The 110,925-nt window shown below is 41.3% G+C and overlaps 4 protein-coding genes across 4 annotated transcripts; 2 read left to right on the top strand and 2 right to left on the bottom strand.

Annotated features, from left to right (window-relative positions):
* Positions 1-2,262: 2,262 nt before the first annotated feature.
* On the top strand, positions 2,263-4,445 carry rcvrna (recoverin a). Its single transcript, XM_026164040.1, has 3 exons — positions 2,263-2,771; positions 3,043-3,154; positions 3,250-4,445. Exons 1-3 carry the CDS (start codon positions 2,391-2,393, stop codon positions 3,366-3,368), a joined length of 612 nt encoding a protein of 203 aa, XP_026019825.1. The 5' UTR covers positions 2,263-2,390; the 3' UTR covers positions 3,369-4,445.
* A 6,423-nt stretch (positions 4,446-10,868) lies between these two features.
* Positions 10,869-64,794, bottom strand: gas7a (growth arrest-specific 7a). The gene is made up of 14 exons (XM_026164039.1): positions 64,742-64,794; positions 58,706-58,829; positions 49,275-49,352; positions 44,948-45,033; positions 42,190-42,252; positions 35,512-35,601; positions 33,129-33,244; positions 30,439-30,513; positions 26,817-26,895; positions 24,518-24,649; positions 22,278-22,401; positions 18,922-19,001; positions 18,286-18,384; positions 10,869-12,634 (listed from the first exon to the last, which is right to left on the bottom strand). Exons 1-14 carry the CDS (start codon positions 64,742-64,744, stop codon positions 12,521-12,523), a joined length of 1,263 nt encoding a protein of 420 aa, XP_026019824.1. The 5' UTR covers positions 64,745-64,794; the 3' UTR covers positions 10,869-12,520.
* A 5,538-nt stretch (positions 64,795-70,332) lies between these two features.
* On the top strand, positions 70,333-84,205 carry LOC113020245 (myosin-4-like). Its single transcript, XM_026164038.1, has 39 exons — positions 70,333-70,564; positions 70,951-71,094; positions 72,272-72,428; positions 72,503-72,530; positions 72,626-72,734; positions 72,816-72,908; positions 72,999-73,062; positions 73,147-73,245; positions 73,324-73,427; positions 73,505-73,643; positions 73,729-73,847; positions 74,455-74,604; positions 74,691-74,861; positions 74,955-75,261; positions 75,346-75,422; positions 75,820-75,907; positions 75,989-76,106; positions 76,178-76,301; positions 76,386-76,522; positions 76,684-76,939; positions 77,019-77,261; positions 77,338-77,514; positions 77,589-77,734; positions 78,332-78,422; positions 79,326-79,715; positions 79,804-79,930; positions 80,013-80,131; positions 80,209-80,405; positions 80,469-80,652; positions 81,074-81,239; positions 81,324-81,448; positions 81,519-81,827; positions 81,910-82,113; positions 82,715-82,840; positions 82,913-83,083; positions 83,182-83,286; positions 83,378-83,473; positions 83,571-83,702; positions 83,783-84,205. Exons 1-39 carry the CDS (start codon positions 70,361-70,363, stop codon positions 83,801-83,803), a joined length of 5,817 nt encoding a protein of 1,938 aa, XP_026019823.1. The 5' UTR covers positions 70,333-70,360; the 3' UTR covers positions 83,804-84,205.
* Positions 84,206-84,541: 336 nt separating this feature from the next.
* LOC113020244 (myosin heavy chain, fast skeletal muscle-like) lies at positions 84,542-106,486 on the bottom strand. Its single transcript, XM_026164037.1, has 40 exons — positions 106,349-106,486; positions 106,059-106,270; positions 103,821-103,964; positions 103,592-103,748; positions 103,421-103,448; positions 103,202-103,313; positions 103,020-103,112; positions 102,814-102,877; positions 102,417-102,515; positions 102,235-102,338; positions 102,016-102,154; positions 101,819-101,937; positions 99,610-99,759; positions 99,370-99,540; positions 98,978-99,287; positions 98,778-98,869; positions 98,165-98,252; positions 97,958-98,075; positions 97,740-97,863; positions 97,525-97,661; positions 97,191-97,446; positions 96,865-97,107; positions 95,876-96,052; positions 95,654-95,799; positions 95,488-95,578; positions 95,001-95,390; positions 91,240-91,366; positions 91,041-91,159; positions 90,760-90,956; positions 89,605-89,788; positions 89,359-89,524; positions 89,145-89,269; positions 88,750-89,058; positions 87,728-87,931; positions 87,521-87,646; positions 87,262-87,432; positions 86,219-86,323; positions 86,022-86,117; positions 85,801-85,935; positions 84,542-85,602 (listed from the first exon to the last, which is right to left on the bottom strand). Exons 2-40 carry the CDS (start codon positions 106,260-106,262, stop codon positions 85,579-85,581), a joined length of 5,844 nt encoding a protein of 1,947 aa, XP_026019822.1. The 5' UTR covers positions 106,263-106,270; positions 106,349-106,486; the 3' UTR covers positions 84,542-85,578.
* Positions 106,487-110,925: the final 4,439 nt, after the last annotated feature.

The raw sequence follows: 110,925 nt of genomic DNA, 5'->3' as shown, positions 1-110,925 counted from the left end.
ATTCGGAAAAGGCGTATCATCGGGCGTAAGTATGTTTGCGGCTGTTTGTCCCCAGATAAGATTATCTGTGTCTCCACTATAATAGTCTTGGACCAGATTACAGCACAATCTGCTGCAGTGGTGGGAAACCTGCAGTGACTGAAGGTAATTACAAATGGACAGTTTCTGGTGTTTAAGCCTCTGCAGCTCTCTTTAGGGCAACCAAACTCAAACACTTGGCGACAAATGGCCCAAACCACCCAGTAACATATGATTAATTAACCTCATGTGGTGGCTGGATCATCTCTGACACCCCCTTCATTGCACTTTGAGCTGTTTCTTTGTCTTTTTCCTGTCACATCACATTCAGGCATTTGACCTAACTGACCCACATCGTGAAAACAATTTAATATTCAACCTAAGACACTGCTGTTCTTGATGCGCGCTCAATCATGCAGGTAAGTAAATCCCAAAAAGTTGATTCTGTTCATCTGGACGTAGCGTTTTCAGTGGGCGAAACGTTTCGTCACTCATCCAAATGACGGTCTCAGCTGACTGTATGTTTATCCAAACTTGGTGGGCGATCGTAGCTCAAGAGTTGGGAGTTCGCCTTGTAATCAGAAGGTTGCCGGTTCGAGCCCCGGCTTGGACAGTCTCGGTCGTTGTGTCCTTGGGCAAGACACTTCACCCGTTGCCTACTGGTGGTGGTCAGAGGGCCCGGTGGCGCCAGTGTCCGGCAGCCTCGCCTCTGTCAGTGTGCCCCAGGGTGGCTGTGGCTACAATGTAGCTGCCATCACCAGTGTGTGAATGGGTGGATGGCTGGATATGCAAAGCGCTTTGGGGTCCTTAGGGACTAGAAAAGCGCTATATAAATACAGGCCATTTACCATATTTACCAAACTTATAAACAGTACCTTTTCACAGTGGCTGAACTTAGCACACTGAATAACCAATGGGCTGTGAGATCAGTTCCTTGATCATAAATATGGAAAATATCATGACCACTGATCAACAACCACTGATCAAAGACCATGAGTACCATTCACAGAGAGCTGGGGAATGGCTGCAATCACAGCATTGTAAGATGGTTAAAGTGGTTACCCTTAGGCCCCCTCCTCGATTCAGAGATGGTCTTTTTCTTCTCAGGTAAATGGTCATCCTCATCATTGAAAGAGTGTCCACTGGCTTGTAGGTGTAAATAGACTGCGGAGTCCTGGCCTCCGCTTAGCCAGAGGTTTTTGGTTTCCTCGATGTCTGCCACTTTTCATATCCTCCCCGTTGAATTAGATGTTTTGGTCCCCCGAGTTAATGTGATCCATGAATTGTGGTCCTGAGATGTATCATCAATGAACTGACTCACAGCCCGTTATTAGCTCACTGGGTTAATTTCAGTCATTGTGCAAAGGTACTGTTTATAAGGTTGGCAGTCAGCTGAGACTGAACAAATCACTTGGATGAATAACTAAACATTTCTCCTACTGAAAAAGTTCCAGATGAACAGAATCAACTTTTTGGGCTAACATTGCAGAAACAGTGATTAGCACGGTTACCAGCAAGAAGATCCTGTAGTCCAGGGTTTTCTGTGTGGCGTTTGCATGTTCTACCCATGTTTGCATGGCTTCTCTCCAGGTACTCCGGTTTCCTCCCATGGTCCAGAGACATGCAGTTAGTGTGGTTAGGTTAACAGACGATTCTAAGTTGCCCATAAGTGTGAATGGTTGTCTGTCTCTTTGTTAGCCCTGCGACAGACTGGCAACCTGTCCAGGGTGCACTCTGCCTATCGCCCTAAGACAGCTGGGATAGGCTCCAGCCTCCCCTTGACCCTCAGTTGGATAAGCAGAAGAGAATGGATGGATGTATTAACATAAAGATGATTTTGGAAATTACCAAAACTGTTAATTTAGGACAGCTGTAGAATAAACCTTACATTGGGTGGTGGTCTAATACATTTGTTTAACACTGTCTGGTTTAGTGTAAGCAAATTCCTCCCTAGTGGCAATGATAAAAGATGGCACCAGTCTATGCTCGTCTTTCTTTGGCCCCAAAGTCAGTATTATTATACTTCAACCCTGTAACTAAATATTAGAGTGTATTTACACAAATTCTGCTTAAAAAGGCAAATATCCTCCCAGATGTTGAGCTTCTAAGTAACGGCCACCTGCCGCCTTTAATCCGCTGCGCTTGCCTCCTGTATTTAACTCTGTCTTCAATATAAAGGTGTCATAGCAGTGTGACGCAGTTATCCCCCTTAATCTTCAAGACAGCTGTCTGGATTTAGGCAGTGATGATCATAATCCCATTTGGCACCTTGAGGGGCTCGACAGAGCGAACACAAGACAGAGCGCACAAACTCCACAGAAGTTTAACGGCCAATCGCAGGAGATACAAGAATTTAACCTTTCTTGATCAGGATGGGGAATACTAAGAGCAGCGCTTTGTCAAAGGAGCTCCTGGAAGAGCTGAAGTCCAACACCAAATACACAGAGGCCGAACTGTGCACCTGGTATCAGTCCTTCCTCAAGGAGTGTCCCAGTGGGAGGATCAGCAAGCAGCAGTTCGAGGGCATCTATGCCAGCTTCTTCCCAGACGCGGACCCCACGGCGTATGCGCGGCACGTTTTCAGGAGTTTCGACACTAATGCAGACGGAACTTTGGACTTTAAGGAGTACATCGTCGCTCTGCACCTCACCTCCGGGGGAAAGACTCTGCAGAAGCTGGAGTGGGCTTTTGGCCTCTATGATGTGGATGGAAATGGAACCATCAGCAAAAATGAAATCCAAGAGATTGTTCGGGTACCTATACTTCATACTAATTTTATCTGTTCTGAATACACTAAAATTACATGACTAAACTGAATTCGCGTTACATTCATCTATTGAATAATCACGATCACTTCTGTGAATGTGTAAATGGACCTTTGATGATTTCAATTTTAAGCCACAGCCTCCTCTAAATTATTCCACTTACAATTACTCAAAGAAAATGTAATATTCCGACGAATATTTGATTAAATTCATCATGAATCATTGGTTAAACCTATAAAATGCGTTTACTCTCCTGCAGTCAATATTCAACATGATTCCTGCTGACGCACAGAAGAAGCTCCCTGAGGATGAAAACACGCCGGAGAAAAGGGCTGAAAAAATCTGGACATTTTTCGGAAAGAAGGAGAACGGTAAACCACACTTTATTAACTCTCATCTCGTTATCTGCTGCACCTTTACAAGGCACAAGCATTTTGTTGACGCTTCTTTTTTTGGTTCTTTGCAGATAAAATCTCAGAGGGAGAGTTCATTCAGGGCGTGATGGACAACAAGGATATCCTACGCTTGATACAATATGATGAACCTCAGAAAATCAAAGACAAGCTGAAAGAGAAGAAGCAGTAGAGTACAGGCTAAAAACAGAGCAGAAAAAAACCTCACATGGTTTTAAGACTGATTTCTGTGGCTATATTTTAACCGCTTTAACCACATTTCTCATTTTTTATTGTAATTAATCATGTTCATGTTCTTTCTGGTAAACTAGTTAAACAGTGTTTCATTTTTTGTCATTGCAAGTAGTAATTAAATAGGGTGATTAGGCACATTTGATAAAATAAAATAAAATAGAAGCTGAACAACTGTGCAATGGATGAATTTTAAACAGTGTAACCGTTCAGGCTAGAACAGGGATGGCAACGTGAATGTTGGGAGTCAAAACAGTGTTCACGTTTAATTGACCAGAATCAATTTCTTCACATTTTTACTTGTGTTGCAATAAATTTTATTAATAACTCCTTTGTGGATCCATATTCACACTTTACAAAGGTATCCATAGGCTGGATTGGACGTTTTTGGCGTGTCCGTTTTGTTTAGCCTCCTTGGTTTAGATGTTGTACTTTGTGTAAACGAGCTGATTTCATGCAGTTAAATCTTTAAATCACACAATTTACAATGGACAGCGCACAAGTTTGTTGGTTATTTTAGTTTGTTCAATTTTGTTCAAATATGTTTTGTACGTTTTTTGTGTAGTTGTGGCAGTGAACACGTTAACTCATTATTTGTTTAAATGTTCTCTTTTGTGTACATGAAAATGAAAACCTGTCTGTAAAGGTGTATGTGTGTTATGTGTTGTGCTTTTAAAGTGTCGTTGTATAACATGGTAATATCCACCAAGGACACTTCAGCCATGTCCTCGACTCTTTTAAAAAGCAGTGTGTCTGAAACATGCATTTTGAACACACTTCCTTTCCACTTGGAATTTGTTTTAACTGATATATTTGTAGTGTTTGCACTGTTTCACAGAGTGACTCATCTCAACCAACTGTAGTTTATATACAACTTTATTTTGGATTATCTTTACACATATATTTACTCTGGTTTGGTTTCCAATGAAACTTAGTTTGGTTTCTGTATTTTAATTCTTAAACGTTTTTAATTACATTTATATTATCTGGACTATTTATTAAACAGCCACTAGACACACCACTGATTTTTATATTAAACAGGTGGAAAATACAAATGAGGACAGAATTATTTGCTCCCTTGTGAAAATTCCTATTTTTAAAGGTAATTTGGAGAGGGAAGGAATTTGCAAAAGCTTTCCCAAACATCCTACTGTTATTTTGGATGCTTATATTTCTTTACTTTGTATACAGAAACAATATTATTTCACATTAACTACCCCCGATGATAACAGTCACTGTGTATCGTTTTTCCTTTTCTGCAGTCTGTTGTTTTAGTCGGTTGATCTGATGGTCTTCTGTCATGAACTTTGGACTTCAGTTCACCCCACAGATTTTCAGTGGGATTCAAGTCAGGGCTTTGTGACATAATCAGCGTCACTCTGAGAACGGGGTATAGTTTCATTCAATCTTTCCTCGGGTTGTCCTCGGCATGCCTCAGTCTGGCTTGAATGTGCCTCTTCTGCAGAGTTTTTCTTGGTCCACAGTCTCAGAGTGCATTTCTCTGCAGGCTTCTAGTGATTGTCTTTTCTGTGAATACACATCCCTACTTGGCTAACTCCTTCACTATCGTCTTGGCAGTTGTCCTGGGGTTAGTAGACACATCTCTCACTAGTTTTGTTCACTTCCTACCTCCACCAGACTTGTTCTGTACTGTATGGCTCTTTTTAAATATCTTAATACTTCTCACTCCAGTTCTTGAAATGCTGTGATAACTTTAGATCTTCATCTCCTGCTTCGTCTAAACTGATTTCTTTTGTTTTTAGAATGATATTTTCTCAAGTGACAGCTCAAACCCTTGCTGAAGTTTTTATACTGTGTAAATTGGAAGATAACACATAGTTTTAGCCTGTTTTACAAGCACAGCAATAAAAAGGTCAGTTTGTCAGGGCGCTAATATTATTGCCCTTTAAGGTTTTTTATTTTTTCTGGAATAATTCGATGGTTGTTTCCAAATAGAAATCATTTATTCGTTCCAAGGAAAACAAGTATGATTAAAAATGGAGAAATCCCTTGCTCTGTTAACAAGCACTTGGGGAAAAGAGATCACTTTTGATGACAGGAATATCCAGCCTGGTGATAGTCACCTCCTCTAACATGTATACCTAAAGACTCCGTTTCCTGACTCTGCAGTGTTATGAGCCGTCCTGACACTCAGTGGTTGCATGCCAGCCTTTTATTGACAGCCAATTTACTCTCTAATACATCTGGCAGCTCTCCAGCGTGTTTTTTTCACACTTGGATTCATTCATTAGATTGAAAGCAAGAAAATCTGGATGAGAGCTCCTTATGAAGGGAATTAGGCTCAGGTTAACAATCCTTCTGTATCAGCCAATCCTATTAGGAGCTGAAGGTCAGTTGAGACACACAGCCAACTCACAGTTAGGATAATGTGGGCTTGGCACAGAGAACGATACACTGCTCCAACATGCTCCCCCGCATAGATCATTTGCTTCCCGCGGTCCAACTTGAATCCATTAGTATATTTTACTTTTAGTTTAACTTTTCTTTGTTAAGCTTAGGCTACGTCCACACTAGCCCGGATAGATGTGAAAACAGCGTTTTCGTCTGAAAACGCTCCGCGTCCACACTAGTCATTTTCAAAGAGTCCACACTAAAACGACCGAAAATGCTGACGTTGCAGTTCTGTGCATGCGTGAAACACAAGATGACTCGACCTGCGTCATTTCCCTCTGCCGTTTATTTACATTCCGGCTCTTTGAATCGTGGCAGCGAAATGGCAAGACAAAGCAACGAATTTTTCAAGTGGACTGATAATGAGGTGGAGTTGTTGCTCTGAGTCACCAACGAGTACAAAGTTTCCAAAGCAAACGAGAACATCGACTGGGAGACGGACCAGAACAAATACGCAAAATATTGGACCGCCTCAAAGAACAGTATCCGGTTCTTCAGTGATGACGCGACGAATCCTACTTCCGGGCCTAAAGTAGTCTGCGTTTAATATGGCTTTTGTGTTGTTAACATGTTTAATGTTTTGTATTTTCTTCTATTTAATCTCAAAAAGCTCCTAAAACAGTCAGTGATCACTGTTGACCTCCCTCGGCTTTTATTACCGCTAATCATTTATTTAAGCTCAGTTTTTAAAACCTTAGGATGTAGCTACAGCCCAGCCCATGCAGCAGTATATGAATGACTAACCTCGTATTGTGGATGGATTATCTCAGTTGTTCTCCTGGCTGAAGTTTGGTCCTTTTACAGCATCCTGCCATGCGATTACATTTGTTCCTGACCACCGAGAACACTCACGTTAACTTTTATCGAGTGGAAAAAAAAGTTAGCTTGTTTATATTATGCTAACATAGCTGTGTCGCTCGCAGTCACGTAGCACATCATTATATACCAGCTAGCCAAATTTCAGTAACCCTACAAACGTCACTGCTGTTTAGCTTTCTGTCTTCATTTATGTTGGAAGTGATAACAGAGCTGTACGTTTGAATTTGTTTCCAAAACCCCGCAGTCAGGACATGCTATATTGTATTTAGATAGAAGCTAGCGAGCTAACTCCCTGCTAACTTCTAACTCCGTTAAATGTCATAAATTCCGTTTTCATGGATGCCTGGATGTTAAACTCAATTGTTACACCTGGTAGAGCAGAACGCTGATCATTTTATTAAAGATGAAAGACTTTAGACAGTTCTTCAACTCTCAGTAATGCCACAGTGATCGTTTGATATATGGACCTGCAGCGGAGTTTAGGTCCAGACACGGCTAGTGATGTCAGACTGAACAATCGGATTACATGACTGGGTAAGTGGTCACATGACTGCATCATATGACCAACATGCGTCATCGTTTTAGAAAGTCTGCGTTTTCAAGTGTCCACACTGCGACGGGACAGCTCCGTTTTGAAATGTATGCGTTTTTGAGAGCGTTTTCAAAACGCCGTCTCAGTGTGGAAGGGAGGCCAAAACGGAGAGAAAACGATGTGTTTTCAAACGAAAACGCTTTAGTGTGGACGTAGCCTTAAAGTGATAAACAAGAAGACAGTTTGTGTTTGAAGTGACACACAATCCCTTTTTTATGCTAATTAAGAAAGATTCAGGTACTTTTTAGGCATATATTTCAATTTGTGATTAATGCTTAAATCTCCCTTGTTGTTGACTGCCACCTATCTTTTATGGTACTCTGTCACAAAGACACCCAGTGATCTCTAAACACAACACACAGAGCTCTGAAACTCCCAAACTAAATTTAAAGGAAAGTATAGTTAGTTCTCCCTGTTTTCTCTGTGTTATTGTAGAGTCTCTACGTTACCTTACAATATAAAGAAATATCAGGGAACTGTTGTTGTGTTGCTATATAAATAAAATTGAATTGACATATTTCATTTGTAGTTTAACACAATAGATAAAGGACTGCTGTGCAGTCAGTTAATATGGAATCTAGCTCTTATTTCCTAAAGTGGGATGAGCTATGACTATATAGACAGTGTTTACCTTTCAGTCTGCCTTTGGTAGCTTTTAGGCCAGGATCTAAGGTTGGGACAGCGGGCACAGGAATGTGATCAGCTCTCCTGCTCTGAGGAACACTGGCTGGTCTTGTCCATGCCACAAAGCTGACACACCAAGTCTTTGTGTGTCATGGGGTGCACCTGCTTGGCACTGCTCATCTCACGGTGCAAAATGAAGGCATTTGTTGTTGCAGTGTCCAGGAAGTGCAGCAAGATGATCCTCTACCAGGGAGCAGTGTTTCTGTGGGTGGAGTAGTGCAGAATGAGCTGATCTGACAGGTCAGCTCCACCCATATCTTTGTTGTAGGCCATGATTGGTGGCCTCACTTGCAGTTTTAACCTTGCTAGTGTTTATCTTGAAGCTAATAGTGTAGCCACTGCTTGATTCAGCCAATAAAAAATGTCATCCCTGATTTAGTTGGCTTGGCCTTCATATATTGTGTCAAACCAGTTTTTGCCGCCTTTTTGGAACATGTTGTTGGTCTCAAAGGTACAGTTTTATCTTGGTTTAAATCCTATCTCTCAGAGAGGTCGTTCTCTGTTGCTATGGGGCAACACTCCTCGGCTTCTGCCCCTATTTATTGTGGTGGTCAAGGGTCCGTGCTCGGTCCTGCTCTTTTCTCTTTGTACATGTTGCCGTTGGGATTAATTTTTAGAAAACATAACATCTCCTTTCACTGTTATGCCGATGATATCCAGATTTATTTACCTTTGAAATCTGATGTGACTGCTTCTTTGCAACCTCTGTTCAACTGTTTGCATGAAGTTAAAATTTGGTTATCACATAATTTTCTTACATTGAACGAGAATAAGACCGAAATCATAGTCTTTGGTAGTCACACTCCGCTAGACCAGTTAGCTGATGCCCTAGGCCCTCTCGCTAGCCATCCTTCGTCCACTGTAAGAAACCTCGGAGTGTTCCTGGATGGCTCTTTTAAACTCGAGAAACAGGTGTCCACTGTGGTAAAAAACAGCTTTTACCAGTTGCGTCAGATTTCCAAAGCAAAGCCGTTTCTTCCTTTAAAAGATCTTGAAAAGCTTATCCACGCATTTATTACATCCAGATTGGACTACTGTAACTCCCTCTACTCGGGCCTCCAACACTCCTCTCTTTGCCGGCTCCAGTTAATTCAAAATGCAGCTGCGCGTCTTTTAACAGGTACGAGAATTCATGAACACATAACTCCAATTTTAGCCAAATTACATTGGCTCCCTGTTAAATATCGTATAGATTTTAAAATTCTTTTGTTCACTTTTAATATTTTGAATAATTTAGCGCCCAGTTATATTTCTGATTTACTCCATTCATACAATCCCAACAGGGCACTTAGATCATCCAACCATAGGCTCCTAGCACAACCTAGGACTCGAATGAAGTCGAGAGGCGACCGGGCCTTTGCATCCGTGGCACCCAGACTCTGGAATAACCTCCCCGTTCATATTCGCACTGCCGAGTCTATCCAGTCTTTTAAATTACGTCTTAAAACTTATTTTTTTACTTTGGCTTTTGATTCTGTCTAGTTGGCTGTTTTAGCTTGTTGCGTTGTTACCTATTGTTTGTTGTCCTCTTCTATTGTTTGTTTTAATTGTCTCATGTTTTTATTGACTGTGAAGCACTATGGTCAACACTGTTGTTTTTAATATGTGCTATAGGCTATAAATAAATTTTGATTTGATTTGATTTTGATTTTTTTCTTTTTTTACCCCCGTCCTTTTATCCGTCCTCAGGTCTTCTACCTTGCCTTTTATACAGACTTCACAGTGTCCGTGGAATAGCTGAGTACTCACCTGTAAGCTTGTTTAACTTAACTATTTAATGTTTAAATCCAATCTGTATGTTGTACCAGTCTGATCAGGTCTCATATTTGCCATCATTTGGCAATTATTGGCATTATTTGAGGTTTAAAGCTGTTTTTGAAACTTGCAAAATGCGAGTATCTGTGGGCTTGTTAATTTAGCCTAAGTCGAATATAATCACTGGTTCGTGTGTCCATGGGTTCTAGTCGTTGGTACTTCAGCCTGACAGCGGCCTCCTTCACTTGTGTGACCATCTGGGCCTTATATTCATTCTTCCAGTGAACAAGTACTGAATGCAAGTTCAACACCTGGAATCAACTCCAGATCTTGTATCAGTTTAATTCAGAATAATGAGGGAACAGATCTCATATGCTCATCAAACTCGTCAGCTGTTCAGTTTAGTTAGAGCAGAGGTGTGAAACATAAGGTCAGAGGGCCTCCAGTTTTGAAACTTTTGGGGCTTATAAAGTATTTTTTAATAAGTATTCCAGCATTTTCTTAATGATAAAGACATTCATTTTCATTTTTCATAGTCATTCATGTTACAAAACACAGATAAGCAATTAAATGACAGAAGATTTCCTGTTTTGTCACTACTATAATTTTTTTTCTTTTCTTTTTTACAATGGCTCCACAGTACTTAAAAAAGGACAATTTCTGTAAATTAACAAACAAAAATCATTTTTTGTAATTACAGGACAGCCTCGGCAATGAGCTACCAGAACATTCTCTGTAATTTTACACATTTAATTGTTGTAATTTATGACCAAAGACTTGTGGCAGCATTTCTCTGTTATGCAGAAAAAACGAGATGTACTGCTGAAAATAGACTTTCTAAGATACGTCAGGGTTAAGAGTGTAGTTTACATATTTACATTGATATAAAGGGGAGTTTCCCTGATCCGGTCCACAGACGGCTATATAACTTTCACATTGCTGCTTTTTATAAAAAACATCTATAATTCCCAAACAGTTCATGCTAGATGTCTGGAAAACCTCGTGAATTAAAGCTGATATTGATTGTGCCATTGTTCAATAATATAATTCAGGTGTAAAATGTAAAAAAAACCAACCCCATAATAATCATATTTGGATTCATTATATGAAAATCTGTAAGAAACACTTGAGCAGTGTTATGAGCTGCAGGTTTAACATAAAACATGTTCACCAGGTTTATGAGTTTAAATTTTTTTTATTCACATCAATCAGATCTTAAATGAAACATCTTGCAGATGTAACTGCCCATTTCTAAACCCCCAGCCCCCCCTGGCAGAGTTACATAACGACACGCTGTGGCATTTAATTTTCAAAGAGGAGATTTATTTTGGACACTGCATTCCTCACTACACCGTTGGGACAGAGGTCACCTGTGATCCAACATTCTTAAAAACATTGGGAAAATCAGATTAAACTCACGTTAATGAAAACAGTCACCACAGAAGGGCAGTTAACTCAACCGTTATGTCATTGTGGATTCTGGTCAAGAACATTTAGTTGGAACATAACTCGTCACACTTAGTGCACAACATTGAGACACACTTATAAAAACCTCTACAACAAATACACTATTTCAAACCTACACATGAAGCCGTTTTGGGGGTGGGGGTCAAAGCAAAGTCTGAATGTGCTGCAGGGGACGAACGGTCAGTGTTTTTCATAAGGCAGCTAAGCATTTCTTTACTTTTTCACAACTTTTTTTGAGTGCCTGGCAGCTGGATTAAAAGCTTTATTATTTAACTTTGTCCTTCTGGGAACATAGAAAAGAAAAATTATTCCAAAACAAACAAAATGTAAAGACCGCGACAGACAAACACATATATGTAAACACGGACACGTAGTCTACATGCAGTCTCTGATATTTCTATCACCTCGCACTTCCCGCTGCATGTCGACCCTTAAAGATCTTCTCTTTAAGGGTCGACAAAACGTGAAACAGACGACGTTGAACAGTGCAAACATCAAACCAGTATGTACAAATGTACACCGATGCAGAGAAGAATAAATCAAGGACATTCCAGGTATATAACCGTTAGGCACTAAAAGGTGTTTCAGTGTAATTTGGACCACCTTTTCCTCCTTCGCGCTGATTCAAAATAGACCCTGGCCTAAATCTTGGGACTCCATCTTGGGACTTGTGCTGAGTGTAATCAAATCCCGATTGCAAAATGCTTGGAAAAGTTGAGGTTTCTGGATATTTATGCTGTACACTTTCCTTTTTTTAAGTGGGAGAAAGCTCCAAAATTATGGACAAGATAGAGAATACCTTGTTTAACTTCCATAAACTACACCGAAACAGCCATCATGGTTCCACAGAGTGTGCAGCTCTCCACGTACAGTGAAAACAATATATTCAAAACATGCATTTCCACCAAAATGGACCAGCAAATTATGAAAATATATCATTCCAAGCTCTCAGTATGCTTCAGTATCCAAAATAATATCAATAATCAGACTTTTTTTTTGTTTGGTTTACTCAGACTGGAAAAGTGTTGGTTGACGCTAAACTGAACAATTCAAAATACGTACATTTTTTTTAATAATCTCAACTTTACAACAGGTAAACAGCAGAATATGTTAAATGGCATTCAGTAAGCTAATGTGGATTATGATGGGGTTTAAATTTAGAAGGAACATGCTGGTACTTGGGTCCGTTACTGTTAGCTGGACTGTTTTCCTCCTCACTGTTCCACTCAGAGAGAGGATGAGCAGACCTCAGGGGTCTGAACATGCACCGTCCCCGAATCAGTGTCATCAAGTGTTCCTGGATTCTGTGGATGTGTTTTAATACTGAAGACAGGACAGCTGATCCCAGGTCAGGCCGGGACGAGCTATATGTCCATATCCACAGGCCGAACATCGCCGGTTTTGTTCTCCTTCACCCACAGCTCTCTGTCTTTGGCGGGATCCACATTCTGCAGCAGCTGGTCGACGGGCTCAACCATCTGAAAAGATATTAACAGTAATGTGACCCCTTAAAACTTCAGTCTTCATTCAGAGTTAAACACCTAAAGGTCAGGTGCTCAGGAGGTGCTGAGCGGTCAGTTGATTGGATAATCTGCCCAAAAATCCCAAAAGAGTTTGGTGACAAACTAAACCACAAACTTTAGTGACAGTTTTTATATAACAACATGTTTCATTACTTGCAAAATCAATGACTTTGACCCAAATGACTTCTTCACAATCAGCTGATTTTTTTCAGGCCCCCAAACTGCAGTGGAGGAGGTCGAAATGCAGCGTTTTTGAGCCCTCATAACCCCACAAGTACAGGAGATATCCACATGAAATGTTCAGGACTGAAAATCAGGAAGCTCATCACCCAGTGTCACAAATATTAGCACATTTTTGAGTCTGTGTGGCCTGGATGTCAAAAAGGAGACCTTATTTTGAGCAGCTACCTGTCCCACCTGGTGACATGAGGCTTTTAACTTTACCCAACATGCACCTTTTTAGGTTTTCTCTTGCAAATGATCAGAAAACAATTTAAACATTCAGGAGAACAGTGCTTCTTTTCCTGTTTCTCTAATTCTCTTTATAAGGAGCTCTTATTCTCAGAGACGTTAACCAGTGCAGTTTATTCAAACTGTGATCCCAAAAATGATTCTAGAAGCAAATCATGCTGTACATAGATGAGATTTTGGACATTTGGAGCAACTCAAAAATGCAAGAACAAGTCCAAGAGGGGAATCCACCTTTTTCCAGATGGGATTCATATCCTCGGACTTCACACTCGGCTGCACAAAGCAAAGAATGTAAGCCTCAATCAAGCCAACGGAAATGCAACATGAGGCCGAGACCATGGTCGGGAGTTCAAGGTTCAAGGTTCTTTATTATTTGTCACATGCATAGTTATACAAGTATAACACACAGTGAAATGTAGCCTGACACGCTCCTCGACATGTGCAAAAATGGGGGGGGGGGGGGGGGGGGTGTGTAGAGGAAGAACATTATATATATATAATCGGAGCACTAGGTGCGGTGACTCCCAAGCTAGGCGAGTGGCTCCAGCAGATCCCGGGAACAACATCGGAGATCTCTGTCCAGAAGAGCGCAGTCCTGGGAACAGCTAAGATACTGCGCAGGACCCTCAAGCTCCCAGGCCTCTGGTAGAGGACCCGAGCTTGAAGGATAAACCGCCCGCAGGGGCGTGCTGGGTGTTTTATATATATATATATATATATATATATATATATATTCCGGCATCTCCTGGTGTAGGTGTCCTGAAGCGGGGGGAGAGCAATCCTGCAGCAGCGTTCTGCTGTACGGATCACTCTCTGGAGAGCTTTTTGGTCCTTCACACAGCTGTTCCCGAACCACGATGTCATGTTCTGTGTGAAGATGCTCTCCACAGCGGCTCTATAGAAAATCCTGAGGATCTTTGGAGAGACCCTGAACTTCCTCAGTTGTCGTAGGTGATACAGGCGCTGCCTAGCCTTTTTGGTCTGGACCTGAATGTGGGCAGCCCATGTCAGGTCTGAGGAGATGTGGACACCAAGATACTTGAAGGACTGCACCCTCTCCACTGGAGCTCCATTGATGATAATGGGCTTGTAGTCTCTGTGCTGACCCCTTCTGAAGTCCACCACCAGCTCCTTGGTCTTGCTGACGTTCAGCTGGAGGTGGTTGTCCTGGCACCATGATGCCAGATTCTTCACTTCATCCATGTAGGCCGTCTCATCGTTGTTGGAGATGGCACCCAACACCACTGTGTCGTCAGCAAACTTCACAATGGTGTTGGAGCCATGGGTGGCCACACAGTCTGAAGTGTAGAGGGAGTAGAGCAGTGGCGAGAGGACACATCCCTGAGGTGCTCCTGTGTTGATGGTGATGCTGTTGGAGAAGCACCTGCCCACCCTCACCACCTGAGTTCTGCCAGTGAGGAAGTCCAACACCCATGCACATAGACAGCTGTTAAGTCCCAGATCCCTCAGCTTTGTGAACAGTCTGCAGGGCACTATTGTGTTAAACGCTGAACTGTAATCAACAAACAGCATTCGCACATAGTTACCCTGTTTCTTGTCCACGTGGCTGAGAGTGGTGTGTAGGACGTGGGCGATGGCATCCTCTGTGGATCTGTTGGATCTGTAGGCGAACTGCAGCGGATCTGTGGTGTCTGGGATGGAGGAGGAGATGATGTTCTTCAGCAGCCTCTCAAACACCTTCATTACTACCGAGGTCAGTGCAACTGGCCGGTAATCGTTCAGGGATGAGGGTTTGCTGTTCTTGGGCACAGGGATGATGGTGGATCTTTTGAAGCATGTGGGGACCACAGACTTCGCCAGGGACTCGTTGAAGATGTAAGTGAACACACCTGCTAGCTGGTCAGCACAGCAGCGCAGCAGACGGCCGGTGATACCGTCTGGCCCTGCCGCTTTCCTTGTGTTCACTCTCCTCAGTGCCGCTCGGACGTCATGCTCCGCGATGCTGGTCACCGGTCTCTCGCTGATGACGTCACTGTCCTCGGTAGTCAGGCGGTAGATAGCATTAGCCGCCTGGCTAACCTCGAAACGGGCGTAGTTTTGTTTTGTTCATATGTGTGATTAAAGGATGTCTGAATGAGAGGGAGACAGGTGGAAAGGTGAACATCCAAGGAGCAGAGGTAGTAAAAGCAACCTTAACTAACTTGGATCAACCATCCAAAGCAACAGAGGTGAAGAGGAGAGTGCAGGCAGGGTGAAGCAGGTGGAGGTGAGTGTTAGGGGTGAGTTGTGACAGAAGGATAGCAGCAAGAGTGAAAGCGAAGGTGGAACGGCTATGGTGTATGGATTAGAGATGATGGCACTGGCAAAAAGACAGGAGGTGGAGCTGAAGATATTAAGATCTAAACTGGGAGTGACCAGGACAAAGGATGATGAATATGGAGGATAAGAAAAAGAAGAAGAACTAATGATGTGAACCAGAGATTTTAACTCAGAATACTGTGAGTCTTCCATAAAGTCTGTGTGCTAACAGAGGCTAAACCAGATCATGAGATTACCGTGGCCTACGGCTGCAACTCCCATCTGTATTCATTAGTCGGGTTCATTGAGCTTCAGTGTTGCTGCACATTTAAAATCTTCCTCTATGCAGACGAAAACAAAAAGTGAGCAATCCAAACGTAAAAGCTGTGTGACTTGAACTGTCCTATATTTTGCTTGCAGATGATTGTATTGGTTTCATCTCTGGTGCGTCTGTCACCTCTGCGGTATTCATGTTGTCAGCTTTCACGCAGAGAGGCGCCCTCGTTCTGGAAGCTTCCTACAGCGCTGACAGAAAACGTCTCGTCACATTCAAAGGCCTTTGGCCCTAAATGAGCAGAACGTCTGGGCGGGTTTCTCTGAGGATCTGAGAGAGCTCAGCCGGCGCGCTGCATCAAAGGCTGACGCGGGATCGCCCAGGGCTCGCTCTGTCACAGCACCTACGCTCGCCAGCTCAAGAAGCACGAAGCACGAAGTCGCATCACAGCAGTGACACCACTGCTGATGGTTTACTCGGACCCGTAATGCACCGATTAGCTGATTATTCAGTCTGTTGTTCAGTAAAGGTGAGAATCACCAGACGGTCCACGATATGATATTATCACAAAACTTCTTATTGCGATTTTTATAATATTCTGCGATATGCTCAGTATGGCAATTACATTTATCGTGACTCAAAGTTAAACTTTGTTAATATCTGTTTTAGCCAATAAAAAGGTGTCACTTCAGTTACTTATTTTCTGCAAAATGAAATTGTCAAGCATACCAACGCTGTCACCGTCTGACATCAGACTGCTACTGAATGGGGTCAAGTCGGCAATTACATGTAATCTGTTACTGATAACACAGCAATTAACTATGATGTTGACATAGACAGAAATCCACATTTAACTACTAAATGTGAGCTCAGCAGACTTCCTGGTCTATAGGAATGTAACCAGAATAAAACCAGCTGGTGGCAAAGACTGATTCACTGATGGTAACATGTTGGTTATCTGTCTGCATTTATACACTAAACTCAATTATTTGCAAAGCTACAACAATCTCTGAGTGTGACTGCAGTCAGTCCAAGTTAGACTGAGCCTTGTATCAGGAGACCTGTGCCTGGTGATCTAAAGATGCTGTGAGTGTGCAACACCCTCAAGCTCCGGGAAACCATTTACTCACCAAAACTAAACTAGGACGTAGCATTGTCATGGTGTTCAGTGTTGGTTTCTCGTTGAGCTGATTTAAGTTTGCTTTGCTAACGTTATTATAGGACAGCGGTGCATGAGATGAGCCCTCTGGTTCATACTGTTCCCATATCACCACACACACATCGCGATGCTATGCTGTATCGATTTTTTCCCCACACCTCAATCATTTGGTTCAGAAAATGTACGTTGCCAGGCGGCCTCTTCACATTTTATAATTTATCATACATGACAAAAAAAAAGGAACACGTCCCTTTGAGATGCTGAACTTTGGATTTTTCCCCCTATTTTTGCCACAGAAATTATTTATATATCATATTAGTACTACTTTTGATACTTACACCCTCGTTAAGGCACTGGCTTGGTGTAGGCGAGAGGTGTGGCATGGGTTACCCCAAATACTTCCATCAGACTAAGCCTGAATGTGGCCCAAAGAAAACTGCAATGTGTGACCTGTTTTAGGTGGATTAACTAGCCAATATTTTCACTCTGACTCTAAATACAAAAAAAGTTATGATATACAGTGATGTGAGTCTATAAGAAGCAAATCAACTCCATTCAGTATTAAAACCAACTGTTTTAAGGATAATGCGGAACTACAAATTAATAGAATGTAGCTAAAAAGCAGGGATTGAAAAGATGTTTTTCCAAAGTCTGACACTGAAGGCTCTCGCCGACAGTCTCTGCTTGGATCTGGAAAAAAGGGAACTGCAGTGTTACTGTGGAATAAATTAGGGACGCTAGCTTCTGGCTCCGAAGTGTGTGGGTACATCCATCATTTACAAGCCATCTACAATCTTAAGGGTGAGATTTCTGTTTTCATCTGTGAATATGAAATGAGTACACAACATCAGTGGCTTTGGAGACGGATTTAGAGTTCTTGTGATCAAAAAACAGCAGGAAACACAGAATTACAGTTACCAGGAAAACTGAGCGAGAAACTGAAGTGATTAAGTAAAAAATAAGGTGAGAAAAAGGCTCTGCAGATTACACAAAGACTAGAAACCTGCAAAGACAGAAGCAGAAACTATTAATAATAATAATAATGGATTGGATTTATTTACGCTTTTCAAGGTACCCAAAGCGCTTTACAATGCCACTATTCATTCACTCTCACATTCATACACTGGTGGAGGCAAGCTACAGTTGTAGCCACAGCTGCCCTGGGGCAGACTGACAGAGGCGAGGCTGCCATATCGCGCCATCGGCCCCTCTGGCCAACACCAGTAGGCAAGTAGGGTCTTGCCCAGGGACACAACGACCAGGACAGAGAGCCCAGGGATTGAACCGGCGACCTTCCAGTTACAGATGCGATTCCCAACCCCCTGAGCCACGGTCGCCCCAAAAGACAAAACCATTACAAAAAAAGAACAAAAACAGGACACAAAATGACAACAGAAGCCAAAATAATACCACAAAAAAGATCTAAAACTGCCACAAACTCACACTCTGGTTGAACATGTCTGTTTCATGCCGTAGGGTCGTATACTGTCGTAAATGCTGCTGAATCCACTCGATCCGCTCCACCTCCAGTTTCTCCAGCTCCTACACGGAAAAGGGAAGACAAATGTCCTACTTAGTAAGACAGACAGCCGATAACCGCTGTACTACTGACATCACGCAGATTATCAGTCCTTCATTAATGAGCAGAGATCCCACCACTGAATATGTTGAAATAAAAATCCAGCTTTTGCTCTTTTCTCTGACCTCATATATAAAACGGCCGAGGTTCTTTCAACACAAGCTTAACTTTTACATTTGAATATAATATCAACAGTATTTAGGAAATATTATATCTTTCAGAGGTTATAAATATGATTTAAAACCAGATAAATACTATTTTTTAGACAAATACCTGCACACAATGCTATTAAGTGTCCACTGTTAAAAACCATAACACCTTTAGTTCATTGGTGTAAATGTTTAAAGTCTAATTACAGAACCTAATTGTACTTATTTGTGATTTTCCTGTACAGTATACATTACACAGTATAAAGTGTCACAGCTCAGACCTAGAAGAGAAGACATGCATCATATTTTGTTTCGGTCTTTTTGGCTCGTGAATCACACACAGCTGTTTACCATGCTGGTTGTCACCATTTCTTCAAACCACTTGGACTGGGTTTGGTTGTAGAGGTCCACACAGCGCATCAGGTCATCACCTGGAAAAAACACATAGCAACACGATGAGAAGAACAGCTGATGGTGTTTTATTTTGTTTCAGCTCTGAATGCATGATCGTGGATCTGCTGGTTAACACGTGCTGCAAGGCCTGTAACGATCAGCAGAGGGCGCTCAGGGATCAGCATTCAGCGAGCGCAGCGCCATCACAGATGAATCCCAGCTTCTCGTCGACCTGTACTATAAATGTTTAGCACCTTTCAAGACGATAGAAGCGTTTAATGAACGGTTTACAGCACACTGCACTTCAGCTATAAGCAGATGTAAGGACATTTCACGTGTCGAGAGGCAGCTTTGTTTTACTGTGAGTGGAACGTCTAATTGTGGGTGTCCACAGAAGAAATCCTAAATTTCAGGAGATATTTTGTTGCTGTATCTGTATATTCAGGCTGTGGACAGCTTTTTGCCTTTATGGTACTTGTTAAAGTTTTTTCCTTGAGCAACTTGTTCAGATTTTAGTTTATTTGCTGTCTCATTTATGTAGACCACAATGACTGTGACTAAGTTTTATGGGGCATACAACAGTATTAATCAGCATGCTTCATCCCTGCAGTAATGCGTTATATAAACAGTTACTTTAATAATAAAAAATCTTCTTACAAATCATGACCGAAGGGTACTGAATGACCAAAGAAGGATATATTTTTTTCCCTTTTAAATTTGTGTTTAATAAATAATCAAAATGTAAATAACAGTATAGTATTAAATTATAATTATATGGACATTCAACATAATCTAATAAAAGATGAATTGACCCAGAAGGAATCACGGCTAAATGATGAGCCTGGATGTCAAACAGTAGGTAAAAGCAACTCCTTTTATATGATATAATTCGAGCAGCCATCTCTCCATCATGTGATACGATCCCTTTACAGTTTAACCAAAATGTAGTTTTCTGCTGTGACGTATCAGGAACAGATATTCAGGTATTCAGATATTCATGGCTGTTTCTGTTCCTCTACGCAGCCGACATTAAACTGATGGTTGTGGTTTTTTAACAGAGCTTAAATTTGTTTTTCATCCCTGAAATCTTCTGTAGATATGTGCTGGAACAAAGGGCCATACTTCAACCTGCCCTCGACCTTGAGGTCCTGTAACTGTGAAATATTCACAGGATGAAGGTAAAGTTTTACATGACTTTTTCATTTCCTCCCCTCACATGATTCAAGTAAAGAATTGAAAGAAACTGAACATTTTATGTGTTTTATATTATAGAAATACTGTATTTTTTATAGTAAATTGATAAAACTGCTTTGATGTTGCTATGTTTGTGTTTTGTTTGTGTTATATTGTATTTCATCAGCACTGTGGTTTTTATTAGTTCAAGCTCAGTTCTTAGACAGTTGCCTTTATATGAGGCTGTAAACAGGATTTCCAATACACGCTAAACGTCGACAGTTAAAACAGATGCACGTAGCTTCTGGCTCTGAAAAATGAAGACGACACACAAGTGCCTCTAACCTGTATTCTATTTAATAGCCACCAGGGGGCGAAACCTGTGAAAACAAAAGGATTTCTGGTCCTCTTGAAGTGTACAGGACCTCTCTAAACACTTTCCTGATGATATTATGGGCTCAGTCACTCGTTTCATTGGGTAAAGACTTGTGACTGAAAAGTCATTAGCCATTGAGCATGCAGTCTGTCCCTCGCTCATCACACTGAGTTTGAAAGATGTTGAAAATGCTCTTCTAAGGCTTCAAAACTGGACGACAGCACTGCAGCTACTGTCTATGATCCTAAACATCCTTTTGATGTAGTCTCTCCTTCCAGTTTCTTTACTGCCGACCAAAGACGGCAGGAAGTTTAAGCTCTTTGCATCCTTACACTGAGCTAGGAAAAGAGGAAAACCATAGATGCTTTTTAAAATTCCTTCAGTGCAGGTAAAATGGGTAAAACACCTCCCTGTGTTTAGCAGCGAGTAGTATTTGGCCCAACTTTAAGGTAGCAGCAGCACAAAGCCGACATCAATCACCTGAGCCTCGTGGAAGTTATTGATTAGTGTTGTGAACCGTGACTAATCTACTGAGGGGCGGACAGAGAGATTAGTTCCTGCAGAGCGTTTCCTCTCCAGAGGAGAAATATGGAGGGAAACTATTACAACAGGATCTTTTCTCATCAGGATGCCAAACATAGAGTTTCTTCTCTTTGGCGAGAAAACCCTCCACATCATAATAACAATGCATCCACACAGTCTGCAGAATATTGAACATATGGCTGATATTTTAGTTTAAGCCTTCCACGCTGCAGATGGATATGGAGGATGAAAAATGCATAAAAAATATCACAAATCAATATTTATTTATTAATGTACTTTACAGTAACAGTTTTATTTCTGCACATATTTAACTTTTAATTTGAATTTCTGCATTTAATTCTGTACTTCTTTATGTATTTATTAATGTAAAATAACCAATTAATTTTTTAAGTAATGTATTTATTTTACTTAAGCGATAGAACCCTAACTGTAAAGTTGACCAACTAGAAGCTTAGAAAGTTATTATGCAAACAATAACATGACAATAACGTCTAAAAAGGATATAAAGGCACACACTGTTGTGATGTTAGAGGACCAAATATTCGACTTCCTGTCCACACGCGAGTGCAGAACTTGAGTTTTTGAAAACTTTAGTCTTCAGTGACATAAACAGATGTTTACATGTGTGAGCAAAATGTCAAAAGGCATAAAAAAAAGGTAAGTTTTCTAAAATACTCAAGTAGGTTTGGGCAGGGTCATCCTGATGTGCTCAGCAAGCAGCTGCTAAGTACAGCTGATAATGATAATAACAGCCAGTGATTCTGCAGTAATACTGACACTACATGTTGTAGAGTAATCAGTTTTATGCAACAGTAACTACACAAACGCGTGAGTGTGCAAACTTTAGACTGCTACTGTAAGTTTGACTTCCCTGTGCAGTACAAAGCTGCAGCCAGGTGAGCTTAGCTCAGCATAAACGTTAGAAAAAGTGGTACGGTAACAATAAGGCTGGTTTCCATCTTCTCCTTTCTTTAAACAAAAACAGGTTTACTGTCCAAAACGTCAAACTGCTCCTTTACCCCAGGAACAAGGGGAACTAAAACCACTTACAAACCTCTTTTATCGTTTCCAGCTGCTCACAGATGTGCTTTAAAACTTCATTATCCTGTTCTTTTATCCAGCTGTTTCAGATTCCTGTAAACTTTCCCCCCTCACATAAAATTCCCTGAATTTTCCATTTATTATTTGACGACTGTACTTTTGTGAGACTTTGACCTCTGACCTGCTTGTGTGGATTTCCGCCGGGCCTTCTTTATGTCCTCCTCCGTCTTATTGCTGAGTTTAATTTCCAGCTGCTGGGTCTTCACCTCCAGATCCTTCTGCCTGTCTGCCAGGGCTTTACGTGCCTGCGGCGCGCACAGAAACAATGAGTCATTCGTGGTAATCCTCAGATTTACTGCACCTACATCTATTACTACAGTCATTATAGCCTTTTCATGCTGGCTTCTGACTTCCGTGCTGCGATCCTGGCCTCATCCTTTAATCTTCTTCTAATCCATACCATTGAGTCTTTCCTCTTATTCTGTACATAGGCAACTCTCCAAGGTTGTGCTGTGATTGTGTTTGAAATGTAAACACAGAATAATATAATAAAGGCGATGTGAGCCAAAACAGCCCATTTTAAACCTGAGACATTGAGCAGCAGATATTTCTTTTCAGTTTTATCAGAGTTAAGACAGAAAAACCAAAAAAATAAAGCATAATGCAGATATTAAAAAGTGGTATAGTATAGTACACAGTAAATCTGAAGACTGTTTAAGAGCTTAAGGTAAAAATCTAAAAGAAACTGAAAATAGAAACGTATGTAAAAAGTTGAATATAATTCATTAAAGTGTCTACAGGACAAGAACTTAATAAGTCCATCCATCGCAGTCCAGATCACGAGGACGGCTGTCTAAGTAGTAATGCCCAGACCTCCATCTCCGCGGACCCTCTAGCTCTTCTGGGGGATACCAAAGTGTTCCCAGGCCAGCCAAGAAATCTCTGGGTCTGCCCCAGGGCCTCCTCCTGATAGGACAAGTCTGGAACATCTCACCCAGGAGGCGCCCAGAAGGCATCCTAATAATCGCTCCTTTCAATGTGGAGGAAGAGTAGCGGCTCTGCTCTGAGGCTGTCCTGAATGACTGCACTTTCACGCTCTCTCTTCACCACGATGGACCAGTGCAATGTCTGCATCACTGCAAATACAGCGGGTAATGAAAATTACCCTTTTCATACCAAAAACCACGGCCTCAGACTGAGATGCAATTCTCTTTCCAGCTGCTTCACACTGGTCTGCAAACAGCCCAATGTGAGCAGGTCAACGCTCGACGATCTGCAAAAGCAGCGACGAGATCCCGAGGCCCACAAAAATTCTGAACAGCATCTGGACAGCCATGGTCGCAGAGTCCAACACCCAATGAGATGAATCTGACTTACAGCTGGCAATAAAAGGGCCAAGCAATTATAGCGGTTGCACAGGAGGACTTCAATACCCTATACTTCTAAAATCCAGATGCTCTGAGTACACAAAACACATGTAGACTGGTTAGACAAACTCCCACACATCCTCGCATAGCATTGAGAGTATAAAGAGCTGGTCCAGTGTTTCAGGACGACTGGCACATCGTTCTCCTTGAATCCAAAGTGTGACTAATGGGTCCTCTCCAGCACCCTGGCATAAGCCTTCATGACTTCCACACAGTATCGCTGAGGTGTCGACCACAACAGCCCCACATCATCCAGAGCTTTCATCAGGGCATCAGAGTGAACTTCATCCACCCTGCCACTGCCACCAGACTCTGCCTCCACCATAGAAGGAGTGTCATTGGGACTAAAGAGAAGCATTCCTTCCAAGACCTGACTATGTCCTAAGCTAAGGTCAGCTGAACGCCTTTCCCAACGTACACAGTGTGGACAGGAAGCTGCTTAACCCTCCTGAGTCGCCTCATGGACCAACCGACACAGCGTTATCTTATTTTGCTGAATAACTACGATGCAGCAAAATAAAAACAGAATAAAAATGGCTTTCTACAAGTAGGAAATGATTTCCACCTATGTTATGTGTGGCACTAATAAGACCAATAATCTTAATGGAAACAGCAAAAGGCTCCCTAGATCTCTAGTAGAAATGACGGTGCATGAACAACTGCCAACAAAGCGAGGTTGTTGGCTCTGCTTCTAGCTCTTCTGGCAGTGAAAACACAGTGTTCACATATTGCTGCCACCCACCACAACATGCCACAAAAATAAAAGTGAAAAGCAGAAAAAAAATGATCTGTGCAAGACAGAATCCGCATCCATTCATGAGCTGATACAGCAGGTGGGAAGCAGCAACAAAACACCGACTGCCATGAAGGGCCGAGCGTAGGAGGTACCGGAGCTGCTATCATTATGTCATCACTCTGATCCAAACAAACACTCGTCTGCGTGAAGCTTTACTGCATGTTTTGTGTGCATGTCAGCGACGGCATCACCACGCACCTTCTCCACGCTGGCGTAGCGGCTGGCCAGCTGCTTCCTGAGGTCGGCGATGTGATGGTCGTACTTCTTCAGGTCCTTCTTGAAGTTGTCGCCCCTGAAGGTCAGCAAGGGCTTCTCTACCTCCGTGTGGAGCTGTGAAAACAAAGCAGTCAGATATCAGTAATGTGCAGCGTGCTTTAAGAGCTTTCTGGTGTTCCTAATGCTTTGCTCTCTCATTTTCAGTAAAATGCAGTCAAATACAAAACCACCCACCCATGCACAAAATCAGAAATAAATCTAAAGAATGACTTTAAGCTTTACTCAGCTATTCAGCAATTATGGCAGAGCTGCTTTAGGTGCCCCTCCCTGAGCCCGGTTCTGCTTCCTGTTAAAAGAGTTTCTCCTTCCCTCTGTCACCAAGTGCTTGCTCAAAGAGGGTCATTTGATTGCTGGGTTTTCTCTCTATTATTACAGAGTCTTTACCTTACTGTCCTTGAGGAACTGCTGAATTTAACTGAATTAAATTAAAGTTAAATTAAAGCTTGAGTCCACGTTTAAACTGAGCTTAAAGTAGAAAAAAGTGGATATACACAAACTAGAATCTTCAATCTACCAACAGCACTCATGGTGTGGTTAATTTTACCTGTGATGTAAATCTGAATACAATGAATTATTCCAAAGAGTGGTCCTTGGCTTTACTTCATCTATATGAGTAAGATCCACTCCTGATCCTCACAGGTTGGCAGGTGGTGACACCCCTAACCTATGGGCACGAGTTGTAAGTGACCGAAAGAATAAAACCGTGGATACAAACAGCAGAAACTAGTTTCCATTGGGTGGCTAGGCTCTGTGTTGAAAAGAGCTAGCTGAGGTCCTCTGGGCATCTGATCACGATGCCTCCTTCGTATCTTTCTTTGGAGGTTTTTGGTCAAAGCGAGCTGAAAGGAGAATCTCTGGTTCAGCCACAACTAGCTGGAGAGACTTTATATATCATCTGGATCACATCGTGCAAAAGCATCTGGAATACACTGCTTAGCCTGCTGCCACTATAACCCAACTTTGGACAAGTGGAAGAAAATAGATGGATTTTATCAGTCTAGAAGAAAGCATTTAGTCTCCAAGAGCGGCTCTAGAGGTGTAAAGCTAACCCGATGTTTACGATTGTTACCATGTCTTTTATACTTTATTTTTTTCTGAAGAACACCTGCCCTTTTACTGCATCAGCCACTGGTAGTCTGTAGCTTTAGGTAATTTTCAGTGTTTACTGGTAGCGGCTAACTCCCTGGTGCCCGGCAGCAGAGTTATGGGGTTGTATCAGAGACCTCACGCACCATTCAAATGTTTCTGGGATTTACATGTTTGTGGATTTTGATTGTTTTTTGCTTAATTTTGACAGGGGGATGTAGCATGGAGCGTTTCAGCCCACAGTTTGGTTAGTAATGTCTACCTGGATCAAAACTTACTCCCATTTATGTTTATTGGATCCATATCTTAAAGTGTGAACAGCACAATTTGCAGTTTTTAGGCACCTTAAAATCAATACATACATTGGCAGTGCATTTAACTTGGATCTTTATTAAACTGTAGAAAAGTGCAGCTAAATGGGTGTCAACTGTCTCTGTCTCTCAGCAAAAGTTTGTCCAATATTACGATTTGTTTTTTTAAATGACATTTCAATGGACTGCGAGGTGCCTTTCAGCACTGATGGCTCTGCATGCTGAATACTAATCTGGTGCAAATGGCAAAGCTTGAAGCTACTGATGAACTGTAGCTTATTTAAAACTCGGAGAGCAAAACAAGTTGCGGCTTCTGCAGGCTTGATAAGACTCCTCATTCCTCCGCCTTGTTATACTTTACCTCCACCCATGATAACAAAGCATGGAGCCCTGCTGGAGCTGGGAAAGGCCTGCATAGCCTTCGGCGTGGGGCTTGTCAGAATACGTAGCTAATTAATTAGACAACAGAGAGCTACGAAAAGCTCAGAGGCTGCCTTTGCTTTATTTAAGGCTGCCTCTGAAGCCACTATGCTGTTTCTGCATCACCGGTAATCGGACTCACAGACGGGTCATTTTCTGTGGTCAACACAGGCGAGGCTGAAGTAAACAAAACCCGTCACCTCAGGATGTGGTCGGATCAAGTATCCGTTTCCACAGCTGACTGAAAACATTCAACACTTGACCTGAAGGTGCACAAAACTGAAAATTTAAGGCAGAAGAAAAAACCTTCATGATTCTGTCTACAGGATAGAATAATAATGCTAAAGTAGAGCTGATCAACTAATTCAATCCTGGTGTTTAATCTGTATATGAGTAGATTTTACCTTGTTGGAGAACTTGAGGTGAACTTCAGCCTCATCATGGAGACTCTTCTTAAGCTGAGTCCACGCTTCTCCGAGAGTCCTGAGAGAACATCGACGTGAAAGAAGTTAAACTCACAGATCAAAAGCATTGAACGGTTGGGTCAAAGTGTACAAACGAAGCAGATACAAGATGCAGAATTATTACCTTAACAGCATAAAAAGCAAAAGCAGATTCTGTGCAGCAAAACAAATAATCCATACGTACAGAACCCGAGCAAAGTTTCAAATAATGGTCTCAGCTTATATATAACGAAACAAAGAAAGTCCTCAAAGGACTCTGTGCAGACCTCAACAAACAAAACAAAACAAAAAATAAATTTGCTCGTTTAAGTTTAGCTTTTATTCTTTTCATTACTAGTTTCTTCTTTTCGGTGTTAGCGACAGCTGTAAAAAGCTGATGGAGTATTGTCGTCACCCGCTGGGCAGAGGGAGTGGAAACCCAAGTTTGAGAACAAAGTCGCTTAGGATGTCAAATTGATACCACAGGTGGACTGGCAGCTGCCAGTATTTTTTATAAATGATACCAAAGGATCATATTTGTCAAGGCCATGGATCAAAATGTCATGTAGTGTGCTGTGAGCGGCAGGAGGAAGGATCCAAATGCAGGACTCATAAAGGGCAAAAACTTAAAGCAGCAGCTTTATTTGCTGGGAAAACTCAAACATGAATATAAGGAAACTAAAACCAGAAACGCGAAGCACGAAGCACTAACTAGAAATCTGGGGAAACTAGAAAACAGAACTGAACAGCTAACTAGAAAGCTACCACAAACACAGAGGAGAAAACACAGCGTGGAGAGCATACGATGCGACGCCTGACAAAGAGAAACACAGGACTTAAACACACCAGCAGGACAACGAGAGGATGGGGAACAGGTGGTAACACAGCTGGGACAAATCAGACCTAATGAGACAAAGGAAGCAAAGCAGAATACATGGACAAAGGACACAGACTGTCAAAGTAAAACAGGAAGTATAACACAGAGGAACATGGAGGAACACGCAGACGAGCGTCACAAGACGAGGAACATGAAAAAGACAAAATAACAGAAACCAAAATCCTAGGACTAAAAATATAACACAAGCAGAACCAAAACCCATGAATCACAATAATCAAAGAATATAACTAAAACCCACACAAAGACACTGCGTCACAGACCCAGTACTGTGACACAAAAAGCTCAGAACATCAATACAAACATGTGACTGACAGTTTGGAAAAATCCAAAGCTTCTTCAGCCTGGTTGTGTTGGAAAATTTCACCAAACTGACAAAAGGTAGAACACGCTTTTCTTTTTTTGAGTTACTTTCATAAGAATGCAGGATTGTTTCTGGTTCTGAACTCTCCTTTTAGTGGCAGCAGTTTGATCCCTGGCTCCTCCAGCCTGTACGTCCAAGTACCCTTGGGTGGGATACTGAACCCTGAGTTGATCCTGAAGCATCTTTTGGACTGTGTGTTAGATTAAAAGTGCTTAGGCATAAAAAAGTGAATGTGTGTGTTTGAATGGGTGAATGTAGCAAGAAGGCACTGAGAAAGCTCAAATTGAGCAGAAAAACATTTTAAAAGTACCAGCCCGTTCCTTTTTTTTTGTCTTAGCTTTATACTGTCACTGAGAACAGATGTCAGCAGCCAATGAGAAGAAATTTGGTTTAAATATAGAGCGGCCACAAAAGTAGAGGAGGTCAAATGAATTATTTTGTTCAAGTAGCTAAACCAAGCCCCAGTTTAAGATAAACATGGATTATTTTAAACTATGAGTCATGCAAAGCTACTCTAGTCCCAGAATGAAAACATGAAGCTGGAAATGAGCAGAATTTGTTACCATGTCTTTTAAGATGATCTCGAGATTGTACAAACAAAAATAATTATTGATATTCTATGTATATGTTTGACCTGATGCTTTGTATGTTTGAATGTGGGGGAAATAAATAACGATCTGAGTGTTTTTGAAGAATTGGTTTGACCTCCTGCTGCCCTGTGAACATCCTACGACCAAACTGATCAATACAAGCAAAGGTCAGTCCAGAGCAAAGCAGTACATACTGATCAATCATGACATCAAAGCAGAGAAGCAGTGTGGGGAATGTTTATGGACTTACCTGATAATGCGACATAGTCTGCATAGGCTTTAATGAATACTGGTAGTAGAATACTTATTGAATGAGTACTTCAGTCTGTTAGCACTAATTAGCAGGTATCAGTTTCTGTGTTCTGGCTGCACCTTTAGCATTAGCTCGTAACTTAGCACTCTGTCTGAATATGGTCACTTCTGGCTACAAAACCCTAACATGAAGGCGGTCAAAACGCTAAAGTTGATGCTTCACGATAACACAAACCAGTGGGTGACAACTGGTTTCATACAGAGCACTTGTAGCTCAGTCACAACAGAATAAAAAAATGGACAGCAACCTCCACGCCACTGTCATCTCAACAAGAATAAATTAAGTTGTTGAATTTCATACAGATCCTACATGATTTAATTACGTTCACCACAGAAACATGAAATTATTTTGTTCACATTACAAGTTTGAATTTTGTAAATGTAATAACTGCCCACTTTCATTTTTTTGAGCGTACCTAACGTGCCTGGTTGCCGTCATAGCAACGCCTCTGGTTGTCGTCATAGCAACGTCATTAATATGCAACACGAACGCTTTAAAAAAAGGTGGACGTCGAGGCAAGAATATACCCGCTCCTCGGTCTGTGGCTTGAGAGATGCTCTCATGACTCATCAAGTGATGCTACTGACCAGCCAATCGGTGGCATGCAGTCTGATGACGTCACATTTTAGTCAAGCCGAGTAGGTACTAATGGAAAAGGGCCTTATGTGCATCTTCTACATACAGTGTGCGGTTTAGCTGCATACACCCCACAAAGAAAAGAGAAACACAAACCATTGGTAATGTAAATTTCTTAGGCCAACACCAAATGCAGCAAATGCAAAGGCTATAAAATCAGTTTGCTTGCACACTTGATTTAAATATTTTCTTTATAGTTCACGTCTTGAGAAAGGAAATACACATGTAACAGGATCAGTCACACAAATCTCAGAGTTCCCACCTCTCACATCTAATCTTGTCACTAGTTAGTAAATATGGCCCCATGTCATCAATGCTGTGTTTTTCAATCATTTCAAATAATATTATAAATATTTATAATTATAATATTATAAATATCATAATATTTTAAAGTGGTCACCTAAACTTTTTTACTGGACATTTTTTTATATATCTCATTGAATTCTTTGATATTTGATCTTCAGGTTGCATCTAATTTAATATAATACAGTTTTTATGAGTGTCGGGAAAGCAGTTAAAGTCCACCGTTGCCAAGCCTTTCCCTTTCTACCAACTGCTTCTGGGATCGACTCATAGGCCGTCGTGTTATTTTGCCGACAGACAAACACGATGACAGGAGTCATCTCTGAAAGCAGCATCAAACACAAACAGGATGAATCTATTTTAAAATCGTCCTATCTTTAGAAGCGGTTCTGGTGATTATTGAAACTGTCTCCTGTTTCAAGAGGAAGCTTTTTGAGCTGCACTCACTGATTCATCTCACAGCTTCTGTTTACTGCACTCACCCTTCCTCCTGCGCTGCCAGGGGGCTGAGAGACAGCTTGGAGAGGTTCTTGGCATATTCCTCCTCAATCTTTATCCTGAAACACAAACAACAAGATGAGGAACTGTCAGCTGCCTGGCTCAAGGGAGGACAGACAGAAACAGCTTCAGTGGTTGGAAGAAAATACTTTAACACAAATACTTTTCTGACAGGAATCTTAAAAAATCCAACACCGGGCATAGCTCTGACCCTCGTGCATCGGCAGCCCAGCCGAGCCCCTGCTTTGCTTTACAGCAGTTCGTTTTCAGAGCGGCTCTTCACGCCTTCATTGTGAGATTTACTAATTTTCGCCCCGGGCTGCGTTCAGCCCCGGTAGCCGTGTTTGTGCCCTCTGTGACATTCACTACCTCACATTTACCGGCCACACCTGAGTAAATCTGTCACCCAAAGAAGGTCACCAGGCCCGTTCCTTGACTTAATGCCTTGACTTAATTCTCACAGGCACCGAGCAACCCAGAGAAATGGGAAAAGGTCAGCTCCGAGTGGAAATCTTCCCAAAGGAACTGGGAATCTTGAGTCAATTCTAAGTATATTCACAGGAGATTCCTCATTCACTTCCCACGACGTGAATGGAGCTTTTGTTGGATAAGGTGGAGCTAATTCTATGGGGAGGCGTGAGATCGGATGTAAAAGTTATTTGTGGTGTTTTTGACGTCCTGGTTCTGATTCAGTAGGAGGATTTTTCCCGCATACGAGAAGATTTGGCACACCCTCGCGTACTCAACCATAAAAGGCATTTTGTTTGTAAAATACCCAGAAATAACAGGAAAAAGCTCAGACTTCTCTTAAGGAAGGTAACACTGACTCTTTGTCTTAATGAAGCTGTGGATCAGTCGTGCTAATGTGTAACGGTGACCTCCCAAAGGCTCATTTTGAGCCCAGAAATATCCTACTGAGATCTACAGCTCTCTAATAACAGAGTGAAACCACACAGGGGAATGTCTGGGATCATTTAACCTGCAAGTTTACTGTGTGTGGATTTAATGTGCTGCACATAATAAAATCATTTTAGGTATGCTTTCGTCGAAAAGCTTTCATACACATCAACCAGGCTAAGAGGCTTCCCATTTCTTACAGAGAGCGAAAAAAATAAATGCTTTATTACAGAGTTTTACTTTAGTTTCAGTTTTTAAGGTTTAGTTTACTTTAGTTTCACTTCATTTTTTGTTCAGTTTCACTTTTAAGGAGGTTTAGTTTCAGTTTATTTTACTTGAGTTTCACTTTTTAAGAGGCGTAGTTCAGTTTGGTTTAGTTTCAGTTTATTTTTTGTTCAGTTTCAGTTTTTAAGAGGTTTAGTTTAGTTTTACTTCTAGCTTTTAAAAAATATTAAGTAGCTGATACGCTCATGCGATACCTCTTTGAACCACAAGTTCAAACAGAGACTCATTATAGTGTCAAACTTGGTTTAGTTAACTCTTAGTTACTTTATTAACTTGACTTACTTAGCTACTTAGCTGAACACAACAACATTACACGACAGGTGTGTTGAAATATGAAATGATTGACTGAATAGGAGTGTGAATACGCTTGTTCCACAGTGTTTGTTCTTGGTTTAAACCTGGACCTGTAACAGCAGTGTGTAATAACCCTGAGCCACACCACATGAAGATTTTAAAGTAATTAATAAGATCCTACATTTGTTTCTGTAACGAGTGTGAAGCTGGTTAAATTCTGCGAGGACTGGAGTGATGTGTTGCCTACATCCAGCATTTGTCAGGAGTCTTTCTGCCATGTTTTATACTAACTCTAGATGCGATAACGCTGCATCATTCAGACAAGTGCAAAACTCTTATTGGGAAGAAACGAGGGTGTGTATAAAGTGTCCAGTTACATTACTGGAAAGCACTGTTCTGTCCTCGGGTGTATTTCTAATCTGTACACAGCAAAACTGAAGAAGACTCCATGCTTTGAGCAGGTTGAAACTGAAATGTTGATAAAACACAAAGAACTCAGTGTTAGAGATCTGAACTTTCTCAGCGATGCTGATTTTTACTGCCTAATAACCTGTAATCAGCACCTACAGCATGCATTCACAGGGTGGAACGACCCCTGCTTATTCAGTTTATTTCAATGTAATTTAAGTTATTCAGCACAAAATCACAACAGCAGTCGCCTTAGAGCGTTTTATATGGTAAGATAAAAACGGCAACGATTCCGACAACCCTCTTTGAAAAAGCACTTGGCGATAGCGGGAAGGACAAACTCCCTTTTAACAGGAAGAAACTGGTAGAAACAGGGTAAGGGAGGGGTGAGGGCAGGAAGACGCACTGTGGAGCAGAGCCGAAACACACCGCGAGTGTTTATTAGGGTGATAATGACCTACTGGTAGGAAAAAGAGACCAATGAGTGTGGAATTAATAAAAACAAACGCAATGACTCAGTGGGTGGATAAGAGTGGGGTCAGATGATCAGACTTTAGATGGATAAAAAATACTTATAAAGTCAGTGCAGACTACAAGACAATCGAGACTATGACCAGACTTTTCCATTAATAGCCTTGGTAATCCTTCCATTCACAAAATGTGGTTTTCCAGCTCCAGCTCTGGGATTATTTCTGACTCCAGAGCAGCTGTGTGTCTCAAACTCTTGTTAGTTAATTAATTTAATCTCCTGACACCAAACTGCTTATTTCCAGCGGAGCCGAGCCGTTACCTCTCGTGGATAAACTCGGCCATCTCCTTCTGCAGCTGTTTGCCCTTCAGCTGCTTCTGCAGGAGAACCTCGAAGCCCGTCACCAACGTGGTGCCCTGGGGGTCTTTCCTGTCGGTCTGAGGAAGAGGAGCGCATCATTCAGTCACAGCAACAATGAGTTCACGGACAGACCGTCCACTAACACCTCCTAGTTGTTTACATCTGAGAGCGTGTGGAGGACCGGGCGGTGTTGTGAGGATGAGCTGCCGGTGTTGAGTCACAAGCCGTGCTCATGAAAGCGTGACTCACACTTGCATGTCAAGGAGGGCATGCGTTGGTGTGCGTGCGTCAGTCACCGGTGGGTGGGTGTGTGTTACATGTGTGTGTGTTACATGTGTGTGTTCCTTTTTTTTTTCTGAGCACATGAATGTCACACGAACGGTCGGGCCGGGATGTGCGGAGCTCGGCATCATTTGTGACGGCAAAAGAGGAACAGAAGTGTCAGATTCATGTCGCACAGCAGGTCCGAGCAGCAGGTCAGCTGACAAACAAGACAAAACATCGCAACACGACATGACAGGCCGCAAACGAGGAGCCAAACAGCAGCAGAAGAGGCGGCAGGGGGACGAGGATTGGATTTCAGTCACTTAGACAGGCTGAAGGGTTTTTGTGTACAAATCTAATTAAGGATGGTAATGTTTGGAAAATTGCAGGAGCCACGGGAGAGACGTCATTTGTGTTTGCATGAAAACCGATAACAGGTTTTGTTAAATGAGAAGGAGAGTGCTGGATCGACATATTGACCGTTTTCTGTCAGCGCACATAATTTAATGTGAGCGTTTTGCTTTTATTTGCTTTTAGCGGCAAAGATTTGCTCAAATGGTCAACAAAAGGTGCTGACTGGAATAAAACAAATCCTTTGTGTAATGCTTGAAAAGGCTAGTTTATGTGCTGGGTAAGAAAAATGGAAGATCCAATGTCACATTTGCAAAGAAAACATAATCACTTTACAGGGAAGAGCTGCATGGATCCTCATGTCTGTAGTTTCATCACAAAATAGGACTTTTAGGACTTCCTGTCTTTTATTAAGCTTATCCACATTTTCAGATTTAATGATGATTAGATACCAAAATATTCTAGTTCTGGATTCAGAACATTGAACATTGATCAGTCAAGAAAAGATTCATGTTCTGTGGCTGGTTTTTCTTCATTAGTGAAAGGTTCCTTTATTTGCTTGTTCAGTCTACACTTAGGTAAAGTCGGCACCCGATGGGCAAAGAAAATCACTGTCACATGGCAGGAAGAAGACACCAAAGATGGGTCAGAGAACATCTAAGTTGATCCATCCACAACACGAGATTAGTCATTAATATCTCACTGTTTATAGCACCTGGTGTATGAGCGTCTACCAGAAGTCTTTAATTTAGGTACCAGAAATCTTATGGCACTTTCTAGTCCGCCTATAGCAGCGGTCTCCTACCTTTTTTGCGCCATGGACCGGTTTATGCCCGACAATATTTTCACGGACTGGCCTTTAAGGTGTCGCGGATAAATACAACAAAATAAAACTAGTACCAGTACCGAAAAAAAGAAGATTTATTCATAACACACGTGAAAAGACCCAGGAAAACCGAGTAAACGATAAAAACGATAACAAAATAACGCTGAAAACCGATAAAAACTCTGAAAACCATTCACACCTGAGCCTCAACTCTCGCGGCCTGGTACCAAACGACTCACGGACCGGTACCGGTCCAAGGCCCGGGGGTTGGGGACCACTGGCCTATAGGACAAGATCATGTGTTATGTGAGTGTTTCACCATCACCCTGTTGGTGTTTTTCAAATGAGACGTAATGAGTGAAGTGTGGATCTGACAGTGAAACCTCAAGCTCCTTTCCTGATGACTTGTAAGTGAATATCTCAGATAATCCTACTCTCTGACGCTCACGATGACCATAATTTATAGAACGAGCTTCACTTGTTGTTCAGTATGACATGCAACTCATTGGGAAAGTGTTTACTGAGGTCGCAGAGAATCGAAATCGAGGGCTGTTTTCCTGAAGACTTTTGTGCAACCAGAAGACTTTTCCAACTGGAGGAGCTGCCCCCGTGCTGTTTTAAGGCACTTCTAGCTTGGCTTCATTCTTGGTACCTTTCTTGTATATAAATAGATACATTTATGCTTAAACATTTGTTAAAATGGACTTCTAAAATTAAACGTTGTTTACATTTTAATCTATGAAGCCAAAGCTAAAGAGAGTAATGTACAAAGCTAAAAACAGCGGCTGCACTTCACAAAGGTTTCCGCCTCTAAGGCTGCTGATGCTGTCACAGGAGATGCAAAAATAAAGCCCGGGAGCGAGTCAGGACTCTGCTGCGTCTCTGTGTTTTTGAGGAACTCACCCAGAAGTAATCGCAGTAGCTCCATTCGTCGGGCTTGAGGAGCTGCTGCTCCGGACCTTCTCCAGGCAGAGGAAAAGTCACACAGTTTATCTGAAGTAAGAAACGAGAGGAGACAGAAAGGTGACGAGTTATGACCCAACTGAAACAGAGCTGCTGAAGTGCTGCGGGAAGGAAACTGAATGTGGACGCAAGCAAGGTTAGAGTTTTATCTGGATCATGCGCATGGCAGGAAAAAGGTCAGGCGTGAGTAAACGTATGTGGCGATGAGGAAGGTGACCCATGGAGGCTTCAGGGAGGAGAGAGAGACAGACTATCACCGAAAACAAAGAGAAAGCATTTCTTCTGTACAGCTCAAATCGAACAAATTAACTTTGTAAACTTGACAATATGTAGTGTGAGAGATAAACACACCCAGCACTCAGCCTGAATACAGACTCCATGGTCCACGGCGTCTTCAATTACTCTCTGAGTTGCAATTATGTAATGTTCACCATCTGCGAGTCCTCCCTCTTGGCACTGCAAGATACCCTCTGTGCCATGTCAACCGCTGCTGCAAACTGCATGGGCATCCAGGCAGGCTGCTTCATCCACAAACGCACAAAAACACACACTGACTCACACTGTTTACAGCATGAGTTCACCACTGTACTGCTGTCACACAGGCTGGAGAGAAACAACATCTACCAGCTGCTTCTTTCTTTTCACTCCAGCATGTGAAATAAAGAGCAGGACAGGGCTCGTTTTAAGCAACACAATATCAGTCATGTGCATCCAGGTTTACCTCTCCAGCTGGTGAGCGATGCTTCAGGATTAAAGTTTGGGGTAGATTCAAAGCCAGGGAAGATTTATTCACAGCACACTCTGTGTGGTACCCATCAAACTAAATATAAAGCATCAAGCAGAATGCTCAAAAACAAAGCGGTACTTTTGCTATTATTGTGTGGGTGGAGCTCCTGCTTTGCTATCAGATCTGCAGAAGCCGGTAAACATGGATCTCACACGCTGCTGTTCGGGAATTGGTTTATCTTTCACAGTGTTTTTCATATATTCAGTGCTTCTCTAGTGCCAGTGTTTTAATGAAGCCATTCTCAGGTCTGGAGTGCTGCGGCTCACTTACATAAGAGAAAATGCCATGAGGCCAACATCACCTTAAGCCTTCACTCTACTCAAAATGCAAGAGAAAGTGATGTATGTCCTTGAAATTGTTATTCAAAAAACACAAGCAACACAGGTAGTTGGTTATAAACTGCTAATGCTACACAACCATAAGACACAAGAAAGAGTAATGAGTGATATTACAACCAACCAAAATCTTTAATTTACTTATTAAAGTAAATTTATTTAGTAAATTCTTTTAAAGTAAACTACGGCCCACCTGCAGGACCTTCATGGCCGAAGAGGGTCCCAGCCCACACTTTGGGAATCCCTGTTTTAATAGGTTGACATGTAAGTTAAAAGATGGTTGGATCTAAGAGCATCCACAGTACAATAGATGGCCAGTTTAGCATACCTTGGATAATAAGAAAGAGTAACCTTTGTCCTTTAGATGCAGATGGACAGCTGAGTCTTGTCCTGTGGAGGTGGCTCTTCTATGTTGTGCCATGCGCTTGTGAAGTGGCTGTTTGGTCTCTCCAATGTAGAGGTCTGGGCAATGTAAAGGTCACTCTTTCGAGGATTCCAATGTTCTCATTTTGGACAGAGAGGACAGATGGTTTGAAAGAGGAGTGAAAGAAGCCATCTATGTCTACTGTGAGCGACTGTCTTTGAACAGAGGCGGTGGCTTACGACACCAACTGTCTGCCATCTATAATCCAGTTTTGAGATTTTCCCTTCCCAGACGCCTTAATGCCCACTCACATCCTGGGCCATCTGACCTCAGGAAATCACATGATAGGGTGGGGCCAGGTTTCACAATGAGCTCACCTGAAACCCTGGCTGATTGTGACCCACACCCGTTTTCACACCTTGGCTCATGTGATTAGGTAGAAGATCATCAGGGGGTCCTTTTGTCCCTCTTTTGGGGGGAAACTCCCACTGGGTTTAAATCTGGGACTCTCCACCATTTGACCCTCGAACTGAAGAAGCTTCTCGGATGAGAGGTGAAACGTCTTCAAGCAACTTAAAGAAGTCCAGATGCTTTTCTTTCCAAGCTCCTTAGACTACGATGACCTGGATGACTGAGAACCTTCACAGACAATTGGAACAATACTTGGCCTGCGACACTCAAGTACACATATTGAGAAAGGGCCACAGTCTCCAACCAAATAAAAACTTACTTGCTAGCAGAGAAGCGAGCTAAGATTAGCCAGCTAACTGTTACGGTAAACAGTCATTCATTTCAGTTGGCTGTTCAGGTAACATTAACCACATTATTGGGTATTCAGTTTATGTAGGCATCTTGTCTCAAACTCAGTTTTGACACCTAAAACCAAGAAGTATTTCAAGCCAATGTTAGCAAACACCAGGCTACTTGCATGACCAAATTGCTAAGATGGCTAAGAAATTTCTTTTTAATACAGTCACAGAATCATTAAAAAGGATTAAAATTTTTTTTTTTTTAAGTGTAAATGCTCTATATTGCTATATAAATATAGTCTATATTTATTTATACCAGGGATTATAAAGTGTAATATGTACCCATTTTTAAAGCAGCTTTGTTTCTGGCCCCTACCATTTCTAACTTTTACTTGAAAATGGTTGCTCTTTAGCAACAAAATATATATATGTATATATAAATATATATATACACATACTGTCTTTAACGATTGCCTCTCGCTGTCTTCTGCACTGTAGCTGTGGCCAAATACAATACCATAAGAGCAAACCAAAACAGTGAAGCCTTGGAGGCTGGAAAAATACACAAGGAAATAAAATTCACAATGAAGCTACGCTAAGCTGATAATTATCTATTTTAGAGGCAGATGACGCCTGATTTTTAATGGTAAAATAAAAGTGCCATACTTGTGTATATTACAAGCTCTCCTGTACAAGCCATGCAGTAGATTTATGACGCAAATATCTTTATGTTGGAGGGCTCAACAGAGAAGGCAAGAAAGAAGTATAGAACAGTTAATGTTTTTAGATTTTCAGTATTTGTGACAGAGGAGTGTGAATATTTCCATATACAGGTATATTTCCACATAAAACCTTGATTATTTTGCACTTAAAACTTCACCAACCCCAGCATTAATATGTAGTGGGCTTCCTCACTCTCCTCTCTTTGCCACCACAAACAAAGCATCATAACAACTTCCAAAAAACAGAACGTAAAATAGATGAGTAATGCTCTTCTTCTCTTTGTTATATAATCGCTAAAATCCAGAGGACATGTTAATATGGCAAACTGCCACTGAAACTCACGGGCATGGTAGCAAGCTAATAAACAACATTAACTCACAGCAGCACATTGTAATGTAAAGGAGCAGCGGTGTGATTTACTCTGTGTGCAGACCAGTCACTTTGTTCATTTTCTGCCTCAGAGACCATACTGATTGTCATGGGCACCAGATTTTCCATTACACTGGCTCCACATTTATCATGACTGTTGTTTATCTGCCTCTCACATCCAGCAAAAAATGAGACCATTCATCTAAGGGAAGCCTGTCTGGCTAACTTACTTCTCCCTGATGGCTGCTTAGTGAGGTACTCTGGGGCTGAGAATAAAATATTAATATAGATTACCTTTATGCCACAGCGTGTGATAAATCAGACCGAGGCCAGTCTTGGGGGGGTGTTTGAAGTCCAGCCATCGGGCTTGACTGTTTGAATTTAGCACAAAACAAAGCTGCAAGCTATATATGAGTGTAGATTTGCTGAGTGAACTGGCACATTTAGTCCTCAGTCAGCATTCATAAGCATTCGCCCTCATGAGAGTTTAGTATCCAAGCTACAGGCAATGCTTATTTCATTACATATTTTTGTGTTTATTTATTTTGCTGACGAGAGTCGGGGGAGGGGGGGGGAAATCAAGTCAAAGAACAAATGGTCCGTGAGAGACGTAAACCTGGCAGATGAACAAACAACTGAAACGCTCTCTTGCGAATGTTCGTTTTCGAGCAGCATATAGCACATTTCCTGCAAGACTCCACCTTCACAGCCGTACACAGGTTCACCTTACTATAACCCCCACTCAGTTTTCTTCTTTATTGTCTGTTAATATTGTTTCCAAGCCTGGGAGCAACCAGGAATGTTCTTAGTTTATTAGCTGATAAAACAGGAGACAAAACGAGGTTAATCATTGTTAATACAAATACTAACTGTAAGATACATTTAAAGCCATTAATCACATATACAGGTTTAATATCTAAAACATGTTTTAAATTAAAGGTAGCTGAAATATATGGTGCCATTTACACCATTTGCACACACAGATGTTAGGCAGCATTGACACCGATTAATTTCAGGCTTCAACGCTCTTGCTTCTCATTCACATGCATTGGATGATGTCACATGTTGCTGAACTGAATTATGGCTCCGTCGCTTCACTTTGCTCATGAGAATGATGCGGTGGCGTGCACAGGCATCAAAAAATAGGAGCTAATACTAACTTTTAATTGTAGCTTGGCTAGCTTGCTTTTGATAAAGGCTGGTTGCTAGCATAATGCTGCAGTCACAGCCTGAATGCAAATCACAGACTTGTCTATGAACACTATCCCGCTCTTGGCCATACTGTAGTGATACTGAGCAAAGAGCAACACAAACCAGAAATGGAGAAGGTTTATTTTACTTTCAAGGTGAAATTTTCCATTTTGTTACATTTTTTCAAGTTTTACTAGCAGTTAGCGCGTTTGTGTACTGCTAGCGACCAAAGCAATCGATTTCATCCAGTAACCTCCAAGAACGAATGATGCAGAACAGATGCGTTTCCCTAGCAACCAGTACTTAAGTCACATCCATTTTGGCTCTTGATCAATGTTCACATGATGCCACATGAAATATGAGCGTAATGATACCTAACCACTTTATGAGAGATCATATGTTAATTAGCTGAACTTTTCTGGCATTTACTTTTTCACCAGCAGCCCAGATACGTTTTTTTTATTTTACTTTTCAGAAATACTTAACATCTTCTGATAGTGAGCCAGCTTGGTAGCTAACTCTGATGAACCTTGTGAATCCTTTTCACAGTAACATGGCAAAAAATCTGGACCGTGTTTTAACTCTTCTTTCCATTTGTTCGGACCCAGATTGCCGTTTCTTCACTGAAACCTCCTCTGCAAAGATGCCAGCTGACGTGGTACCGAGCACGTGCAGCCCAGCAACAAGTCAAACCACAGGGGCATGAATGTTTCACTAAAAACCTCAAGTCTCAAAAATTATTAAATCTGATCCGATCGGTCAGATGTGGTGAAGGTGAAAACAAGGTCGCGAGGCGGCTGCTTCTCGTGTGTGAAGCCTCGGCGCCCCGCGAGGGTCCATTTTGCCAACAGTCATGGATGTGAGCGTCTCCATGACAACTGTGGAGGGGTTGTGTAACGTGAGGTGCACCACGACGAACAAAAAGACACCTCTGAGGGCCGACGTCACTGATTTAGTTGTTATCACCTGTATTTTTTTTTCCAGCTGCTGCAGAGACATTTAGCATGCATGATTGTTTTTTTTTCTTCCCAAGCATCAAGACTTCCCAGAAATTCCTCTTTTTTTTAGTGGAGAAGGAAAGAAATCTCTCCATGAGAACTCTTTGGATGAAGCCAAAGAACAACAATAGATCTGCGAGCTGTGAAAGGCTTTGGAAAAGCAAACAAAGAGGAGGAAGAAATAATCTTCAAAACAGTATGTCTTCTGTGAATATCTGAATGGTTCCCCCCTCCCTCTCAAACCACCACCACCACTTTCTCCTATGGCGGTGTTTTCCATTTCAACACCCATTAATCAGTGCTATTGCCTTTGTCACCATGGAAACTGGACTTGCTGCATCTCTCTCAGGTCTGGTGGTGTTTTTCACAATAGCCAGACTGACGGCTCCCGTGGCTGCAGCAGGTCAGCGAGCCCACCGAGTGCAAAATCAGCCCCTCGCGAGACACAAAACCCACCTCTGTCTGCTTCTCCATCAACGCACGACCGCCTAACCGCTGCCCCCCACCACCCCCTCACCACAGCCTGCATTATGGACTGAGAGATTACATAACTGCAACTACTGTCTGGGTATCTTCACACAAAGCTACTGTGTACATTATAGAAAAAAATCCCTGCACCGTGGTGAAGACCTCAGTTTCTACTCCGAGTGTGACCTGCAGAGGGTGATAACAACTGGAGGAGACAAACACACACTTAATCTGACATATCATAAAAATACCAACAGGATTCTGCAGGCTCCTCACTTATCAGTCATTAAAAACACATCAGAGAGTCTCCAAAGCGTGAATTAATCTTTGACAGACATAAAATCAATATTATAGACTGAGGCCGCTCAAGTCAATGAGACCGATATGAGTGCGAGACTCCCGCACAGCCTCTTCATTCAGATGATTGAGGTATCCAGTATTGCAGGGAACCCCCTCACATTACTCCACAAGGACATGTAATGCATTATGATTTGAGTTTAACGTCAACAGATGGTAAAAGAGAAAAAACAAGTGATTTGAACTTAATTGAGGTGCATGAGGAGCTTCAGCAGAGGATGCACAGATAGAAGCACAAAGAAGGAGAAGAGGAAGGATTAAGTTTCTCAGTACTCACAGTGATCTTGGTCTCCTTGACCTCCTTGATCTGCCTCTTGGCCGGCGAAACAGAGCCGGGGGGCTGCGGGGCGAGACAGGAGGGATCGTCAAAACTCTCCTCAGTGTCAAAGCTGGCTTCCATCATCATCCCTCTCACCTCCTCCTGCTTCTCTATTCTGGGAAAGCCTCACTCTCTCCTCTCTCCTTTCTCTTTCCCTCCACGCACCAAGGCTGCCAACGGTCTCACAAGCCGCGGAGCGAGCGGAGAGGAGTTGCGTTGCAGGAGGGGGAGGGAGGGAGGTGTGTGTAACTGCGGTGGGAAGGTAGCATGAGGGAGGAGGAGGAGGGAGGCAGTAAGGGGAATTGTGGCGGCTGTGGGAGCGTGACAAAGTCTTGCCTCCGGTTAATCTGCTGTCACATGAGTTTTAAGGTTGTAGCCCAATCACCACCTCACCTCCACACCTGCCTTCCCCTTTCACCTCACCCAATGATGTCCATGCAGGAGGAGAGATAAAAGATGAAGAAACATCACTGAGCTAGTTCAGGGATGGAGGCACTGGAGGATGGGAAGAAGGGAAATTTCCGAGGAAAGAAGAAAAAAGAGAGAGGACAAGGAGGCAGATGAGGAGGGGGGGGGGGTGTATTTACATGATCCTTGCCCCCCCTCCCTCCCCAGAGACCCAAATAGTGAGGGAGGAGGGAGCAGCAAGGCGTAGGTGTTGGTGATGGGGGTTGGCTTGATGGAAATGGCTGAATGATGATATTTAAGAGACAAATTACAACTGGGAGGAGGGGGGAGAGAGCAGGAGGGAAAACAAGCAGCCAATGAGAAGCAGCGTCTCTGATTGTGTGTGTGTGTGTTTGGGAATGAGACGCATGCACATTACAGGGTTAAGCAAGTGCTCAGATTCAGCTGTGTGTAAACAGTGTGTTTACACCGGCAGCTACATCGCTATCGTCTTCCTCACGTGATGCCGCTTCACCCGAGGCATTGAACGTAAAAGCTGCGCACGGAGCAGCTTCCTCGCCACACCTTCGTACAACACCCACCTGGTCCAACAACAACACCATCAAACGAGAACGACACCGAGGAGCGCGACAAACATGTTCTCACCTTGGTCGTGCAAAACATGGCGGCTGGCAGCTCTGACCGCAACAACCACAGTCCAGGTTTGGCGGGATCCGTGGACCCGGCGCTCCCAGAGCTCCCAGTGTGAGCTTTGATTATTTGTTATTATTTTTTGGCTGGCCTGCTTCTTCACAAACTCTAACATTTGTCCAAATCTCAGACGCCCATATGGCCCAACTGTCCGTCCACCTATACTCTCCTGTGTGATCATGACACTGTATGCCCTCATCTGACTCGTAATTAGTCACGTGGGTTGGCATGTAATCGAAGTTGGCCTGGGTCCATCGGAGCTGCGGGAGCGGCCCTGCTTTCAGTGGAAAGAGAGCGCCAGCTTCCTTTGAAGTGGAATCTTTTACAGGAAAACTGTGGCTGTGGTGATATGGGTGATTGTGACCACAGAACAGCCTGACCAAACTAAAGAGCGTGCTGTGAGTGCTGCTCGCTTTTTACAGAAAGGAGGACGCGAAAAGACACGATGCACAAACAAAAACACGTGACTTTTTGGCAGTTCAGAGTTTTAGCAGCAAATCTGGGCGATGTCTCACTGAGCTGAAGTATCTAGTATCCAATCCTGACAATCATTGCTAAAGAGTAAGACAGCCAACAGGGCATCATACAGTAATTCTTTGGGGAACAGGCAGTGATTCAAGACTGCATGGAGGTTCTAGAAAAAGCATAAAAGCTTCTAAATACTGAACTCTGAAAGTGAGCTTTTCCATTTTTATTTAAACAGATGTTTTAGCCATTTCTTGCCAAATGTGCAACAAATGAGCGAGCTATCAGCTATTCTTAGTAAATATATCTTCAGAGAAATGAATTCCAAGTGCTCAGATACCAAGGTTACATTCTCAGACTGTGTTGTTATTATCCTAAAGCAATTTCAAACAGTTTTAACCTGAGAACAGCTGCAGTTTGTCATTTCTGAGAAACCTTCAAACCTAAACTTTGCCAAAATGACTGTGATCACCTCATGTTTCAGTTTAAAGTAATAAAGAGAGGGAATTATAGGTTAATTTCTTCCTGGTTTTGGAGTCCTATGCTATAAAAGAAGATGAGACTGGAATAATTACATTTATCAGCATTAATGAGGGTGAAAACCTTTGTTACTGTAACAGCAAATTATTTTTTGACAGCTAAGGAAAATCTACATGTAAGTGATCTTAAATAGACACGTGGTGCACTCAGTAAGAAAACTGTCAGAGTGGAGGATGCTTTAAGTAAATAGAAAGCAGTCTTAGCACTTCTGATCTATTCATAGCTTATGAGTTGCTATTAATTTAGAAACGTTACATAAAGGTGATTTGTATGAAATCAAACTTAATTTTGGTTAATGATTGTCCAGTTTTATCAACCAATCACCAGTGACGGGGTATCAGATGCTCAAATTTGAGATACTTGTTGGTTAAAAGACGAATGCATTGACCCTGTGAGACTGTGATGGTGATGGTAGGTAACTCTGATGTTAGGTTTGGCAAAAAAAACGGATGTAAGCCAACTCCTAAGAAATGGGTGTTTTTATTGGACGAGAAAGTGGAAAGTGGAGAGGAGACTTGCTTTGATTAAAATGTGATCACATCATAAAAGTAATCATCATCATCATCTGCTGTTACTTCAGACTCAACATCATTGCGCGCCTCTTTCGGCTTACCTGCTTGTGCATCGCAGGTTTCCTCAGAGAAACATTAGCGACCTCTGCAGGCTGACCTTTCTTTGTGCTGCTGTGGCATCCGTTGGCTGAAGAAAAGCAGATAATTACTCACGTTAGAGTTTAAAGTATTTTTCAGCACTGAGTTGACAAAAACGAGCAGATGGTAAGTGAACGAGTTACATCCTGACATGCAGAATTTCAGAACAAGAAAGAACTGTCAGCGTTAATCTCGTTAAAATGACGTTAACGCGACAAATCTCCGTTAACGAGTTACTGCGGATGTGTGAGGCTGGACGGCGTCAATGTGTTAACAAGCTAACGGCATTGATGCCGTCCAGTCCCAAGCACGGTTGTGTTAACGGGTGTGTTAACAATAAGGTGTTAACATCACCTTATTGTGTCAGACAAATTGAACTGCAGCTGCAGGGATTTATATTTTGATCCAGAGGACAGGGAACACCTGGGAAAGATGCATCAGTTAGGGATTCTCTTTGCGCCATAGTGCCCCCTTGTGGAATAAGTAAAACAAAGCAATCTTGTTTATGGCATCATTTGATTTAATTTAGTTGGATTTGGTCGCCATCCATCCAAACATTTTTAGCCAGTCACAACAAAACCATAGATGATATCTCAAATTAAACACAAAGGCAGTGAACGGATCATCCAGTCATGGTGACGGGAAAAGCGTCATAATGTAAATGGGCGGGGCTTCTACCGTTCAGCCGCTAAATCTGTAGAAGTGTAGAATTCATAAAATATGAATCTACATTTTTACAATGTTTATCTACTAATTTTACCCTTGTTGGTTTATACATGAGAGAAATAGTAAAAACTGGCTAACTGATGTTTAGCCACAAATACCTTTTATAAGTAGTGACACTAGAAAAACTACAGCTAAGTTTTTAAATTAAAAAGTAAACGTCTATAATAAAGGCACACATCCTTGAAACATTTTCTTTACAGGCTACGTCCAACTAAAATAAGACATGAACTCTAGAAACAACCCAAAATATCATGTTAACTAGCTGCTGATTCAGTAATTCATTGAATAATTCAGCAATCAGTGTTTAGCTGTTAGACCCTTTGGAGGACACTGAGTATTTTTTACTACTACAGTGTTCTAATTTCACATTGGTACAGTGTGGTTCTGTCCTCAAACTCACACAGAAAAGCATATTGAGATATTCATAATCTGGGCCCTCGGGGTTCACAGCTCTGTAGCATGTCCCTGGTTTCATCCTACAGGCCCATGATGGTTCCTCATTTCTTTGTGATTCATGAGCTGTCGGCTCGTTGTATATCAAACCGGCCCATCTCCAGCTCAAGGTAAACACGTGATCCCGGCAGAGCGTGACCCCCGAGGCCACGCGTCACAGCCGGGGACGCTGATCGGATCAGGGCCCCTCCAGGACACTGAGGCCTCTCCAGAAATAGGGATGAACGTCACTTTACTCAGAAGGGCTCTAAAGAATCCACAACCCTCGGTGACCTTTGTCAGTGACCACAAAACTGAGTATTGGCAGGTTTCTGATCCATGTGGTTTGGACACAAAAGAGAGCAGAAAGGACCCTGTGAGGCCTTCTGTTAAGAAGACAGCTTCAGGGTGAAAATGGGACTCTTGAGGATTTAAACAGAGACAGGAAATGTGGAACAGCTAGCCTGGCTCTTTCTGAAAATACAACAGATCGACTAGTTAATAAACTAATTTTCTTGACTTTCAATGTCGAGAAAATTAGTTTGTGTTGACTATTTCTCACTGACTGACCTCACAAGAACAGCATGAAGAGAGCCAGAGATTAAAAATAAGCAATAATTAAATGCAGAGAGGTGAGAGAAAAAAGCAAATGAAAAACACTCAATGCATCATGGGAATCCCCAGCAGCCTAGACCTATTGGAGTGTATCTAAGGTAGGATTCAGAGTCCCCTGATCCAGCCCTAATTATATGCTTTATAAAAAAAAGTAAAGTTTTAAGCCTAATCTTAAAAGCAGAAAGGGTGTCTGTCTCCAAAGTCCAAGCTGGGAGCTTGTTCCACAGAAGAAGGACTGAAGACTCTGCCTCCTATTCTACTTTTAAACACTCTAGGAACAACAAGTAAACCTGCAGTGTGAGAGCGAAGTGCTCTAATGGGGTGATATGGTACTACGAGGTCTTTAAGAAATGATAAGGAGTGTTTATGACAACACGCCTGGTACAAAAATCAGATTTTTTAAAGTCACAGTGAAGAGAAACAGAATATGTGAGCAGGAATATTTATGAGTAATGTTAAAATGCAATAAGCATAATGCAGCATGACTGCCTAATGTAGCTAATAGTCCAGTATGGTTTAATATGATATGCTACATTTAGGTAACCACACATCGGCCAACTACCTTGCAGAGATGACCGTCCACAAACATGGGCTCTTAGATTGTTTTCTCATTTGATCTAAAGCAAAATAAGGAGTTCAGAACATGAAAGGGTTCCAACTGAGAACCATAAAACATCAGGACCTGAAGCAAGAACGAGTTATCAGACATATTTTTTCACAGATACGGCCCCAGTACCAATTTCTGTTTCCATGTAGCACTTTCATAAGAAGTCACAGAAAATTCCTGCCACCAAAGTTGGAAGCAGGAACATCAGCAGCTATGGAAAGGACTGCTGCAAGAAAATCAGCAATTTCCAAATTCTTTGCAGCATGAAATTGCTTCCCACGATGATTAGAGGACAGAGACGTAAATAAAAAGCAAACAAAAGAAAACACAATCTGTGTTAGCTGTTACAACAAACCTAGAAACTCAATAAAGCAAGGACTCAAAATAAAAGCAGGAAAAGCCCAGGGAACACTTGGAGAGTGAACACACAGAGTGTAACTTGACAAAGTGACAAGGACAAAGGCAAAAACGAGAACATGTATACATCCAACAACAGAAGGTTGGTTACAGAGCAGACCCAAGTGGGAGCAAAAAGAATAAAATCTGAAGTAAAACCAAAAACAACACATAAGAAAACAAACCTGTAAAGAAAGAAAAGACAAATAACAAACACGGAACTGTGAAAACTGACACTAAACAGAATATATCTGGGACCACATCGCATGACATTTTCCAGCCGACATGAAGGCAGACCTGTCTCAGCACCGGCACTGCATCAGTGAAAAAGAGGTAAGCCTGTACTGTATGTCTTCAAAATATCCACAGGTGTGCAACTTATACTAAAAAATACAGTTTTTTCAATACAAAGTCTGGCTCAGAGGTAAACTGGAGTCACTGTAGTTTCTCTGGGTGCACCCCGCCTGTAGGAGCAGAGCTTCTCTGGTGGAAAAGCAGTGATGGTTTTCAGTGACTGCCTCGTGCAGCTGTGGGAGAAAAAGCATCTGCACACCTGCTTACCAGGAAACATCTCTGATTCTAGCTGATCAGCACAGTCTCTTTATTAACTAAGGAGACAGACTCAGAAGGTGCATGTTTATGTATCTGTTGTCCTTAAACGCGTGTTAGGCAACTCCGTCTTATCTTCTTCCCGTTGGATGCCGTGCCGTTATTTCTCCCTGCCTGCTCGGACCAGCTGCTCAGATCCCCGGTTTCCTGTCCAGAGGTCAAAGTCAACATTTGTGCGGCTCAGATCTGAACTGGGCCTTCGCTAAACGTCTTTTTCTCCGAGGAGGGATCGCGCTTGCCTGGTTAAACGCTGACAAACTCCCCTGCAGCTGACTGCCTCCCCGGTTGTTCTTCCTCTAAGTGTGTTTGGGCCACATGCCAGCACAAAGAAGCAAACCATCTGCTATGTGCAAAGATGTCGTTAGCGAGGATGCTGGCAGCGATGGAACATAATAAGCCACTCATTAAGAAAGTGCAGGATTTCCTCTCGTAGTGTTGGATGAGCTTCATGATAATGTAGCAGAGAAATGTATTACGAGAGATTTGTCAAAGGTTCCTTAAGAGCCTTTTGGAAAAACATTACAGAGTCTCTAGAAAAATGATTAGTATTGTGTCACATTTAGCTGAAGGAACATGGTCTTAGCATAATAAGCAGATTAGCACTGATGATGAATGATTGCCAAAAGGCTTAATATGTCTGACTGGATAAATGTTGAAAAATTAAGTTATAACCTGTAGCTCCAAATGCAAATAACCCCAGTGATGGAAGGAGTTTATGCACCGAGATGACACTCATCAGCTTGTTTTTGTCTCTCTTGGTCATTCCTAACCACACAAACCTCCTTTCTCATTCCTTCAGCGCCTATTTTCTGCTCTAGGTGCTCTTATTTTGTTTTCCGTGTGATTGTGCCTTTTGCAATGCTTTCTAAAAATGGATGACTAGGATGATGAAGGCCAAGTTTTACCATATGGTGAGGAGTTCTGTCGTGCCAGCGGTCTCTGCGGGGCTTCAGCTGACGAGGACGGACGTCGCCATGTTGTTTCTGGAACGATATAAACAACAGGAAGGAGGACAGCGTGGAAAGAAGTCAAAACAAAGACAAAAACAGAACTTGCTTTAACGTGAATGTGCAGGGCAGCTTCTCAGTCACTGCTTCGCAGTTGTTCAAGATTAAGGACGGAAACAGCTTTATAGAGACTTCAGGTGTATAAATATGAAGCACAATAGAGCACAGAAGGTCAACGATGCCTTAATTTGTTGGTTTCAAAATCTAGACAGTCAGAAGATGCCTTGTGAGACAGTGGGAAGGAAAAACTCCTTTTTAACAGGAGGAGACCTCCAACAGGCTCAGAGAGGGGAAGCCATCTACTGAGACCAGCTGGAAGAAGAAGGGAAGAGAGAAAAGAGCAGCACAGAAAGCCAAGGACAACACAAACGGTGGGAGAGAGTAGAAAGTGAAAAGAAGTCCTGTAGCATGACTGAGGATAGTTCAGGGTCACATGATCCAATCCTAACTATCAGCTTTACCAAAAAAGGAAGTTTGTAGCCTCATAATAAAAGTAGACAGGGTGTCTGCCTGCCACTTTTAGAAACTCCATGAACCACAAGCCTGCAGTCTGAGAGTGAGGTGCTCTGTTACAATAATATGATACCGTGAGAGATGATGGAGGCTGATCAGGATGTTGTACGAGGAAATCAGGGTTTTATTAAATTTTAATTCTGCATTTAAGAGGCAGCCAATGAAGAATCATCGACCGATGTGCTAGCACAAAAGATTTTTCTAATGTCATGGTGACTTTGTCAGCAGAAGTTGAATTAATCCACAGTTTCTTCTGTTGCAGGAGTGCATGAAGACTCCACCAAGCAGCAGGTTATATGATTGGCTTTTCTGTTTGTTAGCAGGATTACTAGAGACACTGTGGAGTTACGGCTTACAAGTAATTAACTCTCAAAACATTTTTTCATTCTTTTCTACAGCGGCAGAGGACAAAATTAGATGTTCATGCAGCATCTTCACAAATATAAAACTGAAACAGGGCGACATTGTTATGAATTTCTCCAAAGAATTTCGCAAACTAATTCAGATCTTTCTGCATCCAGAACTTGATTCATGCAGAGGGAAGCTTCTCAGTCGCTGACTGATTTTGTTTTTGCTCTTGTGACAGCAAAACAGTCGGAGTCAGACTGCTGGTCTGTGTGACCAAAGCAGCCCAACGGCCAATAAAAATGTATGTACAGAGGGTATGTTTGTGTACATGTTGGTGTAGAAATAATTTGGTAAAATTTAAATATTAAAATTTTATTTGAAAATGTGGATTCCTGTTTATTTGATTGTTTTTGTGACATTTTATCTGGATTTTTCCCTTTTTGATTTTCAGACCTCATCTCAGCACAGAAAAGCTGTTTAGTACTTTAAATGTTATTTTTTTCAGACATTGGAGAAATGACTGCAGATAAGGGCAAGAGGATAAAGGAGAAGTTTTCGTATCCTGAAAAATGCAATAAAAAAAATTAGACTGTACTCATCCATGTATGCAGTCCTTTTAGGTGCAAAATGCCATTCTGGATAAATTTCAACTGGCTTCCTGTAGTTTAGCCGTTTAGCATCAATCATTCCACTTAGCAGAGCAGGAAGTCCTTTACGCTGCAGTAACTGTGGGTGAATTAGTGTCGGTCCTTATGTGCAATCAAACAGCTTCTTCTAAGAGAAACACTAAAGTGTGGATTAGGAGTGATATTCAGCAGCAACGTTACTGTTGTGGCAAGAAAGCTACACACAAATGTCCAAATAGGCATGAAAAGCTTAAAGTCAAGAACTTCTAATATCTGTTATTGCAATGAGGACACTTTAACTTATAAGTCACTGGATATCACATTGCATACTTTATTAATTAATTAATACTTAAATTAGACCTACTAATTTAGGTAGACACTGAAGAGCAATATTTTGGTTTTGTCCGTGTTTTGCTGGTGATTTGTTAGAGCAATGCTCCTGCTATTTCTAATCTGAGTGACTGAATTACTGAGGCCCAAGAGTGAAATTATGGGGAACTCCACAAGTGTAGTGAATGTGTTTTTGTTTGTTTTTTTACACCAGTGGTTATTAAATAATTATGTGTGATCAAAGGTAAATAGTAAATGCAATTTTGTGTCTTCCTGCAAAGTTCTCGATATGTAGGTGAAGGGTGGCAGTGATATAGGCTGTAGTTTTAAGCTGGTTAAGTTTAAATACTATGTGAGGTTTGGGCACTAAGAAGTAGATGGTTAGGTTTGGGTTCTGAAAGCTCCTTGGTTAGGTTTAGGCAATAAAACCTCAGTTACACAGAACAAGAGACTGGTCAACAACCTCCTTCCGGTTGCTACTTGAAATCGTATCCCCCAAACAGTTGGTGAGTGGTTGTTTGAGTTTGCTGGGTGAAATCAGCCGCAAAGAGGGTGCTGCATCAAAACTGTTAACATGTTAATCTTACCTGGTATTTCCCTCTCTCCCACATAAACATGGCAAGTGGTTAATTTACATAAATGCTTTTATTGTAAGAAGCTGTAAACACAAAACAATTCTCCTGTATCATTAAATATCTTTAACTGTTCATTGGCAGGAGGCACATTGCTTCATCAGCTGACTGTATACTGTTAGTCAGTTCTTCAGCACCAAAGGTTTTCATGCACAATAACAAAGCCTCAGCTCCTGCCTGTGAATCTTTTTCATCATTCCAAATCCCACTCTCATATTTGCAGCTCCAAAGGGACTAATTCTGTTGTTTGTTTTAAACTTCCATTGTTTCCATTCAAATTCTGTTGTGTTCATTCAAATTCCGTTGTTTTCATTCAAATTATGTTCTTTTCATTCTAATTCCATTGTTTTGATTCAAATTCTGGTCTGTTCATTTTAATTCCGTTCTTTTCATTGAAATTCCGTTTTTTTCATTCAAATTCTGTTGTTTTGATTCAAATTCTGTTTTTTTCATTCAAATTCCATTGTTTTGATTCAAATTCTGTTCTGTTCATTCTAATTCTGTTGTTTTCATTCTAATTACGTTCATTTCATTGAAATTCCGTTGTTTTCATTCTAATGCTGTTGTTTTCATTCTAATTCTACTCTTTTTATTCAAATTCTATTGTTTGTTTTAGAATTCTGTTGCTTTCATTCAAACTCTGTTCTATACATTCTAATTCCGTTGTTTTCATTCAAATTCTGTTGTTTTCATTCAAATTCCGTCATTTTTATTCAAATTCCATTGTTTTCATTCAAATTCTATTCTTGTCATTCTATTTCCATTGTTTTCATTCAAATTCCGTTGTTTTTGATCAAACTCTGTTGTTTTCATTCAAATTCTGTTGTTTTCATCCAAATTCCATTGTTTTCATTCAAATTCCGTTGTTTTTGATCAAACTCTGTTGTTTTCATTCAAATTCTGTTGTTTTCATCCAAATTCCATTGTTTTCATTCAAAATCCATTGTTTGTTCTCAAACTCTGTTGTTTTCATTCAAATTCCGTCATTTTCATTTTAATTCCGTTGTTTTCATTCAAATTCTTTTGTTTTCATTCAAATTCCATTGTTTTGATTCAAATTCTGTTCTGTTCATTCTAATTCTGTTGTTTTCATTCAAATTCTATTCATTTCATTCTTATTCCATTCATTTCATTGAAATTCCGTTGTTTTCATTCAAATGCTGTTGTTTTCATGCAAATTCTTTTGTTTTTGATCAAATTCTGTTCTTTTCATTCAAATTCCATCGTTTTCATTCAAATTCCATTGTTTTCATTCAAATTCCATTGTTTGTTCTCAAATTCTGTTGTTTTCATTCAAATTCCATCGTTTTCATTCAAATTCCATCGTTTTCATTCAAATTCCATTGTTTGTTCTCAAATTCTGTTGTTTTCATTCAAATTTCGTCGTTTTCATTTTAATTCCGTCGTTTTCATTCAAATTCCATTGTTTGTTCTCAAACTCTGTTGTTTTAATTCAAATTCCGTCGTTTTCATTTTAATTCTGTTGTTTTCATTCTAATTCTGTTGTTTTCTTTTAAACTTCCATTGTTTTCATTCAAATTCTGTTGTTTTTATTCAAATTCTGTTCTTTTCATTCAAATTCCATTGTTTTGATTCAAATTCTTTTCTGTTCATTCTAATTCTGTTGTTTGTTTTAAACTTCCATTGTTTTCAGTCAAATTCCATTGTTTTGATTCAAATTCTGTTCTTGGCCCTGTGCTTCGTACGTCGCTTACTACATCCAAGATCAAATGAAACATCCAAGACCAAATCATCGCGCTAACTCTGAGCTCGCTATTCCGGTTCCCCGAACACACCTGTTGTTGACGATTAGTATAGCTGGATGAAGTAATGTGAGATCACTGGGTGGCCCAACAGGGGCTACGCATCGATAGTAGAAACATTGATCGGCAACCCTTTGATTGGTCGGCGAAAATGTCGAAGGAGCGCGCTCGGTATTTTTCGGCAGCAGAGCAAGAACTCTTGAGTGAGGGATTTCAGGAGTTTCAGAGTTTAATTAAAACGCAAGGGAACACTGCAAAGGCTGCAAAAGCAAGGAGAGAGGGCTGGCAGAAAGTTGCTGACAAATCAAACTCGTAAGTAATTCAATAATAACAATAATAATGGAGTGGATTTATATAGCGCTTTTCAAGGCACCCAAAGCGCTTTACAATGCCACTATTCATTCACTCTCACATTCACACACTGGTGGAGGCAGCTACGGTTGTAGCCACAGCTGCCCTGGGGCAGACTGACAGAAGCCAGGCTGCCATATCGCACCATCGGCCCCTCTGGCCAACACCAGTAGGCGGTAGGGTAGATTTATCATATCACACCATATTATCCAATATTATATTACATTATATTATATTATAATATGTTATATTATATCCCCTTTCACATTAGAGCCACAACAGGACCCACTAGAACATGGGAACAAGTAAAAGTGAAATATAAGAATATTCTACAGAATGGTAATATTTATCACTTATATTGCTTGTCGTCTCTTGGAAAGAGACCCTGGAATAATCTGTTTGTTTGTTCATAACAGCAACCAAGAAAAGGGCAGAGCAAAAAAAAAGACAGGTGGTGGTCCTGCACCCCCTCGTCAACAAGTTGGTTAAGTGAATAATACCCTCACGGGAAAATCGATATCTCTCTATGAGCACACTGTCGCGCTGAGCTAAAGGATCCTGTCTGTCCCGCAATATACGCTGAATTCTGAGGACTCTCCTTATCAATCTTGCACCTTCCGCAATGGGTTGGTCGCGTATACGGACAGGACATGGCTGCGACAGGCTTCCCAAATCCACCTTCGCTTTTATAGCCGTGGTCTCTCATCTTGATTACACGAAGTAATTTACAATTACTACTCTGAAATATGAATTACATCTGTAATAATCACATACATGTAATAGAATGTTAATAGTACATTTCCCTTTTTTAGGAAATGACCTGTATGTATCTGTGTGAAATCAATAAAAGGATCAAGTGCTGCATTATCTTTAGTTACATTGATGTTATTTATTTATGGTGAAACAGTGGTGGAATATCGCTGTTGCTTTCGTATGAATGACGCGGACATACCTGCGTGGCCGCGATCTAATCCTGTTTACATAAAGTAAACCTGCTCCCCAGCAGGTTTACGCTTACGGCTCTGTTGCTATGACAGCAAGTCCCGGATGGGCTTCGGGGAACCGAACGATCCAGGATCACGCGAAATCGTCAACAATCTCATCCAGCTAACTCACTTAGCGCGGTACGAAGAACAGGCCCCTTGTCATTCTATTTCCATTGTTTTGATTCAAATTCTGTTCTGTTTATTTTAGTTCTGTTGTTTTCATTCAAATTCTATTCATTTCATTCTAATTCCATTCTTTTCATTGAAATTCCGTTGTTTTAATTCAAATGCAGTTGTTTTCATTCTAATTCTACTCTTTTTATTCAAATTCAATTGTTTGTTTTAGAATTCTGTTGCTTTCATTCAAACTCTGTTCTATACATCCTAATTCCTTTGTTTTCATTCAAATTCCATTTTTTGTTCTCAAATTCTGTTGTTTTCATCTTAATTCCGTTGTTTTCATTTTAATTCCGTTGTTTTCTTTCTAATTCTGTTGTTTTAATCCAAATTCCATTGTTTTCATTCAAATTCTATTCATTTCATTCTAATTCCGTTCTTTTCATTGAAATTCCATTTCCATTCAAATGCTGTTGTTTTCATTCTAATTCTACTCTTTTTATTCAAATTCTATTGTCTGTTTTAGAATTCTGTTGCTTTCATTCAAACTCTTTTCTATATATTTTAATTCCGTTGTTTTCATTCAAATTCCGTTGTTTTCATTCTAATTCTGTTCTTTTCATTCTAATTCCATTGTTTTCATTCAAATTCCGTTGTTTTTGTTCAAATTCCTTTGTTTTCATGCAAATTCTTTGGTTTTTGATCAAATTCTGTTCTTTTCATTCAAATTCCATTATTTTCATTCAAATTCCATTGTTTGTTCTCAAACTCTGTTGTGTTAAATCAAATTCCGTCGTTTTCATTTTAATTCCGTTGTTTTCATTCAAATGCTGTTGTTTTCATGCCAATTCTTTTGTTTTTGATCAAATTCTGTTGTTTTCATTCAAATTCCGTCGTTTTCATTTTAATTCTGTTGTTTTCATTCAAATTCTGTTGTTTTCATTCTAATTCTGTTGTTTGTTTTAAACTTCCATTGTTTTCATTCAAATTCCGTTGTTTTTGATCAAATTCTGGTCTGTTCATTCTAATTCCGTTCATTTCATTGAAATTCCGTTGTTTTCATTCAAATGCCTTTGTTTTCATGCAAATTCGTTTGTTTTTGATCAAATTCTGTTGTTTTCATTCAAATTTCGTCGTTTTCATTCAAATTCCGTTGTTTTCATTTTAATTCCGTAGTTTTCATTCTAATTCTGTTGTTTGTTTTCAAATTCTGTTGTTTTCATTCAAATTCCGTTATTTTCATTCAAATTCCGTCATTTTCATTCAAATTCCGTCATTTTCATTTTAATTCTGTTGTTTTCATTCTAAATGGAAAGATTTCAGCTGATCCTCCTTCGTGCACCTCCTCTATTACAGTAAATGACACTGGCTGAAAACAACAAGCAGCTTCCTAATAAACACAACGATGTACGCTGGCATCCTGGTGGCAGCTGTTTTGAAGCTTCATATTCAGATGTGAAACAACAGCAAACTAACAAATGAAAAGAGACTGCTGCCGCACATGGCTTCTGAATGTAAAAATAGCTTTTGGGTTATTTTTTTCTGCACTGTGTGTCTGTTTGTGTGTTTGTGCTTGAGCCAAAGAGCAATCGTTGCCAGAGGTGCTGTGGGAGCAGCCTCAGTTTGTCCCGTGGGAGCCCATCCTATCCCCCTGGATTCCTTTCCAAATGAAGTGTAACACACACACACACACACACCGGAGCAGATGTTTGTGAAAGGTCACCTGCCTTCGAGCTTCTGTATTAGTACGACTCCTCAGCGGTGGGAGCAGAAGACAAACAGCAGAGAAAAGACACTTCTGAATCCACAGTCTCACTGCTCGGTATCGAGTGCCACACGTTTAAGATAATCAGATTAAAGTGGATCGAATCGGCAGGCCTTTCTCCACATGAACAGGCTGCTGAGATACAATGATGGGGAGGAATGATAATGAGGCCTCTCACCGTTCACAGTGTTAAAGCGCTGAGAGCTGAATGCTGAGATATATAAATTAAACCAGATCTGCTGGAATCAGCACATTGGAGGTGTAGATTTACTGTAATGCCCAACGGCAATAAACAGTACAGTTTGATTGTTTAAGCTGATTTTCAGTGGATTCAGATGGAACGTTTTGTTCCTGGGTATCAATTCCTTTGCACAAATATATGACGGTGTTTAACAAAAAAAAGGAAAAATCATCATGGATATGCAGAACAATTAATTCAGTCAGAAAGCACTTTTGTGTAGACGTCTCTGTGACGATGAAGGGCCAAAAATGCAAAAACAAAAGGAAATAAATGTCTTAATAAAAACCAAAAAACATCATGAAATGCAAGTAAATGTTTCTCATATGGTTTTAATTTTCAGTTGTTAAATATAATAATAATAATAATAATGGACCTGATGTTGTGTTTATCATTAATTATGTTCAGTTTGCTTCATCTTTAGTTTTTCACCCTCGTGTGTTTCCTGTCAGTTTATCCTCAGTTACAGGTGCTGTTTGTTTTGACCTCTCGGTTTAGTCTTTGGGTTTTATAGTTAGTTTCCCTCAGGTCCCCCTTTCTGCAGGTCTTCCTGTATGTTGCTTTATGTTGTTTTATTTTGGTAGCCTTTGTCCACGGTCTCGTTTCCCTGATTGTTTGCACCTGTGTTTTCTCTACAGCTGTGTTCACCTTCCCTCAGTGTGTCTGTGTGTGTTTGTGCTCTCGGCTTGTTTCTGCTCGACATACTGTTTGCTGTGTTTTCTGTTATCTCCTGTGGTTCCTGAATTCCTGTTATTTTCCCCAGTGTTTCTTTTGCTTAACCATGGACTTGTTCTTTAGTTACCTTTTGCACTCCTGTTACACCTGCAATAACGAGTCATCTTTATTTTGCTCTTTGCCTGCTCACAAACCTGCTTTGATGTCCTCATTCCTTCTTTAACCATAAAAAGCTTTGCAATAAAAACCAAGCTAATGTTTGGATTCCAAAAACTGGAGTTCCTAATGGTCAGTTTAGTCTGGATACACAAGTCAGTCAGTCCCCACAGACTGTCATAATGACTCTACAGAGGGTCAATTCTTTATATTGATTACCAAGCTGGTTTTGTTAAGACTTAAAGGTAGGGGTGTGGCAGCTTTGACCTACGTGTGCTCCAACACAGGAAGCTGTAGATTATCAATTAGGCTTCAGTTAACTGGAGACCAGTTGGCAACCATCTTACAACAACTGGTCACAAGAGAAAAATATGTTTTCTGTGACTGGTTGGCTGTGCTGCACAAAAGCATTTAGTTACCTACTAGCAACTAAAGCAATTGCAAGGAGGTTTTTGACTTTTTATAATTTATTTCAGCCACAACTTCCAGAAATCACTTGTCAACTGGTTGGGAAAACACATTTTTCTCAAGCAACCTCTGTTTGATAGGTCATGGACTGGTTTCTAAACCTGTGTGACTGAAGCCCGATGCTCTACCTCGACAAGCTAGTGTGACTGAATTGGGCGTCTGTCATGTTTACGCTGTTGGTTTCTTATGAAGCATTTTTTATGGAATCTGAAAAATAAGAAGCAAATGGGTTGATGCAATTATGGTTACATCCAACATATTTAGTGTGTGATTACAACTGTTTTCCACATGTTAGAGGAACCATCATTTAACTGGTGTATCTAATCTCAAGCTGGTGTTTTATTCAGTGCTCTATCTATACCTTTACTGGAGCTGTTGACATAATACCGCAGTCCCTCAGGTGTAATGTAGCTGCTCCATCCCGGGGGAAGAGGCCGGCTGTCAGTCTCCTCAGTGGGTGCGGCAGAGCTCTCAGGGGCTGGCTTCTGTCACAGAACAAATTCCCAGTTTACTACCACATAAACCCAGCATGTGTCCAGGTGTTTCTGCATGAAAATATTACAATACATTATTTTAATATGGATGTACAGCCTGCAGGAGACAACATACTGCTATGTTTGACCTTAACTCCTGTTGGTTAGCTCCACAATATTTTTAATTAGGCAGTTTGTCTCCTAATTTCCTATCAAGTTGCACAGTGCACATTTGGTTGATTAATCCCAGACACACGGAGCTGAAAGCTAGTTTGGTTTAATAACGTGGCCATTAACTGCTGGGGATCCTGAAGGCTGTGCAAATAGATAGCTGAGTTTACCCCGAGTGAGGGAAGATTGAGTAAACGCGTTTGTAATGTGATGCTGCTGCGTCATTAAAGTTTATATCACGTTACCGCCTCTACACAAGCTTGCATACACAGTAACTGTAAGGAGTCATGACAACCTCTGGGATAAGTAATGTTATTATCATCGTATTCCCATTCGGCTTTTCAGCGCTTCGCACTTGCTACATAATGGTGTTATTCATGTGGTGAAATATGATCCACTGAATGGATAAATAATGATAAATGCTCGCTCCACCTTATCAGCAATCCCCAGGAGCCTCCGTCATGCTGAAGCCATTTTATTTGGGCTGCACTCGGAGCGCGCAGGGCCAGAAATTACTGCAGCGTGCTTTACAAGGGAAAAGTCGTTTTTAATCTGCAGGGATCGCCGCCGCCTGGCTGTTCATTTTCAAACGCAGGCTAGCGTGGCCCGTACAGATCTGTCTGCTGAGTCTGACAGAGGCTCTGCTGAACTCCAGGACGGTGCACTCCAATCAGACATCTGAGGGGAGGTGGGCGGATGCGACGGGACAGATATATAAATGGAAGATTACAAGCGGAGTGATAAAGGAGCTGTATCGTGTTTCTTTGCTCGGATGGGTAACAGGGCAGAGTGGGTGGATAAAGTCGATTGATGTGCAACATTAAATGGGTCTCATTGGCTCTTTTCTATCCTCGCTTCTGATGTCGGTGTGCTGTGAGAGCAGCAGATAACTTCAGCTGTGGATCTCTGCAGTGTGTTAGATGCTGAACTCACAGCTAGGGGATGTTTACTGCACGGACAAGATAAGTGACATCCTCTCCTGACAGTGACACCTATGCCATGCGGAGGCAGCAAGTCTTTTTTGCACCAAGCATTAAATTATACCTGTTAAAATGCAACAATTACTGGGGCATTAATTATGAGAGAGAATGTCAGATGGTATCGTTATAGAGCGTGATGCATATGGTTCCACCTTCCTTTTTGAGGAACCCAGATGTTCTGTGCACATCTGCAGTACTGTAGCATATAGAGCATGTTCATTAGTGTCCTATTTGAGACTGACTGAAGGAAATTGCCTTCCCGGGTTTCCTCCGTGGCGTGAGCGATAAGCAGAGTTCTGTCCTTTCCTTCTAAGATTCCTAATTATTTAAAGTAACACTCAGGTATGCCATTCAGCGTGTTAGTACGAGCTCGGGAGCAGCTTGGGAGAACAAGAAAACAGAGACTGCTTTAGGTTGCCTTCCCAATCGACTCAAAGGTTTATTTGATACACAGCAGTTTATATAGATGAAAAAAGGTTCGTGTGTCAGCTTTCCCAGTTCAAACCGGTACAGACCAAATAAGGAAACGTCTTCCTGCCTTCTGAGCAAAGAAGTATCCTGTGTGTAGTTTATCAGTTCAGCTATAATTTATGATCATCCCAGCAAAATACACTCCTAGACATAAAATACAGAGTTCTTTCATTAGTGAATTCTGAAACGAACCACCTAGCCTTTAACGAGCCTTTTCCAGGAGATAAAGAAAAGGGAGGATGGGAGTAAAGAAGTGGTCTCATCTCTGTGGTGTTTTCGACCTTCTGGTACCAGCTTGTGAGTCTTACACATTAATTCTTGGGTCAGAGAGAAAGAGAAAAACAACTAGTAGATTGGCCTTATTGAGTAACAGTTTTCCTGTATAAAACAATATCCTGTAAATGCTTACCGTGGTATCAAAATATCATAACACTGACTGAGCCAGCTTTAAGGTGAAGCGATCGAAGCGTCTACCAATGCAAACAAAGAACAACACTGAGTTTATCAAGCGTTTGCCACAAGAAGACAGTGCACATCACTTTGGTTCCTACAACAAGTTTTAAGTTGCCACCACAGGAAGAAACATAAAGGTCACGAAAAATGCAAAATCAGTTCATTATTTAAAAGAAAACGACACCGTGCTCAGTGTCCAGAGTTCCTGAGTCAGACTCAGTCCCCATCAGTACAGATTCAACTCTGTTAGCACATGTAACCCTCCATTTGCTTGAATGGAGGGTTACATGGAACTTGTAATTTATTCGTTATTAAATATTTCTGTACAAATCAGCGTGCCATAATTGCTGCACTGCCCAAAAATTGGAGTTGTGAGGAGCTCAGGGTTGATGGGCGGGTCAAAAAAGAAAAGATACGAAAAGGAAAAAGACTTCTACATGGGAAACTTTTGATATTGTCTTTGATTTGATTATTAGGTTAATTACAGTGAGAAAGGGCCGCAGTATTAAAAAAATCTAACTAACCTAACATTCAACTCTTTGGACTGTGGGAGGAAGCCGGGGGACTTGGAGAGAACGCTGTATAGAACGATCCTGGAGGGCTGGTGGAATTGGGCCCAGAACTTTCTTGCTGTGAAGCAACTGGACCTGGTTGACCACTGTTTTCCAAATTTCTGTGCCCAAGGCAGGCCAAAAAGCAGGTCAAGCCTTCAAAGCACACCTGTATTATTATTTTTACAGAACCCTTCATGGCAACTGGAGTGATTTCATTCTTAACTTTTAATTGTTTTCTCAGATGAAGGCACTTTTGAGCACGACACGTGCAGTTGCTTTGCACATAAATTGTACTTATCCCAGACATTTTCATGTAGTTGCATGCCCTTACTGTCCGAAGTGAAGATCTTGGGCTCTTTGGGATGTTTGGTTTGGTTTCTGCGTGGCTCTTTAGTTTCCTGGCTGTTATTAGTAAACCTCATCAAAAACAAATGACACACACACACCACACTACTAACACAGTCTTTTTAGATTTCATTCATCATTTAAGTGAACTAATAATAATAATAATAATGTTTGTGGTCTCCAGGCATGCTTGAACGTAACTCAGTGCACACTGTGGTTTGTATCTATACAGAGCAAAGCATCCACCGGCAAATAATATACCAACTTCAATTCAGATGGTTGTTTTGTAAAAAAATGATGTAATAACACAACTGTCACCCTCTCAAGACTAATCTCCCTAATTTTAACGTGTCTTTAGATAGCGGTGGAAACAAAGTGGAGGAAAAGTTCCCTATTTTTGATGGAAGCACAGCTTCAGGGAACTGGAGTGTTTATCTTGTTCATCACAGAAGTGCTGGCAGGGCTGTGGCCTCCCGTTAAACGACAGGAAAGAAGACGTCTTCTTGCTTAAAGAAAGAAAGAACAAATCAGCCTTTCAGCGGACTGAGTAGGGCATCTGTGAGATAATTTCCGGGCCCTCCTCTTTTTTCTTCTTTTCTTTGTCTAAACCAGCGTCCTGTGTGGAGTGGTAGCACACCCTCCCCGAGGCTTCCTCTTGCTTTTAAAATTGCTTCTGTTTGAAAGTCTGAGCAGCTGCCCCGGGGCACAGAAACAAACCTGTGAGAAATTGTGCTTTTAGATGTTGTCGGAGCAGTCTAAAATTATACACTGGTGCTTTTCTCTTTTTGATATTTTAAGTTGCTTTAAAACCACATTCAGATTAAGAGCCTCAAATAGGTTTGAGATTACTTTGACTTCTCAGTGAAGCGATGTCCCAATTTGAAGTTCTTTCCACCCATATTTTCTGTGGAAGTCCTTAATTTACTGCTGCTCACAGTCTGGTTTTTTTTTGTACTGCGTGCAGTCTAAAATGAATCCCTTTGTTCGGTGTTAAGTGTTTTAAATGTTATTATGGAGCGTATAATAAAGTTAAGGCCCCCTAATCTGGTTTCCTTTGTAGTGGGAGATCTCAGTGCTTCCTTCCTCTCCCCGTCAGCCCTCGTCAACCAGGAGAAGCTCATGGAAAGCAGCGAGAGGTCTACACAGCCTGTCTTGTTAGTTTCTGCCTTTTCAGAGAAAACCGCCCTAACGCAAGTGGAGGGTAACATTAAGAGCAGAACCCCAGAGGATTGTGGGATTGGGCTGAGATATCTTACAGATCTGTGTGGGTTTTTTAAAGCTCAGATATCACTGGGCTGCACTATTCACTGCCAGCCAGAGGACGTGTGAAATCAATGCAATAAGCAAATCAGCAGCTGATAAGAATCTAATGATAAGGGTTTATCTTCACACACAACAAGTCAGGCATCCTTCAGTTCTGGTTACCTGTATGATTATAAAATTTAGAGATTTATAATGTTTTGAGCCACAGTCCTACCATGAATGGTCCCAAACTTGCAGTTGGTGCTCCTACAGGTAAGATAACCAATCTTTGTGGCTGATATTTTTTAACTCTAAAAATCAGCGGACTCACACAATAACAAGAAAGGACTGGATGCTGTACATGTGTTGCCAGGCGACATAAAAATATAAAATGCAAAGATATTTGTCCCTCAAGTTTTTCCATTTCTTTACCTCACACCTGTTCTGATAATTTCAGCGATCTCCCTCCGGTAATTTGCCGACATTTGCGAATCTTTATATTGATGCAGCGATTATTATTCCTTCAACTGTGGCGATAATTGTTATTCTCTCACTGATAAATCCAAAACTGTGAAGCAGAAGTAGCCGGAAATGCACAGGAGGAATCGACGGTGCAGAACAGGCCAGTCACAATAATTGCAGACTTCTCAGGAGGTGTACATCAGGTTATGTGTCACATTAGGACGTAGATTTCCCGGTGAAGCTTAAAGTGGGCACGAGAACAAATGCAGCAACCTCCAACAACCACTCACCCACCCTAACCGACCTGTGTGACTGCAGCCGAGCTCACACAAAGAACTTTTCATGCCTAAATCTAACAGCAGCTTTACATGCTAATAACATGAAGTATTTTTTAACCCTTTCATGCATGAATTATGACAACCTCAATCAGGATTTTTTTCTTAAGTATTTTTATTCATCTTTTGGCATGAAAAAAAGATTTTTGAACTTCATTTTTTTACTGTACTTTTTAATGTACTTTTCAAAGAGTTTTTACATGTGCACTTAGGTGGACAACATCTCCTCTGAAGTGGGTGGCAGGGTATGGAGTGACGCATCAGTGTCCAATGTACTGGTTTATGTGCAAGTATACCATCAACAGCGACACAAATACAAGAAAACAGCCTTTGAATAGCTGTCCACTGTAGTGACCACTAAAGGGTTAAAAAATGAGTGATGAAATAATTGACTCCACAGGCTTCCAGTCCAAATTTTTTTTCCTCTAAAAGTGGAAAATATTAATTTTGTGTACATGGACGTTGGTCAGTATCCCACATACGAGACCTCTTAGCATAAAAATGTTTCCAAGAACATGAAAAATTTGAAGATTCATGTTCAGAAAAATAGAAAAAGATTAAAAGCTATGTATATTTTATAAACTGTCAAGAGACTGTGTTGACCTCCTCAATATGCTCTAAAACCAAAGTATCCATAGCAACAAAATGTGTTTCCTTAGAAAATTAAGCTTTTAAACCCTTTGTTTGTACTTTTTTTTACAGGAGCTTTGAATATTCACCTCAACTCAAATCAATTTTCTTAGAATCATAAAAATTTGCTACATGTCTCCATTTCTGCTTCATTTAGATGTAAAAAAGCTAAACTAAATACAAGGTTTCACACAGTTGCAGTATTTCCTTTTAATAATTAGAGTCCATTTGATGCTACTCCTTTTTTTAATCACATAAGGCAATTAAAATAAAGTTCCTACCATGCTGTTAAGCTGAGGAGCAGTCAGTCATCCAGCCAGTGGAAACGAGTAAAGAGACTGAAAGGATTATTAGAGCTCATTACTGTCCAAAATGATCCAACGTCTCTCCAGGGTCACAGCTCAAGACACAGAGGGAGCAGAGACACTGAATATCTTTTTCATTAAGAGGCTTTTTTCCCTGCTTGTACCAAATGAAAGCCCTGGCAGAGAGGCATGCTTTGGTTGTGATCAATGCGGGACATTTTCTATGAAGCTTTGTCGAGCAGAGAAGGCCAGTGGTTGTCAGTCTGTTTTTGGGAAACACAAAAGCGGACACTGTCATATGGAGCTGTGATGTTCGGGAGGGGGACAACAAGAACTTTTCTGTCTCGCCGGCTTGTTCTCTTCTGTTAAACTGAATTAGCTCTGCATGTATTGAGTATCAGACTGCTCATGCTCAGACAGACGAGGTCTGTCTCTCTCTCAGAGAATAAAGATGCTTGTGGCTGCGGCACCTCCGGCCCTGCAGGATTTCACAGATATGAATTTGCACTGTGCAGATGTGCATGAACGTGCACGAGAGCAGATTTTAGGGCAAAAATTAAAGCCGATGAAGAATTTAAATACAGTAAAGCGTATTAATATATGTATGTATATGTATACTGTATCAAAAAGAAAAACTACACTCAACAAAAATATAAACGCAACACCTTTGTTACTGCTCCCATTCCCCATGGGATGGACGTAGAGACCTAAAATTCATTCCAGATACACAATATAACCATCCCTCCCAAACAGTGGTCACAAATCAGTCCAAATGTGTGGTAGTGGGCACATCTGCCATATTGAGATAATCCATCCCACCTCACAGGTGTGCCACATCAGGATGCTGATCTGACATCATGAGTAGTGCACAGGTGTACCTCAGACTGCCCACAACAAAAGGCCACCCTGGAATGTGCAGTTTTTTGCGCTATTGGGGGTCTGGGGACCCAGAACCGGTCAGTATCTGGTGTGACCACCATTTGCCTCATGCAGTGCAACACATCGTCGCATGGAGTCTATCAGATTGTCAATTGTGGCCTGTGGAATGTTGGTCCACTCCACTTCAATGGCTGTGCGAGGTTGTTGGATATTCGTGGGAACTGGTACACGCGGTCGTATACGCCGGTCAAGCACATCCCGAACATGCTCAATGGGTGACATGTCCGGTGAGTATGCTGGCCATGCAAGAACTGGGACATTCTCAGCTGCCATCTGCCCTGAACAATGTGAACCATGATTCATCCGTGAAGCGCACACCTCTCCAACGTGCCAGACGCCATCGAATGTGAGCATTTGCCCACACAAGTCTGTTACGGCGACGAGCTGGAGTCAGGTCAAGACCCCGATGAGGACGACGGGCATGCAGTTGAGCGTCCCTGAGACGGTTTCTGACAGTTTGTGCAGAAATTGTTTGGTTGTGCAAACCAATTGTTCCAGCAGCTGTCTGGGTGGCTGGTCTCAGACGATCTTGGAGGTGAACCTGCTGGATGTGGAGGTCCTGGGCTGGTGTGGTTACACGAGGTCTGCGGTTGTGAGGCCGGTTGGATGTGCTGCCATATTCTCTGAAACGCCTGTGGAGACGGCTTATGGTTGAGAAATGAACATTCAATGCACGGGCGACAGATCTGGTTGACATTCCTGCTGTCAGCATGCCAATTGCACGCTCCCTCATTGCTTGTGGCATCTGTGGCATTTTGCTGTGAGACAAAACTGCACATTCCAGGGTGGCCTTTTGTTGTGGGCAGTCTGAGGTACACCTGTGCACTACTCATGATGTCAGATCAGCATCCTGATGTGGCACACCTGTGAGGTGGGATGGATTATCTCAATATGGCAGATGTGCCCACTACCACACATTTGGACTGATTTGTGACCACTGTTTGGGAGGGATGGTTATATTGTGTATCTGGAATGAATTTTAGGTCTCTACGTCCATCCCATGGGGAATGGGAGCAAAAACAAAAGTGTTGCGTTTATATTTTTGTTCAGTGTAGTTATGAACAAATATGACATACAGAATGATACAATTTCATTAGTTTTTAGTTTAGGTTTAAAAATGCTTTGTTTTCTTTCATTTTAATTTATTTTATTAAGTTTAAAACAATCATGTAGACATCCCAGTGCCTCCTTTAAGCTCTGCGTTTGCAAATTTGACCAGTTAGACATAGTCACGAAATATTGCTTCAGTTATTGCTTAGTGTGGATAAAGAAAGCATAAAGTGATATAAATATAAACACTGCATTTACTGATCCATAAACTGACATTTTTATTTTATGTTTCTAGGCAAACTGAGTTTATTAAATTAATCAAAATATAATTTCCATGTTTGTCTAATGTTCTGCGTCTTCTCCTCATTCTGTCACTGGAGTACACAGCTGCTTGGTCTAAAAGTTCAAAATAAAGAGAAAAAAAAACAGAAAACTAGGTCATTTTTGTTAGGTTGTCATTTTTCTTAGTGTAGATCAAAAGAACTTGGCTGTCTCATTGGAAAGGAAAAGATCCAAAGAGATCTAATATTAATGTCTTTTACATCATCAAGACACTAACGAGCTGTTTTGAGACCAGTCGAGGGGAACTATCTCGTACACGCCTGACAATAAACTGTAAAAACACATTTTCCTTGTTAGTGCTGGTTGTTTAAGGTTGTATCATGTCTGAAAAATCAAAAGCAATAACCTTAAAATGAGTGGATGTGACGCATGACAGTGACATACTTCTTTAAACTTGATGGAAAGATCAGTGTCATGTTGGTTTAATATTCCAGAATCATGGTTATTGGCTGGTAATGGTTACTGCTTTCCACCATCTTTGGTCCAGGATCCGGGGGTCCCAGCAGGAATCTTTATAAAGGAGCTGAAGTTTCTTTAACAGAGTGGAGACTCAAATGTCAAAATGTCCACCACATCTGAAGGTTTCATAATCATGGACAAGCGATTTATTCACCAAATTTAAACAAAAGCTTGTTACCCAACGACCAGGCTTCTCGTCTCCTTCTCGGTACCTTTCAAGCTATTGCTGAATAAAAAAAACATCCTTGGTTCATCCTTCAGATTTAATGGATTTTTTATGTGCTCAACAAAACCTCTAATGCTTTAAAAGGTCTATTTATCTGCTGGTGTTGTGTGATTTTGTAACCATTTTGGAACGTCACAGAGAGACAGTTCAAAGAGAACTGCAATCAAAGTGAAACCAGACGCGAGGTTAAAATCCCGTCCCTTACTTCACCTTGCTTTTGATTTTATAACCTTTAGCAAAAGCTTCTCCTGAAACGTTAGCCACAAACAACTGGCAGCAGCTCTCGTCCACACTGAAGATCACCGAGCGTCCTCTCACATAAGCAACAATGCACTTCTCGCACCGGACTGTTTATTTTGGAGCGTTGCCAGGGCTCATTGTTAAAACAACAGTATCCTACTCAGGCTTTGATGGCCTTTATTTCCTCACCAGCTGCCTGCAATAATCCTCTAAAAGGAATATAATCAATCCGCTTCAAATCCACTTTTAAGGTTGTCTGCCTGCTCGTGTCCGGACATTAATCATCGCTTTCTGCTTTATCCACCAATATAGAAGTTTAAAACCCCTAAAACATGCTGGCTAATCAGGGGACACATTGAGCTTATTTCCCATGGAGATAGTATAAATAACCTGCAGCATGTCACCTCTGTAATGTAGGGGTTGAGCTTTTTTTGTTATGCAGGATTTGGATGAAAATTTGTGTTTATGATTGTTTATTTGGATGCATTAAACAGAAGAAGGCTTGACCAAAAGAACCACAGTTTACTTTGGATTGCAGTGTAGCCAGAAAATGTCTGAGTAAGTATATAACCTTTACAGTGTCCCAAAACAACGATTACAACATGGCATCAATACTGGCCAATGATGACATGACTTCAAATGGCTTTTCTGTCAGATTTTCTCTAAAATCAAGGGTCTTTTCTCAGCACTGAGCAGCTCCTTCAGTGGGAGACTGCGGCACCCACGGTGTGGGACGGAGAGATTTCGCAGGTCTTTCCTCCCCACTGCTGTCAGACTCCATAATAAAGACTTTAACTGATCAAGCACACACATCCATACATATGCAATAATACTAAGTGCAATAATCCTTTCTGTCATCGTTGTATTTTTACTCAGTTGTATATAGTATTTGTAATGGTAAATGGCCTGTATTTATATAGCGCTTTACTAGTCCCTAAGGACCCCAAAGCGCTTTACATATCCAGTCATCCACCCATTCACACACACATTCACACACTGGTGATGGCAGCTACATTGTAGCCACAGCCACCCTGGGGCGCACTGACAGATTTGTATTTGTATTCTATTTTTATCTTATTGTATATTTATTTTATTTTATTCTACTGTATATAGTATTTTATTTTATTCTATTCTGTACAGCTGTGTACTGTATTTATTCTTATTGTATTCTAATTTTTGCCTCATAACTTTTGCACTGTCCACTTCCTGCTGTGACAAAACAAATTTCCCACGTGTGGGACTAATAAAGGTTATCTTATCTTATTTACAAGTTCATTGAATACCTTTGTACTGGTTTTATGTATGCTTTTTTCATTTTATGGTTTTACTGTATTGTAATTAGGGCACTCAAGAGAGTACTCCTATGGCCTTCCCAGTTTAAATAATACTAATACTTTTAAATGGTGACTTTACAAATAATTTTTCTTGTAAACAAAATAAGGATAAAAAGGTCAAGGTTGACCGAATTACTTGTTTTTGGACCTTGTATGTTCATTCATACCACCATATTACTATTTTAGGAATTTTCTACAGTAGCTTTGCATGATTTACATTTTCATAGTTCAAAATAATCCTTCTTTGTCTTATTCATTCTTTCTTTTTTCTTTTTTTAGCTGATTTATCTCCTCTCCCTTTCAGACAATTTTCCTCTGACTGGTTGTCTCATGGTAACAAAGTGGGTGGGTGGGCGGAGCTTCAGTCCCCAAGAGCTCTCTCTTTGATCTGATATAAAACCAGAGCTACAATTTGTGTAAATACATGCCCAATACATTTGTGTTTTATTTCTGTTCCATCATGTTATTTTTTATTCAACTGTTTAATTGGTTAGTCCACTTTTCTTTTACTTTGCCAGCTTCACATGTGCCAAACTTACATTAAATATTCTATTTGTCCCAGTGTACTATTCTCCATTTGGGACATTTTAAGGTGTCTGGATCTAAATATAACTGTAGCTTGCACCTTGTGTTTAATCCATGATCCATCCTCATCCGCGATGGGCAGCAGGTTTGTGTAACTCTATCAGTGTATGCCCATGTAAAGGAAGAAGGCTTCACACCAAGGACAATGGTGTGATATAAAAAGGGACAGTGCCACTGGTAAAACCACAGGGTAACGATCCCATTTAACAGCTTCTGCGCTGGAGTTTTGGAAAAGCTGAGACACTTTGTTTGTGATCAGGTCCAAACGCAAACTGTTCAGTGTTTCTGTTCTTGTACTTGTGCAGCAAAGTGGGTGAGTATGATAATGTTCGGGATGCATTTTTTAAGTGTTATGTTGACATAATTTTTAATTCAAGAGACGATTGGTGTGTGTTTTTTAAATCTTTGATTTAGGAGAAAATGAGCACCGATGGGGAAATGACAATTTTTGGGGTGGCTGCCCAGTACCTGCGCAAGTCTGAGAAGGAGAGGACGGAGGCTCAGACACGGCCGTTTGACAGCAAGACGGCGTGCTTTGCGAGCGATGAGAAAGAGATGTATGTCAAGGCTGAGATCCAGGAAAGGGCAGACGGCAAAGTCAGTGTGAAGACGGCGGATGACAGAGTGGGTGGACTGAAGTGTTGCTCTAATAAACTGCTTTGGTGACAACTGAACACAGCCTGGGAAAAAAAGAGCTTTCTGTATATGAGATGTCTCACGAGGACATTATTCTTTCTAATATTTTAGAAGGATTTTATACAGCTGTCATAAAATCTGCAATAAAAAACCTCCTGAACTTTATTATTCTGGCTTTCAACTGAGACATTTAATCTTGCCTGAAGCCCTAAATGCTGCTTCAGTTTCCACAAAAGTAATAATTTGAATGAAAATGTGATTCCACATTATTAAAACGTGTAAAGGCAGTAATTATCCTGCAGGCATTTGGCCTTTGAAAGACCTTTTTCCCCCTTAACTTTGGGCATCGTGTTTCAATATTCATCTTTTTTCAGACTTTAGCTGTCAGAGAGGACCAAGTGTTTCCCATGAACCCCCCAAAGTTTGATAAGATTGAGGACATGGTGATGATGACACACCTCCACGAGCCTGCTGTGCTGTACAACCTCAAGGAGAGATATGCAGCTTGGATGATCTACGTAAGTCAAACATAAAATATGAAGCTGCGCGCAGAGTTAATTAAAACAGCGAGGCGTTAAAAATTGGAAACCAGATTTTCAGATTATTCAGAAGCTGCAGTGTGATTGTTTAGAAACAGATGACTTCACTCTGGGCTTCATAAGTTATATAAGTAAAAATGCAAACTTAAATTAGGAGTTACTGTCGTTTTTTATGAATTATTTTTGTAAAAAATACTAAAAGTTTTAATTTTATAACTAGGAATATACTTTACTTTATTAGAGTGGATCCATAATGTTAAAAATTTGCTAAAATCCAATTTGAGATTATTTTTTTTTTACATTAAAAAAAATACATTATACTTCATCTGTACTGTAAAAACCAAAAGTGTGAAATTGTCCATTTTCATACAGTATAACTAATTTGATAGTTGTGCCACAATTTTCATATTTATACAGTTTTTAGTATTTAGCTCCTTAGACGTGTGCACAATGAGAAATAAGTTTCACAGTCTATTTCTGAATAGATTCACCTCACACACACAGATACCTGTGAACTGGTGTTCAGCAACATAGTAAGAAAGTGCTAGAATTTTCTGTAAATGAAGCACTAACTTACTAGGCCTTTTAAAAACTCACAGCAAGATACATTCTCCAAAAGGTCCCATTCATTCACTCATTAGGAGGCCTAATCGATAGCAAATGGCTACAGGTACCTGTGTCGGCACACCTGTCAATCAAAGCAGCTGCAGGCCTAACTTTAAGCTTTATCAACATCTAAATGGATGAGCTATAAAAACAAATAAAACACAAAAATAAATAAATAAAAAGTACCCCTCAATAAAACTCTTTTAAAGCGGGAAACATATTTGAAACAAACTTTAAATCTTATGAAGTTTGGCATGTTAACATGACAGTCTGTGGGGACTTGAGTCTGTCTTGTGTGGAGATTAGAGGAACTGCAGTTTTGGGCACTTCTACATTGGCTCAATTTTCAGCCCCAGAAGAAAGGACAGAAAAATCCAAAACCAAGTTAATGAAATACTCTGTTTTAATGAAGCAGACTAATGTTCCACATGTGGTCAATATAACTTTTGCTGTGATGCAGATTTGAAGGCTGAATTACTTATGCAGCTGCAATGAGCCACCTGATGTTGCAATCGAAAACCTGAAAGCCTCTTCCGTGTTTCCCACGCAGACCTACTCTGGACTCTTCTGTGTGACTGTGAACCCTTACAAATGGCTGCCAGTCTACAACCCAGAGGTGGTCCAGGCCTACAGGGGAAAGAAAAGGATGGAAGTCCCCCCTCACATCTTCGCCCTGTCTGACAACGCCTATCAGTTCATGCTCACAGGTGCCAAAGCAGAAACGTCTCTGCAAAAGGAATCTTTACATTTTTTGTCTAACTTCCATTTCTTCTGTCCTCAGACCGTGAAAATCAGTCTATACTAATCACGTAAGTTTAACAGAGACTGTTTCTCTTCACGAGGACTTTGCATCGAATGACTCGTAGGGTGAAATGTTGGCTTTTTCATTTCTTTTGTTCCTCAGTGGAGAATCTGGTGCAGGAAAGACTGTCAACACCAAGCGTGTCATTCAGTACTTTGCAACAATTGCAGTGTCTTCAGACAAGAAAAAAGAGGCAATTAACAAAATGAAGGTAAGTTCATCAGCAGTCAGTCAGTCAGTGTTTCAGAGTGCAGTGGGCATCAGATTTACGTGAAGGTCCGCTCTTCATCAGGGGACTCTGGAGGATCAGATCATCCAGGCCAACCCTCTGCTGGAAGCTTTTGGGAATGCTAAGACTGTGAGGAATGACAACTCATCTCGCTTTGTGAGTGAGCCCCGGGGACTTTACACTTTGATTTAATTTCCCAGATGGTTGTGAGAAATGAGATGCCCCTTTTTTTTTTGTATTGAACAGGGTAAATTCATCCGAATCCACTTTGGTGCGACTGGTAAACTGGCATCTGCAGATATTGAGACGTGTAGGTTTATACTCACTAACTTTGGATAAAGAATGAGGTAAATTATCTTTCCACAAAGAGTAAAATGTTTTTTCTTTCTGAAAGATCTGCTGGAGAAGTCGAGGGTGACATTTCAGCTGCGGGCTGAGAGAAGCTACCACATCTTTTATCAGCTTACCTGCAACAAGAAGCCTGAACTGATAGGTGAGCTGATGAATTGTTTTTGAATTACTTTGATGCTCTCAATGCTCATTTGCATAAACCTCATTTCTTTCCCTTCAGATCTACTTCTCATCACCACCAACCCCTACGACTTTGCCTTCATCAGTCAGGGAGAAATCAGTGTGAAAAGCATCAATGACGCTGAAGAGCTAATGGCTACAGACGTGAGTGGACTCAGATCTCGCTGAGCTGAGTTACTGCTCATTCAAATCTGACTTGGCCTCTTTTATTTTAAATACAGGAAGCTTTTGATGTTCTGGGCTTCTCCTCTGAAGAGAAAGCATCCATCTATAAGCTCACTGGCGCTGTGATGCATTATGGGAACATGAAGTTCAAGCAGAAACAGCGGGAGGAGCAGGCTGAGCCAGAGGGCACTGAAGGTGAGGGCGATACAAACAAATAAACAAACAAAAGAAAGAGCTATGAATGAGGTCACATATCTATATTCTTCTGTTTTCCCTGCAGTGGCTGATAAAGCAGCGTATCTGATGGGCCTGAACTCGGCAGATCTGCTGAAAAGCCTCTGCTATCCCAGAGTGAAGGTTGGAAATGAGTACGTCACCAAAGGGCAAAATGTTCAGCAGGTAAGCTCAGAATCTAAAAGCGTTTCATCCTGATAACAGCTCAGTCACACCAGAGTAAAAACAAGATGGAAACCTCTTTGCAACTATGTAAAAAAATCAGCAGTTGCTACGGTGATTGATTTCCTTTTTTCTGAATTTGCCAAACATTTGTTTGGCCAACATCCTCAGTCTCTTGGCATCCAGAGGTTGCAATTGCACAAGTCGCCTGTAGGGAAGCAACCTGTCTCCAAACAACAGCAATCTAACTCAGACTGACTGAATGACATTTAACAGATTGGCGAATGTTTAGAATTGTAAACGCAGCCAGATTGGCAGCACTTTGTGATCAATATGTGCTGATGAGCATTTCATGGCCCCCCTCCATTGTTTTCCCTGGAGTGACTGTAACATAAGCAGCCTACACACTCCGAGATTCTGAAGTGTGACGCTGAACGAACTAACTTTGATAGGACATCAAACATGATGCATGCAGTCTGTACAACAATATTACTGAAATGAGGCCAAGATGCGAGGCTATCTATCTATCCCGTTATGCTGCATCCTCCTCAGCTTAGTCTTAGATGTCTTTTGTGCAGCACTGTATGAAGATAATTCACCATCTTTCCAGGTGTACAACTCTATTGGCGCCCTTGCAAAATCAGTCTACGAGAAGATGTTTTTTTGGATGGTCGCAAAAATCAACCAGCAGCTCGATACGAAGCAATCCAGACAACATTTCATTGGAGTTCTCGATATCGCCGGCTTCGAGATCTTTGATGTGGGTGTTTAAAATATATCTGTACATTCCTCACAATCTCACAGAAATTTGTTTATTTACTTGAATAACATATTTTATGTGTTTAGCACAACAGCATGGAGCAGCTCTGCATTAACTTCACCAACGAGAAGCTGCAACAGTTTTTCAACCATCACATGTTTGTGCTGGAACAAGAAGAATACAAAAAAGAAGGGATTGACTGGGAGTTCATTGACTTTGGTATGGACCTGGCAGCCTGCATTGAGCTCATTGAAAAGGTATTATATGCAGTATGATTTAAAAAATAAGAAACATGAAACTTAATGTTTCAAATACGAGAATGTTATTAACAAGAATTTTGGGTTTCCAAGCCAATGGGCATCTTCTCCATCCTTGAGGAAGAGTGCATGTTCCCAAAATCAACAGAGACGTCTTTCAAGAACAAACTCTATGACCAACATCTTGGCAAGAACAACTGCTTCTTGAAGCCCAAACCAGTCAAAGGGAAGCCCGAAGCCCACTTCACGTTGGTGCACTACGCCGGCACCGTGGACTACAACATCACCGGGTGGCTCGAGAAGAACAAAGACCCGCTCAATGAGTCGGTGGTGCAACTTTACCAGAAGTCATCAGTCAAAATACTGGCCATGCTGTATGCGCACTACTCTGGATCAGACGGTAAGTATGCCTTTTTTCCACTAGCGCTCGATTGTTTATTAACATGATACGGTCGTGTTATGTTTTAAACTGTCATTGATGCAGAGACAGCTGCAGGAGGAGCCAAAAAGGGATCCAAGAAGAAGGGGGCATCTTTCCAGACTGTGTCGGCTTTGTTCAGGGTAACATAAAATTTACCAGTGGTTTCTAGGGTGCGCATCAATTAGAAATCATCCTGGAAATCAGTTTAAATAAGTAAAGATTGTATTTTTTAATATTCTATTAAAAAATAAATGGTAACACCAAAACCCATCGTTTTCTTCACAAATTGTTTGGGGGGGGGGGGGGAATTAAGCTTGTGGTGTAGTTTCCTTCGTCCGTATTTTTAATGCTTGCCCCAGATTTGCTCAAGGTTAACAAATTAAACCTTGCAGTGCCTCCTAGAAAACCTTTTTTATGGGTAATCTTAAATATTGCTAAGCAACTGCTAGTCATGAGCATAACAAAAAAGTATTCCTGAGTTTAAAAAGAAGTCAAAACTATTAGAACAAAACTTCTACACGTGTGGATTTTCTGCAGGAGAATCTTGGGAAGCTTATGACCAATCTGAGAACCACTCACCCTCACTTTGTGCGCTGCTTGATACCAAACGAGACCAAAACACCAGGTAGTTTTTAATAATCCACTTATTCTGACATTTATATAACCACAGTAATGCAACTAAAATAATTACTGCCTTCAATAACAGGCATAATGGAGAACGGCCTCGTTATCCACCAGTTACGATGCAACGGCGTGCTGGAAGGCATCCGGATCTGCAGGAAAGGCTTTCCCAGCAGAATCCTCTATGGTGACTTCAAGCAGAGGTAAACACTCAAAGCTTTTGAATATTTCATACCTTTTGCTCTTATACTCAGATTTATCATTTCTCCGACAGGTACAGGATTCTTAACGCGAGCGCAGTTCCAGAGGGACAATTCATGGATAACAAAAAAGCTGCGGAGAAGCTCCTTGGCTCAATCGACGTGGATCACACGCAGTACAAGTTTGGACACACTAAGGTTTTTAGTTGTTAACATATAACAAGGGTTAAATGGTAAAGAAGAGCAATGAGAAGTGAGAGTGGTAATGACCTTTCATTTCAGGTGTTTTTTAAAGCCGGCCTGCTCGGCGCCTTGGAGGAGATGAGAGATGAGCGACTGGCACAGGTCGTGATGTCCACTCAGGCTCTGTGTCGCGGATACCTCGTCCGGCTAGAGTATCAGAAGATGATGGCCAGAAAGTAAAGATGCATACTGCATTCATGTGTGGTGGACTAAAAACAAAGAAAGAGGAAATCATACATTAACTCTTATAGGCTGTGCCAACAGGCCCTGCATGCTTTATAGATCCATCACAGCTAAAACCTGCATCTTAAATGAAATGAAATTTCTACTTTGACAGGGACGCAATCTACACCATCCAGTATAACTTCCGTTCCTTCATGAATGTAAAGCACTGGCCGTGGATGAAGCTGTACTTTAAGCTGAAACCTCTTCTGAAGAGTGCTGAGGCTGAGAAGGAAATGGCCCAAATGAAGGTGGACTTTGGAAAACTCAAGGAAGATCTGTCCAAATCAGAAACCCGTCGGCGGGAGCTGGAAGAGAAAATGGTCTCCATCGTACAAGAGAAGAACGATCTGTTGCTTCAAGTCCAGGCCGTAAGTTAAGAACCACTTATTGTCCACGTGGGTGCTGCGACTTTTGAGAAATAATGTTAGCCCACAATCTTGATATCAGGAGGCTGACAACCTGCTGGATGCAGAGGAGAGGTGCGAAGGACTCATCAAAAGCAAGATCCAGCTGGAAGCCAAACTCAAGGAGGTGACCGAGAGACTTGAAGATGAGGAGGAGATCAACGCTGAGCTGACCGCCAAGAAGAGGAAGCTCGAAGACGAGTGCTCTGAACTGAAGAAGGACATCGACGACTTGGAGTTGACCTTAGCTAAAGTGGAGAAGGAAAAACATGCAGTAGAAAACAAGGTGAGTCTCCAATCAACTGCTGTATCATCTCAGTAGAGGAGAATTGTTATATCTTCCTTCTTAATCATCGCTGTAGGTAAAAAACCTAGTAGAAGAAATCATGAGCCAAGATGAAAACATCACCAAACTGTCCAAAGAGAAGAAAGCCCTGCAGGAGGCTCATCAGCAAACACTGGACGACCTGCAGTCCGAGGAAGACAAAGTAAACGCGCTTACCAAAGCCAAGACCAAACTGGAGCAGCAGGCGGATGATGTGAGTTATCCTGCATGCAGAAGTACTGAAGTGTACAGCTGCTGTTAAGATGTGTAAGATGGCTTTATCTTTAGCTGGAAGGTTCACTGGAGCAAGAGAAGAAGGTCCGTATGGATCTGGAAAGAGCCAAGAGGAAGCTGGAGGGTGACCTGAAACTTGCTCAGGAGTCAATCATGGATCTGGAGAATGACAAGCAACAGCTGGAAGAAAAGCTGAAAAAGTAAGGACTCAATGTTTTGGTGCTGAAAAGAGTGTTTAAAAATGTTATTTTCTTTATACATATAGGAAACTGAGTTTGTAAGATAGTTAACAGTTTATGGGCAAACAAAGTTTTGAAGCCAGGAAAGGTGTTAGCTGTGAATGGAGGGGCTGTGAGTCACAAACCCACAAAGAATTAATCTGTAGTTTCCCTCTGTGCAAAGTTTTATCATCTCCCGGCTCACTGTTTTGGTTTCTGTTTGACATTCATGCTCCAAACATAAGAGACCAAAAGGACCAGAGCTGGTGGAGATGATAAAGTTTGTACACAGGCAGCTTTATGCAAACATATTCTTCAAACCAGCTCTTTAATCTCACTGCTTACAGCTTGTTGCACTATTTAATGTGTGTTATATATTCATTTATGTGGCACTGTGCACTCACTGGTTACTTTATTAGGTTGCTTGCTAGTACTGGGTTGGAGCCCTTTTTATCCTTGAACATGGTCAACTTGAAATAATGACAGATCCCTCAGAGTAACATATTTCTTTTTAACCCTTCAGGCTTCAAAAATAACAATTTTCAAGCATTCAGCAAGTTTTCCTTTTTTTTTTTACAGGAAAGACTTTGAGTTGTCACAACTGCAGTCAAAGATAGAAGACGAACAAGCACTCAGTGGTCAGCTGCAGAAGAAAATCAAAGAGCTCCATGTGAGAATTGTTTTTAATTACCTGAGCTGGTGTCCACTTCAGGATTTACATTATTGGCAGATAATATAATGATGCAGATGAGAAAGGTTCATCGACTGTATATCTACTTATTCTGCTTTGAGTAGAAACACAACATAACAGATACAGTACATTTTATCTCCATCACTGCAACGTCACTAATATGAAGCTGATTCTGTGCTTTTCTGTAGCGGTTTTCAACAATAGCACTCAACTGATTTCCGATGATGTCCAAAACATTATGGCCAATAACATTTCCTTAGACTGGAGCGCCTATAGCCTGTACACAAAAGATGGACACTGGCTGTAGCATCACTGGACATTGCATCCTGATAGTGACACTAACTGGGATCATAGTTTACAAAATAAACGTCTTGTGTTCAATAAGACCTAAAACTAGTGATTGAAACTTTAAAATAATCAGGAAAGTGTTTACTGAGGTCATAGATTGTAAATAAAATAGGCAGGAAGGCAGAAAATGAAAATAAGTCAGGTTTAAACCTCTGCAAGCGAATAAATAAAGAAGGCTCCACAAGACTGACATCAGTGGCTACAGGAGGGGCCGTATCCCAAAAAATCTGACAAAGACATGACTTCAATTTCATCTGTGTAATGTTTCATTATCAAAACTGGCAAAATGTGAGCTGGTTTTAACAAAAGCAACAAGAAGAACTGGTGAAAAAGGAGGTACAAGTTGCTCTGACCCACTTTTCTAAACTTTTGGTCTTAAGAAAAGTGGGTCAACTAAAATGTTAGCCACATGAACTGGATGTCTCACGTGTCCCAGGTTAAAAAATACCACACATGCACTAAAAGCTTTCAATTTAAATGGTGCAACCATTTTTAAATAACAAATAAAATTCCTGAATCACATTTGCAACTCAGGCCCGAATTGAGGAGCTGGAGGAGGAAATCGAGGCCGAGCGTTCGGCTCGAGCCAAAGTGGAGAAGCAGAGGTCTGATCTGTCCAGGGAACTCGAGGAGATCAGCGAGAGGCTGGAGGAGGCCGGAGGAGCCTCCGCCGCTCAGGTGGAGATGAACAAGAAGCGTGAAGCTGAGTTCCTCAAACTTCGCAGGGAGCTGGAGGAGTGCATGCTGCAGCATGACGCTACCTCTGCTGCTCTGCGCAAGAAACACGCAGACAGTGTGGCCGAAATGGGAGAACAGCTGGATAACGTGCAGAGAGTCCGGCAGAAGCTGGAGAAGGAGAAGAGTGAGTTAAGGCTGGAGTTGGATGACATGTCGAGCAATATGGAATCCGTGGCCAAAACAAAGGTTGGTCATTAAACTTGTCTTTGTCTTTACGCTCCCTTCAATGTAAAAACATTACAAGGTTTATGTTTTTGCTTTCTTAAATTTGAAGATCAATTTAGAGAAAATGTGCCGATCACTTGAAGATCAACTGAACGAGGTGAAAACCAAAGAGGAGGAGCATCTGAGGCTCATTAATGACCTTTCGAGCCAGAAAGCTCGGCTTCAGACAGAAAACGGTAAGGAGTAAAGTAAACAAGCTGGAAGTCAAATAAAGTCACAGATACACCTGCTTTAATTCTCTTTACACCTCCCATCCAGCTGAGATGTCTCGGCAGCTGGAAGAAAAGGAGTCCCTGATGTCACAGTTAACCCGCGGTAAGCAAGCCTTCATTCAGCAGATCGAGGAGCTGAAACGGCTTCACGAGGAGGAGGTGAAGGTAAGCTGTGCCGAAACACACTAGCCTGAATGTTTGGCAGTTTAGTGTGTTCATGGTGTCGCTTTCATTCTGCTCAGGCTAAAAACGCCTTAGCTCACAGTTTGCAGTCATCACGTCATGACTGCGAGCTGCTAAGGGAGCAGTACGAGGAGGAGCAGGAGGCCAAAGCCGAGCTGCACCGCTGTCTGTCCAAGGCGAACAGCGAGGTGGCTCAATGGAGAACCAAATACGAGACAGACGCCATCCAACGAACCGAAGAGCTCGAGGAGGCAAAGTAAGAACAGTCTTCATTTCACTTTAAATGTTGTGCTAATGATGACCCGAATTTCTCCTACAGGAAGAAGTTAGCCTTCCGTCTGCAGGATGCAGAAGAAGCTGTGGAGGCCGTTAACTCCAAGTGTTCCTCTCTCGAGAAGACGAAGCAGCGGCTGCAGGGAGAGGTGGAGGACCTAATGATGGATGTGGAGAGGTCTAATGCTGCTGCTGCCACTTTGGACAAGAAGCAGAGAAACTTTGACAAGGTTTGGTTTTCATGAGATATCCTAAAATTGCTGATGTGACTGATGCATTCGTTAAGAGGTTCAGTAAGAAGAATATCCTGCAGGAGGAAGGTAGAGTGGAACAGGTGAGAATTACTTTAATAGTGGTCAACACTCCCAAACCTCTCTTTACGCAGCTGTTAATAAGACAAAACTCGTAGGATAATTAAAGTACTGACTTCAGTTCAAGCCATAACTATTTGTCAGCAATCTGCTAACACTGTTCAGTTGTTTAGCAGCATTATAGAGGATATCTGGTGCCAAAGACCCAAAGGAAGGATAAAGATTGTATGATACCTGATGTCTTGTTGAGCGTCCATATGCAAGCAGCATCATGTTTTGACAATAAAGTGATATATTTATCTGAAACCATTTACTGATATGTGAGCCTTTTATTGTAAAGGTTGTTGCTGAGTGGAAGCAGAAATACGAGGAGGGTCAAGCAGAGCTGGAGTCAGCTCTAAAAGATGGTCGCTCTTTGGGCACGGAGAACTTCAAGATGAAGAATGCCTTTGAGGAATGCCTGGAACAAGTGGAGACACTCAAACGGGAAAATAAAAATCTGCAGCGTATGTCAAGGTCCCCCTTTTTATAAAAATCTCTAATAATGCAGCAAAATGTCGATCGTTATCATGATTTCCTTCTCCCTGCAGAGGAAATCATGGATCTCACGGAGCAGCTGGGAGAGATGGGGAAAACCATCCACGAGCTCGAGAAAGCAAAGAAACAGGCTGAGCAGGAGAAGTTAGAGGCTCAGACGGCTCTGGAGGAGGCAGAAGTGAGTAGAAGAACAATATTTAAACAAACTCTGCTGTCTCTGGGTATTATTACTGCATGTCCTTGTTCAGGGCTCACTGGAGCACGAGGAATCCAAGATCCTTCGAGTCCAGCTGGAGCTAAACCAGGTAAAGTCTGAGGTGGACAAGAAGCTAGCTGAGAGGGACGAGGAGATCGAACAGCTGAAGAGGAACAGCCAAAGAATCATCGACACAATGCAAACCAATCTGGATGCTGAGGTCCGGAGCAGGAACGACGCCCTCAGAGTGAAGAAGAAGATGGAGGGAGACCTGAACGAGATGGAGGTCCAGCTGAGCCACGCTAACAGGCAGGCGGCCGAGGCCCAGAAACAGCTGAGGAACATTCAAGTTCAGCTCAAGGTGGGCCGCGTGTAGACAGCGAGAAGAGTTTGTTATTACCTCAGCTTAAGAACATGCTTCTATTTATAACATTTCTGTTTAGGAGGTCCAGATTCAACTCGATGACGCCCTGAGAAACACCGATGACATGAAAGAGCAGGTGGCCATGTCGGAGCGCAGGAGCAACCTCGTGCAGGCTGAAATGGAGGAGATCCGAGCAGCTCTGGAACAGACCGAGAGAAGCCGCAAGCTAGCGGAGCAGGAGCTGCTGGATGCCAGCGAGAGAGTTCAGCTGCTACACTCACAGGTTCAGATCCACCAGTTTTACATGTGCACACATTTTTTTATTAGCAATAGATGGCACAACCACAACGGACAGCTATTGACCATGAGTTGGTGGTAGGGTTGAGAAATGTTGGGGGTCAGGCCAGAACTGGGGTTATATTTATGAAGAATGTGCAAGCAGATGAAAGGCATCCTGCAGACTAAATGATTCAGTAAATGATATTAAATGATCAGGCTGCTCTCCCTGAGGTGAGATCAGTGAAACCTGCAACCTGCAAATAATTTATCTAATTTAGCGAATCGATGTCAGGTCATAAATTTGTTGACGAAAATCTGTGTCAGTGTCTGTCAGTAATGGGTACAAACCTCAGAAGTATTCCAGTTCTTTGTTTTTTCTTACTTATAAGTTTCAATAGATTTAGTAGAACAAATAAAAATATATTTGGCAAACTTTTCAAACCAGATTTTTAATTTTCTCAGAATTTTCTCAGATCGCAGCAGTCGTAGCTCTACAGTTAGAATCCACTTTTTCTCTGAAACAACATCTATTTAAATATTTGAAGGTATCACGACTCATCATCATTATTTGTCCCTCTTATGTTAATTCAAATCCTCGCCTGCAGAACACCAGCCTGCTCAACAGTCGGAAGAAGCTGGAGGCGGATCTGTCTCAGATTCAGAGTGAGATGGATGATAGTGTCCAAGCAGCCAGGAACGCTGAGGAGAAAGCCAAGAAAGCCATCACTGATGTAAGTCGATTTTTCTCAGTGTAAGCCTAAAAGATGCAGCAGTATGCTAGCCATTTTATTACTTTTTTTCAGGCGGCCATGATGGCGGAGGAGTTGAAGAAAGAGCAGGACACCAGCGCTCATCTGGAGAGGATGAAGAAGAACCTGGAGGCGACTGTCAAAGACCTGCAGCAGCGCCTCGATGAGGCCGAGAACCTGGCCATGAAAGGCGGAAAGAAGCAACTCCAAAAACTGGAAGCCAGGGTAATCTGACCAAATAACATCTTTCATCAGCTTTAGGAACAGGAGGGTGTTGCTCAAAAACACAGGAGACTGATGACCAAACATTTTCGCCCTTCCAGGTGCGAGAACTCGAGAACGAGCTTGAAGCGGAGCAGAGACATGGCTCAGAGTCTGTGAAAGGTGTGCGCAAACTCGAGCGCAGGATTAAGGAGCTCACCTATCAGGTAGAAAAAACCCTGTTCACTTTCACAATGCAAGGTTTTTACAAATGTTTCAAAAAATGGAGATCGTTTCTTTTCTGTCACCAAAAACTAGTCCGAGGAGGACAAGAAGAACATGATGAGACTGCAGGAGCTGGTAGACAAACTCCAGCTGAAGGTGAAAGCGTACAAGAGGCAGGCTGAGGAAGCTGTGAGTGTTTTTTCTGTCAAACATGTTGTAGTTAGATGTTTGGAGAATTTGGAGAATTTGATTTAGTTTTTTTTTTTTTTTTTTTGGTTGTTAACAGGAAGAGCAAGCCAACACTTACCTGACTAAGTTGAGGAAGGTGCAGCATGAGCTGGAGGAGGCCGAAGAGCGAGCCGACATCGCTGAGTCCCAGATCAACAAGATGAAAGTGAAGAATCGAGACACGAGCAAGGTGATCGAATCAGCCAAAGCTAATGCACCTTAAACTCACTGTAATAAGCGCTAATGACTTCTTGTTCTTCTCATTTTCAGGTAAAAGATAGCGGGGAGTAGCGGCGATTAAAGGGCATTAAGATGATATCGAAAGCTGAGTCTCTGAAACTCATTTGAGCTCATTTACAACATATTCTTAATCAAACGTGTGTTTTTCTTCCATTTAAAGCCACTGTGGGTATAATTTATGTAACTTAATTCTCAGATAAAGACCTAAAATTGGTGGAGAACAAAATCAGAGATAAAAAGATGAAGCGGTGCTCAGTTACAGAGCAGTACTGCCATGATAACGTTGATCTGGACGCTGTAAAACGAGCAGCAGCATCCTGCCAGCGGCTGATATTTTAATAACTGAAAAATAAAAATTCTGTCTTTGGCTTCCTCCCACAGTCCAAAGACACATTTAGTAAGGTTAGGTTAACAAATCTTCACGTCATACACACAGTGACTTTAAACCTTAAGCGAGGCAGTTATCTTCTGTATTTGCTTAAATGTATTTGTGTTGTGTTATTGAATGTGTGTTGCCTCAATTATAATAAAATCCTTAATCTTAAAAAAAAGTGTCCATTAATACAAATGGCTATTGATGCATATGGAATAAAAACTGAGACCTTGTGATTGAATGAGTCGGAGCAAACATGAGACAAAGTAGGTTTGATTTTAAAATTGTTTAATGCTGCTCTAAAACTGAAGACAGACAAAAGGTAAGACCAGAGAAGAAGAAGAAAAAGAGGCTGTCACTGGGACAAAAAGGAAAGACTAGACGTGCTGGAAGTTCTGGATACTAAACATTTAGTTCTGCTAAAACGAGCTGCTTGGTGCAGATTAGCATCATGCTGCTGAAATTCTACAGGATGCTATTTGTGTCAAAATAACAAAAAGTAAAATTTAGTTCAATATTTCTATTTCTGTTCAGAATTTTACAGAAACATTTATTGCATGTTATCATTTGCCATCCTGAGAAGTTATAAAATAATTTGTATATAAATTAAATCATTGCACTCTGGTTCACTTTTCTCACCAAAAATGATGAAACTGAAAAGTGACCCAGGAGCAAAATCTTGATCACTGATAGAAAGGTGGGAAAATTGTAACCAAATGCTTCATAAATGCATCTTCCAGCCTCCATTCTGCACACTTTCAATATTAATAGTTACTTACATGCATTTCAAAGACAAGAGCAAATGTGCGCACATCCAAGCAAACTCTATTTATGTGCTAGACCAAAGAAACGATATGTTCCTACAAAACCGGGAAACATCTGCGGACTAGTTTTTAATTCTTGTTTCTGATCTGCAGCTACTGGCAGAGAAAAAACGCTTTTGTGTAAATTTTTTAAGAATGAAATTGGTACATGGAGCAAAACAGTATCAACACCTTTCCCCCTTTTTTCTTTTATTTTGACACAAATTTATTATCCTAAATGTCTCTAAGTGGCATCTTATAAGCTTCAAATATGTAAAGTTAGAAGTGTATAAGTGTTAGTGTTGATTTGTAATTACTGAAAGCATCTGCTGACCTTTAGAAAACAGGAGACCAGCGTCTTATATTTTCATGCCAGCAATTAAATGAAGTGATGTTGATGTTATATAATCAATCCCACAGGTGTCCCCTTCAATTAAAGTCATCAACTTTGGAGCTGTGGTTGTGTGAGAAGTTATAAGTGTTAAATAAGCCGCTTAATTACTCTGAGACATAAATACTTTAAGCTAAAGCATCTAGAGAATTTATGCCACTCGTTAAGCCGTGTTTATTTTAATAGGTGTTAACATGCTATGGTATTAATGTGAGAATCGATGAACTTTTATATATCTGCACTGGTGAAGTGCACTCTGTTACTCGCCCTGTCCCTCCTGGGCCTGGAAAACAAGCAAATTGATGCAAAAAACAATACATTTTTTAACCATTTATAAGAAAACACAAAGCTGTTACTTTCCAGAGTGCTTGCTTCTGTCATATTTCTGCCCTAAACCTAACATGGTGGGGAGTGTATGCCTGTTATTCTTTCAGAGGAACAGCTAAACACTCGTAGCTACAGTCTACATCGAATGCAGTACCTTCGAGCCTATTTCACGGCTCTTGGCTCTCATCTTGTTGGCCAGAGATTCGGCCATGTCAGCTCTCTCCTCGGCCTCCTCCAGCTCATGCTGAACCTTCCTGAATCTGGCCATGTGCACATTGGCCTGCTCCTCCTGGGGAACAATTGTTTTCAGTGTGATGGCGCTCTGACACTTCACTGTATCTCTGAATATATTTGTGCCGACAGTGATTCACTCACAGCTTCTTCAGCTTGTCGCTTGTAGGCTTTCATCTTGCTCTGGAGTTTGTCCACCAAATCCTGCAGCCGAATGTTGTTTTTCTTGTCTTCCTCGGACTGAAAACACAAGATGAACATCTCTTACAAACAGGAGAGACAAGAAAAGACAAATATCCATTCTCATTTTCTTAACTGCTAAAAACACCAGCTAATTTTACCTGATAGGTTAACTCTTTGATTTTCCTCTCATATTTTCGGACTCCTTTGATGGCCTCAGTGGAACGTTTTTGCTCGGCTTCAAGCTCGTTCTCCAGCTCGCGGACCTGGAGACGTGAGGAAGTAGATTTTAATGTTACAGTGAGCTTTCAGTTTTCTGTAGGGCTTTGATTTAACTGAAAATGTGTAAAAATGTTTGCAACCAACTTTAACAGCACACTTTTCATGCTCAGTACACTCATGTGAAAACAAAAGTGTATCCTTTTTAAAGTCGGAGGTTTTCCATGTCAGGACATAAAAAATGTAAATGAATTAAATACAACCTCAGATGCACAGCAGCACGTGAAATATTACACCGTGTCGTAACTAATGAAAGCAAAGACGCAACGATTCACATGATTCAGCAGCTGTTTGACTCTCCTTCAGCAGCAACAACTTGGTCAGTCAGCCCACTCTTCTTTAAAATGTTGCTTCAGTTCATTGAATTTTACAGCACTGGTTCATGCACCGCTGTCTGAAGGTCCCATCACAGCAACTCGGTCAGGTTTAGGTCTGAACTGGGTCATTGCACCACTTTGATTCTTCAGCTGTTCTGTTGGAGATTTGCTGCTGCTGTACTTGGACCATTGCCCTGTTTCATTAGGACAATGAACTCCTCTTTGTACCAATGTGTTGACTCTAGAACACTTTGGTATAAAGAGGAGTTCATGATCACCTCAATGACTGCAAGGTGCCCAAATCAACAGCCTTCCACTCCCGTGCTAAAAGCTGCTATGGGGTGTTTGGTTTTGTGCACTATGGTCAAACGTCTCCATTTTAGTCTCACCGGTCCAAAGGACATTGTTCCCGAAGTCTTCTAGTTTGTTCAGCTGCACGTTTGCAAACCTAAACCACGCTGCCCTGCTCTTTTTAGACAGATGAGGGTTTCTCGTGGGAACCCTTCCAGACAAATACAGTCACAAACATTTAGCATGCTAACTGATGCCCATAGAGTCTGCAGCGAAGCTCGTGGATTGTTAAAATGTAATTTCATAGCCATACACACCCTAGCCTCCAATTTCTGAAGCTGCTTCTTTCCACCCTTCATGGCCAAGTTTTCAGCCTCATCCAATCGGTGCTGAAGGTCTTTCACCGTCACCTCCAGGTTCTTCTTCATCCTCTCCAGGTGAGCGCTGGTGTCCTGCTCTTTTTTCAGCTCTTCCGCCATCATGGCAGCCTAGAGACACCGAACCATGAGCACATCACATCTTTATGATAATCAAACGTGTGATAACTCAAATAAAAGCCCTGTAAGAGCGTCATACATCAGTAATGGCTTTCTTAGCCTTCTCCTCGGCATTCCTGGCCTCTTGAACGGCTTCTTCTATTTCACAGTGAAGCTGAGTTACATCCGCCTCAAGCTTCTTCTTGGTGTTTAGAAGGCTTGTGTTCTGGAAAAGATAATTAAAAAAAGACTGTGACCTGTAAATCCCGCAGGTCAGAATGGGTTGTTGAACAGGTGAGCAGCCTACCTGAGAATGCAGAAGTCCCGCGCGCTCGCTGGCATCGATCAGTTCCTGTTCAGCCACTTTTCGACTGCGCTCCGTCTGCTCCACAGCAGCTCGAAGCTCTTCGATCTCGGCCTGCATCAAGGCCGTTCTGCGCTCCATCATGGCTACTTGTTCCTTCATATCTTCCTGTCCTCTCACAGATTCATCCAGGTGGATTTGGGCATCCTGGAAATGCATTCAGGTGAGCGTCCAGTTAATTTGTCTTTGCCCACCTGAGAGATCTCACTGACCAACACTTGTCTAACTTGAGCATCAGGTCACAATTTACAGTGTATGGAACAGCTTGGTCATCAGCTTGGTTATAACTTAAGCTAATTTAGCTTCCTATTCGTATGAGGCAGGTTCCTATGTGAACTAAACTGATATTCAGGTTCGGTAACATAAACATTTAGTGGCAGCAGTCTTCCAGCTGGGTGTCTTTAAATCAAAAAAGCGATAACCAAAGGAGCTCGAGTGAAACATGTTAACATTTGTATTTCATGTTAATCCGAGAAAGAATTATTTTGGGCTTTTGTCACTTTTATTAGGTTTTGTTTGTATTAAAAGGTGACAGAGAGAGAGGGTCTCGAATCGAATCTGGGTTTCTTCATTTGGCCTGCTTCACTGTTGAGCTAAAATTGTGCCCTGGTCTAATTTTTGGCTCTTCAAGCTTCAGCCACACAGGCCTAGAGACCCGTCGGCAACCTTCTGGAAACCTCCGGTTGCTAGGGAGAAATGTTCATTCTCAGACTGGTGAGTGGCTGCTTGAGGTGAAACTGGTTGCTAAGAGGATGCTGCAGCAAAAATGTCTGATTGCTGCGGCTGCCTGCAGTTTGCATGGAACTTATATGCAAAGACTCTTGTTACTCCACTCTTATCTTCCAAACCTGTCTCTATTTTGCTTTTGCAAACACGCTTTCAGTATTTCAGCCAGTTCTTAAAGTTTTGCATGAAAAAAAAAACCCTTTCGTGAATGTTATAAAAGTATTAATGTGTGGTTGTACCTTGAGTTGCCCCTGAATGTTCCTCAGGTGTTTCTGAGCCTCGGCTGCCTGCCTGTTAGCATGGTTCAGCTGGATCTCCATCTCGTTCAGGTCTCCCTCCATCTTCTTCTTCACCCTCAGAGCGTCGTTCCTGCTGCGGACCTCGGCGTCCAGAGTGGCCTGCATGGACTCCAACACTCTCTGATGGTTCCTCTTCATCTGGTCGATCTCCTCGTCTTTCTCCGCTGATTTCCGGTCGACTTCAGCCTTCATCTGGTTCAGCTCCATCTGTGCATGCAGGATCTTCGACTCCTCCTGCTCCAGGGAAGCCTTAAAAACATTTCGGTTGCGTTTCACACTGTAATGGTAAGAATGCAGTATTTTTCTGATTTTCCTCACTTCCTTTTGAGTTATACCTCAGCTTCTTCCAGCGCAGCCTGCATGTCATATTTCTCCGTTTCCACCTGCTTCTTGAATTTGTCGAGCTCGTGAATCGTCTTTCCGCTCTCCCCAAGTTGTTCTGTTAAGTCTGAGATCTCCTCTATGTGTTGGAAAATCAGAATTGCAAGAAATTTCCAAAAAACTCTTTTAAAGTTGTTGATCCACACAAAACATTCTGATCTGACTCACGCTGCAGGTTTTTATTCTCCCTCTTCACCGTCTCCAGATGATCCAAAGCTTCCTCATATGAGTTCTTCAGTTTGAAGAGCTCGGTGCTCAGAGATCGACTCTCTTTCTGAGTTCCCTCGAGCTCAGCCTGAGACTCCTCGTACTTCTGCTTCCACTCAGCCAGAATCTGAGCTCAGGGAGACATTCGCTGGTCAGAATTAATGCTGTAATATGTGTGTGATAATTAATATAATAAATACATAATACCTTGTCAAAGTTTCTCTGCTTCTTGTCTAGTGTAGCAGCTAAGCTGTTGGATCGTTCCACATCCACCATCAGGTCCTCCATTTCATTCTGAAGCCGTTGTTTAGTTTTCTCCAGAGAGGCGCACTTTGAGTTCACCGCCTCGATTTGTTCTTCAGCCTCTTGCAGACGCTGGGCAAGCTTTTTCCTGTCAGAAGTAAAACCGCTTGTTTCAAATCAAAAAGTCTTAGTGTTTCTTTTGTGTGTTGTGTTGTGTTTTAGGACACATTTTTTTTCAGCCTTTATTTAACAAGGAAGCAAACTACTGGAGATTATGAATGTCATCTGTGAGAGGGCCCTAGATATCACAAGGTTAGGCAGCATTAACTAAGAAATCAAAGCTCCCAGAGAAACTCCGGGTTCAAATCCAGGACCCTCCTCTGTGAAGATAAAGATGGCGAGAGGCCATCCAGCCATGAGCACGGTATAATTCTTCCTCAGCACTTTCAACACCTCCATACTTTTGTCTCATGTAGACTAGACTCACTAACTTTACTGCAACCAATCAAATATTAGCAGCTGTTCCAAAATGCTGCAGCCCAGACTTTACCTTAAAGCTCCAGTTTTAGTCTCGCTCACTTCTCACCTTTGTATTAAAATAGGTTTTCTTCTTTTTCTTTTTTTAACTATTTTTTAATCTTCCTAATCCTTTACCTCAAGTGAAGGAGCGACGTCAAATATTAATCCTAGCCTCATATTTCTACAGGAATTGGCCCATCGGCTTGGTGAGGATAATGGAAGGTTTTATGGGGTCATGTATGATTTTTTAACATTTTGATTTTATTGTAATTTTCCATTTCTAATTGTAATAATTTACAGTGAAACACATCTAACAGGTCTTTCAGCCTTTTCCCTGAAAAATGATTGAAAACCACAATTAATCACATGAGAACATTTTAGAAAACCTGTCATGGATGGAGGAAACGTTACAGTTTTTTCCTTTCTTGTTAATGATGATGTGGAAAATTAAGTGTTGTGCTTTGTTGGAAACAAAAATAAATTATGAATACCGTAGTAATGTGCATTTACTTGTTTACTCATTATTATATCAAAGTGCTTAAAACTGAGCGATATTTAGTCAAAGCCTGATGCACTGATCCGTTCTCGTTGTTTAATTACTTTGCCTCCTCGAGCTCTTCGGTGCGTTGGATGGCATCAGTCTCATATTTGTTCCTCCAGAGGGCCACCTCCGAGTTTGCCTTAGACAAACAGCGCTGCAGCTCGGCTTTGGCCTCCTGCTCCTCCTCGTACTGCTCCCGAAGGAGATCGCAGTCGTGACGAGCTGACTGCAGACTGTGAGCCAGGGCGTTTTTTGCCTGCAGAGGAACACATCAATATGAAACACCGTGCGTGAAAAGAGTAAAGTAAACCAGCTGTTTGCAGGTGTGGGCGCTGATTACCTTCGTTTCCTCCTCTATCATTCGTTTCAACTCATCAATCTGTGTTGTGAATCCCTGTTTGCCTCTTGTCAGTTGGGAGATGAGACTTTCTCTCTCTTCCATTTGTCGGGATAATTCGGCTACAGCAGCCAAAGGAGAGAAGAACACTTTTTAATTAAGGCTCTGTCATTTTATCGACTCCAATAAAAGGAGGAATTACCGTTCTCAGTCTGAAAGCGGGCTCTCTGATTGCTAAGGTCAGAGATTTGCCGCATGTTTTCATCGTTTTTAGTTTTCAGCTCCATGAGTTGATCTTCGAGTGAGCGACACATCTTCTCCAGGTTGACCTGTGAGAATATAAATGAACACAAATGAGATATTCAAGCTGTTAAAACTGTTCCTCTTGTCACACTAAAACTAATTAAGATGGACTTATAGTATGCTTTATTATTTTCTTCTTATATATTCTTAAAAGCACAGTTTTAACTCAAGGTCAGGCTTCAGGGTGCCCTAAATGTTCTGTTTCAGGGAGGTTTTTTCTACTTTTCTTCTCTATCCGGTCGTTAAGTCTGACGTCACTAGCCGTGTCTGGGCCTAAACTCCGCTGCAGGTTTTTTTTTACTATTTAATTTGTAAAAATGTGTATACACACACACACACACACACGTAGGAAAATATTTAGTATACACATCCAGAAATGCATACACTATTATATATTGTACATATATTTATTAGTTTCAGGTTGGCCATTCTTGTATTTTGCTCGTTTGTGTTGTTGTGTTTGCACATCTCTGTTGCTTGTGGGGCTCGCACACAAGAATTTCACTCGCATGTGCTGTGCCAGTGTGCCTGCACATGTGATGTGACAATAAAAAGTGATTTGATTTGATATATCAAACGATCACTATGGCATTACTGAGAGTTGAAAAACTGTCTAAAGTCTTTCATCTTTAATAAAATGATCAGAGTTCTGCTCTACCAGGTGTAACAATTGAGTTTAACATCCAGGCATCCATGAAAACGGAATTTATGACATTTAACAGAGTTAAAAGTTAGCAGGGAGTTAGCTCGCTAGCTTCTATCTAAATACAATATAGCATGTCCTGACTGCGGGTTTTGGAAACAAATTAAAACGTACAGCTCTGTTATCACTTCCAACATAAATAAAGACAGAAGACTAAACAGCAGTGACGTTTGTAGGGTTACTGAAGTTTGGCTAGTTGATATATAATGATGTGCTACGTGACCGCTAGCGACACAGCTATGTTAGCATAATATAAACAAGCTAACTTTTTTTCTCACTCGATAAAAGTTAACGTGAGTGTTCTCGGTGGTCAGGAACTAGGGTTGCCAACCGTCCCTTAAAAAACGGAATCGTCCCGTATTTAGAAACAAAAGAACACGTCCCGTATTGAGCTAATAAGGGACGCACTTTATCCCGTAATCCAGTGAGAATCAAAAGTAGTCTATAACTTTTAATGGAATTAACGCTTTGTTTGAAAACACAATTCCCAGCCCCTCTCCTGCTTTGTGACCAATGAGCTGACAGCACACTTATGACAATTCGAGTATGACAATTCAGATTACCGCTCATCTCATTGGTCGAGGAAAGGTCGCTTACGGAGAAAATACCGGAAGACAACAGATGACCACAACAAGAAGCATGGCCAACAGGGAAACAAACGCCGACACTGCGGTGCAAGTCTCGGACGACAGTACACCTAAAGCTGGGCAGACACTGTGCGATTTTTTCAGTCACGTTATTCAGCTCCTGCTCAAACTGCACGATTGACTCGCAGGGGTTAGAAGTTGGTAGGTCACGATGCAGGTCTCACACTATACCACCCGATGCTCTGATGCGACCTGAGTGCTCACACTGTGCCTCCATAAAATGAAAGTTATAACAGAAAATCTGTCGCTCGCTCTCCCTCTGTCTTTCACTCACACAGACACGCACACCACCATCAACTTTGCTAAATTGCTAATGAAAAACATTGATCAGGCAGCTGTGATTGAGCAGCAGTGTAAATCCAACTATTTTCACGGTTGTTGTGGTCGTGATCATTTTGTGAGGCCACATCGAAAAGGCTCGGATGAGCTTTCCAAAGTTCTACAAGTTGTGCCTCCATCGCTTGTGTCCAGATCACACGCCGCACAGCCGAGCTGCACCGTCTTTTTCACCGACGTTTACCTGTTTGCGCGTGAGCAGTGTGAGCGGCTCACGAGCGATTGATGATCGGGAGCTGCTCGAGGTGTTAATCGCTTCTCGTTACCCCACGTATACTACACGACGCACGATGAAGGCCAAAATCGGGCCGATCACCAAATCGGTCGCACGACTCATAAATCGTCTCAAAATGGGCCAAAAATCGCACAGTGTAAGCCCAGCATTAGAGCAGCAATGTTTGTTCGCCCAGAGAAAGAAAAAAAGGCTGCGAAAGATAAGATAAGATAAGATAACCTTTATTAGTCCCACACGTGGGAAATTTGTTTTGTCACAGCAGGAAGTGGACAGTGCAAAAGTTATGACGCAAAAATTAGAATACAATAAGAATAAATACAGGGAGGAATGGGAAAAGGAAACCACTGGGCTGGGAACATGCACGATAACACCTATAAAGCGCACTGCACTGTGTGCCGGCGCACTTTTTCCATAGGCATGCTTCTAGTGGTGGGCACATGAAGAACATGAGGGGCGTGAAAGCTCGGGGAACCCTTAACCATTTTTTTGTCCACCAGGCCACGGCAGAAGCAGATATGGTATGTAAACACTGGTTTATTTTTTAAACCCTCTGGTTAAGGTTAATATGGGCATGTGCAGTGAATATCAGCGCTATGTGGCCAGAAGTGTGATAATATAATTTATTTTGTGTAATAAACAACTGCAAGGATAGATGATTACAACAAATAGATCACTAATACATAAAAGTAATACATAGATGAATAATGATGATGAGTTATGATGCGTAATCATGGGAACAAGCGGGTTTACAAACAGGAGCAGCTGATTAGCATTAGAAAAGCTGAAATAATACCTCAACTGAAGCCAATTGTACTAAATGCACTAAATGTGCACTGTTACAAGAATATTTTTGTTGTATTGCTTTCTATTAATTTATATAATTTTAAGTTAAGCAGGGCAGAGTTCTTTTAAAGAAAGATTTACTTATATTCTCAAAAGTTAAGCATGACAGGCTTCTGTTTAAGAAAGAGACCTGTTTTACTGTGTTAATGTTGTCATTTTGAGCTAAAAATAAATGGCTAAATGATCATTTGTTTCCCATATGGTCATATCACAAAGAATATGCATCTGCTTAAATCAAGTTCAAGTCAAATGGTTAAAAAAATAATTTCACACACAAAAAAAAGAGCTACCACACTGGGAAGGGTGAAGACAACTGGGTTGCCCGGCCCTGGCCACGAGGTGTCCCTTATTTATTTTTCAGGGAGTTGGCAACCCTATCAGGAACAAATGTAATCGCATGGCAGGATGCTGTAAAAGGACCAAACTTCAGCCAGGAGAACAACTGAGATAATCCATCCACAATACGAGGTTAGTCATTCATATACTGCTGCATGGGCTGGGCTGTAGTTACATCCTAAGGTTTTAAAAACTGAGCTTAAATAAATGATTAGCGGTAATAAAAGCCGAGGGAGGTCAACAGTGATCACTGACTGTTTTAGGAGCTTTTTGAGATTAAATAGAAGAAAATACATAACATTAAACATGTTAACAACACAAAAGCCATATTAAACGCAGACTACTTTAGGCCCGGAAGTAGGATTCGTCACATCATCACTTAACGACCGGATATGATGTTGACGAGACTGAATATACCTAACATGATATTCTCAGAAGCTCCACCCGCCTGCCATGATTGAAGCATAAGAATAAGGCGAATAAGCAAAATATCCTCAAAACTGTGGCTGAACTACTTGAGCAAAGCCTAAGGATGAAAAAGTGGAGTTCCGCAACATCACCTTTGCTTTTGCAACAGTTTCCATATTGCTGGCCAGATCATCAATCTCCATCTTCAGTTCACTCTTCTCCTTCTCCAGCTTCTGCTTGATTCGTTGGAGGTTGTCGATCTGCTCACCCAGCTCAGCCATGCTGTCTGCCTGCTTTTTGCGTAAAGCCGCCGTCGTGGCCTCATGGTGCAGCGTGGACTCCTCCAGGTCGCGCCGCAGTTTGAGGAACTCAGCCTCGTGCTTCTTGTTCATCTCGATCTGGGCGGCGGTAGCTCCTCCGGCCTCCTCCAGCCTCTCGCTGATCTCATCGAGCTCCCTGGCGAGGTCAGACCTCTGCTTCTCGATCTTGGCTCGGACCGCCCGCTCGGCCTCAACTTCTTCCTCCAATTCTTCAATGCGAGCCTGAAAGCAGAAAAACACAACACACGATATCACCGAGACTTAAACAGGTCATTTCTAACAGTGTTATTAATTTATGGTCTAACTCTGAACTTCATACATGGAGCTCCTTGATTTTCTTCTGGAGCTGGTTGTTTATAGCTTGCTCGTCCGAAATTTTGCTGAGCAGCTGGCTGTTTTCAAATTCCTTTCTGTGAAGATAAGAAGATATGAAGTATTTAATCAGTTCATTTCCACTTGAACACAAAACCACTGCAAAAGCTTACTTCTTAATTTTCTCCTCAGCTTGTTGTTTGTCATTTTCCAGGTCCATGAGGGATTCCTGCGTCAGCTTCAGATCCCCCTCGAGCTTCCGTTTAGCTCTTTCCAGGTCCATGCGGATCTTCTTTTCTTGCTCCAGTGAACCTTCAAGCTTTACAAGCAAATCGCACAAAGTTAATTGAGATATTTAGCGACACCAGGGTCTGAAAGTAGTCACACCAGCTCACGTCATCCACTTGCTGCTCCAGCTTAGACTTGGCTTTGGTCAGAGTGTTGACTTTGTCCTCCTCTGCTTGAAGGTCATCCAGTGTTTGCTGATGAGCCTCTTGGAGAGCTTTCTTCTCCTTGTTGAGTTTGGTCATGTTTTCATCCTGACCAGCCAGCTCCTCCATCAGGTTTTTAACCTGCAATAGGTCATAGGTCACCGCTATGAACATCAGAGTACAAACAGAAAATAACCCTAGAGCACACAATGAGTGAGTCCTCCTAGACTGAAACAGTAGATGGATTTTTGTCACATGACTTTGTTAATAGAGCACTAATAGAGGGTGAAGGACGGGCATTAACTTCTTGGTCTAAAACACTGCATACATTTAAATGGCCACCAGGGGGCGATATCTGTGAAACTACACTTCAGCTCTGTACTTTCCTGATGACTTCCTGTGTTCAGTCTTGCACTTTGAGTTATATTGAATAAAAGTCAAATATATAACATTTGTCGCAGCGGTCCTTTGATGAATAAAGGTAAATATGTCTCACTAAACTAAAGTAATGTCTCTGTTCCCATTTTGCCGCTTTGGACTGAATCCGGGCTTCAGATTAGATCTAAGATGTTCACGAGGTTGTGAGACTTGCTGGTAGAAGATCTTGGGACCTAAAAAGCAGCTGTAAACATGCGAACATTATCATTTAGCTCTTAGCAATCGTGGTGTCTAAGTGCATAGAGCTGCGACAAGGCAGCCCCTTGTTGTTTTTGGTAATCTTGATCTATATAAAAGCAGAAAAGGCAAGGTGAAAAGCATTTTACTGATACCACTCATGTATTTGTGCAGATTGTGCAAAATAAATCCACCAACTTGATGGTTTCTACATGAACTGCCATTAAGTTTGATCAGGTTGATCGACATCAACAATGACAACGCTTCATGTAGAACAATTCACAGAAGATTTTTCCTCCCTATCACCAAAACTAAAACGTCCATTAAAAATCACAAACCTTGTTTTCGGTAGCATGTTTCTCCTTCTCAACTTTAGCCAGCGTGAGCTCCAGGTCATCGATGTCTTTTTTAAGCTCAGAAGATTCGTCTTCGAGCTTCCGCTTCTTGGCGGTCAACTCTGCGTTCATCTCCTCTTCGTCCTCCAGCCTCTCCGACACCTCTTTGAGTTTGGCCTCCAGTTGAATTTTGCTTTTGATCAAACCTTCGCATCTCTCCTCTGCATCACAAAGATTTTCAGAGTCCTGAGAAAATGAAATGATATACCAGCATTAAAAACGAGTGCGTGAACTCTGATTTGACTGACTGGATGTTATTTGACACTTACAGCTTGTACTTGCAGGAGGAGGTTATTTTTCTCCTGCAACAGAGAAACCATTTTCTCTTCGAGCTCCTTTCTCTTGGCCTCTGACTTTGCCAGATCGTCTTTACACTTGATGAAGTCTTCTTTCATTGTTGCCATCTCCTTTTCAGTTGCTGCGCTTTTTAGAAGTGGCTTTATTTTAAAGAACAGCTTCATCCATGGCCAGTGTTTGACATTCATGAACGAGCGCAGGTTATACTGGAGAATCCAGATGCAGTCTCTGAAAAACATACAGTTTTTATTCCCTGCAGTGGTTGTTTTTTAGGATTACTGAGGAGTATTTGTAATGATGGGCCACCTTTGTGCTATTAAATTGTTGTATTCTTTTCTCATCAGATAGCCACGACACAGAGCTTGAGTCTGGGTCACAAGAGAGGCCAGCTTTTCATCTCGCAGCTCCTCTAGAGTGCCGAGTAAGCCAGCTTTAAAGAATACCTGCAAACATTATGGCGTATGAACAGATCAGTTTGTACCTAAAAGCTTTTAGAACTTCACAGCACTCTGGACAAATACCTTTGTGGTACCAAACCGGTACTGTGTGTGGTCAATGTCAATCGAACCAAGAAGCTTCTCAGAAGCCTTCTTTCCATCGATGAACTGTCCCTCTGGGATGGCACTGGCATTCAGGATTCTGTATCTGTTGGATGTGGATAAATGGGAGCAATCATAAACACTAATGATTTAGTTAAATGCTCATTATTAGCTGTTTTTGAATTGTAATCAGTGCCAACCGCTGCTTAAAATCGGCATAAAGGATCCTGCTGGGGAATCCTTTCCTGCAGATCCTGATGCCCTCCAGCACACCGTTACAGCGCAGCTGGTGAATGACCAAGTGGTTGTCCATTACACCTGCAGTGAAGTTGACACAACAGATTATAATAATCAGGTAATAATTTGCATTATTTTTGTCTTAAATAAGTGTTTTCTTTCATGTGTACCTGGTTTTTTAATCTCATTTGGAATCAAGCATCTGACAAAGTGAGGATGTGTGCTCCTCAAGTTGGTCATTAGCTTTCCGAGATTTTCCTGCAGAAGAACAATTACCAGATCTCTGAGGTTATCACACATTTAGAATAAAGGTGCAAATAATCCAAAATCAGTTCAGTTCAGCATTCACACCAGGCACACATAATTTGGAAAATGAGACTATCAAAAGGAATCGCGGACTCGTCCTCTTGGGAAATGAGGTCAAATTTAAAGGTCCTTGACATCCAAAAAGAGACTCTATAAAACTTGTCAAAAAGCCAACATTTGTCAAGTGGAGTGATGTCAGCGACCTGACCTGAACATGAATCTTTTTGAGCAGATTTGATCAATGAGCAGTTTTTATGTTTTGGTTTTACTGAAAACAAGAGTTAGGGATATCCCATCCATTAGACCAACAACTTAAAAAACAACAACACGAGGAGGCTTTGCCACGATTATGGACACAAATTTCTCTAAGACCAACCCAACAAGTCATTAGTATTCAATTTGTGTTGCTTACTGGAGGATCACCACCCCTAAAAATCAAAACAGTGAAAGTTAACTTTCCACAGATCACTTCTGTACCCTGAAAACAGCAGACACTGTCTGAAATGAGCCTCCCTTCTTCTTTCCTCCCTTCTTTCCACCTTTGCCTCCTCCAGCATCACCACCTGATTCTGCAAAGAAGGAACAGAAATATTAGTTTGCATGTCTAAGGTTTGAAGTTCCCACTGATTTTCAGATTCAGGAAGTTTATTTCTGTGTGTGAAGCAGATATAATGTACCTGCTTCTGCACTGGAAAAAGAGGCATACAAGTACGACAACAGTTTCATTGATGACTTCTGGTACAGCTGCACCACCGACTCGTTCAGTGGGTCTTTGTTCTTCTCCAACCAGCCGCTAATGTTGTAATCCACGCTGCCGGCATAGTGCACCAAGGAAAAGTGCGCCTCAGGTTTGCCTTTGACAACCTTTGGTTTCTGGAAAGCACTTGTTTTGCCAAGATGCTGGTCATAGAGTTTGTTCTTAAAAGAAGCATCTGAGGCCTTGGGGAACATGCACTCCTCTTCAAGAATAGAGAAGATGCCCATTGGCTGTTGAATACATAATGGAAACACATGAGATACGGTGTCCAAAATGAAATCTGATGCATTTATATCAGAATGTTTATCCCACCTTTTCAATGAGCTCAATGCAGGCTGCCAGGTCCATACCAAAGTCAATAAACTCCCAGTCGATCCCCTCCTTTTTGTATTCTTCTTGTTCCAGCACAAACATGTGATGGTTGAAATACTGTTGCAGCTTCTCGTTGGTGAAGTTAATGCAGAGCTGCTCCATGCTGTTGAACTACAACAAGAACCCAGAATTCAACAAATAGGAAAGAGAGTATATTTGACTGCGAGAGTCGAAACTTACATCAAATATCTCAAATCCAGCGATGTCCAACACACCGATGAAGAACTGCCTTGGCTGCTTTGTGTCCAACATCTCATTGATCCGAATGACCATCCATAAGAACATCTTCTCATAGACAGATTTGGCCAGAGCACTGACTGCATTGGCGACCTTTTTAGTGATACAAAGTAGGTGAGAAAATACTGTGTGGGAAAAACAAAAAATACAATTACAGATAGCTAAAGGCTGTAAAGGAAAGTATACCAAGGTAATCTGGGCTTCTTGCACTTTATCCAGTCTATAATAATGTTCAGGCTAGTGAGCCAGTTCATTAAGGGGACACTGACATCAGTGCAGGGTGATTTTGTACACTAAAAAAATGAAACATCACTATTGTTGGTTTTGAGGAATCCTCTTGTACTCCTAACTCATAATAAACCCACTAAATTAGTGTTAGTATTAATTTGACCCGACTCAATGAAAATCAGTTGAGTTAACCTGCAATAATACAATATTTCACTGAAATAACACAAATAACTTAAGTAAACCCAAACTGTTTCCTTAACACATTTGTGTGGAACCACTTTTTAAAGTAAATCCCCCCCAATTTTTTTGAGTGTAGTTTTTGCCAGATGATACATTTTTATTTGTCTGCTAATTACACAAGGACATAGTCCAAGAGCTGTAAGCTAGGTCACACTAGAGGAAACCAAATAGGTGGGCAACCTCCTGTTGACTAGGAAAAATCAGTAGTTGCCCAGTGACTGTATTGGTGAAGGTTTGGAAATGATTGACAAATTCATAAAAGCTGGCAAATGTTTCGATCAGTCTGAGTCAGCGTGCACCAATGAGTGCAACTCGTCTTCAATGTGTCTCTTAAAAGTAATATTGGACCAACTGACTGTATTATGGTTATATATGGTTATGCATCTGTCCTGCAGCAACTGTGTCACTGTGCATGGAATAGTTTCTGTTTCAGGACTATGGTGTTCTGGCTTGACTATAAATAATAGTTTATGTGTATGTAGACAACAACAGATTTGATATTTTTGCACATTTATCATAGTTAATTATCAAATTACCATAAACAGCTTGCATTAAAATTACAAGCTGATATTCAATCACACACTGATTTGTCTTACTGCCATTTTAGATTCATTATACAAGGTTGCAATAATTTTGTGCAGCAGTCTCCAGCCACCGTTTAGCATAACTGTATGACTGGGGAGAACATTACACTAACATCACTTTATGACATTTTAATACATGGCAATGACATCATTGTGGCTGGACTTTAAAGGAATTGTTCATATGGTCTGAAAGAAGCTTATTTTGAGTTCCTTTATAAGGACTCAGTCTTTGACAGGTGCTGATTGACTTAAATGTCAGACTCGGAAAGCAGTTCTGCTCGAGCAAAGACCAATTAATGTTGTTTTTGATGGGGCTTTGAGACGTTTTACTTTAGTAAATTGGCATCCAACTGCAGTCCATCTCACCTGCGCTGCTCTTCTTTTCTTGCTATTTTGCATGTATATAGAAAGGTGCCCAAGCAAACAAATGCAGGAAGATTATGCCTACAAAAAAGCTGTATTCTGTCTAAGCCCTTGAATCCGCATTATGTATTTCTTACACAGAGAAATGTGAGTCCTTGACAGTCTAGTTAGTACAACTGTTGCAATCATTAGTTGCTATTTATCTTAGACTGGAAAATGTTATCAGTATTTTTAATTCCACCTGGGGGCCTAACAAGTGAGGCAGACAACTCTATCTGCCAAAACAAATGTAAAATCCAAAGAGATTTTATTAAGCTCTGAAGCTTATCCCTGATTCAGCAAAGTAGTGGAAATGAACTTCACAGGGATGATCAAACACCGAATCTCCCTGATTAGGTGGAATAATGGGAACCAGTGAACATGTTACCAGCACCTAACAGGATTCATCACATTAAAGTCCATTAGAAATCTTTGTACTGTGATCTTTGCATACTTTTCATTTTCTATTTTATTTTTGTCATTGTGTTTTATCTTGGAGTCCTTGGAGATGACAGTTCTTATGAAACATTCATGCCCTTCACACAGATCTGACTCTGATCACAGGATTTGTTTTCCAGCTGATGTGAGGAGGATAGCGACGACACTTCTCTTTGCATCATTCCCAACCCTCTGGTGCAGTAATTTAAACTATCAGTCCAAGCTATCACGCTTTAAGAGTCTTTATGCTGTTACTGTACCTGAGGGACTGTCTGACCTTTGGTGACATATTCATTCCCCACCTTCACTCTGGGGTAGCAGAGTCCTTTCAGCAGGTCGGCAGAGTTCAGCCCCATGAGGAAGGCGACTTTGTCTGCCACTGAGAGACAGAAGGACTTCTTTGACATAAAGACATTCATGGTGTGTTTATTGATAATGAAAAGGCAGAAGGACTCACCCTCAGTGCCATCGGGCTCGGCCTGCTCCTCACGCTGCTTCTGCTTGAACTTCATGTTCCCATAATGCATCACAGCGCCAGTCAGTTTGTAGATGGAGACTTTTTCTTCACTGCTGAAGCCCAGGATGTCAATGGCAGTCTGTGAAACATGACAAATAATGAGCTAAAGTTTAAATTTGTATGTCATTGCAAATGATTAGAACTGCAGAGCTGACTCACGTCCGTGGCCACCAGCTCTTCTATATCATTGATGCTGGCCACAGAAATCTGCCCCTGACTGATCATGGGGAAGTCATACGGGTTTGTTGTTATGAGGAGCATTTCTGAGGAGAAGCAGAACATTTCTTATAAAAATGTCTTAAAGTTAAATCATGCTTTAAGACCTAATATGCTCACATTACCTATAAGCTCTGGCTTGTGCCCGGTCAGTATCTGATAGAAGATGTGGTAGCTCCTCTCTTCAGACAACTGGAAAGTCACTCTGGACTTTTCCAGCAGATCTACATGGTTTTACAGGAAATAATTAACAATCCTGACCATCTAATACATGTTGTTTAGATAGCATGTATATATGTTTGCAACTCATTTAACTGTTCCTCAAATTAAATCTTTTTTTTTTGTTTGTTTTTGCTTTGTTTTATTATATTTTGACTTCTTTAAACGACCTTAAGTCATTGTAAACTTTTCATGTTTTTGTCTATTGTGTTACACACATTGAGATTGCATGTAATTAAATGTGCTATATAAATAAAATTGCCATTATATGAGGATGACTCAATTACGTAAAAGAAAACTTACAAGTTTCTATATCAGCAGAAGACAGTTTTCCTGTAGTTCCGAAGTGAATTCTGATAAATTTGCCCTGTAAAAACATAAAGTCTGTGAAAACCCTCAAAGAAAACATAATACAAATGTCATCCATTGGATTTATACCCACCAAAACCCACCAAACAATTAAATTACACATCTTTCACTATTCAGTTTTCGCTGATTTAAAAACGTACAAATCTTGAGGAGTTATCGTTCCTCACAGTCTTGGCATTCCCAAAGGCTTCCAGCAGGGGATTCGCTGAAATGATTTGATCTTCCAGCGTCCCCTGAAAAACAAGACCAGCACCATGTTTGGGATTTGGTATTAAATCCAGGCTTCGGATCATGAGCTGGATTCTTGTCTTACTATCAGTACCTGGATTTTTCCAGCAGAGTGATCCTTCTTGTCACCACCGGACACTGCGATTGTCGCAAAGTACTGGATGACACGCTTGGTGTTGACGGTCTTTCCTGCACCAGATTCTCCACTGTGAAGACAGAATAATACAATACTTGAAGTCGGTCAATAAAAGCACTTCATTTTGTAATGTTTTGGAATATGAGGCTCGTTTTTAGCTTCCATGCTCAGACTCACGTAATCAGGACAGACTGGTTCTCACGATCTGTTGGGGAGAACATAAATATAGTACAAAATAAATAAATATAGTTGTACTTCAGTACAAATTTGTACAAAACAGCCATGTGAACTGCTGGTTTGTCTTTAATAATCTTCTAAAAGCTCACAGAAAGTCTTTCTCTTTCTCACCTGTAAGCATATTTTGATATGCATTATCAGAGACAGAGAAAATGTGTGGCGGGGCCTCCATGCGCTTTTTCCCCCTGTAGGCTGCCACCACCTGTGGGTCATAAACTGGCAGCCACTTGTAAGGGTTCACAGTGACACAGAAGAGCCCAGAGTAGGTCTGCAGAGGAGAATATAAGTGGGACAAATCAGCGAGTCATATAGAGAGACGAGAATGTCGTTTATTACTTACATAAATCATCCACGCCGCATAACGATCTTTGAGGTTAAACAGCACAGAGGGCTCGTTGAGGTGCGTCATCATGGCCATGTCCTCGATCTTGTCGTACTTTGGAGGATTCATGGGAAGACAATCTTCGTCCTTAACTGTTACAATCTGTAAGAGTGGATGGAGAAGAGAAAAGGAAAGAGGAGTGATGAGATTCAGCACAATATAAAACTCAAAGAATCAGAAAAGCAAAATATTTTATTTTATTTTATTAGCTGCTACTGAGCTGGGCTTCGTTTGCTTCTGTTGTAGTTGTGTTTTGATTGTATGTGATTAAATCTGAAAAATAGCCAAGGTTATTCTTGTGCTATTAGTCTGTGAGGTTCATTATGTTCTAATTTTTAACAAATGATATCTCTCAGTGGGCACACGTGGCATAAACTACCTCTGCCTGGTGTGTTTATGCTCTGACACAGTGGAAAAACCACCCAAAGGAGACGGCTAAATCATTTGCTAAATGTGATTAAATTTGGTATCATGTGAGAAAAAACTTCAAAGAAAAAGATTCTCTTATAACCTGGAAGAGCAGAAGAGCATTTCTGCTTTAGGTTTATCATCTAAATGCGCATGTTTTCCTTTTCACTCTGAACAGGAGATTATTTCTTTAAATATCTGCAGCTGAGAAGTTTTGCAGAAGCACAAAATGAACTCGGAAGACCTCGTTTTGTGTTTGCAAAGACAACAAAGGACAGTTCAAACTAAAATGTCAGCAGAGGAAATCAGACGGCGATGGTTGCAGAAAGATGAAAACATTTTTAAAGAAGATCTAACAAAACTGAAACTTTTTTCTATCTGCTTTGTATCCAGAAGGACACAGCATAAAAATCAGCAAACATTAAGGAACCTTCACTGTTTTTTTAAAAAAGATTATGACACTATTTTGGGGAAAATGCTCATAGACAAAATGTTACACAGTGGATAAGACAAATAATTTCAAACTCTCCTCTAAAAAATGAAATTTTTTAGCTTTACGTATATGTATGTTTATGTAGTAGATGTATACATATTGCCACATTTGGATTTACGTGTTGCTGGTTTCTTCATCTTTGACCTTAACCTTTTTCAGAATTGGACTAAGTGGTACTGACCTTTGGGAACCTCCTCACTCCAACCCTTTCGCTACCCTCACCCCTCCATCTTTGTTCTATCTCAAGAAGTTTTGACCTTTCTTTACTATTGTCTCCCTCCTTCCCCTGCAGGAGTGATGGAGGGAGATGAGGATGCGTGATACACTGAATGCATTACCAACCTCTATCCGTGCAACCTTTTCTCTCCTCTGTTATTTCTTTTCCTTCTTCTCGCTTTCTCTCTCCTCTAACTGCTTTGGTGGAGCATCACATGGTGCAGAAGGCTTGAAAAGTGTCATGCATGCTGGCCGTGCATTGACTTTGTCTTTGTGCTCCAAAACAAATTGTCTGACGGACTGTTGGGAGGGTCATTGACATAACTTCAGTGACCCTTCCTGAGACAGGAAGAGACTGAACAGGCTGATCTGGAGGGCCAGCTCTGTTCTAGGATGCCCTCTGGACCCAGTGGAGGTGGTGAGTGACAGGAGAATGGTGGCTACGCTGTCATCCCCGTTGGACAACATCTCCCACCCAATGCAGGAGACTCTGACAGCACTGAGCAGCTCCTTTAGTGGCAGCTGCAGCAACCACAATGTGGGACGGAGAGATTTTGGAGGTCTTTCCTTCTAACTTCTGTCAGACGCCACAATAAAGACTTTGCAGATGACCACACATGAGCACAGACACACACACACACACACACATCCAATACACCATGGTAGCCATCGCCTAGTCTCGCTGATGTGCAATATTACCGAGTGCAATTTTTCTGATACAACATAGTATTTTATTCTGTTTTGTGCAGTATGTTATTCTATTTTATCTCATTCTATTCTATAGATTCTTAATTTTTGCTGCTCTTAACTTTGTACTCTCCACTTTCTGCCGTGACCAAAAAATTTCCCACAAGTGGAACTAATAAAGGTTTATCTTATCTTAAAACCCTAACCCTGGCCCTGGACAACCAGACTATGTCATTTCTCTTCTTACTCAGTTGTTCTCCAAAGTCTTGGCAATCAGGAAACAAGGAAAACAGTATTTATAGCTGACACACAAAGACTAATTTTGGCCTTTTCCTTCATGGATTAAGGTTAGAGTTGCCACCTACGACGACGCCGCGTGCACAAATATTCACCTCATCAGCTTCGGTCTTCACGGTGACTTGGCCACCTTCTCTGCTCTGGACGACACCTTTGATGTACAGCTCCTTGGGTTCGGGCACGAAGCAGGCTGTTCTGGCATCAAACGGACGGTTCTGAGCCTCAATTCGCTCTTTCTCAGGTTTCCGGAGATAGATAGCTGCCGGCCCATACTGGGCCATCTCAGCATCGGTGCTCATGATGATATCTGAATTTTTAAAAGAAAAAAGGAACGTCAGGAAATTAAAAATAGTTTGCGAGAGAATGACTGTATTTTCTCACCCACCAGGTATCTAGACCCAGTTCAGTTAAAAATGACAGGGCAACAAGTGATTAAAAAAACAAATGCAGTCCTGAGTCAGCACTGTTGACAGGGACCAGAAGAGTAGATGGATGGTTCCAGCAGGAGGTTGAAACTCCTTTTATCGAGATGCTGCTGAAGCAAACCGGATGCTCCAAACTTGGCAATGTCACTCTGTCCAAATGTCAATCTCTCTGCATTATCGATCTCTGCTTGACACTTAAATATGGCACAGGATCTCGCTGTGGTAATAAGAACATGTCAGCAGCAGCAGGTGATGATCCTCAAGAACTATTTTTACATGCCTTCCATACTGTCGAGACCTGTCTCGGCTCCATCTGCAGGACGCGCGTCACATTTAACGCATGATGAATCTCTTAATCGGGCTATTCAGCGTGACAGCTTTGATTTGGAGTGGGAGAATTTGTCATTGTATTTATTAATGGGCATAAACCGGACATAAACATTGTCTGCATGATGTATTGTGACTTTCACGTTCATACTGGACTCAACGACCAGCTGCTCATTCACCTCCAAAGCACCTTGTTTGGATTAACTGGCTTAAAGTCAAGAGAGATTAAAGAACACTGTTATTTCTCCTTTTATCATATTTCATCACATTCCATTCTTTTAAAGTACAGTCCATGCACGTGCATCAAAGAAGTGTAATCTATGATCTCAGTAGCACTGACCATCACATCTTCAATGTAAGATTAGCAAATACTGATATATTCTAGCAAAAGGTCAAAAATATGGCTTTCTAAATGGTATATTATCTGTTTTTGCACTCTATCAGATTTACATGTGCCATTAATACATATAAAATGCTTTTCAAAGGTTATCATGTCATTCTCGTCATGCCTGTTCAATGTTGTCACTTTGCATTCCAAAAACATTTTATTTATACCAGCGTATTTTTGCATACTAGAGAACTGGAGAGCAAGGCGGGTTAATGCTTGTTATTTTTTATACACTAAATAAAAGTTTATCAAGCATCACCTGATAGAAAAAACAGCTTATAATTAAAGAAAAAGTCAAACAAAAATGTAATTAATAACCCAGACACAATTATTATTGATTAATAATTAATAATAATTCTACATTTAAATCACTTTTGTATATACCTTAATACAAACATATTGGCAGGCATTGGTTTCTGGGTCTAACTCAGTGGCACTATGCATTATGCTTAAATTATTCACATTTAGATGCTTCTTGGCCCAGATGACTCCTAAAGTTGGTGACAGTCAGCCACCTTGGGGGAACGTGTCTGCTTTGTCTGCTTTGATTACAAGTTAACACATAACAGAGTTCAGTGAGTGCCTCACTGAAGGCCGTGTGAACATCACAGGCGTATGGAAATACACGGTGACCGCTTTGTGCCACATTTAGACTAAGCATGGGAGAGTGTCTGTAATTTAATATGTCGTCATATTAGAGGGAGAAGTGCACGGGAGCAGGTGTGAACAGCAGCTTGTCAGCTTGAAAATATATCACATCTACTCTCAAGCAGTATAGAAGAATGTATGTTTACAGGCTTTGTAATAATAACAATAATAGCAAATTGAATTAACTGAAGTGTCAAATATGAACGCATAAATCTTTGTCTTATATAATTTAAATGAGGCATTTTTCTTGATTCATATTTATGGTGAGATGTTGCATTTTACTCTCCAGAAAGAGCCCATTTTGATTTTTAATGCATAATAGGACCTAACAGTGGGTCCAAGGATCTCATCCCGATACCTCATGGCAGTGAGGGTGCTGTTGGAAGGCCTGCAGAGTCCCTCCATGGATTTACTTCCCCGACCGACATTGACCCACCACCAAACCAGTCATGCCCAACAATGTTCTCCAGACCCAGCAGAGGCACCAGTTGTGGGCCTGCCAATTCTGGTATTCTATGGCAAATGCCAATCAGACTCCAAGTGCCAGGCAGTTAACACAAACCCAATACAGGATGTCAGACCCTCAGGCCACCCTCATGAAGTCTGCCTCTGATTGTCTGGTTAGAGACTTTCCCACTGTGGCCTGCTGGAGGGTTAAGGGCTTCCTATGACCCTGTCCGGCTAAAGTAGCTGCCAGTTTTCTGGAATCTCCTCCGTGCTCTCAGGACTGCGCTGGAAGACACAGCAAACCTTCTTGCAATGACATCTGTGCAACCTTCGTAAGGTCTAGGTATTGCCTCGTGCTACCAGTAGTGGCATTGACAGGAAACCACTGAAAAAAGAATCAGAAAAGATCATGAGGGAGTGGCCTCCACCTGTAAAACCATTCCTGTTTCTGTTCCTTCAGAGCACATGTTGCTAATTTCATTAACACCAAAGCAGCTGAAACTAATTAACACCCCCCTCAGCTACGTAACTGACCCGATGCCACACAAAATGGCTTTCTTTCATTTTTTTAAGCAGTATATATTTTGGTCAAATTTCTCATCTCTGTGAATTTTAATGAAACGTATCCCACTGTTTCTCAGACCCTGAAAGAAAAATCACTGTTATTAAATGTTGATTTCGAAAACTCGCTCTCTATATAAAGTTTATTATGACAGTTATGAGGCCTCTCAACGCTTAGACCACAAACTGAAGTTTTTAATGATTAGTTTTTGTGTCTTTGTCATTGTTTTTTGTCTCTTTATGTTCTTGTTTTAAATATCTGTATAAACCTCTGAGTATCCAGCAACAGTTTTAAGCTGCTGCTCCTGTGCTCGAGGTGAATGAACAATCCCACAGTGTGACTAAAATATTGATGAGCCGGTGGACACTCTTTGCCTCGTATGTCCACTTAGCATCCTGTTTCTGTCAGTGCAAACAAGTTGTCAGCTCTTCACGTTCTCCTCCTCCTCCTCTCTTGGAGGTTACCTTCAGCACTTGTATGTAACCCTCCTGCGCTCAAAGTCACACATGTGCAGCGGTAATTCCAGCCCTGCTTCACACGGATTTCTACAAATGTCATGACCATAGCAGCTGCTGCTGGTCACTGCGGTGCTGACAGGAGGGGAAAAAGGTGGATTTTCGTGCGACCAAATTAGCTGCTTTTCTGCAATGATTTTCAGGCCTGTGGCGTTCAGGGCTTTTATCTCAGCCCTCTGCTTTTCTGCTGTAGCTGTGAGCCGATAATAATGTTACAGTTGAACTGGTGAGTGTCTGCAGTGCTAATGAGCAGCTTTTCAATACTGGCTGTGTGCATCGTTTTTTTTGTTGAAATCCTTAGCGTGGTAGCAGCAGCTGAGTGGGAACAGGCTGTTTTACTCCATTCATTTTGTCCAATCACTCTGTATGTTTTACTGTGAGCTGTTTGCATATTTTCTTCTATTTTGTTGTAACGTGTAAGTCTTGTTTTTAAGTTTAGTTTTGAACCCAGTAATGTTTTCCTGATTGTTGTCAGTAAGAAAAACAGAAATAAACAATGCGTTACTTTTATCATTTATTATTATTTTAACGGACTAAGCAACAGTTCATTAATACTTTAACTGTTTTATAATTTTACAAGGGAATATTTTATTTTCATTTCTTTGCTCATAGCCAGGGCAAAGCCAAGAGAGAGGCACAACCCAACACCTGGCCGCTCCTCTGGTCACTGCAGAAGTTTATCTGTACCAGTTTTATTCCCACATATTGTTAATAAGTTCCATTTTTTAAATTGTGGACTGTCGTGTTCATTTCTGGGAGAAGATGAGCAAACTTGAAACATACGTTTTCAAAATATTTTAAACGGTTGAAGGTTAAAATCTCACAGCACCATGGACGTCCCTCTGCACTGTCACAGGCTGGATGGACAAAAGCGTGCCAACGTTTTTTAATACAATAAAAACAATACATGAATGTGATTGGTTAAAAAGTTGAGGAGGAGCCGCAGTTTAGACTTGGCTCTCCCTTTGGTGATCAGTCTGGTGTCTTGCAAATGTTTCATCTCTGCTCCAATCACATGTCTTCTTCCTGCAAAAGGAAACTCCCTGTTGCTATGCAGTTTAGTCATTTTCCACAACAGCCTCACCCTGACTGTGCATGCATGTGGATCCTGCTCCACACCCTACACAAAGCACAAATGTGTAAACTAAAGATAAAACCTGCAAGAAAAATAGTCTAAAAGTTCACCCCTTAAAATAAAAAAAAGTATTTTATGGTTTATTAAATTTAGTTTCATTAAATTTTATTTATATAAAATGTATTAAGGTTCTGTTTTAAGGTGCTTATTGTAAGGTAAGACCTACTATAAGCAGCACTTGGCAAAGTGGGAAGGAAGAACTTGGTTTTAAGCTGCTGAAGAGACGAGACGTGAACGTGTCAGTGCTGTTCCAGGGACTTCTGGTTTAGACTTCCTCCTGACCCAGCCATCTTGTTTTCCCACCTGCTCCGGACAATCAGCTGGGAGAGAGCTAACGCTGGCTAAGCTACCTTTGCCTGCACCGAGTACAGGGGCCTGGCTAGCTACGGGATTTTCAAGGGTGTGGAGCCGGGTCTCCAGTTCAGTGAGTCTGGCCTCCAAAGCTGTAAACAGGTGACATTTATTACAAGTATCATTGTACTTGTAATAAACTTCTAAACTTCTTACACACAGAG

The sequence above is a fragment of the Astatotilapia calliptera genome, chromosome 4 (assembly GCF_900246225.1).
Source record: "Astatotilapia calliptera chromosome 4, fAstCal1.2, whole genome shotgun sequence".
In the NCBI taxonomy this organism is placed as follows: Eukaryota; Metazoa; Chordata; class Actinopteri; order Cichliformes; family Cichlidae; genus Astatotilapia; species Astatotilapia calliptera.
This window is presented reverse-complemented; position numbering and strand designations above follow the sequence as displayed.

What these genes read in the sequence shown, in the direction of transcription:
- rcvrna (XM_026164040.1), top strand. Translation starts at nt 2,391, where the DNA reads ATGGGGAATACTAAGAGCAGCGCTTTGTCAAAGGAGCTCCTGGAAGAG. An exon ending in AAATCCAAGAGATTGTTCGG is followed by an intron (nt 2,772 to 3,042) that starts GTACCTATACTT and finishes ACTCTCCTGCAG; the next exon opens with TCAATATTCAACATGATTCC. An exon ending in TTTCGGAAAGAAGGAGAACG is followed by an intron (nt 3,155 to 3,249) that starts GTAAACCACACT and finishes GGTTCTTTGCAG; the next exon opens with ATAAAATCTCAGAGGGAGAG.
- gas7a (XM_026164039.1), bottom strand. An exon ending in AACCTGCGATGCACAAGCAG is followed by an intron (nt 42,253 to 44,947) that starts GTAAGCCGAAAG and finishes CTCGCCCCGCAG; the next exon opens with CCCCCCGGCTCTGTTTCGCC. An exon ending in TCAAGGAGACCAAGATCACT is followed by an intron (nt 35,602 to 42,189) that starts GTGAGTACTGAG and finishes TTCTTACTTCAG; the next exon opens with ATAAACTGTGTGACTTTTCC.
- LOC113020245 (XM_026164038.1), top strand. Translation starts at nt 70,361, where the DNA reads ATGAGCACCGATGGGGAAATGACAATTTTTGGGGTGGCTGCCCAGTAC. An exon ending in CGGCTCTGGAGGAGGCAGAA is followed by an intron (nt 81,449 to 81,518) that starts GTGAGTAGAAGA and finishes GTCCTTGTTCAG; the next exon opens with GGCTCACTGGAGCACGAGGA. An exon ending in TTAAGGAGCTCACCTATCAG is followed by an intron (nt 83,287 to 83,377) that starts GTAGAAAAAACC and finishes ACCAAAAACTAG; the next exon opens with TCCGAGGAGGACAAGAAGAA.
- LOC113020244 (XM_026164037.1), bottom strand. Translation starts at nt 106,262, where the DNA reads ATGAGCACCGATGCTGAGATGGCCCAGTATGGGCCGGCAGCTATCTAT. An exon ending in TATGCCGATTTTAAGCAGCG is followed by an intron (nt 97,864 to 97,957) that starts GTTGGCACTGAT and finishes CACATCCAACAG; the next exon opens with ATACAGAATCCTGAATGCCA. An exon ending in CGGGACTTCTGCATTCTCAG is followed by an intron (nt 87,647 to 87,727) that starts GTAGGCTGCTCA and finishes TATCTTTTCCAG; the next exon opens with AACACAAGCCTTCTAAACAC.